Source organism: Callorhinchus milii, unplaced genomic scaffold (genome assembly GCF_018977255.1).
Source record: "Callorhinchus milii isolate IMCB2004 unplaced genomic scaffold, IMCB_Cmil_1.0 Scaffold3, whole genome shotgun sequence".
NCBI classification, from domain to species: Eukaryota; Metazoa; Chordata; class Chondrichthyes; order Chimaeriformes; family Callorhinchidae; genus Callorhinchus; species Callorhinchus milii.
The window spans coordinates 49,029,586-49,173,764 of record NW_024704744.1 but is presented as its reverse complement, the minus strand read 5'-3'; the positions used below and the strand labels follow the sequence as shown (position 1 = coordinate 49,173,764).

The following is a 144,179-nucleotide window of genomic DNA, read 5'->3' as shown; positions in this document are numbered from 1 at the left end:
GGTCTCTCGCTTGTAAGGCGAGTGCTCTAACCACTGAGCTACAGGACTCCACTGTAAGTAGCTGCTAAGAAGCTGCTGCTGGTAAGCAGCTGCTGCTGAAGCCCTGAACCTTCGACAGTTGGTAGGGTTGTCCTACCTGTACAAGCAGTAGGAAGCTTGCCAGTGTTCGTAATTGTAGATGGTGAGATATTTGGTGATTAAATCCCAGCAGTGCCTAAATGCACTCTCTGGGCTTCCCAAACTTGGCTCTTGACAACCTCTCTGGGAATAGGTAACCAGGGTGCATCCTCTGGGGAGATGCTATGGACTTCACACCAGACAAACAAAACACACAACACCCGGCTAACAAAAAAAATCTTCACTGATGATGTTTGGAAAATAAATCGAATTTTGCAGATCTGTAAAAGCAAATGAAAAAGAGGGCTAAGACACTGAATAGCTTATTCTCGGGTAAAGTATTTTGACACTAGTTATAACAAGGTAGTTCTATCTTAAATAAGATCAATTATAATGATCGAAGGCATATAAAAAATATATTCTAGCAGGATGTGGTGTATAAACCATGGATCATTTATAATGCGTTCAATGGATTTCTCTACTTTGCCAATTCCCGTCCCAGATTGATTCACTTTGATCTTTTGCACTTAAGCAATAATGAAAGCACAGTTTTCTGTGCATTACCGCATAAAAATATTAGAGTTTGTCAGAAATTATCTTAAATTGCTTCATTATTTTTTTCATCAAAATTCTCAGATGAGGTTACTCAAGGGAAATAAATGACTAGAAAAGGCATGCTAAAAGCACAAAAATAGAGTTTTATGCCTTCAACAGTTAGCATTTTTTATTTACAGATGCATGTTCCCAAGGCTGCTCACCCAATGACATGGTGGATACATTCCAAATGGGTAACATTCTGGCTACAGTTAGTTAATGTATTTGTTTACTAGGAAATAATCTTACCTTAATACTTGGGCCTGTTTATTGAAGTCATGAAAACAATCAGTGTCAAATAAGCAGATATAAGTTATTTTTAATTTCCTCATCATTGTGTCCCAACCGCCCAATGCAAGCACCAACACTACAAGAAAAGCCGCACATCATAGCTCATACCCACATCAACTGTTTAGTTTGTGTGTGTACTGAGGAGGGTTGTTTTGAGAACCAAACAGATACTGTGCCTGCAGAAAGTGCTAAATGGATAATAATCCCTCCAAAACCAAAAACAATAATAAATTGGTCATTTTCAATCTACGACTGTTTGTGGGACATTGCTGTGCGCAATTGGTTGCCGCGTTCTCCCACAAATATACAGTCAATTCACTTTACAGTGTGTCTGTGAAGCGCTTTGGGACGTCCTCGCTCCCTCCATTCCTTCCCCTCACCCTGACCATTTCCCCCCTCCTTGCTCCCTCCCTTCCCTCCCCTCACCCTGACCATTTCCCCCCTGCTCGGGTCATGACCCAACTGTGCAGCGCCTTGGGACATCCTCCTGACGTGAAAGGCGCTTTATAAATGGAATCTTGTTGTTGTTGTTGTCCTCCCGACATGAAAAGCGCTATATCAAATGCAAGGATTTCTAAATTTTTTCTAAATTTTTAGAGAAGATGAGCATGACAGAAGAGGGAGAGACTTGGAAGATTAGGAGGGAGGAAATGTGTGTGCAAGAGAGGGAAAGGGAAGTAGAGAACAGAGATGGAGGGAAGAGAGCATGGGAGGGAATGGAATGGAGTGGAGCAAGGAAAGGGAGGGATGGAGGGGAGGGAAGGAGGAGAGGAAGTGGGAATGGAATGCGAGGTGGATGAGCAGAGGGAAGTCTGAGGAAAGTTGAGGAAGGGAAGAAGAGAAAAAGAGAAAGAACAACTCTGAGTGAGTGAGATAAATGGGAAAAAATTAAATTAAAATTGTACGATAAATTTTAACTTTTTGGGGGTATTACAGAGGAATAAATGCCATGTAGGTCTGGATTTAGGCTATTGTTGTAGCATTTTATAATGTCCAGAAAAATGGCAAATTGTTGAATTCAGTTTTAACTTTAAAGTCAGTTTGTAATTCTTAAGTTGATGCAGTTTTAGTTGGTTAGACTCTCCAAGCCTTTACTCTTACCAACCTGTGTCTAGTACTCTGGAATTAGTTTAACAAGATACATTTCTCAAGGATGAGAATGTGCATTCCATTCCAATAAATATTTCGGGAATTTCCACGTGTAGGTGGGATGCATGGAACTCTGTTTGGTTTGGATACTCTTAAGCAAGTAATGGGTTTCTGAATGTATCAGACACCCAGCTGACCAAAAAAGAACACATTACAGTAAATTTCTGTGAAGCACTTTGAGACGTCGTCTTGTCGTGACATCAGGCAGGCAGACATCAGGGCCAGGATGAATGCAAACTTCCTGCAGTTGAAGAACAAGGTGGAAGCCATACTCGGCTCCTGTCAATGTCTTCAATCTTGCGGATCTGAACTCCTCACCCTCCCTCGGCGCTCCCTCAGACTCACTGAACCAGTGTACAATCTAGGCGTCTGGTTTGACCCCCAGCTGTCCTTCCTTCCCCACATTCAGTCCCTGACCAGAAGTGCCTTCTTCCACCTCCGCCAAATTGCCCGTTTCTGACCGTACCTTACCCCAAATACATGTGTTTGTCATCTCCCGCCTGGATTACTCAATATATACCCATATCTCACCAGTTCTGGCCGAGCTCCACTGGCTCCCCATCACTGAATGGATCCACTTCAAGATCCTCACAATCGTGTTCAAATCCCTTCACTTTCTGGCACCTCCCTCCCTCTCCAACCTCCTCACACCCCAAACCACCAACCAGCACCTCTGCTTGACTGGCATCGGCCTCCTGTTCGTCCCTCGCACCCTCCACCCCACCATCAAAGGTCGCACTTTTAGCCACTACGCCCCAGAACTCTGGAACAGTCTCTGTCAATCCCTCTGCCTTGCCCCCGCTCTCCCCTTTTACAAGTCCTGCCGGAAAACCTTCCTCTTCGACCGTGCTTACGGCCACCTCCCCCGCTCTGGCTTGGAATCAGGCTCCGCCACTCTTAAGCGCTCTGAGACGCTATCCTGCCTGGAGGGCGCTACATAAGTGCAAGTTGTTGTTGTCGTCGTTGTCATGAAAGGCACTTTATTCAAATACCAGGATTATTATTATAATCCGAAATTAAATCACAACATGCTGGATGTACACAGGAAGTTAATTATTATCTGGTAGAGAAAGGTTCAGTTAACGTTTGAAGTAGATCTTGTCAGTAGAACTCCATTTAGTTCTGATAAAGCTATTGATCACAAGTGTTAATATTTGAGTCAGATGCTTTCAGATATTGATTACGCTACTGAAGATTTCTAACATTGTCAGGGTTTATTTCAGATTTTCAACATTCACTAATTGGGGATAACAGAATGTACTATGGGATACTGCTGGAATTTACAACGACAACAACAAGATTGCATTTATAGAGCGCCTTTCACGTCGGGAGGACGTCCCAAGGCGCTGGACAGTTGGGTCGGGACCCGAGCAGCGGGGAAATGGTCAGGGGGAGGGGAGGGAAGGGAGGGATCGAGGAGGGGGTAGAGAGTTGAGAGGGGAGATGAAGGCACAGTTGAAGAGAATTTAACCAGCTAAATCCATACAGTTTGCCATTGCAAACACTGACTGGCAAGCTTTTGTTGCTTGTCCAGCTAGGACTATCCTACTCATAAGAGCTTTGGCTTGCAGGGTTAACAAGAGCCAAGTAGGAAGAATCCCTACCTCTTTGTGAATGGTCTGTTCCTCCAAGTCCTGCTGATGAGTCGGGCTATCATCAACTGTGCCTCAGAGCACTCTGCACCTGTCTGCACAGGAACTGGAGTACTGAGACCACCACATAGGATCATTTCAATTCCAATATTTCATTGCAGGAATGTTACCTTTGAGCCAACTCAGCCCCAAAGGGATGCTGCTTACCTCCTCCACAATGATGATAGTCTTTGTTTATACGCATATGTATACATGTATATACGTATATAAATCACAGTTATTGTTGTGATATACTACAAAATACTGAAAGATTTCTGTTTAATAATTCTGCTGCAAAATTCTATTCTTGATCAATATTTCTAATAGGATTCTATATTAAGGATATCCCATGTGGGTTTCAGCTGTATAACATGTTACATCAATTTCAACTATAGGATATCCCACCGTTTCAGATATGGTATACAACAACAACAAATTACATTTGTATAGCGCCTTTCACGTCGGGAGTACGTCCCAATGCGCTGGACAGACAGAGTTACAGTCCCGAGCTGGGGGGAGGGGTGGGGGAGGGTGGAGGTCAAGGAGGGCAGCAGGGAGATCAAAAGCATGGTCAAAGAGGAAGGTCTTGAGGTGGGTCTTGAAGGTGGCGAGGGAAGAGGCAAGGTGGAGGGACTGTGGGATGAAGTTCCAGAGGGTGGGTGCAGAGTAGTGGAAAGCCTGCCCGCTGATAGTGGGGTGATCAAGGCGGGGGACGTGAAGCAGACCGGAGCCTGCTGAGTGGAGGGAGCAAACAGGATGGTAGGGAGTTAGGAGGTCAGAGAGGTCGGGGGGAGCAAGACAGAGGAGGGCTTTGAAGGTGAGGACCAGGATCTTGAACTGTATCCCCTGTGTGATGGGAAGCCAGTGGAGTTGGGCAAGGATGGGGGTGGTAGGGTCGCGAAGCCTACTGCGGGAGAGGACATGGGCTGCAGAGTGCTGGATGATCTGCAGCCTGTGGAGGGAGGAGTTGGGGAGGCCGACAAGCAATGAGTTTGCATAGTCGAGCCTCGATGTAACGAAAGCATGTATGAGGGTTTCGTAGGCCTGCGGTGTGAAACAGTGGCGGAGCCGGGTATATATATATTTATATATTATATATGTTATAATATATAGTATTATGATTCTACCTACTATATACTATAATGTAGAGTATATAGTAGGTAGAATCATATTTTAATACAATCTGGTATGTAGGAACAGTCATTTGTATTGCTGGGAAGCCAGCTTTATGGTAGGACAGTTGTTGCCTCTGCAGCCATTTCTGCTGGTTCCCACTGAGATGCATTTTCCAGGAGGCCTGTTGACAGAACGTGTCTGTTGTCTCCTTAGTGGAATATGCCACGGCCAACTGGCTGATTTCCAACATGTCTCCTGTAGCTAATCCCAGTAACAGTAAAGTTCAAGTAACTGACACTCAAACGATTCATTGGCACATAAGTCCAAATAGTCCATCTCTTTTTATGCATGTTCATACTTCGCTAACATTAATTAATAGAGAAATTGCAGAGCCTGCTTTTTTAAATGACCATTTCACTCCTGAGCCTTCTATAACTATGGAGCATTGTGAAATGCCCTTTGCACCATTCATTTCTCCTTCACACCATTACTCCTCTGCTTAATTGATGAGGCCTTTCCAAGTCGTAGGAAGATGAGCTTTCCAGCCTTTCCTCCAACATCTGGTACAAGACATGAGCCAGGGAGGTCCCTAACAGCTGAAAGAAATGTATTTGCCTTGTTAGGCAATATGTCTTTTATGTTTTGGCAGGATTTGGCAATTAAGGATCACTTTCTGAAACAGAACCTTTTGACTCTTGGTACTGTTTTCTCATCTAAGTGATATGTGTATTAGCATCCTTTATCATTAAGAAGCTAGACCCCATCCCCAACCCTCTCCTTAAATTCCAGCTCCACCTCCTTGCCCCACTACTCATCGACATTATCAACCTCTCCTGTCATCTGGCACTGTCCCTGTCCCCCTCAAAACAGCCACTATCACGCCCACCTTGAAGAAACCTTCCCTTGACCCATCACAGCTATTCAGCCACCAATCCACCTCCCACCTCCCTTTTCTGTCTAAGGTCCTTGAGAGAGCTGTCGCCTCCCAGCTTCGCTCTTTCCTTTCCTCCCACTCACTCCGTGAGCCCCTCCAATCGTGTTTCCGTGCTGCCCACAGCACAGAAACTGCTCTGGTCAAGATCACAAATGACATCCTGACTATCTGTGACCAGGGCTCCCTCTGCCTCCTTATCCTCTCTACCGCCTTTGATACTGTGGACCACTCAATCCTCCTCCACCGCCTCTCCTCCCACCTCAACCTTCAAGGTTCTCTCCTTGAATGGTTCAGATCCTACCTTTCACATTGCCTCCACTTTGTCTCTGCGAACAGCTTCTCCTCCAGCCTCGTGCGGTGTTACTCAGGGTTCTGTCCTCAGGCCCCCCCCTCTACATGCTCCCCCTTGATGACATCATCTGCAGACATGGGGTAAATTTCCACATGTATATGGATGACACCCAACTCTCTCTCTCTGCCTCCACCCTCAATTCCAGGACTACTGGCGTCCTGACCAACTGCCTGTCTGACGTCAACAGAAGTAAGGAAACTTGTCAACATTTGGCCTTGCCTGGGAGTCAAACCCAGGTCCTCTCGCTTGTGAGGCGAGTGCTAATCATGTTCCAGTAAATCGTATGAAGTGCTTTACGATGTCCTTTCAATGTGAAATGTACTCTAAATGCAAGATTATTATTACTATTTGATGAAGAAATGGATTGAAGGATATGAGATAGTATATAATTTTTGTTTTACTTTAGAATTGCCCAGTTGGTTTTAGTGCTTTTTGTAATATTGAAGTAAAGATTTCCTGAGAAATCACAATTAGCTCTGACATACTTTCAAATTCTTATCCTGATATTTTTAAGTGGAAGATCTTTTGCTTCAGTGCAACATGGAAAACTAAGCACTGGCTACAACATGTAAATTAAATTAAATCCAATTTTCACCCTACAGATGCACAGCAACCTGAGCTCATTGACAGCACACAAAACAGAATTGGATTCTGAGTGCTATTTGCCCATGCTGCACTGTGTATGTTACTCACACTGCTGCTGAACAGCACACCGATGTGGAGATAAAAAGTGCTCAGCTTATGGGCAATGTAGGGGAAACACTACCTTAAAAGGTACGAATCTTTTCTGGAGAGCGTGTTTCTTATCTCTTGAGACAAGGGGAAATAGTATATATGTAGTATTTATAGTCTCCGTCTTCTGAGTATCTAATGAATGCAGTGGACACATTGGCAGCTTGTCCTTGTCTGAAGACAGTTGTTATATTATAACACCTCACACAGGTCATTGTCCTGTTAGTTTGGCTCATATCAGGTAATGCTTTATTTTGCATGTCATTTTCTTCATATGTCTTCGAGAGAACATAATTTATTCAAGGCACTAGATGATTAGGAAAGTTAGTAGTTAAACCTTGTTTGAACTGAGGAATAGGATGTCAAATAGATAAATGTGAAGCGTTCACTCCCATTGATTTCTACAAGGTTAATGGGAAGTCTATTTTTAAATTGTACATTGTTCATTTAAAATATTATACTGTCTAAATTTATATTACTGAATTATTTCTAAGTGTTTTTGTAAAGTTGAACTACTTCAGAACTTCAAAGCTTGTCCTGCAAGAATTGTATCTTAGTTGCAATCAACTAGCTCAGCAGTGGAGTCAGTTCACTTGTTTATTAACCATTACTATAATAGATGCTGATTACCAGTTCATCTGATGGGTTGGTTGATAAATGCACTGCTTGGCATAATACTGAGCATTACAGTACAGTCCTGGAAGGTTCCAACTGAACCCTTAATCTGTGCTACCTTTTCTGATCTCATCCTGGAAGCATTCCAAGATTAGAGAGGGAGAAAGCAGCCCTGGTTTCTGTTTCTCATTGCTATCCTGTGACTTCTGCTGGAAATTGCATGTATATAGAAGTCAAGAATGAATAGATTTCTGCTCAATTGTGATAATAATAATAGTAATAATAATCCTTGCATTTGATATAGCGCTTTTCACGTCGGGAGGACGTCCCAAAGCGCTTCACAGAACACACTGTAAAGTGAATTGACTGTATATTTGTGGGCGAACGCGGCAGCCAATTGCGCACAGCAATGTCCCACAAACAGTCGTAGATTGAAAATGACCAATTTATTATTGTTTTTGGTTTTGGAGGGATTATTATTAGGCTCTGTGTGGAGTAAGGAAACTTACCCAAGGCTTCGCCCTGTGCCTGGAATTGAACTCAGGTCTCTCACTTGCAAAGCGAGTGCTCTAACCACTGAGCTACAGGACTCCATCATAGTGGTTCGAGCACTTGCCTCACAAGCGAGAGAACCTGGTTCGATTCCCGGGTAGGGTGAAACATTAGGCAAGTTTCCTTCTTCCATACGCCTCTATTTCCCTAGATGTAGGATCCCAGTTGTTAGTCAATTGGCGGATCGTTTTTCCAGAGATAATAATTCCTTCAAAAAAAAAGATTTTTTTAAAAAAATTAATAATTTGGTCACTCAATCCACGACTGTTTGTGGGACACTGCTGTGCGCAATTGGCTGCCGCTTTTCACCCACAAAATGTACAGTCAATTCACTTTACAGTATATTCTGAAATGTCTCGAAGACATATAAAAAAAAGGCAAGGATTATTAAAGTAGCTCAGGGATGAGAAATGACTACCTGGATCAGTACTTACAAAGCAATACCCCAGCAAGATTCAGAGCATTCAGTTTATTCATTCCCTATCAGCATTGATCTTATCCTGCAAAGATATAGGGTGAAAAATGCCAAATTTCATAACAGAAGCAATATTATAATTCAAAAATGCAAATAATCGCAGGTGCAATGTTATAATTTTTTATTTTATCTGTTACAAAACATTAATTTTTTTCACTCTAGTGGATGATATTGTTTACTCTGCATCAACGAGTGGAGATGTGGGGATAGATGATTTTTCTGGATGTTTTGTTTGAGATACTCTGCGGATCTTTGGGGAATGGGGTTTCTAACATATACTTTTTGTTACTGTTAATGTTAGTAAACATTAAGGTCCATCATACATTGGTGATCAGCATAGGTTCACCCTGTATTTTGTTCTGTGCTTATAATGGGAAATCTCAGTCTAAATTCACAGGGTTCATAATTGTAGAAAGTGATATTACCACCAGTGTATCTAATATTATCATACTAAGCAAAAATGAGATCAAGAGCAGTCAATAATCTTAGGTTGGTGTATAAATTTCTATCTTATTTAATGTGTAAAGATTTTATGGCCTCTGCTTCAAATATTGTTTGTGGCAGAGAATTCCAACCACCTACCAATCCCAGTTTCTTAGCACAAAATGAAAAGCTAGCATTTGAGAAAAACATGTGTTGGACTTCACACGTCAGGGAACTTTTTCCCAGGACATAGAGTACAGGTGAGGTTCAAAACAGAATCAAATAAGTTTCAGATGGACTGCGAAGAGAGAATTAATTGGTAACTTTCCATTTACACTTTTCTCCATTCTGAGCTTTCACACGTCCTTGGTTGTGTAAACGTGCATAGTTTATTAAAAAAAGTTTTTAAAAACAACAAAATTACATTTGTAAAATGACTTTCACGTGGGGAGGTCATCCCAAGGCGCTGAACAGTCAGGGATCAGGAGCAGAATTGAAGGATTGCAGCTGCCATGTTAAATCATTATCATAAAATCACTAGATGTCGATAAAAATCATCAGTTCAGAATCACTATCAATTAGCCATAGCATATATTCCTTTCTCTTTGCTTAACAAAAATGACTGGATTGCACTTCTCCATGGGTTTTCCTAAGAGGTGCCTATTATCTATCATGGAATGAGAGAAATTTCTGTGCAGATATAACCCATCATGTCTGTACTATATTTGGTAAAAATCCTACATATTCTGGGTGCAGCTTTCACAATCTAAATGTTTCATCAAAAGTAAAATATGGCAATGTTTATTATAAATGCTCTGTTTGACATATTTACCACAAAACGCAATCATTCAGTGGTTCTTTTAATAATCGTTATACTTGGTATAGCATCTGATGTCCCAAAGTGGTTCAAAGGATATACTGTAAAGTATGTTTTGTGGGCTTATGTCAGACAGCCAGGCAGGAGCCAGCTCTACACTGAGTTAGCTTAAGATAATGAATTCAAGTCAAGTGGGCTTGAATTCCCAATCTTCCAAACCAGAAGCAAGAATGCTACCACAGCATCTCTAGTATGTCAGATATATAGAAATATATAGAATTACAAAGAAACTAAAGTACTGAAACAAGCCACGGGGCCCAGCTATTCTGTGCAGTTATACTCCACATGTGGAGTCCTGTAGCTCAGTGGTTAGAGCGACCTGAGTTCAATTCCAGGCACAGGGCGAAACCTTGGGCAAGTTTCCTTGCTCCACACAGAGCCTAATAATAATCCCTCCGAAACCAAAAACAATAATAAATTGGTCATTTTCAATCTACGACTGTTTGTGGGACATTGCTGTGCGCAATTGGCTGCCGCGTTCGCCCACGAATATACAGTCAATTCACTTTACAGTGTGTTCTGTGAAGCGTTTTGGGATGTCCTCCTGACATGAAAAGCGCTATATCAAATGCAAGGATTATTATTATTATTATTATTATGAGCCTTCACCAATTCTAATTGCCACCCCCACCCCCATACCAGTCTATTCCATTTTTCTCCATGCGTACATTGAGTTTCCTCTGAAATGTACGGATGCTTTCTGCTTCAACCATGACCACCTTACTCCCATTCTTTCTTCTGAAGCCTGTCCACCTTGCTCCCTCCCTCTCTGCTTTCAAAACTCATCTAAATAGATCCTTATTTAAGGAAGGATGTACTTGTCTTAGAGGGGGTGCAGCGTAGATTTACTAGGTTAGTACCCGGGATGAAGGGGATGAGTTACGAGGATAGGCTGACCAATTCTCTAGAATATAGAAGAATTAGAGGGGATCTTATAGAAACCTATAAGATCATCAAAGGACATGATACAGTAGATAGTGGGAGATTGTTAGTTTCTCCAATCGGGGTCACAACCTTAAAATCAGAGGCCAGCACTTTCGCACTGAGTTGAGGAGGAACTTCTTCACTCAAAGTGTGGTGAATGTATGGAACTTGCTACCCCAAAGGGCTGTTCATGCTCAGTCCTTGAACATATTCAAGACAGATAGATAGATTTCTTATTGCAAAAGGGATTAAGGGATATGGGGATAAGGCAGGGTCAGGTTATTAGCTGGAGGTAGATTAGAAAATCAGCCATGATTGAATGGCGGGGCAGGCTCGAAGGGCCGAATGGTCTACTCCTGCTCCTACATGTTATGTTATGTTTCCTAGACAACAGCATAGTTAACTCCCCCCTACTATCTATATTCTTGTTTTGGCCCCATTCCATCTTTGTGAAGTGTCTTGAGAAGTTCTCCCTATGTCAAAGGTAAGCACAGCACAAATTAGCATTGTTATCTATCATCTTATACACAAAATATATAGTTCACTTTACAGTATATTCTGTGAAGCGCTTTGAGACATCTGGAAGACATGATATAATGCCATATCAAATGCAAGGATTATTATTATTATTTGTGGACAATGCACTGGTTTAGTTTCACAGATACTGAATGGTGGTCACAATCAAATCAGAGGACAGTTTTACTTCTATTTGTTATGTTTGCAAAGCACTGAGGATTATCTCTTCTTGGTTGTATTTCTTCACTCAACTTTTTTTAGGCAATCCTATTATAAAGTCCAAGCAAGCATATTATAAATAGTTTCAAATGTAAAATAGATGCTAAACTCTGCACATTAACTGTCAGCATTTAGTCTGTCATTCAGCACAGTATCTACCTCAGAGATCAAGCCTGTGGAGAATTCCCTATTACATTCTGAAACTGAATATTGACATTGAATATATCCTGCTGATCTCCAGCAAATTTGCCTTCTCGATAAGCTCATTAATCCCTTCACCTACATGTTCTGTCCTGAGGTCTTTTCTGTGCCTGAGGTCTATTGCAATTGCAATTTAATACAGGTGTCTCCAATACACTTTTGCATATAGCTTATACTAAGCCTGCTGTACCAGGTGATGTGCTCATGAGGTGATAATATGCTGCACCATACAGTTTTATCAGGTATTTTTCAGATAAAATTTGTTGTATTTCTTAACACGTGCCTTAAATCAGGTTCTGATCTCAATTATAAAATAACATTTTCTGAGTCATAACAAGCACGATTTTCACCACACGCCTAAAGATTACTGCCCTAAGAAAATAAATATTAAAACAAAAGTAATATTTACTCAACTCTCTAAGGATCAAAAAGTAAAAGCTTATTTTGCTTCAAAGATGAATGAACTATCCAAGACAGTGGCAAATCAGTTTGAAAATCAGAGCTTGTGGGAGGGAGAATGCTGTCATCAGTAACCATTTAGGGTGTTATAATAGAATTAAACTGTTTCCTGCCTTGTGCTGAATCCTCTTATTTCTTATCACAAATGCCTTCCTCCTAATCCTTAGATTGGGAGGAATTGCCACCAGTTCTCATCCCTGGTATGCATGATCACCAGCTCTGTAGATCTCTGTGATTATTTTTGGGTTACATTGGAAAGCTTGACAGGCAGTGATATCAATGGCAAGCTTTGTTGTTTCAGCTGGTTAGATTCCAGCAGTACCCCAATGTACACTCTGGGGTCCCCAAGCCTTGGCTCTTGCCAACCTGCACCTAATAATTTCTGGTATTAAGTAAGCAGGATGCATCACTCCAGGGAGAGAGTGCACATTCCATTCCAATAATCTCTCTCTGGAATTTCCATGCGGAGGTGGAATGCATGGAATTCTCAATTTGGCCTGGAATGGTGATGGGTTTCTGTATGTATCAGACACCCAGCTAACAGCTGACCAAAAAAAATATTTTTTGTCTGATTATCTGATGTAGAATTGCAACTGCTCAGCCGTATTTGAACGTCAAGTGTTTCATTTCCTGCTTGCTGAGGTACTAAAGTTGCTTATTGCCTCCACTGACGTAAATTAAGCCCAATCTGCTCTGTGATAATAGAAGAGAGCTACTCCTGAAAAACTGTCCAAAGTACCTTAGAGTCTGACCTTTCAAATATAGAATCACTTTAGTCTAGGTCTAGGGAATTAGGACATCAAAATTGGCAGTACTTAACATTTAGTACAATCTCTGCTATTTAATCTCTGGTATCTGATAAAATCAAGGCCAGCTGGATGAAAAGGTTTGCCTAAGTGAAGTAGTATTATGTATCCCCACTAGAAGTACCAGCTTCACGAATGGAATCTTACTGTATCTTTAGCACAACACATATGGTAGTGTTTTCACAAGTAGCTGGCAATATTCCTCATGGGTGATATACATCTGTGTAATAGTGTACACCACACATCTGATCTCTATAAAAAGCAATTCACCTCTAGGTTGTCGGCTGTATGAGTGCTTACCTCTGTGCCAAACATCATCAGAAATAATCACACTTTTTGCAAATTATGAACTTTTAGACAACTTAGAAAACTGGTGCATAAGAGAAGTAAATTGTATAACTTAAGGCATTATCAATGTAGACTAAAGGAATGAGCCTTGTCATCATTAAAGCAAAGAAAATAAGACAAGTCCACAGACCAGGTCTTTATTGAAATTCCCTATCTAGTTCCCATTTGAAAGCTACTATGGATTCTGCCTCAACCATCGCTTCCAGCAGGGCATTCCATATACTAACCACTCTGCATCATCTTTTACACACAAAAAGTTAGGATATGGAACGTCTTGTGGGAGCAGTTATTGAGAAAGAATCAGTATCAGCTTTCAAAAGGGAACTTAGATGAATCTCTAACAGGAATAAACCACAGGAGTAAGGGGAATGGGCAGGGAAATAGGACTGAAAGGATTGCTTTTTAAAAGAACCAGCATGGATGCAATGGGCCAAATGGCCTTCTTCTGTGCTGTAAATTTCTATGTTCTATGGTGCTTAGTTCCTTTAAGTATGAGTTTGATGAATTCCTGATTATGAAAGATGTTAAAGATCACATGTGAAACAATGAATGACCGCATACTTCTTCAAAAGTCAGCACAGATACAATGGGCCAAATGGTTTTATTCTGTGCTGTACATTTCTATGATTCTATTGTTCTAACACCTTTTCCCCAGTCCTGTGAGAACTATAAAATGTGATGTATGAATTGCAGTGGGTTAGCATTGAATGATGCTTATGTTACACATTTAAAAGGTTATTCTAAAACCACCAAGGCTTAGTTCCATTTTATTTGTGGTCATGATGGTCAAATGTTACACTTATTCCACATTTATTCCTGAAGGGTTTACTTCTGATAGATTACTTCCTTGGGAGTTTAGTAAATTGTGAATGTTTCTTCAGAAGGATTGGTTTCGTAAGATGAATTGGCCTGTTCTCATTTTATACTTTCTTGTGTTAAGTGAAGCTATTAGATTAGCTTCACTAATTAGATTAGCTCCACCACCATGCTTAAGAGTATCCAAACCAAACTGTCAGTTCCATGTATATATAATATCTGCACAAAGAAATATGAGGAATGGAATGTGCAATCTCTCCTAGAAGGACAAACCCTGCTTGCCTAATTCTGGAGAGCCAAGGCTTGAGATCCCAGAGTATGGTGTGTTACTGTTTGTTGTGTGTTGTGTTGAGTTTAATTTAGTAAAACCACATAACTTTCCACCTTGGTTTATAGGGTTAACGGGAGCTGAGTAGGAAGAATCCCTTCTCCCAGTACCATTCTGCTGCTCCAAATCGAGCCAGACTGGCTGATCTATCATCAACAGTGCCCTAGTCTAGAGCACTGCAGACCCACTTGGTTCAGCAACTGGACTCCCTGAGATTGCCACAGAGGGTTGACTCAGTTCCAACATTCCATTGACAAGCACATTTAGCCAATTCCGCTCCAAGTGACCCTACTTATCACCATCCCCACCCCACAGCCCTCCCCACCCACACCCGGAGGATAGCATCCAAATGTCATGATCCACAATGTTTAGGATTTGTTACTAAACTCAATGCATCCGTCCTTTGGAAAAGACTGTAGCAAGATCCTGGCTGCTTGTTCAAAGAACGTTGGGAGTCTTGTAGCTCAGTGCTTAGACCAATTGCCTCATAATCGAAGGACCTGGGTTTAATTCTGGGTGGGGCGAAACATTGGGAAAGGTTCCTGAATCCACACGCCTCAGTTCACCTAGCAGTTAGTATGAACCCGATTGTTAGTCGATTGGCAGATCACTTTTCTGGAGGTAATAATTCCTTCAAAATAATAATAATAAATTGTTCACTCAATCCATGACTGTTTGTGAGACATTGCTGTGCACTATTGGCTGCCACATTTCGCCCACAAAGTATAGAGTCAATTCACTTTACAGTATATTCTGTGAAGCACTTTGAGAAGTCTCAAAGATGTGATAAGGCGCTAGTTCAAATGCAATAATTATTATTATTAGTCACTCTACTTTACAATAAACTCCTGTGAAGTGCTTTGAGGTGTTCTCCTGACATGAAAGGTTCTATATCAAATTTAAGGATTATTCTTGTTTGGGAATTTCCTGATGTATAATATAATTCACTACCATATTTTTGTCAGTCAGGTTGAAAGTGTAGATGGGGTGCCTTTAATAATGATGGCTTTTAACAGCCTTAGCCTAAGTGTTCATGAAAATATAATATCCTGTTATAAATTCTTTTTTAAAATAATGATTTCTAAATGTGTTCCATTTTTTAAAAGACATTTATCAGATAAATTCCAGCACAATGTATTTCCGTGTATGCTCTGAGCCTGAGGCGTGAAATAAGTCACTCAGGACTCAGCTTTGTCTCCTGCTCCTCCCTTTCTACTCAACTTTTTCGCTAGAGAAAGGTGGGTTAGGAAGCTCGGGGTAAATGACGAGACCTCATATTTCATGTCTCATCCGCACGTGATCAGTCACGGTCTTGACTGAAGATGGCAGTCCCAATCAGGCTCAGTAATGGTGTTCTTCATAGTTGACAAATCATGTTGACAGCCGCTGTCAAGACTCACACATAAAGACTGTTTAATTCAGCAGGAAATCAGAAGGCTGTTGAATCACCCCCAGTAGCATTGAATGAGCTGTTTAAAGAATTCAGAAGAGTTTTCAGTCAGTGTTCTTTCACAAACCAGATGCAGAAGTACAGGGAAAACAGTTTCTTATAACTTTGTCTGTCTTGAAAATAATTAATTCAAATTATTTTCAATACAACTTTGGTGTTTTAACCCATCTTTGTTTAATACTAATTTGTTTAGATTGAAAGAAAACCCCAAGCTTCGAACTAGCATCTTCCCACAATCTTGTGTTGCTAAAGCCAAATTAATTCTGACCCTTAATCTGGGTCTTGGATTTTCTGCACAGCCTTCATCCCTTCTCCCACACCATTTCAGCCTTTCAGCCACCTGAATCTCTGGAACTCCCTGCTTCAATTTCGGCATCTTTCTCCCTCTTTGCCCATCTTCAGATCACAGTTGAAGACTTTTTGTCCATCCCTTCGGTCACCTGCCCCCTCTTTCCAGCTCAGCACTAACATAAGCTGTTAAAGTGTTCCAAGATGCTACCCGCATGAAGATTATAAGATGCAAACTGTTGTTTTTTGTACTCTTAATTTCCATCTTCTGGGTCAAACACAGATTTTATTTTGCATGTATAGCAATCTGTACTCTGTATAAAGGCTTGAAGGGATATGGGAATAAGGCAGGGCAGTGCAATTGAATGAACACCTTGATCTGAGAGCTGATGCACTCAGTGGGCCAAATGGCCTCCTTCTGCACTGTAAATTACTATGATTCTATTATTGATTTTTAACTATATCACATACAATGCTCAGGAGTTCTCTCCAGCTTTAAATGGTCCCAAATGATGTAAATTTGATTAATTTAGTCTCTCAGATTAATGATGTTTGTGCTCGTGACTCTTATATTCCCTTAGAGCTAATCCCTCTTCAGTTCCATTTCAATGGCTTAGGTCCAGTGCTTGAAGGGAAAAAAAACGAGCAAAAATGTTGCTGTACTTGTGATATTTTGGTTCTCTTGGAGATCTGATCACATGTTTCGCCCAAACACAATCTGTTATATGTCTAATTATACTGGAGCTCCAGCTGCTATTGCAAAGGNTTTTTTTGAATAAACTCAAGACATTGCAAAGGCAAACAAGTATTCTTTGAACAAAGAGGAAAACTTAATTGCTCTACTCATTTCTGTCAGGTAAGATGCTGTTTGTGAAATGAATGTCTTTCATGAAAAACAACATTGGTGTTTGGGAGTAAAGAACAAGTCAATCTCACTGATATTTGTTTGAAAAATCACCTCCTATTTCTTCTCACTGTAAAAAAAGATAGAATGATTGAGGAGGAATTTTTCTGGGGCTACTCTATTTCTGTGGGATTTTAGAGTGTATGGAATTTGGCAAATTATTAAATTCAGTCATAGCTTTGTTTTTCTCTGGTTCTTACAAAATAAATTTCCAAAGAGAACAGCTTCAAAAGCAAAACTATATGTAAGAATTTGCCAACTTCTGAACACTCTGAAATGTTATAATTTGCTTTTAGCAACACAAATAGAATAAATCTGGACCCAGATGGAATTTCTCATGTTTCATAGTAGATCTGGTATCTGAATGTCTGATAATATTCTTACTTCTAACCATAAAGTGATGTATTTCCCTTCTAGGAAGTGAACATTGAAAACCATGGGGGAGCGTTTTGACTGCCATTATTGCAAGGAGTCCCTCCTTGGTATGAAATATGTATTACGAGAGAACAAACAATACTGCATCAAGTGCTATGAAAACTTGTATTCTAACACCTGTGAAGACTGCAAGACTGCAATTGGCAGTGACTGCAAGGTAAGATAACTCCGGTGGGGAGCATAAAGAAGGTAATGTTTCTATTAGGATCCTTCATCGAGGCAGATGTCTGACAAAGGCTGTTGTAGGGACCTCTGTTTTAGATTTCTGCCGTTTGCAGTTTTTTTAATCTCCAGACAAGAATTTGAAATAACTCCAAACAATTATGACAGATACTAAAATAGTGTGATAATTACAACAACAAAATTACATTGATGGGAGCGCCTTTCACATTGGGAGGACATCCCAAGGCGCTGGACAGTCAGGAGTCAGGACCCGAGCATGGGGGAGGGGTGGGGTAGGGATGAGGGAAGGCAGAGAGGTGGGAGGGCAACTGAAGGCACGATCGAAGAGGATGGTCTTGAGATCAGACTTGAAGGAGGTAAGGGAGGAAGCGAGGCGAAGGAAATGTGGGATGGAGTTCCAGAGTGTGTGGGCAGAGAGACTGAAAGCCTGGCCACCGATGGTAGGGCGGGTCGGGTGGGAGATGTGGAGCAGGCCGGAGCCCGATGAACGTATGGAGCTGGCAGGTTGGTAGGGAATCAGAAGGTCAGAGAGGTAGGAGGGGGCAAGGCCATGAATGGCCTTGAAAGTGAGGACGAGGATCTTGAACTCGATCCTCTGGGGAATGGGGAGTTAGTGGAGTCAGGCGAGGGTGGGAATGATGGGGTCGCGGAGTGTGGTGCGCAAGAGTACATGAGCTGCAGAGTTTTGTACGATCTGCAGCTTGTGAAGGGAAGAGTTGGGAAGGCCGATGAGGAGGGAGTTTCCGTAATCGAGCCTTGATTTGACGAATGCGTGAATGAGGGTTTCGGCAGCCTGAGGGGTGAGGCAATGGTGGAGTCTGGCAATATTGCGGAGGTGGTGGTAGGCAGTACCGGTCATGGCGCGGATGTGGGAGAGAAAGGACAATTTGGGGCCAAACAAGAGTGGCCCTCTCATAGTGAAAGAATCATCTCACAATATTTGGAAGGTGCCCAAGGATATCATACACAGCATAAACACAATTAGGAGTATGTAGTAAGCTTGCCTTTGAAGATAACATACAGTGCAAGGCTAGGTACACTCTCAGTGATGCACTGTGGATGTACTGTATAAATGTTAAGGAGTTTTTAAGGATGAGAGGAGTTAAAATAATTGGACTGTATCATCAGATTACATTGAGTTTCATTGCAGTTATCTAACTGTGACTCTCTTTTGATGCATAGATCCCAGAAAGCAAAGTCAGATCCAAGGAGGTCTAACAAATTCAGTGGGTCAAGTTTCCTTCTGCTGATCGTCTTATTTTAAAACTGCCAAATCAAATATTGATATATGTAATTTCAGCAAGTGAGCTGATCCCACAGTGCTTGCTTGGAGACTAATCAGTGCAGAATAAGGAACAAAATTGGAACTGCCAATCCTACCTAGGTTGAGAGCCTAATTATAGCAAATACGTTCTTGATTTACTTCTCTTCATGTTTTTCTCCTAGGATCTCTCTTACAAGGACCATCACTGGCACGAGCAGTGTTTCAAGTGTGCTAAATGCAGCCGTTCTCTGGTTGAAAAGCCTTTTGCTGCAAAGGATGAGAATCTGCTGTGCACTGAGTGCTATTCCAATGAGTACTCCTCAAAGTGCTTCACCTGCAAGAGGACCATCATGCCTGGTAGGGTTACAGGTGTCCGTAAAATGAATGTAAACTCATCTGCCATTGGATTCCATGACTATATCCAGATTAAGCAAATGTCAAGCCATCATTTAATAGTTAAGAGATTTTAAATATATTATTTCAATAGCTTTTTTCTCAATGAATGGGAAAAATACTGAGGAGATAAGTGCAATAATGAGGTGCGAACATATTCGGTTATTCAAAAAAAATCTAAAACATAACCAGGTGGTGGCTTAATTTTTGAAGTTACATCCTAGTGTGAAGCTGAGTCATACATGATTATAAGGTCCCTAATTCAATCCCTGGTCAATACTAATTTAGCTAATCTCAGCAGGAGCAGTGAATGGTAGGGAGTGTTGCAATTGACTTCAGTGCCAGGATTGGATTTCTGCTCCTGATCACTTATCAATGATTCCTGTAAAAAGGAGCAGTTTGGGATTAAACAGCAGGATGCAAAACAGTTCAAATTGATGATAAGTTGCCTTTTAATTTTGAGAAATCGCCAAATGGAGTGAATCTGAACTTGACTTTGGATAAACAGAATTGTACTGACACCAATTTACACATGTTGATCTCTGCCATACATGGAAGAATCTAGGCCAGATTGTTCAGTCTCTTCTTTACATTAGATACCAAATGAAATAGATTTTCTATGCACCAGGAATATATATAAATTATGTATTTTGGGCACTTGTAAATGAATAGGATGACAACATCAAATACATTGTACTATATTTGTTTCTATTACACAGACTAACAGACTACTTTTATGCCCTGTAATGTTATCTTATATTTTATTTAGTGGAGGAATAGTTTCAACCAAGTTTGTCACAGAAGTAGGTCTATAATCACAACGTTGGCCAGTTTGGTGTTATTCATTGTTGAATTTGTTATTTTAATTAGAGATCATAAAACTGGTTCAAGATCAACAATGTCACACAGGTACAGTAAGGGATGTTCTTCTTAGTCAGAGCAGAGAGAGTTTGTGGTATTTCCCTTACAGACTTTGATGTTGATGCCATGCTGATGCCTTCTTTTTGCCATTTGAAGCAAACCAATGTCATAATCAAAAGTAGAGTAACCTGGAACTGAACGCTTAATTTATATTTTGTGTTGCTCATTGCATGGTCAGGATTAGTTAACAACTAAATCCCAACACTGGCATTCTGTGCATCTTCTTAGTTGTGTACATTCAGTATTCTAAAACTAGGTGTCAGTACGTGGTTTTAGAATATTTCGTTTTATGCTATTGAAGAACCAGTCACACGGAGGTACAAATCGAAGTGCCACTGAAACCGCCTACTCAAGGTTGTCTCAGCAACAGGGCTCCAATACAATTCATGCTGGCTTAACCCAGATTTATGCTGTGTGCTTTATCCTGCAGCATGAGAGGCAAATGTGGAGAAGTGTTCAGTTTCCCAGCACTGATTCCCACCACTTTAATGAATACAAAAATATATAAAAACAATATAGTAACCACAGAAGTGGCTTGTGCCTGGAATGTATATAAATTATGCGTTATAGGCACTTGTGAACAAATAGGACGACAACATCAAATGAACTGTCCTATATCTGTTTCTACTACACAGACTACTTTTATCCCTTATAATATAATCTCATTATTTTACTTAATAGCACTAGTTTAGGTTCAATGGGCTGAAAGGCCTTCTCCTATTATACTGTAATTTCTACATTACTATAAATTATGTGGAAACAATGGGCCTGTTGCGGCTCATGCATTTGGCCTAAAATTAACACCTGCACAATCATCCTTAAACAACTCTCTAGAGCAGCAGAGAACAAATTCAACCCTATAATTCACCATCCAGTATTCACTATGAGGCATCCAATGTGTCCGAAAGAAATACCTAAAGTACCGATACAGTGTTGCAGTAATTAAAAAAAACTGTACTTTTTGATGGCAGGATCTCGCAAGATGGAATACAAGGGAAACAGCTGGCATGAAACCTGCTTCATCTGCAAACGTTGCCGACAGCCCATAGGAACCAAGCCTTTTATCCCCAAGGAGAATGATACTTACTGCGTTTCATGCTATGAGAAGCAGTTTGCTCTACAGTGCTCGGCCTGCAAGAAGGTAGTGTGACATAAATCCAAATACTGTTTGTAATTGTATTGTTCCTCCGCACCTACTTGATACACTAGTATCCAAGCAACAGTCAGATGAAGCTACTCACTGCAGAGTTATGCCTCTAGACTCAAAAGACAGTAGATAATACTAATTAAGCAGCAAGAAAAGCTGGCCAGTTGATTTTCTTTGCTTTAATCCTGTCTGCTAAGCCTTAGGACTGAGTTGGATAGATATTTGTTAGGTAAGGGTAACAAGGGATATGGGCAAAGATGGGTATTGGGAGTTGAGGTACAGATATCCATGATCCAGTAGAATGGCAGAAACAGGCTCGAAGGGCCCAATCGCCTACTCCTGTTCCTATGTTTCAATACTCTTCCTGTGCTATGAACAAGCACAAAAGAGTTGGTGCATTAACAGCCGTATTGTCACTCACTCCCCCTCAGCGATGATCCAGCGAAATGAAATAGAAATCACACAAGGAGAAGCATACTTCTTTGTTTTTTCTCCCAAATGATATTTTAGGTTTATAATAGTTCGAGATTAAAGTGAATTAAAGAGAAACAAAATTCTGTCAACAACTCCCCAAAAATAAAGGGTGGAAAATATTCGGAAGGCTGCTTTCTATTTTCTGTTCTATCCATTGAAAAAGGAACTTACCATATCAGGTTCATGAATCTAGGGTGAATTTATCTTTCACTGGCTAACCCTGGACAGAGATTATCATCTTTCTTGGTCCTGGATATCAAACATATTTTCAAAATGCATCCTAAAAGTGCCCAGAACTCAATCTGGATACCTCATTTCTTAGTTATTTCTAATTGCCAGACCTGAGATGTTCAATACACCATATTCATAAATACAAATTTTAGTCTGGCTCCAACTGCAAATGCAATTTATGAATATAACAACAAAATTACATTTGTAAAGCGTCTTTCACTTCGGGAGGACGTTCCAAGGTACTGAACAGACTGTGCCAACAAATTTAGGAGGGATAAGATAACCATTTGAAGCTATTTGGCACGTTATAAGAGATGGCATAGCATGCTATATTTAACTTCATACTGAGAAGATGGGCAATGCACACTTATGCTATATATAGAAGTGAAATTGATACTTTCATAACCTGTTTGATATGATAATTATGAAAAGCTGCAAAATTCACCCTATCATTTCCAAAGATGTTTTACTTGCATTGATCATATTCTGCTTGTTTCTGCTCTCACTCACTCAGCTTTCCCTCAACTTCACAATATTGCACGTCTCCTCCACTACCTGTACCCTGGGTCATCTACACCTTATCGACACATGCCACCTTTGTCGATCGACACATGTCAATCATGCCATCATTCTTGACTGCTTCTCCTTCCTCACTCACTTCATCCACTGCCTCTCCTCCCTCATCCATCTCCTATGCTCACACTCTCCTGGTTTGAGTCTTACTTGACCCACCTCCATCATTCTGTCTCCACAAATGTTTCTTCCTCTCACCCCCACATGGTCATCTGCAGGATACCCAAAGGCTCTATTTTCCATTTCCTCCTTCTTCTTATTTACATGCTCCATCTTGGTGATATCATTTGTAGTCATCGTATCAACTTCCACATATATGCAGATGTTACCAAAATCTACTTTTTCTCTTCTAGCCACGACCCCAGGGCCACTGATGTTCTGTTAGTTTGTTTGTCAGACATCAAAGTCTGATGAGCTTTGAGCATCATGGGATGGGATGAGCAGCAACTTTCTGCAGCTATGGACAAGACAGAAGCCATACTCCTTGGTTCCCATTCTTGATTCCCATCCTTAGCTCCCATCAACATCAACCTGTGTTCCAACCTACTTAGCCTCAACAGTCTATCCCTTAAGATCCTCACAGTCATTGACAAATTATTTCATGCCCTACCATCTCCCTACTTCTTTGACCTGGTTAAATCACACTCCTCTACCCGCCACCTTTGCTCAGCTGGTTCAAGCATTCTGCAAGTCCCTCAACCCCTCCGTGCTTTCAGGCTCTGCACCCCAAATATCTGGAACTCCCTGCCTCAGTCCCTCAACCTTGCCCACTCCTTTCCAGTCTTCAGATCGTGCCTGAAGACCTTTCTTTTCAATCGTAACTACGATGACTTCCTCTCTCTCCCTGGCTCAGAGTCAAGCTGCACAATTGTTAAGCACCCAGAGACACTACCCGGCTTTACACAGGGTGCTATATAAATTTAAGTTATTATGTCCAGGCTTGATTAAATTAATGCTCTACTTGCCTGCAGACTATCCAGAACACCCACCCTCAGCTTCAGTGCCAAGCTAGGACTGTCAGGCTCTTTGGGATATCCTCCCAATGTGTAGAGGTGTAAATTGTATTGTTCCTTTCTTTCCTCTACCTCAGGCTATCACCACTGGAGGAGTGACTTACCATGACCAGCCATGGCACAAGGAGTGCTTTCTGTGTACTGGATGCAAAATGCAACTGGCAGGTCAGCGTTTCACTTCCAGGGACAACTTCCCATACTGCCTGGATTGCTTCAGCAATCTCTATGCTAAGAAGTGTACGGCCTGCGCCAAATCAATCACCGGTGAGTTATGTTACAAACAATAAAACCAGAGAAATAATATATATGACCTTTATGTTAATATGTACATCAATAGGCAAATTAATACACACTTTTTGCTTACATCTTTCGTGGTAAAATGTTTGGCATGCTAATCACCAATTTGTTGCACAATACTGAAGTTAAGTGAGAATAAGCTTGCAGGGAGCTGCGTGGTAGGAATCTCAGCTCTCAGTAAATTAATAAATGCATACATTAAAAATTAATTTCAATTAATACACAAATTAATTACATCAAAAATGTATTAAATTAATGCACAAGCGGAACAATTCTGTGGAGGGTGGGAGTTATTGAATTAAGAGAATTTGAAATCACACCTTTGAACCCTTATCCACCCACAAAAACACAGTCACTTCACTTTACAATAGATCTTTGTGAAGCACTTTGGGATGCCTTCCTTACATAGAAGGTGCTATATCGATTGCAAAGATGAATATTACAATTATTATTAACACACTTACATAACAACATTGTTGTCAGTTGTTACAAAGGAGCCGGAAATATGCACACCAGCACAGAAGAAAGCATTCATGACTGGGAGATGGCGATGCAACATACGGGCAATTGTACCTTCACTGTTATCTTATACAATGTTACCTCAACAGGACTTGGAGGCGCAAAATATATTTCCTTTGAAGATCGCCAGTGGCACAACGACTGCTTCAACTGCAACAAATGTGCCATCTCACTGGTCGGGCGAGGTTTCCTCACTCAGAGAGATGATGTCCTCTGCCCTGAATGTGGCCGCGATATTTAAACTGGAGAACCAATTTTTGCCTGGATTTGGTATAGCAAATGGTACAGCATTACTGTAGGTCCTTAATATACACATATCCTGATTAGCACAGATTTTAGTAGAGAAATAGTCAATAATCTTTTATAAATCTCTCTAACAGAAGACTGGCATGCATTTTTTTTTGTAGTCCCCACCCCCCCTAATAGAAAATAGTTCTAAAATTTTTCTTTGTGTTAACTTCCGTGATTATTATCACATCATATATCACATTTTCTCTCCTCCATAATCTGTGGCTCCAAATATCTACTTTTAAGACTGCACTCATTAAAGCAGTTAGATTTGAAATGACCGGGAAAGAAAATGCAACAAGTGTAGATGGGAAGTCTGCAAGGAGTAATTTTAACTAGAAATTCTCAGCTCCACTGGCTAAGCAAAAGTGCCGATACCTAAAATAACACAGCCCATAAGTCAAGACAGACACACAAAAGAGTTGCATTCAACAAGATTAAATAAGAAAGACAATACTTGACAAATGACTGTCTTACTGGTAAGTGAGTGGAGCTGGGGAATGACAGGCATTTCGGTGGATCAGGATAATGTCAATATTTTGCTTACATGAAAACTGAGAAAGGGTAGATCTGTCAGCACATTGTGTTTCTTTAAAGTCAGTTGTACAGGACATACAATAATGAAAATGTGTGAGATGTGTTCCAAATCACATGTGAAATACTGTGGGGACGAGTACTTAATATTTGTGGTTGTAATACAATCCATCCTACTCAAAGTTTGTATGATGGCGGTTTTGCTGCTGAGTTGGCTTAGAACATAAATACTATGCACGCAGAACATTAATAATAATAGTAAGAGCTGACGTGGTGGTATGATTATTCATAAAAATTCAAATGCATATGTAGCATGAATGATACATGTACGAATTACTGTATTTTATATTGTGGTATTGCTTTATCTATAGTACTTTAACTTTTCCTATCTACTAACTTGCTCTGAAGACATCACTGTTGTTCAATATAACCCATGAACCTAGTGCAGACCCAAATCAACCTATACTATGTACTAACAATAATAAAGACTCCCAGAATGATTCACCTTAGAAAATGTAACAATGATATGCTTTGGACTGAAATCCATCTATAGCTGGTTCTTAAAATGATGAGTTGAATAAGATTTGATGCGGAAATCTACGTAATGTTGTTTCATTGAATCTCTTTTATTGGTTTTTTTAAGGTTAGTTTGGTGGGAGAGGGTAAACTAGTTCAATGCACAAAGCCAGTCAGTCAAGATCCGCCACCAATCACATAGAAGTCAGAGAAACTGATCCATTTAATTGCTACGGCAGTTCACAAACCATTGTCTGGTCTGATATAGATGGATAGTAATAATAATCCTTGCATTTTCAGTTCATGGCTAAAGACCTTCCTCTTCGACTGTGCCTACGGTCACCTTCCCCCTCTCCCTGGCTCGGGGTCAAACTTCACCATTGTTAAGCCTTCCAAGATGCTACCCTATATAGGAACACTATATAAATGCAAGTTGTTGTTGTTATACTTATTTTTCTGTTGATTATTCCTGTTGTGGAATATGTGATATTGCATGTTCTTTTTCTTCATCTCTTATCAAAGCTTATCAAACCAAATGGGTTTTACTTTTTAAAATTCTTTTTCAATATTTTTAAGAGATTTATTTTAAATGTGCAAGCTTGACTCAGTTTGTAGTACTCTCACCTCCGAGTCAGAAGAATCTGGGTTCAAACCCGGCATCAGGACCTGGAGCTCGTAGTCCAGGCTGACACTCCAGTGTAATCTTTGGGGAGCGCTCCATTGTCAAAGTTGCTGTCATTTGGATGACATTAAACTGAGATTCTCTGAAAGGAGAAGGTAGTTTCTCCCAGTATTCTGTCCAACAATGCCCCGGGTCAAATTGATCATTTGCTTCATGGCTATTCGTGAGTCATTGTATGAAAATTGACTGCTGCATTCACCTACAAATACACAGTCACTATACTTTATAATGAATCCTGCAAAGCATTTTTAGATATTTCAATGACCTGATAAGGCAAATGCAAGGATTTTTATTGTTTTATGCTGATCACTGAGGGTGTTTGAATAAATAAAATAATATTAATAATAATAATATCCCATTATAAAGATATAGCAAAACAATAATGTATTTTTAACAAGCAGTAAAAGTATCACACTATTAAGCAGCACAAGAGTTTCCTTAACCTAGTATCTGTAAAAGGTGTAACATCTTTAATCTTTGTAATATTGGACACTGCAATTAAACATACCCATGGAACATTGCTTAATTCATGGTGTTCTTATAACAAACTAAATTATAGTAGTGATTGATGGTGAAATGGTACAATAGATGTACATGACTTAAGTATCTCATCATACTATTGCTGAATTCTAGAGAGCTGACTAATTTACAATGTATGCTATGAAATGCCACATAAATAACTCAACGGATGTATGGGTTTAGCTAATATGGTTTTATTAGCAGCAAATGCTAAATTAGGAATGAAACTATCTGCAGCCTAAAAATACACTCGCATTTTTAAATGTAGTTTTAAATTAGAATTGTTGCACGATAATCAAAGAAAATTGGATGTTGTACCAATAAATATATTGTTTAACAATTGCATTGAGTTAATTTTTTGCATGTATTCTTTCAAAGAAAACTACTTAGTTCCTATTCAATGCACATATTGTATTAGAGTTCACGAAAAGCTTGTGAAATATTTGCCAACAAGAGCATTTCAAAAACCGCTTGGGTTGTTTTTCTTTGGCATTCAGTCCATGTTGTGACACTTGTAATATAATAATCCTTGCATTTGATATAGCGCTTTTCACGTCGGGAGGACATCTCACAGCGCTTCACAGAACATACTGTAAAGTGAATTGACTGTATATTTGTGGGCGAACGCGGCAGCCAATTGCGCACAGCAGTGTCCCACAAACAGTCGCAGATTAAATACGACCAATTTATTATTGTAGTACAGACAGAGTTTACTTTCTACTAAGAACATTTTTATTTGGCAATCTTCTTACTACCTACGAAAAGATACAGATACTACACTTTACAGTGAATCCTGTGAAATGCTTTAAGACGTCCTGTCAACATGAAAGGCGCTATATTAAACACAAAGTTATTATAATAATAGTCCATGACCATATTTCAACACTTGTAAATTCTAGGGCTGTAGCACGGAGATACCGTTTATACATTTATCATCAAAGAGTTAGAAAATTAGTGAATCAATGCAAGACAAAAAACATTAATAACCAGACATAAGATAAGAGTGAACACTGCAGAAATTACACATAGGATCAATGAAGAAAATATTTGATTCAAAACTGCAGGTAAGGCAAGCAGAGGCTAGGCAAACTAATAATTATATTATAAATTGGTAGCAATTTGAATTTAAACACAGTGTCATTGTTTTTCCATTTTTCCTTTTGTATTACTCCTGTGGATAAATCCCAGTAGAAATCAACATTATTGCATTCCACGGGTTTTAAAACACCATAAAGCACTGACTGATAAACCTTTAAATGATTCAAAGATAATACAAATCATAAAAGCAAGTACAACTCTGAGCTTCCGGTCTCTTGCCATTTCAACTCTCCCTCTCACTCTGACCTCTCCATCCACAGTCTCCTACGTTGTTCCAATAAGTCACAGTGCAAGCTCGAGGAACAGTACCTCATTTATCTGCTAGGGACCTTACAATCCTCTGGCCTCAATATTGATTTCATCATTTGCCTCTGTTTCTGTGTATGATCATCTCTGTGTATCTGCTGTTTTTTAAACTGTGCTGATCAAGAATGAATAAAGACTGAGAAAACAGTGTATATGAGCAACTACATACATTTTATGTCAAGTTGGCAAATTTATGGATGATACCACAGACATGCTTAGAGAAAGTGTAGAATGGATTCCCCAATGAGGAATGTGAATCATATTTGTATATTTGCATTCTGATAATCTAATATAATATGCAATTCACCCAGACAGTCACTGTCTAGACTGGCCATTAATAATAAGGACCCTATCACCCCCATCCTCGCCCAATTAGAATATGCTGTAAAGTGAATTGACCGTATATTTGCAGGCGAAACACTAAAATATGAACGTGACATTAGTAGATTAACTAGCGATTGCTATGTGAGGACCATTTTCTTCCTTCCTGGTGTAGTGGCTTTATGTATTCATTCAAGGTGAGATGCTAGGATCAGGAAAAATGGAACATTTTATCACTTGCAAATTGTCGAACGATTGAGAATGCATCACTCACAAATTAGGTGTGACAAGGTCTGGGTCAAAATAAAACCTCCTTCCTATTTTACCCCAAGCATGCCTTAACTCTCTTTCCCTGATCTCAAGCCACCTCCTATTGCACCAGTGTAAGCTGTCCATTTCCCATACAGCTATCTTTACGATTTATTTGGAATATTGCACATGGTGTTCACCAACCCCAGCAAATGTTTTCTTTCACACATGTTTTGGAATTTCCTCCACAATAAAAATGAAGGCAAAAGTTCACTTAGCATTCCACTCAGTTAGACTCTTCTATGTCAAATTGCCGGTTTCATATCAACTTTCCCAAAACTTACTATTGCCATATGATAGACCCATTTTCTTCCTACATATGGGGTTTGGAAAGATAGTTAAAGTTGATTATCTCTCATTTCTGACAGAATTTTTTTGAAATGAATTACACTTACCTTTAGCCTACAGAACGTTAATCAGAAAGAGAATGCAGTAACGACACCACTGTAGTGATATCATATCAGAAGTGTGCTGGTGCCCCCTATGGCTAGACTTTACCTAGATACAGAATCATAGAAAGTTTACAGCTTGGAAGGACCATTTAGTCCATTTTGTCTTTTCTGGCGCTAGCACTCCCACTGGAGCTGTCTTCTGTAATCTCGATTTCTCTGCACTTTATCCATACTCTTTAATATTTTTCCTCAATTATTTGTTCAACTCGCTCTTAACTTTTGCTGTTATGAACTCAACTTCAACAGCCATTTGTAAAAAGGCATTACGGGGGAGAAATTCCACTTGGGTGTAGATTTACTATATTCATGAAACATTTCTGGGTGTCCACAATTGGAGAGAGTCTTCAATACAGACTTAATTTTGAAGTCAATGTTCCATAATTTTTTGCAATGTTCAGATTGATTTCAACACTGAATTCAATCTGCCAAATTCCGCATAATCTAAAATGTTACATGAATAGAGTAAATCTGGACTTAGATGAAATTTCTGCTCATATATATTCAAAGTTTGAAAAATGATGAGCTGACGAGTCTTTCTTTGGACTTTGCCACCTTGAGATACAGAATTCACCAGCCATGAATTTCACAATACAATATTCACAACTCAGAAGTCACCATTAATACAACTAGTGCAGTTTGCAATACACTCAATAAAAAGCTGTATTTACAGAAACATCACCTAAGCAGGATTCCAAATTGAGGCCAATCACTGAAGCAAACATCAAATTTTCCTCCAAGGCCGGAACAAGAGTTATTTCTATTCTGTGTCTGTTATTTAAATATCTGTTCTCAACTTCAAGTAAATGAAATACAGATGACAAAGTATGGATGTACTGTAGGCTGCAGTGTAGTGCTATCACTCACTGTGCATCAGTTTAAAGGTACTATTCTATTTTAGCTGGCACTGAGGATGATTATACTCAATCGCCAATAAAATGTTACAAACAGCAATAGCAGAAACAATTGGAAGAGTTTTCAAGCAAATTCGTGGTTGGTGGCTATTCATTTCAAGCCTGTCTAAGCCTAATACAGTCATCCCTGGCAAGCTACTCACGCAATTAGCACAATGCAGCAGTGCCTACTGGGTGAAAAATGTGATGTTTCTTGACAGATTCAATGTGTTTATAGATGTGTTGAAGAATCTATTAAGAAACATTGCAAATTTTCAATCTGTTACTAAAGACTGGCCCCAGGAATAGAAACATCCACCTCTACTTTTGCACTTCTGCAGTTAAAGCGGTTAAAGCGGTTTCCAGCACTTTCATTGCCGGCTGGTGATCATCATGTTTGGTGGTGATCACAGAACATAGCGTTTCCATCTGAGTTAATAATAATAATAATAACAATCCTTTCATTTGATATAGCCCTTATCACACTGCTGAGACATCCCAAAATGCTTCACAGAATATATACAATATATATATTGTAAAGTGGATTTACTGTGTATTTTGTGGGCGAAACACAACAGTTAATTACACACAGCAGTGTCCCACAAACAGTAAAGGATTGAATGACCAAATTGTTTATGGGGGTGTGGGGATTATTAACCCGGGAAAGCGATACTGACTTAAGATGGTAGACCCATGAAGTGGCACTGAAATGTCACACTCCACGATCAGGAGCAATGATGGCAATGATGAAATCTTGAAACCAACTATTGTGACAAAATTGGAGTAGGGCTGTTGACACCCACACACCTGTATCCTGTCTTTAGTAATAGATTGAAAAATGTGATGTTTCTAATCAGGTTCAATAATCCATTTGATAATACATAACATCTGTTGAAACATCCCATCCTTTACCCCTAAATATGCTTATGTATGAACTTTCCCAGAGTAGTGGCTGGATAAAGATTCCTGTAAAATTATTTGTACGAAGAAGTTGACTATTTAAAATGTTGGTATCTCATTCCATTTAATTACATGCACGGCAATGGAACTCAACATAAAACTCTATTTCAAGCGAAATGAGAGTTTCTTAAAGAAGTTGCTGATAAGCAAAGGTGATTGATGTGTTAGGCAATAAAAAAAATATTAACTAAGCATCACTAGAAATACCAATTGAAATATTATGCCTGGAGCAAGAATCCTGCTAATAGAGATTAATGGGAAGTGCTTTCTTTGGGAGCTGCCAATTTTATCTTTTAGTCAGAGCTTTGTTTGGATTAGATATTATTTATGTAGTGCAGTCGATTCTATATCTACCTATAGATTTTATGGCAATTATATGATAAATGAATAGACACAGCAAAATAATTCTCCCAGGGATGTGCAAAAATAGGAGAAAGAGCATTAAAAAACAATGGAATGAGAAAGGATTACTCCAGCTATCAAGTCTTTACCTCAGGAAGCTTTGGTAACATGTATTCAATCTAACCTATTTAATTTTCTAAGACTCTGGGGTGAAACCTGTGGTATTCCTTTGCACAAACACTTACATTAATTAAGTTAAGGAAATTTACCCCATTGTCTGCAATGTTCCCTTCTCCCTGCTTTTGTTTGACACTTTCCCTATATTTGGATTTCAACCTCAAGATCCTCACTCTTGTCTTCAAATCCCTCCACTCTTCCGCACCCCCCTACCTCTCTGACCTCTTCTCTCCTCAAAACAATGCCTGTTGCCGTTGCTCCACCGAGTCTGATCTTCTCCTTGTCCCCCAAATCCTCCGTTGCACCATCGGCGGCTGTGACTTCAGCCACTACGCCCCGAGGCTCTGGAACTCCCTTCCTCATTCCCTTTGCCTCGACCCCTCTCTTCCTATTTTCAGGTCTCGGCTGAAGACCTTTCTTTCCGACCTCGCCTTTGGTCACCTTCCTCCCCCTCCCTCGGCCCCGGGATCTGTTACTGTGAAGCGCTCTGAGATGCCGTCCGGCATGGAGGGCGCTATATAAATCCAATTGTTGTTGTTGTTGTTGTTGGATCACAACTTCATTGAAAGAATTCATTGTGACAATAATTGTCATTCAAGAGGTGGAGAGCTTTCTGTTAACAGTATCACTGGCTTCAGCAGCAAAATATTTATCAAAATGCCATAAAGACATATAGAAAGTGAAACGATAAAAAAAGGACTATGCTATAATACCAGCAACAATTTACATTTATATCGAGCCTTTCATGCCAGGAGGATGTGTCAAAGTGCTGAATGGGAGCCCAAGCAGGGGATGGAGGGAAAGGTGACGGAAAGTACAGTCGAAAAGAAAGGTCTTTGCTACCCTTTGGAGTTGAAAAGGTGTTTCTCTAGAAATTGATAGAGTTACTGGCAACTCATCACTGGAAAAAGAGCCTCACAATGTGAACTGTCTTTTCTACAGGGAAATCCACTCTATGTCATGCTGACTTGTCAGATCACAATAATAATAATAATAATAATAATAATAATAATCATGGCTATGATCTGGGATCTCCTGAGTCAGATGACAGTGCACTTTCAGTTTTGTCTGCGAATTAGAAGGTTATGAATTCAAGCCCCACATCAGGCTCTTGAGCTCGTAATCTAGTTTGACACTCCAGTGGATTACTCGGGAAGTGCTGCATTATCAGAGGTGCCGGTCTTCAAATGAAACGTAAAACAAAGGTCATGTCTGCCTGCTCATGTGGATGCTAAAGATCTGATGGCAATCCACCAGATGAATTATTCATTCACTTCATGACTCTCTGTGTGCAGATTAGTTGGCAATGAAATGTCGGAATTGAGCAGGACCAGGAAGGGCAGACTGCAGCAGTACCGCAACAACAACAACAACAAAATTACATTTGTAAAGTGCCTTTCACATCGGGAGGATGTCCCAAGGCGCTGGACAGACAGAGTTTCGAACCCGAGCTGGGGTCGGGGTCTGGAAGAGTGGAGGGTAGGGGGAGAAGCAGGGAGATCTGTCCTGGAGCCTAGTGCAGGAGAGGCCACGGGATGCAGAGTTATGGATGATCTGTAGCCTATGGAGGGAGGAGTTGGGGAGGCTGACAAGCAAGGAGTTTGCATAGCCGAGCCTTGATGTAATGAAAGCATGTATGAGGGTTTCGGCGGCCTGCGGTGTGAGACAGTTGTGGAGCCGGGCAATGTTGCAGAGGTAGGGGAAGGCAGAGTGGGACATGGCACAGATATGGGTTAGAAAGGATAGTTGAGGGTCGAACAACACACCAAGGTTCTGGACTGGCTTAACAAGGTGGAGTGTGCAACCATGGATGGTAATACTGTCAGCACCTGAGGTGAGGAGGCGCTGACAGGAGCCAATCAGGAGAGACTCAGTCCTGTTGACATTCAACTGTAGAAAGTTAGCTCTCATCCAGGACTTGATGTCCAACAGACATTCTGTCAGGACAACAGAGGTCCTGAACTCAAGGGTGGAGGCAGAGAGGTAAGGTTGGGTGTCATTCACATATATGTGGAAGTTGACCCCATGTCTGCAGATGATGTCACTAAGAGGGAGCATATAGATGTTGAAGAGGAGGGGACTAGGGACAGAGCCCTGAAGAACGCCACATGAGACGGTGCAGAGGCTAGAGGAGAAACCGTTTGTGGAGATGAAGTGCAGGCGGTGTGAGAGGTACGATCTGAACCAGTCAGGAACAAAGCCATGAAGGCTGAGATGAGAGGAGAGGCAGTGGATGAGGATAGAGTGGTCGATGGTGTCAAAGGCAGCAGAGAGGTCAAGGAGGACGAGGAGGCTGAGGGAGCCCTGGTCACAGATGGACAGAATGCCATTTTTCATTTTGACCAGGGCTGTTTCTGTGCAGCACGGAAACCCAATTGGAGGTGTTCGAGAAGGGAATGGTGGGGGAGGAAAGAGCGAAGCTGAGAAGCAACAACTCATTCCAGGACCTTGGAGAGGAAAGGGAGTTTGGAGATGGGGCGGTAGTTTGGGAGTAGAGATGGATCCAGGGGTAGAGATGGGTCCAGTTTTTTTAAGGTTAGGGATGATGACAGTGTTTTCTAATGGGGTGGGAACAGTACCAGAGGACAGGAAGATGTTTTTGATGTCAGTGAATAGAGGGGCAAGGAGGTGGAGGTGGGAGGTAAGCAGGGGGCTAGGGATGGGGTCGAGGGAGCAACTGCTCGGTTTCATGTGGGTTATGGTGGTGATAATAATAATAATAATAATAATCCTTGCATTTGATATATATATATATTTGATGAGAGAGGAGGGAGAGACAGGTTCAAAGGTGTGGAAGGAGGGGTGGGTACGGGCCAGGGTGGGAGGGGGAGATGGGGATGGGTTAGCAGATACAGTGGCAGAAGCAGCTGAGTGAATTCCCTTGACTTTAGATTCAAGGAAGTCCAGCATTGCCTCGCAGTTGGCATTTGAGGTGAGGATGGGTGAGGCATGAGAGGGTGGGCGGAGGAGCCGGTTCATGATAGGGAAGAGGAGCCTGGGTTGTCCTTAGCCTCCAAGATTGTCTTGAAGTAGAACGACGATTTAGCGTAGGCGAGGGCGGACCAGTAGGATTTTATATGGTCCAGCCAGAACTGCCAATGGACCATTAAGTTTGCTTTAAGCCAGGTCAACCAACACACATTCTAGGGTCCCCAAGCCTTGGTTTTTGCCAACCTGCGCCTAATAGTTTCCAGAATTAGGTAAGCAGGATGCTTCCCTCCAGGGAGAGCATAAGCATTCCATTCCAACAATCTATTTCTGAGATTTCCATGTGTAGATGGGATGCATGGAAAACTCATCGTGGTTTCGCTACTCTTAATAATAATAATAATCCTTGCATTTGATATAGCGATTTTCACGTCTTCTAGACGTCCCAAAGCGCTTCACAGAATATACTGTAAAGTGAATTGACTGTATATTTGTGGGCGAACCCGGCAGCCAATTGCGCACAGCAGTGTCCCACAAACAGGCATGGATTGAAAATGACCAATTTATTATTGTTTTGTTTTTTTGGAGGGATTATGATTAGGCGTGTGGAGTAAGGAAACTTGCCCAAGGTTTCGCCCTGCCTGGAATTGAACACAGGTCTCTCACTTGCAAAGCGAGTGCTCTAGCCACTGAACTACAGGACTCCACGTCACTTAAGCATGGTGACGGGTTTCCATATGTATCAGACACCCAGCTGACCCCCCCAAAACATTTTGTTGTTGTGTTTGCCCCTACAAATACAGTCAATACACTTGATAACTCTTTGAGACATTTTGATATAATATCAAATACAAGGATTACTTTTCTCTTGGATTATCAGAATAACTTGACCTCACAAGGTGCTTTTTGCAGCAGAGAGGGCCCAGGAATGTTATTGCTTTCACACTCAGCCCTTTTTCTACCCTGTAGGTGAATGAATATGTAACATCGACATTTTGTTTAACAAATGAGTCATATTTTTCAAAATATAAAGGTAATGGGGAGAAATGTGCAGTATGTAATGTGTTCACCGATGATAATTATCATATCATATATCATACATTTTCCCCTTTATCTGAACTTCTCTAGTATTAATTAGAATTTGCTTGGCACATATCACTAAAAAGAAACACATGGAACCATTAGAAATTAATCCTATATGGTGAGCTAATCGTTTGCATACTTTCCCATGGTAATAAAGGTTTAAATGCTTAACTTCTATTTCTCCATAAGGTATATTGGGTATTCTATTTGACCCTCCAATAAGATTCAATGAAACTGTTGTGGGTTAACAAAATGAAAGTGTAAAATCAAGCTTTTTCCATTCTTTCCATTTTCATAGAATCATAGAATGCTACAGCACTGAAGGTGGCCATTCGGCCCATTGTGCCTGTACCGGCTCTTTGATAGAGTTATACAATCAGTCTCACTGCCCTGATCTTCCTCCATAGACTTGCAATCATGTTTCTTTTCAAGTAAATATTCAATCCACTTTCAGACGATGATTCCAGATTGTAACAAATAGCTTCGTAAAAAAAAATTCTCCTCATCTCCCTTCTGGTTCTTTTGCCAATTATCTTGAATCTGTGTCCTCTTGTTACCAAACCATCTGACAATGGAAACAGTTTCTCCCTATGTACTCTATCAAAACCCCTCAAAATTTTGAACAACCCTATTAAATCTCTACTTAACCTTCACTGGGCTAAGGAGAACAATCCCAGCTACTCTAATCGCTCCACATAATTTCTATTCAATCAACAATTTTCTTTGTGACTGTACCTGCCAAGTACAGGAAATTTGAAAATAAAGGTTTAGATTCCTAAGCTGTTTTATATTGACTGCTACATCAGCCACACAGATTTGACCTTAATCAAAATGTGATCAAAGGATTTTGGGTGAAATTTGTCTCCCAGACGTAAACTGTAGGTGACGATTCCAATATGGCAAAGCAAAATCTTCACTGAAGTGTTATCTTTGAATAAGTCAAATGATCAATGACTACTGGAAAAATGAACCCCTTTATCACAGATGTTGCATGTCTTCACTATGTACAGATAATTATAATCCTTTATATAGACCAAGATAAAATGTTTTTATCCTCCAGAAAGCATTCAAAGAAGTATATCCTTATCCTCTTTTTGCTGAACATAAGCAAGTATTGTATTTTATGCAATATTGAGTTGGAATTGTAACATTTCAGAACAGATTTGATGTGATTCAACTCACATAGTCTGGTTGACACTCAATTCAGTACTGGGGATGTCTTCCATTGTCGAATGTGCCGTCAAGTCAGGGAGAGAGTGGGTGGTGATCATATACATGATTGAATAGAATGACCAAGCGCTTCGAGACGCTGCCCGGCATGAAGGGCACTATATAAATTCAAGTTGTTGTTATTGTTGTTGTTGTCTTGAAGCAGAATTTGAAAACAAGCAAGGAAGACAGGATAATATTACAAAGATTTATTCAACTCCATCTTAGACCTTAGCTCTGTGGGAGGAGGGGATTCATTTTGTTCAATGTATTGCACACATTAAGCATTTGTGCCATATAATGCTTCAGTTGGAGGTAATTGAATTATGTTTTTTAAGATGCCAACAGCCGAAAGGTTATGGATCGTTGATCACTTGCACCAGCTAAACTGCGGATTAGATTTGATTTATTCCTGCTTTTGATTAATATTTCAAATTGCAATCATTTGCTTCGAAATTAGTTGTTACTGTAAAATATAGCGACTGTGTATTTTGTAGACAAGTACCGATGTTAATTCAATGTACGGGGTGAAAAATGCATAAAGTGAAGTGATAAATATCACGTGGATCGTTCAATTCCTGGGGATGTCCCAGCCAATAACTAGTGGGGAGTCAACACCTCGCTTACTTCATTCAAAGGTTTTTTCCCAAAACCAGTGGTTGCATCTATGATGCCTGCCAATGGCACAAAACGTATTATCGATTGGATCCTGGGATCTCAGCGCCTGTTCAGGGAATACCACCTTAACTTAACTTAACTGTAGGAATTGAAAATATTTATCGACCGTGATAATTATCACATCACACACTGGCCTCAACTAATCTGTTCCAATCATTAATTACCCTCTAGGGGAAGAAAAATCTTCCAGGTAACTGTACTGAATTTGTCCTTCACAATGCTGATCCTGTGCTCTTTTGCACTGTTGCCATTTTGTAGCTGAAAGTATTGTCCTGGGTTTATTTTTTCGCTCCCATTTAGCATCTTATACACCTCTATAAGGTGCCTTCTGATATATCAATTTTTAAAGGCTGAAGAGCTCTAGTTTAATTCATCTTTCTTTATAGCTGAACCCTCTAACACTGCAGATCCTTCTCATTACTGTCCACAGTGTGTGGGCAACCCTCTGATTTTTGCGATGATCTGAATTATACACAGTAAAATAAAATAGCAAGAAAGCAGAAGAGCTGAATTCAGTCAAAAAGATCTGTTTCTCGTTGTAGTAAAAAGAATCAATGCACAGACAACATGCAACCAAACAGCTCATTAATCTGCACCTAATCCTCATGGGGAAATGCACAGCACCTCATATATTGCTACTCTATTCTGCCTACTCAAACACACAGAGCTGAAATTACTTTATGAGATTAAATCATTACGAGTTCCTAATAGTTCCAGTTTCTTCCTTAAAATAATTCCTGCCTCCAACTCCAATGCGGTTTACAGAAATCATGAACCTGCATAAACCTGCATTAATATTCCACCTCCTACCATTACCTCCCTTTAATTTCCTGTTGTCACTAGTCACCTCTACTTCTGCTACATTGATTCGACTGCTAAATACAGTAGTGCTTCCTTTCCCTTTGTGCAGTCTGATATTTAGCTGACTGAATTTTGAAACGTTCTTTGTTAACTTCGAACCCTTGTGTTGCCATACTGAGGTTCATCTCAGCATTATAGCAAAGGGTGTATTGGCTACTCTACTCTGGATGTAGAGTAGAATTCTTGGTGCACTGACCATGGAGTATTTAAAATCAGATAAAATTAATTTAAAGAAACACTTCCTATTGTTGTATCATTGTTTCCACTCAGTAACGAGATTAATCCCAATATCTATTAATAATAATGCTGTGAAGTTAGAAAATTGCCCCAGGGAGATGACAGGAAGAGTGCGAGGGAGAGAGAAAAATACAAAGGTTGATATAATACCTCACAAGGGTTCACAGATAACAAGATTGGTTGAGATGAAGAAAGCCCTTCAACCCATTGGATCTCGTCCTTCAGAATACCCATCCTACACCTTCGCAGCAAACCATCACCTCCGTTCCTCCATATTTTCATCCCTGGGTCTATGTTGTGGTGTTTCAGTATGGGATATCTTAATTAAGAAAACTGTAAGTCCAGGATGCCAGCTTATCCACAGTAATTTTCATGCAGGTCTTTACCACGAGTAGGCGTGACATCCTTCTGGTTCCCAGAAGTAATCCCCCAACTCACTTAGATCTATCCCAGTAACACATCACTAACACATCTCTAAGGAGCTTGTGCTGATAAAACTAATGCTATTAGCACAAACTCCTTAGGGGCTCATCTGCAAAAACAGATACATTCTGTTTATTGCCTTGTGCAACCATATTGAAAAGCCCACTCTAGATTTCTTGGGTTTAATATCCTTGATTGGAATATACATAGGGAGCACACCAAGGCTCCCTACTCTATATCCAACATCATTATTACCCAATGTGGATCCCATCCCATCTATGTTGTGTAATAATGATGTTGACCTCATTATTGGGATCCTGTTATGCTGTCAACCATTGAATTTGTTGACAGAGGAACCATTAACAATCCAAATGCAGTTTCTGAGCCATTGCTTACATGATGAGGTCCAAAACAGATTTGTTGTCTTAATTGTGACTTCCAAGAGGCGAATGAGATATTGTTGAAGTCAAGGGTTGCAATTGTGAATCTCAAGCTGGCAAAGTCCACACAAACTTGACAGTGAGCAAAAAAAAACAGATGCAAATCAGAAGCTGCAATTAATGCAAAAATCCAGTTTGCAAATATTTAACCCAGCAAAGTGGTGAAAAGCGTTAATGATTCTGCATGTTAAAGAGCGTCAAAACTAGTATTTCCTCAAAATAATAAAATGTTACTTGAAAAATGCCTTGTTCATTGAAGATAGCCCTGTAAAACCTTTCATACATCACAGACATATCATGCACAGTGCTATATGGATTGGATATGATATACATAATTTATGTAATTTTTGACATTTAGCAGAATAGAAGAGAGTAACCTTAATCCTTTATTTTATTTTCTGTGCTCTGGAGAATCTTTTACAATCCACCTCAGCAGTGGGTCTTTAAATCAAAGACATTTTGCGGTGCAATTTTCAATATAGTTGCACAAGGCAATAAGGGGAATGAATTTACTTTTGCAGGTGAGCTCTGTGGAGTTTGTGCTAATACTGGCTTTGAAAATATTGCATGTAGATCTAAATGTGGTGAGTATGAAATAGAGTCAATTTTCCAAGCTGCAGTAATCTAGTTTTACATTTTAATGCAATTTCTTGCTGATCTAGGAAATGCTACACAGTTTGGCCAGCTTTAATTTTCCCTCTCTCTTCTCTTTTCAGCAGTGCCATGGGATCTTTAACATCCACCTGAACTGGCAGACAGGACCTTGACTTACCATTTACAACAACAACAAGATTACATTTGTATAGCGCCTTTCACGTTGGAAGGACGTCCCAATTTATCCAAAGGATGGCACCACTGACAATGCAAGTTCCCTCAAGGCTGCACTGAAATGTCTTGGTGTGGGGCTTGAATCAATTATTACCACATTACACATTTTTCACATCCGACACAACTCTTACAAAAATATATAAATCTCAGATGAAGCAATTGTTTTGCTTAAATATATTATTGGATCCTCCTTGCCTCCTCTGCACCAGTGTGGAATACCAGTGCCTTTCCTTCACTGCAGCCACTTCTCCCAGTTACAGAAAGCTCAGCCTTGCTTGAGATAGCTTCTTACTCCCCTCCCTTCAGTATTAAGGTTATCTTTGACAAGAACGATTATTTCAAAATGTTACTGTCATCTGTATGTGTTGGCATGCTTCAGATGCTACGTGCATGTTCTAGCACTAGATATTCTTTAATTTCAGACTTCCAATACAGTGATAGAAATAACTACACACTTATCTCTAATGCCCATTTATCTCTGGTACTTAAGGGTATTAGTCACAGCAAGATTTAATGGAGGTGCAATGTATTATATAGTCATGTTGTCATAGCCACCTTCTAAACTAAAAATATTCAGATTTCTGTGAAAAAAAAGTTTATCACATTATCAGGCAAGAACACTTTGTACAGTTCTCATTATAAGAAGCACCTGAACTTTTCCCTCACTCAGGAATAGAGTTCTACCATGTCCATAGCAGCTTAAAGTCATTCAGATCATGTTTTTCTCAACGAAAGCATGAGCCTGAAATCCAAACCTGACCAAATTATTTTTCTAGGAAGGGATGTTTTACCAAGCACCAAGGGTATATAATGGAACTTTCAGATAAAATCATATATTGTGCCTTGAAATACATATCCGCTTTTGGTTTGAGAAGAAAATATAATTTGTGCTTGTGAGAATTGTTTTAACCTCTCCCTTAGACGCAAGACAATAAAATTCTTGATTGCTTGAATCTTATTCACGATCACAAGAGATATTTGGATGAAGAAGACCATTCAACCCGTTTTGTCTGCCAACTTCCTATTATGGTATCAAGCAGCTTCTTAAATAAGCCTGACACCTAGGATGGACAAGCAACAGGAAGCTTGCCAGTCAGTGCTCTCAATAACAAACTATTTGGTTTTAGCTGGTTGAACTCCAGCGGTACCCTGGTGCACACTCAGGGAGCCCCAAGCCTCACCAATCTGCACCTAAGTAAATAAGTAAACAGGGTGTGTCTAGACCCCGGGAAATATCCACAAAGATATGTGGAACTCTGTCTGGTTTGGATATTCATAAGCATGGTGATGAGTTTCTGCAAGTATCAGACATTCGACCAACCCCAAAAATGTCTCAGCCTCACTCTACCAATTATCAAGTTTCAGCTGATGATTATTCTGTACATAAAAAATCTTCCTGTCGTCTGTCCTGAAATTGTCCTTCATAACCCTGAACATATGTTATTTTGTCCTATTATCTTGGCATATCTGAAACTAAAAGTACACCAAAAATATAAGTTGTGGGATGTATATTTTCCAATCAAATCCCATTTGATATAACACAAAACAAAGTGTAAAGTGTAGTGATTATGCATTTGTAGGCAAATTGTAAAGAAAGAGTTAAAATCATTGCTTGATATGGGGCTGAATGTGTGAAAGAAATGAAAGAGGTATTGTAACTAATCTTTGGAATGTAGAAAAAGAGTTGACCAGTTGTAGTTGGTCCTATGTCCCTGTGTCCTGTGACTTGTCGATGTAGACTTAATGGATAAGTGTTATTCTTTACTTATTTAGAGCATGCTAATGAAGACAAATGCTAATAGCACCAAATAGTTTATATCATTTCATGGAAGTTGGTGCCCAACAGTCTATCCCAAGAAAATAAGAGGTGATTCTGTGTTTATAAAGAAAGTGTTTTATGATTCTAAGGGTCAAGGTAGGATAATGGACATTTGGCATCAACTTCTGACCCCACTCATTATTAGAACATGAAACAAAACCCCAAATCCTTTAGGGTTACGATATTGGTCACATATGTATGGAAAGGTGATTGGATGTGAACCAGTTTGTGAATATGATTAGACAATTTGTGAATACAGTCATCATGTAAAAGGGGTATAAAAATGAATGTTTGGTCATACGTTGATGAGAGATGTGTGAAAAGGGCAAGGCACTCCTCTCCATGGAAGGTACCACAATAAATAATATAATAATCCTTGCATTTGATATAGCACCTTATCACATCTTCGAGACATCTTAAAGCGCTTCACAGAATATACTGTAAAGTAAATTGACTATATATTTGTGGGCGAAATGCGGCAGCCAATTAGGCACAGCAGTGACCCACAAACAGTCGTGGATTGAGTGACCAAAATAATTTTTTTTTCTTGAAGGATTATAATCAGGTTTGTGGAGTAAGAAAACTTGCCCAAGGTTTCGCCCTGTCTGGAATCGAACCCAGGGCTCTCGCTTGCGAGATGAGTGCTGTAACCACCGAGCTAAAGGACTCCACTGATCAATACCACAATCTCTGAGTTAGTTGCATCTATATTATACTATCTTAATATAGAGTTGTCACTACTGTACTTGACTGCGCTTTGATTGATATTTTACTATTATTGTTTAGTAAAATAATTTGATTAAAACCATTACTGTCATGGTTATTGTCTCGCACGTGATCCTACAAAATGTATCCCTGTGTGTGTAAATCTGCATTTTGGTGAATTTTTCCTTCAGGTTTTAGTCACCTGGCTTACTCACAGAGTCTGAGCAAACAGTGATTCAAGATGAGACCAAATTATTTCAGAATATTGACTCATACCACCTCCCCACTTTGTTGTGACTAATACCCTTGAGCACTAGAGATAACTGAGCAACATCACTGTGCGTGGGCACTGCTGCAACTATGTTAAAGCCTGCATGTTACAAACTGTCCTCCTTCTGTGGAAGGCTTCAGCAGGGTTTTTCATTGAAATTAATGTGGAGCAGGTTTTGAAGGATTTACCTGAATCTGAAAGTGCTCATTGAAGGCATGAAATTCCCTTCAGGATTAGCCTTTTAAAACAATTTTGTCTTAACATTGTGCAGAATTGTGGAGTCCTGTAGCTCAGTGGTTAGAGCACTCGCCTTACAAGCGAGACACCGGGGTTCAATTCCAGGCAGGGTAAAAACTTGGGCAAGTATCCTTACTCCACACGCCTAATAATAATCCCTCCAAAAAACAAATAATAAATTGGTCATTTTCAATCCACGACTGTTTGTGAGACTGCTGTGTGCAATTGGCTGCCACATTTCGCTCACAAATATAGAGTCAATTCACTTTACAGCATATTCTGTGAAGCGCTTTGAGACATCTAGAAGACATGAAAAGCACTATATCAAATGCAAGGATTATTATTATGGATTATTTTAATTGTGGAAATTTCTAAAATTTGACTTAATTTGACCTGTTTTATGCCCCTCACCTACTCCACCTCAGCATAAGTAGACAATCCTTTTGTCACATTGTCCCCTCTCTCTGGAACTGTCTCCTGAAATCCTTGAACCTCATAGTTGAAGAGTTGAAATAAATTCACAGCACTTTCCAGTAACATCCTGTAAAGCGCTTTGATGTCCTCAAGATGTAAAGGCTATATCAAATGCAAGTATTATTATTTATTATAGATATCAGCATTGGGAATGGTCTTTTCCATCATATCCGAGAAATTCATATTTGATTCTTCAGGAAGAACGTTTTAACCTAGAGCTAAATTACATTTTAGATCCCATTGTAGTGATGTGTAGTCAATCAAATCTGCAACAGACCAAAGAAAAAAATGCTCTTAATTTAAATTGTACTTAGTTAAGAACACAAATAACCACATAAGTAACATGTTTTATTATTTTGTTTCAGGAAGAGCACATGAACATGTCTGTCCTTAATGAATGGGATTGATCATGAGATTGCTTGCTGTTTATTAGTGCACTGTTACATTGTATAGTGAATCCGACCCGTTGAAAACAGAGGCATTCAAGCAACAGAATGTATCTCTGTCTCAGCATCTTTGGTGACTCAGCCAGTTTATTAAGTCATAGCTGAGTCATACAATTAGAGGTTCGATTTCTGTGCTGAGTTAAATGATCTCAGTCAGTGAGGTTGGCTTCAGCACACAGGTTAGTGAAGAATAATAATAGCTCAAGTTCCTGCATCCTGATCACAATAGATGGTGTGGAAACATGAAGATATTATACAGGTTAGCTGTGGTGCTCCCTCATCTTCCATCATATGACCATCAGCTCTTTTTCAGTCTTTCATCGCCTCCTTGGTCAAGTTCGCTTTCTTCCACCTCCACAAACTCTCTCCTAAGCCTTTTGAGTTCCCAATCTGTCTCCATAAAGCTCTTTGAGATGTTTTCCTATGTGAATAGCGTAAAGTGTAACTGGATGTGTGAAAGAACTGAGAGAGGCATCATAACTAATGTTTGGAATGTGGAAAAACAGTTGACCAGATGTAGTTGATCCTACATTCCTGCTTTCTGTGACTTATCAATGCAGACTTAATGGATAGGCAATAATAAAAATAATAAACCCTGGATTTGATATAACGCCTTATCATGTTTTCTAGAAGTCTCAAAGCGCTTCACAGAATATATTGTAAAGTAAATTGACTGTATAGTTTGCGGGCAAAATAGTGTTATCTTTTAATTATTTAGTCCTGGAGTCCTGTAGCTCAGTGGTTAGAGTACTCTAACCACTGGATCATTGGAGGTTGTTTGGATGAGACTAAACTGAGGTCCCATCTGTCTGTTCAGGTGGACGTTAAAGACCCCGTGATACTAATCAAAAAGAGAAGGGATTTCTCTCGATATCCTGGCCAACAAATCCCCCAAATAAAGTTGGTCATTCACTTAATGGCTGTATGTGGGATGTTGCTGTGTGCAAGTTAGCTGCCACATTTGTCCACAAAATACAATCATTACACTTTGCAGTATATCCTGTGAAGCGCTTTGGAACATCATCCTGACGTGCTATATCAAATGCAAGGTTTATTATTTATTATTATTATTAAAAATTACTGCTGTTAAATAGGCTTTCAACATTCACACACAAATAAAAGTGACTTGGGTGAGGCATCAGAGGGCAGCTTAGTGGTTAGAGCGCTCGCATCACAAGCGAGAAGACCTGGGTTTGATTCCAGGGCAGGGCAAAATGTTGGGCAAGTTTCCTTACTCCACACGCCTCTGTTTACTTAGAAGTAAGTAGGAGCCCGATTGTCAGTCAATTAGCAGATCGCTTTTCTGGGGGTAATAATCCCTCAAAAAAACGAAATAAATAAATAATAATATTTTGGTCACTCAATCCTTGACTGTTTGTGGGACGCTACTGTGCGCAATTGGCTACTGTTTTTCACCCACAAATTATACAGTAAATTCACTGTACGCTGTGTATATTCTGTGAAGACTTTGGGAGTTGCAAAGACATGATAAGGTGCTAAATCAAATGCAAGGATACTTATTATTAGAACCGATAGGAAATGTATTATCCTGGACAGGTTTTACTGCAGGAACTGCAGCAAGTATTTTAAGCTAAGTGGGTTGCTTGTTCAGATAGTTGTCCAGAAGTGGTTGAATGCACATCAAGAAAGTACATGTTTGCAATGGGAAATGCTAGATAGCGCTATTTCCGAGCCCACCAGATCCAGCTGCTTGCTCTTTTCCGGTCTCCCCAGCTCCACCATGCACAGGATCCAACTGATCCAAAACTTCGCCGCCTGCATACTTACCCGTACTAAACTCTGCACCCCCATCACACCAGTTCTAGCCAAGCTCCACTGGCTCCCCATCACCGAACGGGTCAATTTCAAGGTCCTCACACTTGTTTTCAAATCCTTCATCAAATGTAAGGTTTAGTATTATTTATTATTATTAGAAATTGCTGCTGTTAATTTTTAATAATAAACCTCTCTGACCTGCTTACCCCCCAAACCCATAACCTGCTGCCTCCGCTCAACTGGCTCCGATCTTCTGCATGTCCCCTGTGCCCTCCGTTCCACCATTGGTGGCCGCGCTTTCAGCCACAATGCTCTGAAACTCTGGAACACTCTTTGTCCATCCCTCCACCTTGCCCTTCCTTTCCCATCTCCAGGTCGCGCCTGAAGACCTTCCTATTCGACCGTGCCTACAGTCACCTCCCCCCGGCTCGGAATCGTGCTCCACCACTGTCAAGCACTCTGGGACGCTGCCCAGCATGAGGGGCACTACATAAATGCAAGCTGTTGTTTTTACTCCACCCACCTAGTGAGGTATATTAACCTTGTGTTTGTTAAATATCAAATGATCAACCAATAACTATTCTTCTGGGGAAGAGAGGGTAAGCAGGACTTCAAGGTGACAGGTTTGGCAAGAAAATGCCAGAATTCAGTCAATCCTCTGTGGTGATCTTGGTAATCCAGTTCCTGAGCTAGGCAAGTCCACAATTTTCAGGGTGTTACTGATGACAGACCAGCTGTCTGGCTCATCAGCAGGTCTTGGAGGGTGAGACTGGGGTCATGGATTCATTCCTTAGCTCATGTTCCTTAGCCCAAAGCCCTAAAGAGTAGGTTCATCCTAACTGGACAAGCATTGGGAAGTTTTCCAGACATTACTTTCAATGGCAATATATGTGGTTTCAGATGGTTAAACTCTAGCGGTACCTTAAGCCACACTCTGCGGTCTTAAGCATTGACTCTTGCCAACTTGCACATAAATACTCTCTAGAATTAGTTATGTAGGGTTCAAGAGAGTGCATATTTCATTCCAAACATGTAAATTTCCAGGTGTAGGTGTTAAAATAATAAGATAATCTTTGCATTTGATATAGCATTAGGAGGACATCTCAAAGTGCTTCACATGTGGAAGTCAGTGGAGTCCTGTAGCTCAGTGGTTAGAGCATTCGCTTTGGAAGCGAGAGACCTGAGTTCAATTCCAGGCAGGGCGAAACCTTGGGCAAGTTTCCTTACTCCACACGTCTAGTAATAATCCCTCCAAAACCAAAAACAATAATAAAAAAATTGGTCATTTTCAATCTACGGCTGTTTGTGGGACATTGCTGTGCACAATTGGCTGCCGCGTTCGCCCACAAATATACAGTTAATTCACTTTACAGTGTGTTCTGTGAAGCGCTTTGAGACGTCCTCCCAACGTGAAAAGCGCTATATCAAATGCAAGGATTATTATTATTGTTATACTGTACAATATACTGACTGTATGTTTTTTATGCCCTTTCATTACCAAATCACCTTCACAATCTTGATGACAACTTAACTTTTTAAACTCCAGTATCAAAAAATATTAACTTTTAGTCTTCTTCATATCTGAAACCCCAAATCCTTGTTAACTTTTTTTTTCAATCCTTTGGATAATTTCTTTAATGGAGTACCCCCAACTATACACAATAGTCAAATTACAGCCTAACTAAAGTCTTGTACAAGTTCAACATTACCTTCTTGCTTTTGAATTCTATGGCTAAAGATATAAAACAAGGATTCCATTTGCCATTTTTATGACGTTATCTACCTCAGCTGACACGATTAATGATATGTGAATCTGCACACTAAACATCCTCTTATGCTCTTTCACTCCATTTATAACCTTACATTAAAGATGTATTTACTGTCCCTATTCTTCATGCCGAAATGTATTTTTTCACATTCCATTTCTAGATTAGATATTGCAACCATGCTATGGACACCAGTGATGATATTTTTTTAATAACCTTAAATTATAGTGGACCATGCAATTTATTCAGTTGAGTGGAATGAAGCTGATGAAAAGGCATCAAAAGGTTTGCATTCCCTCGAACCATACATATTCAGGTGTAGTGGAGTTCTTTTGAGGTCGCCTCTGATAAGAATACTTTCAGTGAAGCTTGGATTTACTGATCTGCAACCGAAGGGCACAAGCACAGCAGCAACTTACGCCTGTTTCTGATCCCTACAGATTATTACTTCTTTTTTTCAGTCTGTACCTTTGCGATATGATGATGGAATTAGAAAACGTTCTGAAGGATAAATTCTTGCCTTTGTCCTGACCTGCCTCAGGAAATAAAGCAAGGTATCCCTTCAATTATAGTGGTAAAAATTGCCCTCTTTCCTGGTACTTTTGATAAAATGCAAGAGTTTAGTCCAGTCTAGAGGTGATGGTAGCCCTAATGTTCCCATTCTGGTTGTAACCTAAAACTTGTTTCTGTGTTTCTTTTTTTTCTTTAGATGACTTCAAATGAGTGCCTTGTCTAGTGGTATTTCAAGCCCTACTTTTGGCTTTTAGAGGCCTTTCTTTGAGATGTTTCAATGTGATAAAGTGTAATAAAAAAGCAATTTTTTTTCTTACTCTAAAATGTTTGATTTATAATCAGCAAGTCACAGGATATGTTTTATTCTCCAGATAATTCTCTAGTCATACAGAGAGTGGCTGGAAGCACACAATCAATATGGTTAGCACAAAGGAATTTCTATGCAGCGCCGATATGTACAAAAAGTGATTGTGTGAAACTGTGAATGTTTCTGGCCTGGTACCTGCTTTAACTAATAATGGTCCAAAATACAAAACTCTGTTAAATACATAGTGAGGTCTAATATGTGGTGATTTGAAACAGTCACTGCACTTTACAGTAAACCAAGCACCTTGCGACGTGAAAGGCACTAATGTAAATTTGCATTGAATTATATTGTAGCACCTGTGATATGTCCTGCCAAAGAAAAAAAGGTGTTTTGTTACATGCAATGAATATTGTTAATTATTATTTGTAACAGGTGAATAGCAACTCTTGGAAATAAGTTATGTCCACCCTTGGGTGTCCCAATAATCCAGAGCAGAGTTTCAGAGTGTTGCACTTCCAATTACTGGCTGGAGTCATAATTTGGGACTAGGAGACAAGCAACTCCTGTTATTAATTGTTGCATATACTTTTTCACCGTCACTGGCATCAGAGTCCTTTGACTGAGATTAAGCTGTTTTTAGCACCTCTCTCACAGAACAGAGACTGAGTTTGAAACAAAAGTTCAGCTCCGCATTCCCCCTTCCCCATCAGATAATAAATGCACTGATGGCATAGGAAGCAAATACCCGCTGCAAGGCATCCCTTAGCATGAACTGCATCTACTTTGCCTCTATTTGGTCATTCAATCCACGACTGTTTGTGGGACACTGCTGGCGCAATTGGCTGCCGCATTTCGCCCACAAAATATACAGTCAATTCACTTTACAGTATATTCTGGGAAGCGCCTTGTGAGACCTCGAAGACGTGATAATGTGCTATATCAAATGCAAGGATTATTATTATTATAATTTCACTGAGCAGACATTACCTGTAGGGGGTCTATGAACAAACTCAGAGCTATGTTTATAATACGCTTTTCCACAAGAAGGGACAAATCTACCCAAGCATTAACATCCTAATGCAAAGTCCTGCTTAATAATAGTTATTTTCATTGGTGTGTATCATTTTGGTACCCGAGATGCATACTTCAACAGCAGGATTAACGGGCCCACATGTGGCCCTAGTAAATGCAAATCTGTTATTTGCCCATCTAAGAAGGTCACTTTAAAACCTCATTATTCAGTGATAGTTAGTGTTACATGAATGGTATATTTATTTTACTTCTCCTGTCATTATACTGATTAGGGCAGGATGCTACCAAACACAGTCATGCAAGCTGGGAGCAGACGTTTATATTCTCATTCTCAATGCTGATGAATTGTCAGCTCTTTTCAAGCAGCAGCCAATACAATGATATTTGTGCTTTTTAGAAGCTAAATAAGAAGTAGGCTCAATGTGTTCTGCTCCAACTGGTGGGGCAAAATCAATGTAAAAGCTTGGGGGCGTTTTCTCCCTTACGTTGGCACTTTTGGAATACTATCTGTACATAATAATATAATAATTCTTGCATTTGATATAGCGTCTTATCACGGCTTCAAGACATCTCAAAGATATCTACATGGGCTGGTTGCAGAGTACAGATGGTGACAGAGTCGGTGAGGGGGATGGTTACAGTCTTCATTACTAATAATAATCCTTACATTTGGTGCATCACTTTTCACATTGGGAGGAGTCCTGTAGTTTAGTGCTTAGAGCACTCACCTCACAAACAAGAGGTCCTGGGTTTGATTCCTGGGCATGGAGAAATGTTGGGCAAGATTCCTCACTCCACACTGTCTACCTATCAGTAAGTAGGTACCCAGTTGTTAGTCGATTGGCAGATCGCTTTTCTGGGGGTAATAATCCCTTCAAAAAAAATAAATAATTTGTTTATCAATTGTGGGACACTGCTGTGCACAATTGGCTGCCGGGTTTTTCCCACAAATGATATAGTCAAGTCACTTTACAATATATTCTGTGAAGCGCTTTGAGATGTCTCAAAGGCATGATAAAATACTATATCAAATTCAAGCATTATTATTATTAAAGCTTTACAGGATCTACTGTAAAGCATAGCAACTGTATGTTTGATGGGTGAATGTGGCAGCCAGGGTCCCCCAAATAGCCATAGAGTGAATGATCAATTTTATTTGGGGGATTATTGGCCAGGACACCAGGAGAAACTCTGTTCTCTTTTGTTATTGATGGGCTTTATTGACCACATTTAACAATGTTGTGATAATTAAAGCACTGTATGTTACAGATTACTCCCCTAGACACAAATAAATTTACCATAACTATAACAAATATAATCTGCCAAGTGAAATCCAATGTAGAAACGGATTGATACCAAGCCCCACATTTATAGGGGCAGCATTCTAACCTACTGATTTACCCAGATGAAACAGGACCAGCTAGTTAATGTTTAAAGCGTTAGTCACAGTATCTGTTGTGCTAATTATTTCAAGTTCTTGATTAATTAACAGGGGAAATGATAATTACTGAGTAATTTCAGTTAAACCCATGTTTTGTAGAAATAGTTTTCTGTACAATTCAAGGAAAGAACAACAAAATAACAGTGGAGTCCTGCAGTGTAGTGGTTAGAGCACTTGTCTCAGAAGCGAGAGGACCTGGGCTCAATTCCCGGTAGGGCGAAACGTTGAGCAAGTGTCCTTACTCCACAAGCCTCTGTTCGCCTAGAGGTAAGTGGGAACCCTGTTCTTAATCAATTGGCAGATCACTTTAATGTCCACTTGAACAGGCAGACAGGACCTCGATTTAATGTCTTGTCCAAAGGACACACCTCCAACATTGCAGCGCACCCTGAGGCAATGTATTGTATATCAATTTTAACTCAAATGTCTTAATCCAAATGTATCCTCAAGCAGTAGAGAGATGCAACATCAGAATCCTAATGGCAGCTTAACTTTTAGAGATATTTTTGGATTGAGAAGTGTGAAGCCATTGGTGGTAGTACTGTTTTATCTCTGCCTATCCAGGTGGATGTAAAAGATCCCACGGCACTATTCAAAAAGGGAAAGAAGTTTCTCCCGGTGTCCTGACCAACAATCCCCCCCAAATACAAAATTGGTCATTCACTTCATGACTGTTTGTGGGACATTGCCGCGTGTAAACTTGACTGCCTTGTTCACCCACAAAATACAGTTATGCCACTTTACAGTATATCCTGTGAAGCGCTTTGAGACTTAATGACAATGTGGCATAGTTCTATATCAAATGCAAGAATTATTATTATTATTGTTGCAGGTTGCTTATACAGTATACTAACAAACAATTCATTTCTAAACACATTTTCCTTTGTAAACTGTTTTTATATAGTTGTTAATTTTACACATTGCTGATGTTGGTCTCAACCTCAATAGCCACTTGTGACAAAACATGTTGTCAAAAGCAACGGCTCAGTAAACAGTCTGGAACTTATGAAAGACATGCAGCATATCATTGAAATGTAATATTCACTCCCAGTCAATGCAGGTCCGCTGCAAAATCAGTGGAGAGTGTTTTTTATGATTTATTTTACATTCTCCACAGCTGGTCCTCAGGGCAGAATGCAATCTCATCCTAGAGCTGCTAAAGAGAGGCACCACATCAGGATCCTGACCTGCCGGCAGCTTGACCTTCATCAACATTGCTGCACTTGTGTGAGGAGGGTAAAGCTATTTGTGGAAGTATTGCTCCTCTTTCACTGTGAATACAAACTAGTCATATAAAAATCAGCCATGTCTTTCCTGGCTCTGGTAGGAAAGGATTGATTGGGAAATTGTGTCTGGAAATATTGCCTATGCTAAACCCTTGCATGTAGCATAGCGTCTTATCATGTCATTGAGACATCTCAAATTGCTTCACAAGATTTTACTGTGAAGTGTTGTGACTGTGTATTTGTGGGCAAACACAGGAGAAATTTACGCACAGCCATGTCCCACAAATATCCCATCCAATGAAGTGAGTGACCAGTTTTATTTGAGAGATTGATGGCCAGGACACAGGGAAAAACTTTCTTCTCTTTTTGATGAGTGCCATGGTACCTTTACCATCCACAAGATCTCGGTTTAACACTTCATACGAAGGACAGTACCTCCAGAGCTGCAACCCAGCACTGCGTTGGAGTGTCAGTCCAGACTTTGAGTTCAATATTCTGACATGAGACTTGAACACACAACCATCTGACTCAGAGGCAAGACTGACTGCCAACTAAGCCAAGCTGACAACTAAAATTAAATACGTTCTGGTGAAGTTGCAATTCTTGATTGTAAGTTCACAAAAAGGTTACAACCAAAAACACATTTGCAGCCTGACTGTTATGAATTTTACCTTGGGTTGGCTTCCCCTTTGAGACACTGACTAATTGAACATAGGAACATCATTTTTTTTAAGATGAGGAGAAAGCCTTTTTACTTACTATATGGTTTATTTTACATTTGTAAGGTATAGCTTATTCTGTGGTTGCATTCATTTTGAGCTTTGATGATCAAAGATCTCATTAACTTGTAGCTGTTTCCTAGAATCACATGATCACTAACAGACTCAATTTGTGTGATGAGCATGTGGCTGAACTTAGATATTTCTGATCTGGTTGCAAAGGTGCCTCCCGAGAAAGCAAAGGAGTCGTTCTGAACGGAAGCACAAAACTTGCCTCTGCAAGTGACAGGAATAAAAATGGACAACCTTGCATAGACAACGATTTCTACTTTTGTGTTTAAATCTCCAATCTTGAAGAATGATACGGCAGTGATTTCCAAAGTATGCGAGATAGCTTCGGAGGGTCCAGGGTGCACAAAGCAACAAATGGAACAAACCTTCACCAGCAATGAGATCTTTACCATCCACAAGATCTCACTTTAATTAATCTCATTTGAAAGACGGCCTCTCCGACAATGCAACACCCCCTCCCACCCAGCACTGCATTGGAGTCAATTCAGACTTTGAGCTCAACATTCTGACATGGGACTCGAGATCTTGCTCCCTGAGGACCTATCACACTGCCTGCAGCTCCAGGAGTTTGACTCGCTTTCCTTTCTCCATAGATTCTGCCTGACCTGCTGAGTGTTCCCAGCAATCTCTGTTTTTGTGCCTAATATCATGGAGGATCTTGAGCCTAGAATGTTTGGGAACTCCTTTGCTACTGCTTTACTGTACTACAAGGATTTTGAATCAGATTTTATCATAAAATTTTTATAACCTGGGCTCCCTATATTGCTTTTGAATAGTCTGAAACAACTATGTTAAGAAAATATGACTCAATTCTGTGCAGTTAATGAGTCTGCAAAGGCCTTCATTCAAAGCTGAACTGGAGTTAGGCAAAATTCAATAATAATAATAATAATCCTTGCATTTGATATAGCGCTTTTCATGTCGGGAGGACGTCCCAAAGCGCTTCACAGAATATAAGGGTTGTTGGACTTTGTGCAACATCTTTATTGGCATTTCATTTTACTGTACTTTAGAACTGCAAGAGAGTCATTTAAAGTATAGGAACAATTTTGCAAATATAGCTGGATAGAGGATGGTGCTCTTTCCACATCAACAATTTAGTGTCACTTGGAGCCTATGGAGTTGAATGATCTCTACGTCTTTTCTACTCCACAGCTGATTCATTCCTTCAAAGTTCTATTCTCATTTGCAAACAGGGAACTAGGGAATTGTGTGATGAGATATTTGATGGATGGTTTATATTTAATCATTTCTGGGTTCTGTTATCAATGTATACATTTATCCCTGTATGACTGAGATGTGAGAGACACAGCATCATCGTCGGAACTCTATCTTTCTGGTCTCTTTAACTTTTAGCAGTCTGCCAGAAATAAGAGATTTACAACAGACTTAATCTTTCAGTAACTATGTAAAAAAACACAAAAACCTCAAAAATGAAAAAGAGCAGGACATAACCCAGCTGAACTGTTCCTTGCAGCTCTACCAGTTTGTGCATTTTATTGATAATGAACATTTAAGGCTGCTGGAGGATGCTATTCTATATTGTAGTTCTTAATATTCAATATTATGAATTTGCAGCATTATCCTTTTTTGCTTCTATCTTGTATAATTTTCCTTCCTTCTTCACTTTTGCTAATAATAAATCCTTGCATACGGTATTGTGCCTTATCATGCAACAAGATGTCTCAAAGCATTTCACTGCAGAGTATATATTTGTAGGCAAGCGCTGCAGCCAATTTGCACAGTGCTCCTTCCTTTCTGATTTATCCCTCTGTCTCTTGCCTTTGCTTGGACTGATCAACTGGAATTGAAATATTAAAATGGAACCATGGAAGCCAATGAGCATTCACTTCAACCTCCCATTTCTCTGCAGCAAATAAGCAGTGATTATAACAGATTATTGATTGATTTGATAATTTAAAATATTATACAGCACCAAGACATCAATCAAATTCTTTGTTCAAAACACTGTTGCAACGGGAAGAGCTGCTGGAAGAATAATCTCAAAGATATTATTACAACTGGTCCCAGAATAGCTGTTTAGTTAATTAATTAAATTAATTAGTTAATTTAGTTAATTTAAGCTGGTAGCTTCTAAGCTCAAATAATTGCCGTATACAACCACAATCATCATTTAGACTCAGATCTGTTTGTTTCTAAAAGCCTCATTTTTTAATGTTTATCCCTTCCATTAGAAAGGAGGAACTCTGTAGTGCGATGTCAGTGATTGTGAAATTACTCACTACAACAAATTAATCAAGACAAATTGCAATGCAGTCAGGGAATGAGAACAGATGTGGTGTGGAAAGACTAACAATAGACAGTTGAATGATAAGTAATTGACTACTTTTTATTGAATTAATGATATCAAACGAAGAAACTACCCCATTGATCAGCCAAAACAAATCTGGCACAGTCTCTGAGAGTAACATGGTGACAAATAAGTTCATTCGAATTAAGGGACCTCTTCTGATATGCCCACCAACAATATACCAGAGTAATTGCAATTCCCCTGCAAATCTTTTGTGATTCAGAACAGGCAGAATCCGACACTGCCAGAATCAACAGCCTGTGGCTCCACACTTGATTCAACAAATAACAGGTAGTTGCAATTCCATGTGCTTTCAGTGTAAACCAAGTTCAGAACTATTGCCTTCACAGTTCTTTGTTTTTGTAGGGGATTAATTGATATTCCTATGTTCTCACCTTCCTTTCTGTTTAACCCTTCTCAACATTTCTCAGTGTTTTCAATTTATCTCAATTGAATTTATATAGCATCCACTACAGGGAAACATCACAAATCACTTCACAGCAATTGCTATCAAGTCTAGTGACTGATTTTGGCAAGCAAACATGTCACCCATTTTGTGCAAAGTAATGTCTGACATGCAGCCATAAAGCAACTAACCAATTTTACCTGGAAGATTGTTGTCTAGTGCAATAGAAAAACTCCCTACCTTTTTTGAGTTGTGCCATGAACTTTAACATCCAGCTGAACAAATAGACAGAGCCTCAGTTTAACATTTCATCTTAAGGTTGGCACCTCTAGCAATGCAGCACCCCTAAACCTACAACTTTCTAACTCAGAGGAGACAATGTTGCCACTGAGCCAGGCTGCCAAGGATGGTTGGCCAGAATTCTGGAAAACACTCCCTTCTCTCTTTAATTAGTATCACAGGATTTTAAATGTCCACCTGAGGACAAGCACACATGATCTTGGTTTAATAGGAGCTCCAACGATGCAGTACTGGACCCTGGATCCATGCATCCATAGCCTTCTGACTGAATAAAGAGTTGAGCTAAATTGACACAAGAAAGTACTCACTGAATGAAGCGCTTTGCACATCTCAATGTCATCATTCAAAATATCAATGCAAGTGTTGCTTTTGAAAAAGCAGAAAATAAACCACAGTAATAAAGTTGGGAAAACATTTTTGAGACTTTAATTAGAGCCAGTCTTTATGCCTATTGAATGCAACATTATTGAGTGCCTTATCGTGTCTCGAAGCGCCTTCGCCGGATACACTGCAAAGTGAATTGACTGCATATTCTGTGAGGTGTGTCAAATGGCACCGATTGCCATGATTGTGAAATCCTGCGAAGCGTTTCGAGACGTCTCCAGGATGAGATATCCCATTGCCGAGGGTTATCATTCATTTTTGTGGTTAGTTTGTGGAGTCCTGTAGCTCAGTGGTTAGAGCACTCGCTTTGCAAGTGAGAGACCTGAGTTCAATTCCAGGCAGAGGGCGAAACCTTGGGCAAGTTTCCTTACTCCACACAGAGCCTAATAATAATCCCTCCAAAACCAAAAACAATAATAAATTGGTCATTTTCAATCAACGACTGTTTGTGGGACATTGCTGTGCGCAATTGGCTGCCGCGTTCGCCCACAAATATACAGTCAATTCACTTTACAGTGTGTTCTGTGAAGCGCTTTGGGACGTCCTTCCGACGTGAAAAGCACTATATCAAATGCGAGGATTATTATTATTATTATTATTAACATTGTTGTTCCTAATATAAAAAGTGGAAGGCAAACCTTTGGGAAATTCTATTAATTTTGCAGAGCATATCCTTAGAAATTAAACATTTAATAATCTTGCAGATCATGTAAGAAAGAAAGATTATTAATTATGACTGACATTTTCAGGCAATCTATTTTAAAATTCACAGTTTTACATTTTATACAAATATCACTGCACACACTGTAATTAAAGCAGAATTGTGACAAATTATTATTTTGTCATCTGATATCATTATGAATGTTCCTGATCTGAGATAGAGAGAGCACAAAGAGGAAATATTTTATTTTCCTGCAGGGAGCAAGGGAAAGCACTGAGGCAAACGTAGATCAGCCATATGCCAGCAGTTAGGTTCACACAGCTTTAACAGAGACTAGGAACATGCTAACTACCTAACTTGTCACTTTGCAAATGATGGGAGTCAATTTTGCTGTATTTCTTAATAGGATTGCTGAAATAGGAAATTGGAAATAGATCATAAACATCATGCTCACTTAGAGAAACTCCACTCCTAAAATAAATTGAATTAGAGCAATGTTCTCATGAGTTAGCATCACAGAGTTCAGAGTAACAAGGTTTGTGTCATTATGCACTCTGTGATACGGCAGTACTCAAAAGCCTGAGAACAAAAATTAAAACTAAAGCTTTTTCTTTTGTTTTAAAGAAATGAGTAATTCCAATTTTAGATTCACCAAACTATTTTGGAAATAGCCCAGTTTCCCTTGTTAATGTTACTCATTGTTCTGGTAGCATGATGCATTAATAGCATAAGAAATGAATACTCTTCGGTTTTCTTTAATAATAACATAAATTTGGTATCGATAACAACAATACCACACAAACCAATAACATCAACAACTTTTTATACAACCTTTCACGCAGGATAGTGTCTCTGAGCACAGCAGAATGGAGGTATAAAACACCGAGCAAGTCAAAGAGACAATCAATGTAATGTCACTTACCTAGTTATAAAATAAGGACATAACCACGACTTGAACATTTGTTTGGTAATAACTAGAATGTGCAGGACAGCATAAAATTACCAAATTTGAGGTATTATGTTGCTAAGTTATGGCAACTCTCGTAAATTCAATGGGAATTTTAATGAGATTATTTAAATTCATGTATTGGTTTATGTTTGAAATGATCAAGCCTCTTTACCTTCCATGTGCCAATGCACGCTGACTTTCAGAATATACAATTACCGTACAAATTGAAATGTTCGTGGAACCTTTAGTTGTTTTCATGTTTTCCCTGTGAGAAAGTATCAATGCCTGGAATCTGAGTTACAATGTAAGATGGATCTCTTCAAAAATGATGAATCTAGTAGAATGCATCAAGTCATATCTCAATACAAATACTGGAATTATGTAAATACTGTACATAATACAAATACTTCATTGCCAAGAAGTAATAAACAATTCACTACAATATTACAATACAATATTATTAAACAATACAATATTATGGTGAAATGAAAGGCATGGAAAAGTGATAAATGGACAGATCGATATCTTAGTCGTAAATCCTTTCAGGCTTCAGTAAAACAGAAAACATGAATTCAATGTTTTGTTGAGAAGCAAAACTTATCCATTTTTGTGCTGTGGAAGCGAATGAAGGGAATTAAAAATAATTTTCAGCCCACACAAAGGAAGATATCACATAATTGAGTGAGTTTTGCTTTGCAATGTCTTTGCTGAGTTGACTTCACTGAAGACACCCATTAGTAGCTGTTGCTTAGCAATAGTGGTCTTAGTCAAGATAAGGTAAGCATCAAGAATATGAACACATCTGATTAGTCTCTAACAGTGTATAATGAATTCCCTTAAGAATGTTTATTAGGTGAACCCATCTCCTTTGTAATCAGAGATGGAAAGACACTCCTTCAAGTCAGTATAGAGAGGGACAAATTAGGTTAATTGGGACAAAATTGATTCTGGGGACAACTTTATTGAACACTGACAAGTCTAACAATTACTGGCGCTTCAGAGATACTCAGTCGACAGTGATTGCTTGTGACTGTAAAGGCAAAACTTTTTTTAAAAAATCCATTGCATCTTAAGATGCTAAAGGGTTTTCTATTAATTGAAACTTTTAAAAGATTTCCTCCCCTTTCAGTAATTTAGGGATCCCCACACATTGATTTTCTTGGAATTCAAGAAGTCATCTGTGGTCAAATATAAACAACAACAAGAATACATTTGTAAAGTGCCTTTCACGTAAAGTGAACATGGTCGGGACATTTTTTAATTGAACAGGTCGGCAATATACGAATGTGCTTCTGTACAGGTACAAGAGGTTTTTGAACAGATTTCTAATAATGCGGTAAATTATTATAGATAGGCACAATGCAAATAAAAGAACTTGCACTTTTACAGCTCCTAGACGCTATCCCCATGAAGGGAGCTATATAAATGTAAGTTGTTATAATATCAAAACGACTCAATGCACTTTACAGTAATTATTGTTAACTGATATTGACCATTTTTGTAGGTAAACATGCCAATCATTTTGCACACAGTAGGTTCACACATGAATAATAGCCAATTGGGTGAGGTATCAAACAGAGGTCGTAGAACCATAGTCCAAGGAGAAGGAAAAAAATACCTTCAGGTGAGGCGGAGGAGAGGGGAGCAAATTAGAAAAGAGATTAATTAATTACCATTTTTTGACAGAGAAACTGCTCTCGGAATAACTTTTGGACTGTAAGATCCCAAGTTTTATTTTTCGTCTTGATTAGTTTTGATCTCAGGATGTCATATATTAAAGGTCAATTTTCCTTCCTATGGTTTTCATTTTGGTCAGTTGTCTGTCTGACACATTGGAAACCTATTGCCATGCTTAAGAGTATCCAGCTCCGACTGAGGGTTCCACCTCTGTGTTCAAAATATGTAAATTCCTATGTCCCACCCCAGAGGGATGTACCCTGTTTACAAAATTTCAAAGTTACTGGGTATGGTTGGTAAGAGTTAAACTTAGTGACCCCAGAGTGTGTGCTAGCTACTGCTAACCAACTAAAACCACATAGCTTGCCATTGAGAGCACAATGTGGCAAACTTCCAGCTAGAACCATTTAGGCTATGGTTTATAGGATTAACAGAAGCCAAGTGGGAAAAATCCCATATATAAACCCTCACTGGATGGATAGTAGGTATATAGAACTTCCCATAAGCTTCCTGGTGAGTGGCACAAAATAACCTGAAACGGTGAGAGCAATGTAATCATCCTTTTGCCCAAGCTGGTTGGCCTGTCATCAACAGTGCCTTGGAATATCATGGATACCCTCAGGAAGTGGAGCATCAAGACTGCCACAGAGGATTCAGTCAATTCCAATATTCCATTGCCGGGCACAAAGCCTCGATGACATTCAAGTAGTACCCACTTTCCTCCAGCCCCTCACTAGATGGCTAGCAGGTACAAAGAACTCCCTGTGAGCCTCTTCGGAGCAGCACAGCTCAGCATTAAATGAGTGAGAGCATTGTTACCTTCCTTCTGCCAGCTTGGACACACACTCCTCTCCATTGAGTGATGATTCAACCAGTTGGCGGTGCGGAGTTTCAGGAGCAGCTACTTACCTCTCTGCAAACCAATCAAGATGGATACATGACCTGGATACATGGGTGTGTTTTCACAAACCTAGACTCCAGGTAATAGCCTACAGCAGTTGTTGTATCAAATATGAGTTTTCTAATCACTAAGCTAGTCGAGAGACATCTGCCTTTTGCGTAGTGGAAGGACCAATATGGAACAGCCTGGATGTGAAAAGGCAGGCCAGTTACTCAGGAAAAGGGATTCTTCCCATTCAGCTCTTGTGAACCCTACAAGCCAAAGTTCTAAAGGCTAGAGTGGTCCTAGCAGGACAAGCAGTTGGAAAGCTTGCCAGGCTGTGCTTTCAATTGCAAGCAATGCAGTTTTAGCTAATTAAACTCCAGCAGTACCCCAAATGCACACTCTGGGGTCCCCAAGCTTTGGCTCTTGCCAAACTGCACCTAGTACTCTCTGGAATTAATTAAACAGGATGCGTCCCTCTAGGTAGAGTGCGCATTGCGTTCTAATAAATATCTCTGGAATATCCATGAAATGCATGCAAGTCTGATTTGGATACTCTTCTGGGTGGGGGGTGTAGGGGTTTAGGATCAGGGAGGGTGGAGGGCAGTCAGGTTAGGAGGGTGGACAAGGCACAGTCGAAATGGAGAGTCTTGAAGCATGCCTTGAAGGAAGAAAGGGAGAGAGCGAGGCAAAGGGAATGTAGGGTGGAGGCAGAAGGCTGCCGACAATTGATGTTGGGGCAGGCCAGGCAGGGAAAATGGAGCAGGCCAGAGCCTGCTGAGCTGAGGGAGCGGACAGGTTGATAAGGAGTTAGCAGGTCGGAGAGGTAGGAGGGGGCAAGAGTATGGAGGGCCTTGGAGGAGAGGATGAGAATTTTGAACTCGATCCTCTTGAGGGATGGGGAGCCAGTAGAGCCAGCAAGGGTGGTTGTGATGGGGTCATGGAGCCTGGTGCGAGAGAGGACACAAGCTGCAGAGTTCTGGATGATCTGCACTTGTGGAGGAAGAGTTGAGAAGGCCGACAAACAGGAAGTTGGCATAGTCGAGGCTTGTTACAATGACCAGGCTTGTCCATGGGGCTTCCACGTGAACAAAAAAATGGAACAGAGTGTGAAGTACTCGCCAACTTCATGTTCTGGAGATCCAACTCCAATGTCATATACCCAGACTTACTCAACGCTAATTGCTTAATCGAGGTTCTAATATGAGGGGTGGACAACTGTTTTCATAGTAGGGTCTGATTGATAGATACAGAGAACTTTTTTTGGTCCTTTGCTGACCAGATTGATAGTCAGACACACTGGCAGTCAAAATTCCTACAAATTGTGTTCGGTCTAATTCTTGTGATATCTACACAGACCATAATTGAACATATGAGCAACAGTTAAATTATTTCTATTAGCCTTATGATTTATTATTTATTATGCCCTGTCCATACTACTGAAAGTGATGTAAAATTGCTTCCAGTTAGACATTGTTGTAAAGAGACTGAGTGGATTTATAGATGGATCCCACACAGTTACATACCCAACTATGTAACCTTGGTAATGTAAGCCCATTTGGTCTGTGATCAGTGAATGTGCAATAAAAGAAGATATCCTGAGGCCATTTTAGCAAGATAGGATTTGCAATTTTATTTTTAATCTAAATATTTATGGCTGCCTGTGAAAGAGTGACGTGTGAGGAGAAATGATTCGGAATGAGTCCACGCTATTTGCATTTATACGGAAGTGCTGTGAATAGCTTTTCTAACAAAACCACCTTCTAAGGAAATGATGCCAGCCAAACCCAAGTCAATTCTGTCTGTGTGGCATAAACTGGATTTATACTGTATTTTCACTGTCAATTTCACATCATATTTGCATCAGATCAATACTAAAACCACAGTATAAGTGAGACAACATAATACTCTACATGTTAAAATAATTTGGGATAAAATTTGCAAACCATTTGTTGTGTTAATTAACACCTTTCACCTTTGTTTCTAACACAGGGATGTACTGCTTTGCCTCTTCCAACCTGCTCAAAAACAAGTCATTGAGTTATTTTATTGGATGTTATGTGTGTCAGCCTGGCTCAGTTGGTAGCCCTCTCACATTTGAGGTCAGAAGGATTTTGTGCTCGAGCCCCACATCGGGATATGAATTAATGTCGTCTAAGCTGATACTCCAATGCAGTGCTGGGCATGTGCTTCATTGACAGAGGTGTTGTCCTGCAGATGAGACATTGAACTGAGGTCCCATCTGCCTGTACAGTTGGATGTTAAAGATCCCATGGCAATATTTGAAAAGAGAAAGGAGTTTCTCCCAGTGTTCTAGCCAACAACGTCCCCAAAATAAAATTGATCCTTCACTTCCATGGCTGTTTGTGGGACATTGCTGTGTGCAAATTAGCTGCCGCATTTACCCACAAAACACACACTTTACAGAATATTGTGCGATGCACTTTGGGATATCCGCCCAAGGTGAAACGGGCAACATCTAATTTAAGGATTATCATTATTATTCTCCAACTATTAAAGCCTTACTGCATGGTTCCTGAGTCCTGCTTTATCATGTTTGAGCAGCTGAAGCATAATGGGCCTCATGTTTGCACTGCCGGTCATCAATTCCTGACAGTTGCTGGCTCCATTATTCCTTCCAGTGAAGTCCTATGCTACAAACATGTTCTTCAGTTTGGCGAGAAGCCCTTCCCAATTACTGCAGAAACCAGGAGGATATATAGGTGTTTCTTCAAGATGCTACTCTACAAAAAGAACGCTTTATAAATGCAAATTATTGCTGTTCTTCACAGTGATATATTTACGTACAATACCTGTGGCGGTCTCGGTAGTCCGGTTCCTGAGCCAGGTGGGTCCACAGTATTCCACAATATTGGCAGGACCTGGAAGGGCAGACCAGCCATCCCACTCCCACGTCTCACTCAGCTCCTGTTAACCCTGCAAACCAAACGGGTAGGGTGGGGTAGCTAGACGAGCAGCGAGAAAGCTTGCCGGACAGCAATATCAATGGCAAGCTATGCGGTTTAAGCTGGTTAGACTCGAACAATAACCCCATCGCACACTCTGGGATCCCCAAGCCTTGGCTCTTGCCAACCTGCGTCAAATACTTACCGGAATTAGGTAATCGGGAAGCGTCCCTCCAAGGAGAGAGTGTGCATTCCATTTCAACAATCTATCTCTGGGATTTCCAGGTGTAGGTGGGATGCATGGAAATCTCAGCTTGGTTTGGATACTCTTAAGCATGGTGATGGGTCAGACACATGCAGAAAACCATCACCCATTTTTTTGGTCACCCAGCTGAACCCACCCCCAACCCCCCCCCAAAAAAGTAAGGATTTCAGGTGAAAATTCCTTACCCAAACCCTAACCACATTAATTATGAATTTCACTAAAGTGCCACACGATTTATTCTATTCTCCTTATAGAGACACAACGCTGTGTAAAAATGAGAGATGAAGAGTAGACAAATCAAACTGAGAGATTAAGAAAACCCAAAGCTTTGAGGAGAAGAAGCAAGAGGTAATTACCGCCTGATAAGAGGGGAGTGGACTCCTCAGCTCAAGCTACTGAAAAACTTGCAGGACTCAACTATCATGGCTGTAACCATCATCTGAATTAAAATAAACCCAAACACTAAATACTATTCATGTGGATTTTCAGGTGTTTTTTCTTGACCATAATTCATACTTTGGGCTTGTTCCTCTTATTTGGAGAAGGGATACTTATTATTATTTTAATTCTTAGTCTGTAAATAACCCTGTTCATATCACTAAGTTCTTCAACTTATCTAATCAAGCCAGGAAGTTCATAACTACCAGGGTGCCTCGCCTGTTGAGGACCAGACTGCACGTGAACTAAATTAATCTGGTCTGCTCAATATTTAGGATATTAACAATCTTGTCTGCTCAATATTTAGGATCCACTAAAATCGATAACCTTGCAGTTTTAGTAGCACTTTAGTAGCACTTTAGAAAGGCCTGACTACATTTACACAATGAAATTAATCAAATAGCTCATAAACTTAAAACATTATATAGTAATAAGTGCTAAGTTATTAGTGAGACAGTACCTTTGCAGCTTAAAAAACTGGTGTTTCTTATTTCCCATTGTAAGTAAACATGTGCTGATGGTTAATTTAAATTCAACATGCCAAGATTAATTTATCCTAATAGGCAAAGTAAAAGTCTCATATTTAGAAAGAGCTGATTGCATACAAGTTCATAGATTGCCCAAAAGCCTTCCTGCTGATAAGTGTTCTTAATGCAATGTATTTGGACAATACAATATTCTCACATTCTCACTAACTTTAAATTGTTTTCTTTGTTGTTAGGTTTGGGAGCTGGAGGTATTTTGCTCTTCAGTACATGCATGTCATGACATAGAGAGAGCACACAGAAACTCACACGGTGCTGAGTTATAAAGGAAAAAATGAACAGAGCTTTGCTTCATTTCCTTAAATGAGCAGGTCCATGACATTCTAAAATAGCCAATGGAAAGCGCTGGGGGGTTTCTGGTGGCAAGACTGTAAGCCATTTCCCCGGTCCCAGTTATGAGGGCTCAATAGACAGTTGAGATGCCTTGAGAAACTTGCAGACTGATTGACATTCCAGCCCAACCATTTCCTTACATTCCAGAATTTCTCTGTCCACAACATTACACGATTTTAAAGAAAACAAAAAATAGTATTCATTAACTCTATTTATGTTGACACAACCAGAATTGCTACCCTTAAATTCTGCATTGCTATTATGTGCATTGCCAAATTCTGCAATTCTACTGCATAACCTGAAATACAGCCCAGTCACTCCACCCAAATAGCGGGAGACAAAATTCCATGGTAGATAGTTATGTACCTGCATACAGTTACTGTAGACATTATGAAGATCTATTTTTGGGATGAAACCCAATGTTTATTTTTAAGGTATTTTTCCCTGTCCTCTTGTGTTACACTATAGTTGGTCATTTGCATAATATTGGCAAAGTGGTGGGTTTTTGAACTCTGTCGTACTAATGAGAAATACAAGTATCAGATGCCAATTGTTTCTCCATAGGTTAATGTCAGCTTATGAGTACCCCTGGGCCATGTGTGCTCATATTAATTAATGTTGCGGGAGCAATAATAGGTTCTCGATCTGAAGCAACAACAGAAGCAAAAGGCTCCTATCAACAGATCCTCTGGTAAATATTAAATTGAAACAGCAAAAATACATTCCCACCAAAATAGGCTTATTTCCTTATATTCCTTATTTAGAAATATAGAAACAGGAGTGGGCTACTCAGCCCCTCAAGCCTGTTATTCCATTTTATAAGATCATGATCTTATAAAATTTCCTAATTTTGAACAAAAAATAGACCATGTGTAAATAAACAAGAATTGGGATTCAATGTGTGCTTTTCTTATCAGGATTCCTTCCTGTTAGAACTCCCATTGAACAAATGGGACTCCATTCAGGAAATGGATCTCGTCAGAGTGGGGTTGACACAGGTTGGTACTTCTGGCTATAGGAAGGAGTTCCTATTTCCACAATTTAGATTCTTTTTTAAGGTAAAATCAGATTCCTTTCATCCTACAAAAAATACAGCAAGTTACTTTGGACCATCCAGTCTGCTCTTAGCTAAAAAAAATGTTAAATTCTTATTGATCATGAAGACAATCAAGTTAGAAATGCCAGGATATTATTTCAACATTGATAATAAGTATATAGAAAAATCAGGAATGTGGAGTTGCATTTTGTCCTAATGTTTAAGATTTGAATGTAATAATGTTCTGTTCTGCAGCTATATACTTCACGGAGTGTGCTGATCATGTCTTTTCTGACTAATCTATCAAGAATCTAACTTAAAATATCCTTACATTTGATATAGCGCCTTACCATGTTGTTGAAACATCTTGAAGTTCTTCACAGCTTTTAATGTAAAGTGTAGTAACTCTGACTTGTAGGTGAACTTCCCCTCCCAAGTTATAGAATTTACAATCCCTCATTAATTGGACATAAGGCATGTGCTTCAAACAAAACAATACAAATTTTACATTTATTCAGTGCCTTTATGTCCACATTTACATTTTTCTCCCCCCACCCCCCCACCGCTTCCTCATGCTTCCCTCTCTCATATGATAATTGCTTGAACAACAACAACAACTTGCACTTATATAGCACCCTCCGCGCAGGGTAGCATCTCAGAGAGCTTAACAGTGGCAGAGCCTGATTCCGATCTAGCGGGGGAGATGGCTGTAAGGGATTTGAACACGAGTGTGAGGATCTTGAAGTCGATCCATGCGGTGATGGGGAGCCAGTGGAGCCGGGCCAGAACTGGTGAGAAGTGGGTACGGAGTTTGGTCCGGGTCAGTATGCGGGTGGCAGATTTCTGAATGAGCTGGATCTTTTGAATAGTGGAGCTGGGGAGACCGGCGAGGAGTGCGTTTGAGTAATCCAGGCTGGGGGTGTTTCAGCTGCATTTGGGGTAAGGTATGGTTGGAGGCAGACAATGTGGCGGAGGTGGAACTAGACGGTCCTAGTCAGGGACCGGATGTCGGGCAACAAGGATAGCTGGGGGTCGAACCGGACGCCTAAATTGCGCACTAGTTCGGTGAGTCTGAGGGGGAGCCCAGGGAGGTTGAGGAGTTTAGATCCACAGGAGTGAAGATGTTGAGGGAAGCCAAGGAGCATGGCTTCCGTCTTATCCATATTCAGCTGCAGGAAGTTTACACTCATCCAGGCCCTGATGTTTGCCGGACAAGCTGATAGAACGTAGGTGGACCTGGAGTTGGTACTGGAGGAGGCAAAGTAGATTTGTGTGTCATCCGCATACATGTGGAAGTTTACCCCGTGTCTGTGGATGACATCACTCAGAGGGAGCTTATAGATAAGGAAAAGAAGAGGGCCAAGGATGGAGCCCTGGGGTACCCCACAGCTGACCGGGGCGGGAGGGAGGACAAATATTTCCCAAGATGAAACAGAGTCGGTTGGTTAAGTAGGACTCGAATCATATGAGTGCGGTCCCACAAAGGTGGATGAGGGAGGAGAAGTGGTGGAGGAAGATGGCGTGGTCGACTGTGTCAAAATTAAAAATATCACAAATAGATCTCTAATTTTCTGATTGTTTCCATATTGCCAGATTTTCTCTGCAAATATACTCAGTCTCTACACTTTATAATGAAATCTTGTTAAGTGTTTTAAGATATTTTGACAACATTATAAGATGCTATATCAAATGCAAGCATTGTTATTATTATACTGTCAAACTGTAAAAGAAATGTAGAATGAAGCAAAAAATATCAATGAATAGTAAGGTCTGGTTTGCTGTGTTTCTGGATCAGATTACAGCATTTGCAGGAGACTGATACCATTGCACTCAATTATTGTTCCCAGTGAGTTATATGGAATTAGGTTTCCTTTTATTTAGGAGTGTTTTTCTCACACTGTCTCAGCAAGGTGATCTCAAGAGAATATACCATTTATACAATATGAAAGGCCATCATCACTCTTTTTAATGCTAGAATTTTGAAAACACTCATCTTTTAAAATTCCCCCTTAAGGGCCTATAACATATTATTTTGTATTCATAAATGCTGCCATGGAGTATAATTTACATATGATAAAATATTCAAGTCTAAATATGCAATCTATTTTGCCACATAGAAAAATGAAAGACTTTGCCATCTTTCTAAATCTGCTTTAACTCTCCAGTACAAGAGGACCTCAAATGAAGCTGTTCAATAGAGTGGATTTTAATACCTAAGGAGATCAAAATATTGTCTATCCACCTTTGAAACCTCTAAACATCACTTGATTCCAAGAATGCTCTTGGAAACCCTCATTGCATTAGAGGTAGTTTGGATGTAACCTCTCGTGCAAGAATAGGCAAAGATTCTGGAAGTAAATGTTTTACCACTATATGACGCGATTCCCTGAAAACTAAATATGAAGTATCAAAGATAAAATTGTTACTTTTTAAAAATAAATTCAGAGCATAATTTAGCCTCATCTTCTTAAATGATCAGGCAGCCTATATAATTACTGTTAGCTACATATAGCTTCCTCTCCATAAAAAACTCTCAACTGAAATGGTATTTATGGACAACAGAAGATCAGGTAGCCTCATTCCACTCCCAGTCCTATCTTACTCTACTTTTGTCATGGTCAATCAGGCACTTCCCAAGACGCATTCAAACATCGCAGAGAATTAACCAACAATCTTAATTACTTCTGAGGGAGATTGTAGAAAAAGCTCTATAAAAGCATAATAATTATTAAAACCATTACCTTTTATTATATCTATACTTCCCTTAAGAAATGCTTAAGACACTGAATGAAGCCTGATTGCATTATTAATAATAATCTTGCATTTGGTACAGTGCCTTTCACATTAGGAGAAAGACATTAAGTGCTTCACAGGACTTACTGACAAGTGTTGAGACTGTATTTTGCAGATGAATGTAGCAACCAATTTGTGCAAAGCAATATCCGGCAAACAGCTATGAAGTGAGCAACCAATTTTATTTGGGGGATTGTTGGCTAAGACAACTACCTTCTGTTTTTAGAATAGTGCCATAGGATCTTTAACATCCACCTGAACAGGTAGATGGAACTTCAGTTTAATGTCATCCACATGACAACACCTCGGACACTGCATTGGAGTGTCAGCCTCGACTATGTGAGTTCATTGGGTCTTGAAACCAATGGATAAGGCTTAAGTGCATTGTTAGTTAAAGAACAAGTGGTTTAAAAAGGAAACGCTCCACTGAAGAGATGTACCATCAGTAAGGAATTTGCTTCCTTTTGCAAATCAAAGAAGTTTATTCTGTGAGGAATAATTACTAGTTGAAAAAATATTTGGAACTCATCAAATGTGACACATCAGGACTGAAGCAGATGTGAAGTGGATACACTTCACTGCTATCAAGCAGCAAAAGGTTTGAGGAGTACGCCTGATAGCCCTTAGCTTGTCACATAGTTGGGTGGATTTTATACACTGATAGATCACCAATTTTTAAAAAAATATACACTCAACTTTAGAGCACAGTGTAACTCTACAGGGAACAGAAGCTGCTTAACAAAAGGAAAAGGTACAACAACTTGCATTTACACAGCACCCTTCACATAGTGCAGGGATGGCCAACTTGTGGCCCAGGTTATATGTATTTGATATAACGTCTCACCACATCATCAATTGTCAAAAGTGTAGTGACTGTGTATTTTGTAGCCAATGTGAGCAAAGCCATATCCCCCATAAACAAATAAACAAAAATTCCTAAAACAAGGTAGGAAATTTAAGACAGAATATGGTTAACATATAATTGACCTAAATGGATAATCATTATTTGTATGCAATTTAGGCACTGACAGATTTTTGTCAGCCGGGTGTCTGACACTTGCAGAAACCCATCACCATGCCCAAGAGTATCCAAAGAAAACTGAGAATTCTATGCATCCCGGCAACACATGGAAATTCAAGAGATAGATTGTTGGAATAGAAAGCACATCCTGCTTACCTAATTTCATGAAGTATTAGGTGCAGGTGGCAAAAGCTAAGGCTTGGGGACCCCATAGTGTCCATTGGGGTATTGCTGGAGTTTAACCAGCTAAAACCGCATTGCTTGCCATTGATATCATTGTCTGACAAGCTATCCCGCTGCTTATCCCGCTAGGACCATCCTACCCATTTGGCTTGCTGGGTTAACGGGAGCTGAGTGGGAAGACTCCCTGCCTCCAGTGACTGGTCTGCCCTGTAGCCACTTCAGCTCCAAAGATGCCCTGCTTATCTCCCCGCTAGGAGGATAGTCATTGGTTGATCATTAACCATGCCACAAAATATAACAGAACAAATGATGGAACTGATTCATTGGATTAAATTGTTAAAGTAGGAAGCCATGCATTTTCTAGGTCAGGCAATTCATCAGAGAAGTGAGCTTCTCCCAGTGTTTAATATTCTATACACAAGAAGACTAATCTCCCTGTTGCTCAGTAACAGTCATCGAAAAATACTGAACAACATTCTGTAAATTTTGGCAATGAACAAAACATTATGATGTCTGAATGCTCGTCATCTAGGATGGTAACTCTGCCAACAAAACTGACCCAAAGGCAAACTACTGGGGAGCAAAGCAATGATAATTCCATTCAAACTGGTCAGAATCTTCAATGTGGAGAGTTGCTGAATCACAGATTTACTATAAACTGTAGTGACTGTGTATTTTGTAGTCAAACGTGGCAGCCAATTTCCACAGACATGCCCACAAATAGTCATGAAGTGAATAACTAATCGTTTTTTTTCAGGTGGGTGGGGTGGAGAATTGTAGGCCAGGAAAGATTGTGTGTCAGGTGAATGAAGTTATTTGTAGGATGTGACTGAACAAAAATTAGCCTTTGTGCTTGTCCACATAACATTAACTTTTCTAATTAAGCTAATCTCATAAAGGACCATAAAAGTGATTATTTTATATGAAAGACCCAATACAAATCTAAATTGTTAAACAATAATAGTCCTTGCATTTGATATAGCACCTTATGTTTTTGAGACGTCTCAAAGTGCTTCACAGAATATACTGTAAAGTGAATTGACTGCATATTTTGGGGCGAAACACAGCAGACAATTGCACACAGCAGTGTCCCACAAACAGTTGTGGATTAAGGTGACCGAATTATTATTATATTTTCAAATAAGTTAGTTGGTGGTATTTAACAGGAGTCGACAACACCAAACAAGCAAAAAAAGCAAAACAACTTTAACATTTGTTTTATTATAAGTTACAGAAGCAATTCATCAAAGTGATGTAAATAACTTACATGCCAACTTTACTTCTTTTTTCCACATTTGTTTGCAACAACTAATAAGTAATATTCCACAGGATCCTAGCAGCAGTAATGCAGAATATTTTCAGTTCAAAATAATAATGGGACATATTCCACATTATTCAACATATTACAATAAAAGATAAAGGTCTCACTCTTAGCTTTGAAGAGATTGAACAAAACCCATTCTTGAAGTTTTGAAGTGATCAGCCCACACACCAATCAACAGATACTCTTTATCAAAGTAACTGCAGTAAAAATTCATTTCCCCCCCGCACATATAACTGCTATTTAACAAATACAAAAAGCACCGTGTGGTTCTCAGCATTATTTATTACGTGAGACGCATTCTGACCAGACTATTTTCATTCTTGGGTTTAAAGACAATTTTTCTTTAAAAATGGAAAAAAGTACTGATCCATAACGGCTGCAAATGCTTAAGTTTTGGTATATTTCCCCAGTGCATTTGCATTCATAAAATAAATAGATATTTCCCAAGAATAAAGTGCATGCATAGTAGCCCCTTGTAATATTGAATGAACAGATATTTTCTCTTTTTAATGTATTATTCACAAACTACACTGCAACTGCATCTGTATTGTAAATTAAAGCCCAATGTTTTCGTATTGCAGAAAGCATCTTTTTTAATCTTATGAACTCCCTAGAATTTTAAAGTGGCAAGAAAATAAATTATGCATAATTTTGTCACAGAGCAAATTACTTCAACTTGGTTTTGTATCGCTTTGAAGCGGATATGCAGGTAATTACCTGCTGAAGTTGGGGTTAAGGCACATTTGTTAGCTTGCGAAGCAAGTTTATTTTGCATCTGGGTTTCTAATTAGATCTAACGTACCAGAGTGGTTGGGGACTGTTGAAAGCCCCCTCAATCAGCTTTCTCCAAAAATCAGTGTACTTGAAAGAACATATACCGTGTCATCTATTGGACTGGGCATATACAGTCATATGAATAACTTCAGAGGATGCAAGTGCCAGGTTGATATGATCAGTTTAAAGTTTAAAGCACAGAGGGAGCTCAAACATCTAAGAACGTGCAAGTGCTTGATGATGAACTGGATGCAAAAAAATGTGCATGTGTAAATGTCGGGGTTACATAGAATTACATAGAATATACAACACAGAACCAGGCCATTCGGTACCATTCTATGCCGGTGTTTATGCTCCACATAAGCCTCCTCCTGCCCTTCCTCAACTAAGCCTATCAGCATAACCTTCTGTACCTTTCTCCCTCATATACTTAGCTTCTCCTTAAATACATCTATGCTATTCACCTCAACTACTCCTTGTGGCAGTTCCATATTCCCACCACTCTCGGGGTAAAGAAGTTTCTTCTGACTTCCCTATTTGATTTATTTGTGACTATTTTATATTGATGGTCCCTGGTTTTGATCTCCCCCACAAGTGGAAACATCTTCCCTATCAAAACCTTTCATCATTTTAAAGACCACCATTAGGTCACCCCTCACCCTTCTCTTTTCAAGAGAAAAGAGTTGAAGCTTGTTCAGCCTTTCCTGGTAGGTTTGCTAAGGGAAAGCAAAGAACATTTCATTCCCTAGGACTTCGACTTGAAACAAACCAAAATGAATCCCAAATATTTTTAAGAAAAACATACTTGGCAATTTGCAGTTTAGCGCTTCCCTTTTTAGTTTAGGATATTTTCATTTAATTGATCTTGAAGTTAATCAGTCTAAAGCCATTAATTTATACACTACATCATTTGTGTGTTTGTGTATTTCAGGGTCAAAAAGGGTGACTTGAGTTTTCAGTCATTGGAACTTCAAGCAGGTCTCCTTGCTGGAGTAAAAATCACATCAAGAGATTCCAAACAGTTAGATGGATATCTAATCAAACTGCAGGTATTCATTAAAATGCATTGATGCCACAGAGATGTACTAAATATCAAATAGAATCTAAAAATCAAATTTGTGCTTGTCAAGACTGTGGCACAATATATTGAAGCACTAGAAGCAAAGGCATAAAGAATTGGTTTAACCGAATCTATGAGATTTCTGCAGGAGTACAAATGGAGGCAATGTCAGAGTCGTTGCATTCCACCCAAGTGCCCCCGAAAGCAACTGGCTCTACAACGACATTGGCAAAAACCCAGGAACAATTCAAGTCATTCAACCTTGTGGCTGGGGTTTGCAGCAGTGGGGAAGAGAGGTGGGGGGAGAGAACAAGTCACAATGTGACATACATTGAAATCAATAAGACACCCACAAACGAAAATAATTATTCATTTCATCTTATCCAGTCAGTGAACGCAAAAAGGTTATTTTTGTAGATTGCCTCGTAAAAAAAAAATATTAAATCAAGGTTATTGATGTGTTGTGGTTTGACTGCAATAGAGATCTTAAAAGGAAACTCAAATGACTAAACCCAAGTGGTGAAATGGTTTATTTCACTATACTATTCATTGTTTTAATATTAAAACCGTGTTCTTTCCTATTCCTGTGGGCAGAGCTTGTAATAATAATAATAATCCTTGTATTTGATATAGCGCTTTTCATGTCTTCTAGACGTCTCAAAGTGCTTCACAGAATATATTGTAAAGTGAATTGACTGCATATTTGTGGGCGAAACGCGGCAGCCAATTTCACATAGCAGTGTCCCACAAACAGTCGTGGATTGAAGTGACCAATTTTATTGCTTTTTTTTCTTGAAGGATTATTATTAGGTGTGTGGAGTAAGGAAATTTGCCCAATGTTTTGCCCTGCCGGGAATCAAACCCAGAACCCAGGTCTCTGGCTTGCAAGGTGAGTGCTCGAACCACTGAGCTACAGGACTCCACAATGTGTTTAATAGAAACAGCTTCTTTCCACTGCAAAAAACAATCCCAGTACTTACACTCATGTTGAAGGCTTGGTACCTCCAGGTTAGAATTGTGTTATTCAATGATCCAGGGGATTGTTGGCCAAGAGACCGGGAGAAACCCACTTTTCCTTTTGAATAGTGCCATGGAGCCTTTAATGTCCACTGAACAGGCGGACAGGACCTCAATGTAATGTCTCAGCTGAAGACAACACCGGCAACAATGCACGGCACCCTTCTCACTGCATTGGAGTATCAGTTAATTAGTTCATTGTATAATTAATTAGTATACTTATTTATTTAGTATTTTCAATTAGCAATCTCATTCAGGAGCAAAATGATGAGATTATAAAGCACAGGAGTGTTACCACCATGGAAAAGTGAACTCATTTCATTAATACAAGCATCAGAATTATACTTTAAGAAAGCAAAAAACAATTGGCATACGTTGTTCGACTATTTGTGATATTCATAATGTGATTTGTAAATAGCGGATTTGGACCTCCACTCAGATACAGATCTCCTGCTGGATGTTAGGTGCTTCTTTTAGAGCATAATACAAAATACTTTAAAGATACCATTTACCATTGCATTTTCTGACCAGATCATCTGTTGCTCTGAGACACAGAATGAGTTCTGTGAATGAAGACTCAGTGAGCACATAAAATTGCTACCTTAAAAAAAAGTTTTCACCCTGACAACAACAATTTTTCAGCATTGAGTTGATATATAGTATTGTTCTTAAAAGTATAAAAGAATAGTGTTGGCTGAATACATTCCATGTATCACTTCTTGGACAGAATATCTTCCATGCAATAAAAATGGAAGGAAAATAATGTGGAAGACAGGCCAGGCAAATCAAAATCAAGGATCATTTTATCTAAGAGCTTCAAGATGTTCATTTTACATGAAAGGCGCTATATAACTGTAAGCTATTTTTGTGATGAATTTAGACTGATGGAAGCTGAGATAACAGGATTTATATTTATATATTCTGGTCCCAATCACTTGTTAAGGGCAGAGTGCATATCAATGCATTTGAGAGCTCCACTATTCAGTTTGTTAATAACAATCCTTGCATCTGATATAGCTACTTATAACGTCTTTGAGATGTCTCAAAGCGCTTCACAGAATATACTCTAAAGTGAATTGACTATATTTTGTGGGCGACACGCGGCAGCCAATAGCGACAGCAGTGTCCCACAAAAAGTCGTGTTAATTGACTTGCTGCTTTCTCAGCCCATACAGACTGAGACAGCAATAAAGAGGTCATAAATCATCTCCAGAAGTCATGTTGTATAGTGTTCTGCCTCAGACATACCTGGAGTATTTGTACAGTTCTGCTTGCTGTTGGGACGTCCTCCCAATGTGAAAGGAGCTATACAAATGTAATTTTGTATTGTAAATTTGTATTGTATATAAGGGGCAGCAAGTGGCAGTGAAGAGGAAAGCAATGAATCAGATCCTCAGTTTTAGAGGGATGCATTATAATAATAATCTTTGCATTTGATATAGCGCTTTTCAAGTCTTCTAGACGTCTCAAAGCGTTTCACAGAATATACTTTAAAGTGAATTGACTGTATATTTGTGGGCAAAACACGGCAGCCAATTGCACACAGCAGTGTCCTAGAAACAGTCGTGGATTGAGTGACCAAATTATTATTTTTTTATTCTTTTTCTTGAAGGAAAATCATCAGGTGTGTGGAGTAAGGAAACTTGCCCAAGGTTTCGCCCTGGCAGAAATCAAACCCAGATCTCTCGCTTGTGAGGCGAGTGCTCTAACCGCGGAGCTACAGGACTCTACGTAGAGGATTTTATAGATGTATTTCTTGATTAGCAAGGAAAGCTTAACAAATGTTACTGCAGAAAATACAGAAAAGCATCACTTTCACATGTGAGCAAGAAGTGAAGGGTGAAAGACAATCATTTTTGTAAGTAGCAAAAAATACACAAGAGCATTTAGACAGTATTAGTATTTGAAAATGCCTCAATCTCAAGAATAAATGCAAGTTCTTGGTTTTAAGTTTATTGTAACTTATTATCGAGCATTAGACTTGATAATAAGCAAGGGCTCTCCAGCCTTGAACATAGACTTCACAGAGGAGATCTTATAGAGGTCCATGCAATTCTAAATGCGGTTGTGATTGTAAACCCAGAACATTATTTTCAGATTTACCAAAATAGGGAGCAGCTCAGGTTTGTGAAGATCAATTTTAGGGGAGACCCCAAGAAGTATTCATTTACAGAGGATAATCAACAACTGGTACTGAAAAACACAGAAGGTAGGTAGAGACCGGGACACTTTACCATTTAAGAAACAGCTTGGTGTTGCAAATAGGAAGATAGTATTCTCTATGAATGAGACTGAATGGGTAGAATGGCCTTCTTCATTCAAATCTCTTTTGATCCACTGAATAGTTTACTCAATAACAGTCTTTGTTTTTTCCTTTGACAGTGTATGATTTCTAGCCAAGGTCATTGCACCTCCTACTCAATTTTTAATCAATATTACAAGGGATAACAACATGAAATTAATAAAGCTCAATGCAATTTAAATCAGCAATTTCACAACACTGATCTCCAAGTATCACTTGGCTGAATATCTGTTGCATTCTGACGTGAAGGGCTCTATATAAGTGTAATTTGTTGTTGCATTGCTGTGAAATAATAAAAACAATGAAATACTCTGCTGATGATGCCTTTACTTAATCAAATGCATTTTGTATGTGCTGAATTGGTCTGATTGGCTCTTATGTCAGGACTTCTAGAGAAAAATAAATTAAAAATGTATTCAGAATCAGCCATTGAAACAGCTTTTGTATTTTTGAAACATAGGCATTGCATTTTAACATAAAGAATCATGATTTTAAAAAAAATTCTCCCAGTTTACACTAAAAGAAATGGTCCCTGTGCACCACTGCAGACCAGTAATATAGAACATTCACAGCAGAGGAGCCGATTTGGCTTATGTGGGGAACCAACATTGTGATGGTGTTTGTTCCCCACTGAAGCCATCTACTGAAATATGATCCGCCTGCTTTCTGTGTACCTTTCAAGATACTCCTATTTAATATCGTTGTCATGTTCAATCAGCAAATTTACTTATTCAACAACAACAACAGGATTCCATTTATAGAGCGCCTTTCACGTCAGGAGGACGTCCCAAGGCACTGAAATAATATCAATAATGATATTATAGAAATTCACCACAGGCCAGACCCAGCACAGGTGTGCAGCTAGCAGCTAATAATTAGCCATAGGCTACCCAAACAGTGGATTTGCTGTTTGCCAAATTAGCTGTTGGAAAAATAAAGAGCACTTTTATCTTAAAATATGTCTCAATCTGGTTTCTCAATCTACTTAGTTTGAATTTGAACTAGATTCTACATATAGGGGCAAATCGATTATAATAGTTGAGGCCTGGGTCCAATATAACAAAGTGTGAAAAAATGACTTCCGAAATTGTCAAGTTAAAGCTGAGGACCCTCTGTATATGCATGCCACGTACACATATTGTTGTGAACTGTTGTGAAATAAATCATCTTCCTGACACAAAACATGCTACATAAATGTATCACTCAGCTGGTTACAACCTCCTGCACATCCCTCACCGCTTAGCTCCATCATCACCAGCAATGCTTTCAGATATTACGCCCCCAAACTTTTGAACTCTCTTGTCTCAATCACTCCAACTTGCCCCCTCGTTGCCCATCTTCAAATCACACCTGAAGACCTCCCTCTTCGAACGTTCCTAGTCACCTACCCTCTCTCCCTGGCTGAGCGTCAAGCTCTGCTGCTCTCTTCTTGAATCAGCATCAAACTCCACCATATTTAAGCACTCTGAGACACTACCCTGTGTGAAGGACACAATATAAATGCAGGCTCTTGTTTTGCTTCCTTTGTGAAGTTATGTCAGGTAAGCTTTCTACACATTATGCATGCTGTGGAAGTGACATTAGTGGTGCTCCAACTCAGCAGTGAACAATTTTTCCAGAGTGAAAAAAGGTGTCTGGTGAGCACCAGAAGTGCATCTAGTACAGCACAGGTCCATGGCAAACCAGTCTCCGAGAGAATTTACACTCCACCAGCATATATTCTAAAGGGATTACCACAAGTATAAATTCAAATATCAAGCTATGACTATTAAAGGCTCAGAACTTCACAAATGATTTTCAGGTTTGAAAAATTGAAATAATTCTTGCTGTGTTTATTTCCTTACGTGAGGCTTAAAATGGCTATTCCAATCCAGTGATGCTTTGGAGTACAATTTATCTAGGTTTCAGGCAGCAATCCTATGTTAATTAATAAAATGCAAAATACTGCAGATCTTGGAAATTAACGTTAATCTATGTTAATTAATGTTAGTTAAAGGGACTATTGCTTACCACATTTGGCCTCGCTCAGCTGGTAGCACTCTTACCTACGAGTCAGAAGGTTGTGGGATAAAACCCCACATCGGGACTTTGAACTCAAGAGTCTAAGCTGACACTCGAATGCAGTGCTGGGGGCACTCTAGTATGTTAGAGATTCCGCCTTTCAAATGAAATGTTAAACCAAGGTTCTATCTGCTTGTTTAGGTAGATATTAAAGATCACATAGCACTATTTGAACAGAGAATAGAGTTTCTTCCAGTTTCCGGAACAGCAATTCTGCAGATAGAATTGGTGAGTCGCTTCACACCTGTTTTGGGACATTGCTGCATGCAAAGTGACTGCCAAGTTCACCAACAAAATACACAGTCATTACACTTTACAATAAATTTAGTGAAGTGCTTGGGAAATCATCTAATGTGAAAGGTGCTGTATCACATGCAAGGATATTTTTTATTATCCATGCTGTTAAGACAAAACTTAAACCTTTGTCTAAGTGAATATGCAGTTGTAATTCACTGACTAAAAGGGCTTGCATGTTGCTGGTTGAAATGGGTCCAATCTCTTTAAATAGCATTCAATTAATTGTGACTTGTTTCTTTCTGAAAAATCAATGCTAATTCCAGAGTTCTGTGGAAAACAGTGGGAAGAAAGTAATTCTGGCTTGAATCTGATAATTGGAGGTGCAAGCAACATCTTTCGATTTGTATTGTCTTGTATCGAGTGAAGTTTTAGCACACAGAAAAAACAATTAAATTTTCAAAACAGGCTTTGGAAAATGCACAATGAAAAACAGTGAAGTGCTACAACCATCATTTTGGTTGCCCATATTATATATCCAATTACAACAACAACAAAATGATATTTGTATAGCACCTTTCACGTCAGGAGGACATCCCAAGGCATTGGATAGACAGAGTTACAGACCCGACCCGGGGGTCGGGGAGTGTGGAAGACAGCGGGGGAAGCAGAGAGATCGAAAGCACGATCGAAGAGGAGGGTCTTGAGATATGTTTTGAAGGTGGCAAGGGAGGGGGCGAGGCGGAGGGACTGAGGGATGGAGTTCCAGAGGGTGGGGGCAAAGTGGCGGATTAGTTCAAATCATACCAGTGCACGGTTTTCCTCCAAATAAAAAAACTGATACTCCAGTTCAATCTTCTACAGGTTACATTGAGGTTTGCAACAAAGAAAATAATACGTCATACCAAAGCAAATAACTTTTTCACTTGGAGAATGCACCATTTGTACACCAGTATTTAAGTGGAGCATTTCATGGCTCAGAAATAGGTTAGTGGAAAACAAATCAGTGACATTCCCAGCAAAAATAAATAATCTACCTCAAGTCCACGTCACACAACAGAAAAGCAATGCTAAAACTGTAAACCTGCCTGGATTCACCACTTGAAGACAACACCCAGGGGAGGTATCGATCAGCAAGGGAAATGTTTAAAAATATATGGCTCATTCAAAATGTCCATGCAGATCGATGACTGCAAAAATTGTAGTACAATTCAAACACAGAACCAGCAATTATTCACTGCAGTGTGCCCACAACATTAAGCAAGATATATTAATGCAAGCAATGTACTGATATTTCAGATTTAGGTTATCTAGACAGGTAAGATGGTGGGCTTGTTCTCTTTAGAAAAAGAGACTGAGGTGTTGTGATAGAAGTTGATTATTCAAAATGTTCAATTATAGTGAAGGCATCAAGATATCAGAGACAGGGTAATAATTATGATATTAGAAGGGGAGAAGTCAGGAAGATGGTATCAAGTTACCATACCAAACAAATTTGCATTTCTATAGTGCCTTTTACATCATGAAGATGTCCCAAGGTGCTGGACAGTCTAAAGCTTGCAACCGAGCTGGGAATGAGGGCCGAGGAGGTGTGTTTGGAGGGGTGGGGGGAGAGAAATGGTCATTGGAAGCTACTGACAAATGATACTGAAACAAATACTGCTAAAATGTGAAAGGATTGTGCAACGCAATGAGAAGACAGAAAGCTAGGAATGAGAACTAACAAATTAGTAATTTGTGTTTAACCCCCATGAAGTTTGTAGATCTGAACATGTATTTAAAGGGATAACAACTACACTACATAACAAATATTTTATGTGCAAAAGCTATTGAACTATTCTTTGAATCCGCTAGTAAGTTGACGATTTCTCAATTTGGTGCAGATTTTTCAATTTAATACAGGTTTACTGAAAAGAAAATCATAAGCTATTGAGACATTATCTGAACCAAAAATGGCATTCACAGAACCAGGAATTTTAGCACAGAAGAAAACCATATGGCCCAAAATTACGGTTGAAGGAGAATTTTCATAGGAAACCTTGGCAATGAAAATGTCTATTTAAGAACACTATTTTGGGGATGGGAAAGGAATTAAAAAGTTAATGGAGCACTAAATGTACACGTTATATCATTTCATCAAACGTAAACAAAAATAACTGGCCTAATTCTAATATTGGATTGTGAATACGTGGAGTTCTGTAGCTTAGTGGTTAGAGCATTTGCCTCACAAGCGAGAGGACCTGGGTTTGATTCCTAGCAGAGTGAAACGTTGGCTAGTTTCCTTACTCCACATGCCTCCGTTTACCTAGCCGTAAGTAGGAACCAGGTTGCAAGTCGATTGGCAGATCGCTTTTCCCGGAATAATAATTCCTTAAAAAAAACAATTTGATCACTTAATCCACGACAGTGTTTGTGGGACAATTGACTGCCGATTTCACCCACAAAAAGTCAATTCATTTTATAGTATATTTGGTGAAGCGCTTTGAGATGTCTAGAAGACGTGATAAGGCGCTATATCAAATGCAAGAATTATTATTATTATCAGTAACAACCTGCTACCAGTTTAGTGAACGGTGATCGAGTCACTAGAAGACTGGTTATTATTTTCCACAAATAAAAGCCCTTTAATTATTAACATATCTCACACAAACAGACCCCACTGTCAATGATGCATTGTACATATATTTAAATGTTAGTCTATTTATTTAAATATGGAAACAAAGTTGATTGGAAAGAGCTACTAGACCTATTGGATTATACATCTCAGTGCAAGGATTTTAATTTTAGAGTTTCTTTAGGTAGCTATTCTTGAACGAAATTAGAAGGAGAGAAGTCAGAAGTGCTCTGGGACGCTACCCTGTGTGAGGGGCGCTATAATAATTCAAGTTGTTGAATTTAATCAATTTGGCTAATCTATTTCGATTCCAGGTCTCCACTGTGCACACTGTGGATAAACCAACTTTGAAAACATTGCCTGTGATATTTAAGCCTGTGAAGTTGTACAGTACTTGTACCAATTACATTCATTTGAAAATATATTAAGGCTTGTTTTATTATACAGAATTTACCTGCATATTGGACAATTGTGGTGCATGTTCTGCTTTTTGGAGCAACGTAGGATTTTGTAAAATTTTTCATAAATTTATATTGCAAATTTGTTTGATGGATTATTTTGGATTCCCAAAATAAAATAAAATTAGACTCTCAAAGATCTTCTTCAACAACCTCAAGCTTCGTCCGCCAATAGATTTATGATGGCTGAGCCTAATTTTGACAGCACTTTAAAACCACTTAGTCTTTTCCAATAATTAATCCTCGGGGATGTTTTGCATGATTTAGAAACAACACAACCTTCATGAACTGTAACAAATTGATTGCAATAATGAAGGAAAGTGAGGAACTGACAAAGGGATCTGAACAACAGCATAAACAAGTCCAAAGACAACTATAATACTGCAACATTTTCTAAAAATGCAAACCCAAAATGGATAATTTGCATTCTCTGCTTTTTTAATATCCTTTAAGTATAGGAGAGCATTTAAATTATTTTAAGAATACAAATTTCCCTTCCTCTTAAATCCCAAGTCATAAGTATAAGGGGGAAATGACCTAATGACAATGCCACCCTGAAACCCCTGCTACCTCATGAGAAAGCACCAGCTTTTGGTTTGATGTCTTTCCATATTTGTGTAACTTCAGCTAGTAGCTAACCACAAAGAGGATGAGCAGCAAGCGCTACTCATCCTACCACTCAATAGCAAACTGCTTACCCCCATGAGAAGTAAATTTTATACTCATTTGTACAAAGTTACAATGTAGTCAAGTCACAATTTAGAATCATGATTTTACAGTAAATGCATATTTTCATTATAAAAATCTGATTATATAAGGCAACAAGTTCCGTTAAAAAATATTTACAATATCTAGTGCTAGTGCCTCGTCAATTTTTTAAATATTTTCAAAGAGATGTTTATTAAATGAAGAAATAATTTACAAACTCACAAAAGTGCAATTCATAGTGAAAACAAGACTTGAATGCCTGAAGACCTTTCTCTTTGACCATACCTACGGTCACCTTGCCTCCATCCTCAGCTCGGAATCGAATCAGTCACTGTTGAATGCTCCAAGACGCTACCTGCATGAAGGGTGCTATATAAATGCTAATTATTGTTGTATATGAGTGATGCAACCAGCATAACTAAACTATCAACACTTTCCCTTATTTAAATGTGCAAATGAGGAAGATTGCCAAAACTCTGCCTCCGTTTACAACCAAAAATCACAATTCCCTGCTGCCTGTAGAATGTTTTGGGCTTTTAAAACACAGCAATGGCAGATGATTAATTTGACATCACTTAAAACAGTGTTGCCTCAAGCATATTAGGACATCAGGTTGACAACATTCTGAATTGCCTCTAATATAATAACCACAATTTCTTATTGACCAGATGTCTTACTTGATTTCACTTATCGATGTACAAAATATATTCTGGGGAGGAAAGATGCAATGTTTCATAACAGATTCAATGTCGAAACATTGCAATTTCAGTGAATATTTTGGTTTTGTATGCAAATCCTCCCCCCCCAGCCCGACTCAAGTACAACAGTGTAATCAAAAGATTTTAGGACTGACATTGTAGTTTTGTTATGAATGGCATTTAATAATAATTTAATCAGATTGAGTTCAACTCTGGTATCCCTTGAAATGGTAGTGAAATCCTACTCTCTGTGATTTCAATGAACAATGACACATTGAAATTTGTAGGGAAAATTAGGGTGCATCAAATTTGAAGAAAGACTGTTCCCACCTGATAACAGTTGATAAATACGCTGAAATTGCGATATTTCTAACCTGATCATATTAAATTGGTTATGAAATTTTGCAGTTTTCACCTCTCTAATCCTTTTGCATTCTAAATTTGTTTCAGGGCTCTCAAAATAACATATTTATAACAATCTTCAGACTATGGTTATTGATAAATACACAACTGTATACAAAGGCAATGAATAGTTACATTGATAAAATGTTCTTTGTTAAAATGTTAACTCTCGTTGGAAATGATAAACAAATTTAAGTAGCGAATATTACAGTACCCTCCATGATGTATTCTGCATGCATTAAAGGCTAAGATTGGAACTGCTAATTCCATAGCCTGATCAGGAAATCAGGAAGCACGTACACAAATAATGCTTCAGTTACTTTAAAAAGCCCTGGATAAATTATTGGATGGATGTCATTTTTGATGCAATTTGATCAATAACATTCTTTCACAACTACCGTTACATTGTGAACCAGTATTATTCCTTTTACGGCAATGAAAAGTAAGAGTAATACCCATTAAGTATCTACTTATGCCAAAAGGAACCATCCATATATCATTAAATGTACGGGATTCGCTTGTAACTTGTGGCTAGCCTGAGAGAATAATTGTGCTTAATTAGTTTGTCGATAATGGTCAATTTCATTTAGTGGTCAGAACACAACACAGAATTGCACATTTTCACTAAAATTAGCAGCGTTAGACCAGTGGTCAATTAAAATCACAAGATTTGAAGCATGGCAACTGACCCAGACATTTACAAAATATCCAAAAAGGTAAAAAATTTACAGATGTCATTTTCAAATTTACATTATAAAAACAAATTTGCAACTGTTCCCAACTACAGTGCAGCTGCATTTGAAATGTATTTAAAATTACAATTGAATCCACTTTTGGAGGATGAAAGAGGAGAAATGGAAGGCAAGAACACCATTTAAGCAATTGGCCAGTCACATGATGGCAATGTTTAAAGCAAAAATCCTTCTCTGAAAATAATAAAATGTACACATTTTTAAAAACTTAACAGCTCCAGTCTTACACAACAGACCGATGTTCTCCGCAAACGTAAATGGCACTTGGCCGAATTCGCCTCCTTGTACGTCCAGGCAGTTGAGGCAAGAACTTAAAAGTTTTTGGCAACAGTTCTAAGCAAGCATCCCGGAATTTTTTAATCCTCCAATAGTAAATTAATGGGTTAAGTGCAGATTTGAGGTAGCTTAACCAAAGGAGCCATGTGCTTATCTCAAAGAAATTGGGTTTATGGTAAAAACGTCGGTTGAATGTAGAAACAAGACTGTATGTGGTGAATGGTGCTGTGCAGCAGGTGAAGACAACAAACAGTATCAGGATGGTGGTGAAGGCACGAGTTTTGAAGCTCAGATCTATGCTTAGCTGGTACGGTCTCTGTAGGCTCATGAGACCAAGTTTACTTGCTTGGCCCAAACATATACTATCTGAGCTGCTATGGATACGAATTGCATTGTGGCGGACAGTGTTGAGGATTCCCATGAAAGAGTACAGCATGAGCATGAATGGGATGAAGAAGAAGACAACCATTATCAATAGAACATAAGCCCGATAGCCAGGGTTTGTGGAGTAGCCAAATACACACTGTGGAGCATGAGGTGGCACCTGCAGATCTGGGCTACCAGCTGCAAGTGGAAAGGCCATGCAAAATGACACACCCCAAGAGATGGCAATAAACAACTTAGCGCGGTGAGGGTTCAGTTTGTCCTGTCTTTGAACTATAATGAGAAAACGATCAACGCTAATAATAAGTAAAATAACTACCCCTTCCATCAGAAAAAGCCAGAAGAACATGGCAGACACCCTGCAAAAGACATCTCCAAAGATCCAGCGGGTAGTATTGACAGTTACTAGGGCAAAAGGCATATTCAATACTGAAAGCATCATGTCAGCAAATGCTAAACTTGCCAGGAGGATGTTAATTGCTGATCGCATAGCTGCCTTCTGATAGACCATGAGGCAGACAATAAGATTTCCTAGGAAAGAAATTAAAGCTATTACTACCATTGATGCAGAAAGGATAACCTGCAGAGGCAGGCCTATTTCGCCAAAGTCTGACTGAGAAGGAACTGCTGTGCTGTTTCCAATGGAATTTCTTTCTGTTGTCTTGTATGTGACAGATCCTTCAGCCACAGATAGCTCCATCCCATTCCAAACTACTGGGTGCGCTGTAGAGTTGAAATAGGCATGTTCGGAGTGAACAAATGTGCCATTGGAGGTCCCTGCATGCGTATCAGTCAAAAGGGCGGTATAAACCATGATTATACTGGAACCATTGGCAAAATAAAAGTTATCCTCCTTTACTGTCTGAGAAGATAAAGTTAATGGCAATTACATGTTGGCCATGGCAATAGATTCTTTGAGGAGTTGTGGCTGTTACCTTCTACTCTGATTATAATAGCAGTGGATTTCATGGTTTCATAATCTGAAAAAAAGGAAGAAAAAAAGATAAATTTATTGATCTTTTTATGACCTTACACCTTGCATTAACCTTAAGATCACAACTACAAAGGGACTGAAACACTCCCCAAAAGTATCAAATCCAATTGTGTCTGACCACATTCTTTATCATCTAACCCACCAAGTTTCAAAGGATTATAACATCAAAATCATTACCAACACTTAGCAGAAAAAAATAACTCTGCAGCAATAATTGTCCTCCCCTGCAAGAAATGATTTCACATGAGGAGATAATAAAAATAAAGGAAACAAATAGCTTAAGGGATCTGACTGAGACTTTAAGAAAATTAAATAATTAGTTCCAGTTGTTGCAGAACAACTCATTTCTCTAAGAGGGGAGTCGAGAATAAGGAGACAATCTCAAAATGGTTTAGCTTTCACTTTAGAATTTTTGCTAGAAAACATTTCTTCAATCAGGGGGTTATAGGGATATCAAAAGCCCTACCCTCCCTGACCACTCAGCGAAATTTGTAGGGCATCTCAAAAAATGAAATGAAAAATTAAATCTGAATTTTGCACATTTTGAGTTACTTTCTTACAAACTGATTGCCAAAATTTGTAACTACAAATAGTACTACAAAGCAGATGGATAGTCTAAGTTTGCAAAATGCAAATATGCAAAACAACCTCCACCCACACATTTGTTTGGTATGCAAGGATAAGGTGCGCTGTTCCATCATACTATCAACTTTTTTTTCTTACAAACACAGAGAACACTTCAGTTTTTTTAATGAGCCTAAATATCTGCCACCACTAAAATGTTGCATGTTCCCATATTCGCACCTTGTATATTAATTGGGCAAATGTTCAGAGCTGATTTATGATTGTAATAGCTGGTGATAACTCACATTAATCATGTAATTATATAGGATAAACTGCACCATTAATCAGCTCATTTTCTTAACAAGACACTTTCATTTAATTGGCATTATATAAACAACCTTTAAAGCTGTGTACTGGGACTAAGAGGAGCTGGTAAACAAAACAGCACCTGCTTTCAAAATCACTATGAAGTATCTTACTGCTTCACAACATCATACTTCAGTAACAAGCTTGAACATACAGCAGTATAAAGTAAGGCAACACATATATGTAGAGCTATTTCATTAAAAAATAACACAATGCATTCATCTTTCATGAGAATTATCAATATCTAATAGGATCTGCATTATGTATTTACATGACAAACACTAAATTCTGTATAGCACCTAAATTATTTTGATTTGAATGTGCACATCTTTCTCATATCTGTATTCATATCAACCTGTTCTTTCCCTCCGCTCTCTCTGCTCAGCAGGCTCCAGCCTGCTTCCTGACCCCCGCCCAGTCCCCACCATCTTGCAGTCGGTCTTCAGCCTCTCTGCCTTCACCCTTTGGAACTCCATCCCACAGTACCTTGCCTTGTTCCCTCCCTTGCCTCCTTCAAGGCACGTCTCAACGACCCTCCTTGTCGATCACACCTTCGGTCATCAAAATACCCTCCCTAGCCTCCACCCCTCCTGACCCAATACTCTGTTCAGGTCCAAATGCCTGACTGTCCAGTGCCTTGGGATGAACTCCCGACATGAAAGGCACTGTACAAATGCAAGTTGGTATTGTAATATATCAGGCTAAAATAAGCTTAGTATATGCATCTATCATAATAATAAATAACAAAAAGCAAGTCAACAACTACAACAACTGCATACCCCCTCCCTCGTATTTTAGCCCACTGGTCTCTACATCCAATCATATATTCTATTCACAAAAAAATTCAAAAAGACAACCCACAAAATCAAAAGGCACTTCATAAATGTGTGTAGCAATACAGGTTTCCTTGGTAATGTTACTGTAGAGTAGTCCTCCTAGACCTCCCTGAAAGGTTCTAATGTTCAATTACATTTGCACTGCTAACTCTAACATCGCAGGTTGTTTTGTAATCCATTAGCAATCCATAAGCAAGTTTGAACAGTCTCTACATAGCATGGTGGTAAAGTCAGCTTCTGCTAATTTCAAGTCTTTATCTGTTAGGATTGTACATGTTCAATCCTTTGTAGTCAATTCAGGATTAAAGAACCTTGTTTGTAGGAGAGGAAGCCATGGATCTGAAATTGTGCATTTCCACGTTGGCACTGTGCGGCAAAACAGAGGATTTAAAAAAAAACTTTTAAACAACAATTTCCATGAATACACCTTTGACTTGCCAAACCAACTTCCTTCCCTAACAACATATCAGCCTGCTTCATGTCCCCTGCCCCATACACTCCATCATCTGCGGATGAACTTTCAGCCATTATACACTCGCTTTCTGGAACTCCATTCCAGAGTCTCTGTGACTCGTTCCCCCTTTCCTCCTTATGTTGAAAGCATACCTCAATACTTACCTCTCTACCCGCACATTTCCTCACCCTCTTCAGCTCCCACCCCACTTTGCGTCCTCCCGACGTGAAAATATAAATTCTATTATATTTAACAATGGTATGAAAGGAGGCAAAAAACCTTTCAAATTCTCTGCCTTGGCTGCATGAAGCCATTAAAAGTTTTCCAAGAATAGTCCTGGGTTATTTGCATTCTGAATTTCACTCCTTTCTTCTCAAGTGTCTAGCTTCCTCAGTTACTTGCTCAGTGAAATGTTCAACACCAGAAATAAAAACAGAAGTCACTGGAAATTTGTCTTTTGTTCAATATCAGAGCTTATTGTATGGAGCATTTTGTCCCACACAAGAGCACTGGAATACCAATGCACTGCACTCTATGTTATGAAATACATTTTCCATAAAGTCGTCATTTCAGAGATATTTCCTTTGATCGATCCACACCATTTTACATTATACTGAAGGATACACCAGTAAGTATCAAGAGGCAAGCAAGAATATTGCACATAAATGAACAAGTGATTCACAACAAAATCTTCAACATGCTCTTAATAATAATAATAATCCTTGCATTTGATATAGGGCCTTATCACGTCTTCGAGACATCTCAAAGCACTTCAGAATATAGTGCAAAGTGAATTGACTGTATATTTTGTGGGCAGCCAATTGCGCACAGCTGTGTCCCACAAACAGTTGTGGATTGAAGTGACCAATTTATTATTCTTTTTTTTGAAGGAATTATTATCCCCAGAAAAGCGACCAGCCAATCAACTAACAACCGGGTTCCTATTTACTGTTCCTACTTACTGCTAGGTAAACAGAGGCGTGTGGAGTAAGGAAACTTGCCCAATGTTTCGCCCTGCCAGGAATCAAACCCATGTCTCTCGCTTGCAAGGCAAGTGCTCTAACCACTGAGGTACAGGACTCCGCAAATTATAATTGTAACTCTTATAATTGTTGCTCCAGCAGCCATACACAAGTGAATGGAAAGAGCCAAGTCTTACAATATAGTAAAAACCCAGCATCATTCTTTTGCAAGGAAAGTAGTCTAACAGGTTTCTTATAATCATTTTAGCAAAATTAAATAAATGACAATGACTCCAAAAAAAATTTGCAAGCTGGATAATTTAATCTCTAACTACATGTGTCACAAGGTAAACCGCACTAACAAAACTAAAAGGTACTGTAAACACTGCAAGCGCAAGATAGTATATAAGACATTAGAGTTGCATCTCATGAAAGAGATACAACTAGAGAGTTAGCAGCATTAGTACTGCAGTCAATTAGATATGGGTATCACCGGCTAAATTTGAATACTGGTCCATATAGCCAGGGAGCTCCATACGATTCTACGAGAATAGAAAGCAACAGGGAGGATGGAAGCACCAGAAAGGTAACAATAGGGACAAAAAGAGAAGCAAAGCTAAATCCAACCATAAAAAGAATAACCCACAGGACACAGGCCAACCAAAAAAAAAAGAGTATAAATGGTAGCTGTTTTCTTTAAAGTCCTAACAGTGGCAGTACTGTACCTGAGGTGAAGTTGAGAAAAATCACTACAGTTGTGCAAATAAAAAATCACTCCAAGTGGATTGGCTTCAGGATGCTCACCTTCACATACAAATCCCTTCACAGTAGACCCTCCCTACCTCTGGCCTGATTGTACCCCACTCCTCTGCCTGACCCTTTGCTTAGCTAACACAGGCCTGCTGTGTGTCCCTCAACCCCTCAGTGCCATTGGTGTCACTTTCATCCACCATGCCCCTAATCTCTGGAATGCCCTGCCTGAATCTCTCTGCCTTGCCCCCTTCTTTATCTTTAAATCCCACCTGAAAACCTACCTTTTCAACTGTCCCTATGGTCACTTCTCCCCTACCACTGTATTATATTATGTATAATATTTAATTTAGACATTAAATATAAATGCAAGTTGTTGTTTTTGTGCACAAGAACTTACAACCTCCAAAAGCATTTGTGAAATTTGAGATTCCTGGTGCCTGAACAAAGGGCAGAGGAAAGGAGTTCAGAAATGATTCATAGCAGCTGTTGCATCAGTTAAGAGAGAGAATATCCAATATCAACTAGCATGACAAAGCTGCCCTATTGCTATGTGAGTAACCAGCAATATAAAACCAAATCATTACATTTCTGCTCAGCTGATATAGCTTATTTTTAGTTGCTGATCTGTAGATTTCAAAAGATAATTTTACCAATAAATGTGTTCAACCTGCCATCAGTAAAACTAAAATTTTGCTATGCAAATTCATTCCCATTCCCTCCTCCAGCTACCAATTTTTTTTTAATATTCAGCAAATCTACCTTTGAGATGGACAGAGACCTAAATCAACTGAGAGTCCATGTTATTTGATAACCCCAGTGGGTTCAGCAGACAAATGTTACATCCAAGCAAATGTTCACATGGCCACTGCTGCCGTCCGAGTTTCCCTCCCAGTTTCCCCCCCCCAACTCCATGAATGTTAACCACTATAATCAATGGAAGAAATATCTGGAGGAAAAAACACAGGGCAAATATTATTCATGTGCAAACACAATCTATAAATAATTTCCTCCTTCCATTCAACATCAAAAATAAAAATAAACGTCTCACAATTAAATTCATCACATCCAAGTTCAGACGAAACAGAATAGATTTTAGATCTCAATGCATATTTGCTGGTGACTAATAACTCATTTAGATATTAAACAAAACAATTTACAGGCAAACAACTGGTTGATACGAGCCAACTTTCAGTTCCATTTAAGAACATGCTGTTCTATGACATGCAAAAAGAGAAAACAATTCCCAGGAACAAGCAACTTAAAGAAAAAAAACAAGCAACAAAAAAGACAATCACCCACTGCATCCCTGGAGAACAATACCTGCCTGGTACAAAGATACCAGATTGAATCCCCTTTTGTGTCCACAGCTTTGAAGTCTTTATGACAAGGTAGAAGCTCAGTTCTTGAAATTGTCGGTGCATCATTTAGTTATTACTTAAATCAGGATAGGTCATCATATGGTAGAACAAGCAGTGCATGGTGTAGTATAGCTCAACCTAGCACTATGGAGCATGAATCCAAGTCAGCAGTCACTACTCATGTGCAGAATGACAGTTGACTGCATTCCCACGCCAAATGCGGACTAGCACGCAAAAAGCCAAAATGGCCAACCTACAGGTCATTAGCTCACCCCTGATGTTACTTCCTGCATGCTGAGCATGTGGCCATTTTGGTTTCCTGCGAGCTGGCTGGCATTTGAAGCAACAATGTAGTGGGCACATCCATTTTTATTTCGGTGGAAAATAAATCGCGAAACCAACACCCCAAAACGTATAATTGATACAGGTGATCGTGTATTTTAATGAAGTACCTCATCACAGAAATTCTTCTGTGTAGTTTTGATTCCTTTCAGAAAAGTACACCGTATCTCCACTTTCAAAATTGGTTTTCTCAAACCACTAAGCTTTCAGTAGCTTCTATGCAATTGGCTTCTTAAAATGCTGTTTGACCCAGGTGAAATTTGTGTCCATGGTAGCTTAAAAAGGACAAATTTACTTCAGCCACAAATACTACGATATCTTCTCTCCACCAAGATCTTCCAGACGTCTTGATGTTCATCTAGCAATAAATCCTGAATTCTAGATAATTTGATTTAGACATTTAGTATTAACAAAATAGAAACTACAATGGAAGCCGCTTTAACCGGATGCTGGTTAACCTCAGACAATTGGGCAAAACGCCTGGCCCCGATTCATTTATATTCTCACCCAATTTAAATATGCCGGTTAATTCGTACAACAATTCGGTTAATCCGGACAAAATGCTGTGCTGGTCGCCGATGAATGTACTCACTCGCACCTTCTGTGCTTCGAGCAGCTCCAGGATAGCGATGGGAGGAGTCACATTGCGATTGATTGACAGCGGACTCCAGGCATTTACACGTGGCTGGAGTTGGTTTGTTAATCGGGGACGGGGGGAGAAACAAGGGAGAGAATGGGAGGAGTCAAATCTCGATTGATTGGCAGCTGGAGCCGCTTGTGAACGGTTGGGAGTGCCCATCTAGTCACAAGCGGCTCTAAGACTGTCAATCACCTCGGAGCCGCCGCTCCGCTGCTGGGCGGGAAGAGGCAATGGAACTTTGGTTAACCTCTGACACCGATTAAGCCGGACAAAATGGCCAGCCCCGATGTGTCCACCTTAACTGGCTTCCACTGATTATAACATTTTTTAAAATTCCATTTGACATAGTGTCTCATCATATCATCAAAACTGCACATGATTTTCACTGCCAAGTGTTTATGTGTAAGCAAACTAAATAAATTAATGATGTGATTTGTGTAATAATTCTATAAACCGTGCATTTGACATAGCAATTTTTACATTAGAAGGATGTCTCAATGGGCTTCACAGAATATACTGTAATGTGGACTGACTGGGTATTTTGTAGGCGACCATGACAGGCAATTTTTTCACAGCAATGTTTCACAGCAATGAAGTGAACAAGCAATTTTATTTTGGGTGATTGTTGGCCAGGGCACTAAGAGAAACTCACTTCTTCTTTTGAATAGTGCCATGGGATCTTTAATGCCCACCTGAACAAGCAGTTGGCTCCTCAGTTAACCGTCTCCAAAGAACAGTACCTACAACAATGCCAATTAACCCAGCACTGTATTCGAGTGTCGGATTAGACTGATATTGAGATTAGAGAGTATCTATCCTAGGAAATCATTTGTCTAATTTGTGCCACCTCACAGCATTACGTATACTACTGCAAGACATCATTTCAACAACATTCGTTAATAGTATTCATTCAAACAGCAGGGTCCAACGAATTAGTATGACATCTCCACTTCATAAACATTTTTTTTAAAAAACAGACTCTGACAGACATGCAAAGTTAATAATAATAATAATAATCCTTCCAGTTGATATAACACATTTTATGTTGAAGCCAGTTCAAAGTGCTTATACAAAAATAATAATAATCCTTGCATTTGATATAGCGCCTTATCACGTCTTTGGGATGTCTCAAAGCATTTCACAGAATATACAATACAATCTAACATTTGTAAAGCACCTTTCACGTCAGGAGGGCATCCCAAGGTGCTGAACGGTCAGCAGTCAGGGATTAGGGCCCAAGCAGGGAGTGGGGTGGGTTGGGATCAGGGAGGGTGGAGGCAGAGAGGGTACGAGGGTGGTTGAAGTCACGGTCGAAGAGGAGGGTCTTGAGGCGTGCCTTGAATGAGGCAAAGGAGGGGGCGAGGCAAAGGGAATATGTGATGGACTTCCAGTGGGTGGGGCAGAGAGGCTGAAGGCCCAACTGCTGATGGTGGGCGGGGGACATGGAGCAAGCCACAGTCTGCTGAGTGGAGGGAGCAAACCGGTTGATGAGGGTTTAGTAGGTCAGAGAGGTAGGAGGAGGCAAGGCCATGGAGGCCTTGAAAGTGAGGACGGGAATTTTGAACTCTATCCTCTGAGGGATGGGGGAGCTGGTGGAGCTAGGTGAGGGTGGGCGTGATGGGGTCGCGGAGCCTGGCGTGGGAGAGGACACGAGCTGCAGAGCTCTGGATGATCTGCAGCTTGTGGAGGGAAGAGTTGGGAAGGCTGACAAGCAGGGCATTGGTATAGTCAAGCCTGGTTGTAATGAAGGCATGTAAGAAGGTTTCGGCGGCTGAGAGGTGAGGTAGTGATGGAGTCGGGCAATGTTGCGGAGGTGAGGGAAGGCAGAGCGGGTTATGGCACGGATGTGGGGGAGAAAGGACAGTTGAGGGTCGAAAAAGACCCCGAGGTTCCTGACTGGCTTGGCAAGGTTGAGCATGCATCCTTGGATACTGATGCTGAGGTGCAGAGGCACTGGCGCAAGCCAATCAGGAAAGCCTCGGTCTTGCTGACGTTGGATTGGATTGAGCGACCTGTTTAATTTTTTTTTAAGGAATTATTACCCCCAGAAAAGCCGATCCTCCAATTGACTAACAACCGTGTTTCTACTTACTGCTAGGTAAACAGAGGCCTGTGGAGTAAGGAAATTTACTTATATGTTTCATCCTGCCGGGAATCAAACCCAGGTCTCTCGCTTCCGAGGGAAGTGCTCTAACCACTGAGCAACAGGACCTATCTGAGAAGCAGAATCTGCTTGCCTGTTGTTCATTTCTGGGGAGGCTGATGCAATAAACAATGTGTTTATACGTTAGTGGGCTAAAAAGCTGATTTAGCTCATTACTATCACGAGAAAAGAGTCTTTCATCCCATCCAAATACACATGTCAAAGGTGACTAGAGTAGTGACAATCAACTGTGCAAGTCACCTCTTCAGTATCTGAAAGTTTACATAAGAGTTCTTACTAACAATAAACATGGTATTGCAACTTAATTTTTTTTAAAAATCTTAAAGATGAGATGTCACATAAACTAATTTTGTATGAATCTATCAAGGGCCCGGGTTCGATTCCTGGGCAGAGCAAAGCCTTCAGAAAGCTTCCTTACTCCATACAGCTCTGTTTACCTAGGAGTAAGTAGGAATCCAGTTGTTAGTCGTTTGGCAGATCGCTTTCTGGGGTTGATAATCCCTCCAAAAAGAAAATGAAATTTTGTCACTCAATCCACGACTGTTTGTGGGACAGTTTGTGCACAATTGGCTGCTGTGTTTCATCCACAAATAGTCAATTCACTTTACAATATATACTCTGAAGCACTTTGAGACTGCCCGATGACGTGAACAGACAAATCAAGGGAGAAAAAATCCCCATTTTGGAAGTGCTATACGGGATGGCTGATAGAGATGGGGGAAAAAACATTTTCAAACAAAGATTTCCTTTTTAATCTGTAAATTTATTATTTGACACAGATTTATCAAGTTAGTTAAAACCACTTTGAAGGTCACATTAATTATAGTAACCATAATTTTCCAGTCGTATTAATAAGATTACATTTCAAAGAAACACATCCCAATTTCAACATGACACACATTGGGTTTATTGTCATCAGTCTAGCATTTTCCTCATAATTAAGTTCCATTTCATTGATGTACTCAAATTGCAAACAGATGGAACAACAAAGAAAAAATACACAAGCAGATGTTCAGAAAATAGGTACAAAGGAAAAAGAATAAACACTAAAATTAACCTAAAATTAATAAACCATTTTAATAAAACATTTTTAAAAATTGCAATTTTTCTCTGGCATTTATTCGAGTTCAATAAAGATTTTATATTCTGTCCGTTTCCCTGAAGTTCATTATAGGGGGCAACTGGTATGCTTGACAATTGACTGCTTTTGAGCACCTCTCCCAACAATTTGACTTACTTCCTAAGCGCTTTGGGACGTCTAGAAGATGTGAAAAGGGCTATATCAAATGCAAGGATTATTATTATTAATTATGTAAGACGAGCGCTTTCATTCCTACAGAAATTACAGTAATGCCGTATACAAAAAGTTACTGCTCTGCTGATATGAACACTTTTCCTGTAAAAATTGGGAGGGGTGAAAAAATGCAGTCGTACTTTTTGTTGAATTTGAGGAAGCATCTATTTCTGTGATTGAAGGATCTTTGAAACTCCAACATTCCTAGGCACTGAATGGCCAGACCTGAGAGGCCAAAGGAAGAAAAGGGAAGGGCCTTGTTGCAGAGATAAGCGCCATCATAAAATGTACAATTATCAATTACAATGATGTATTTGTAAAAGATATCAAACTGTATTCATTGTGCTAAATGGTGGTAAAATATCTAAGTGGGATTTAAACCCAACAGAAAAGGTTCTGTGGAGAAAGGACTATTTTCTTCATATGACTCACATTTCATGACATTTAATTACTATAATGTTTTCTCAGCTGTCTGTGCACAGTACATTTTGTGCATTTACTTATGCCTCCTGAGTTACCAGCTCATCTTTCCCTGCCAGAAACAGTCAGTAAATGATGCCACAGCAAATGAATATTTCCTGGATAAAGCCTGCTGCACATCATTTTCCAGATAGCGTGGCGGAGAAGGGGATGAGAGAGAGTGGGTTGTTACAAAGTAAATTTTAGACCTAATTCATAAGTTCGTCACTGAAAGACAATTTCTCCATAATCCATTCCTCTTCAACCTTCTCTGGGTGAAAATTGTGACATGAAGCATTATAATTCTCACTTACGTTAAAATGTTTAACTTGCAATTCTCCAGCGAAACAGCACTGAAATACATCAACTAATATTTATAGACACTCTTCACGCAAGATAGCATCTTGGAGCGCTGAAGAACAACTTGAATGTGATTGCCAAAAGATTTGAATTGACTTTAGTCTTTCCTCTTGTCTAGAGAGTTTTTTTTTTGGGAGGGGGGGTGGGGGCTGGGGGAGAAGAGATTCACACCCAGAGGCAACTTCTAGTTATCGATTGGCTTGATCAGAATTTGACAATTTGAGAATTATTACATTGCATTTCACAATTTTTAACCTACGTTAAAGGAAATTCTAAATAGTCGTATTAAAGCAGCAAAACATAAAAGCCTCATAGCACATCAAACAGATTTTTTGGGGGAGGGGAAGAGAAGAGAAAGCATTTGTGTAGCTACCTTTCTCTTCTCCTCTCTTCCCCTCCAGCGGTTCACGACAATCACTGCTACACAAATTCACATTGTGTTTATAACACAGAAGATGAAAGGAAGGAAGAATATTTAAAATCTATATGTTGCTAAGCAGTGGAAAATAATGTGTTTGCCCTAAATGGAATTTCATTCTATAGATAGGAAAACATTAATTATAATATACAATGACAGAGGATTGGAAATTACAATGCTAATTTTATTACAAAAATTGATTCACAGTTCAAAAAGTGAACAGAACAGAATTTTAATGGTTTTTTAGTTTACAACAGAGAGAAGTCAAAATCATGGAATTGAAATTATACTCTCCCTTGCAGCATGTATTGTAAGAACATAGTAATGTACAGCTTTGGGAAAAAAACTGTAGGTCATCATAAAAATAAATCTTACTCCAATCCAACTTTCATACCCCTCGATCAATTTCTTTCCCAAAAGATACACAATCCCTCGCTGGATTTGTTGACACAATCTTCCTACCATTGAGGTGCTATACCAAGATCCCATCTGTCTGCTCAGATAAATAAATCAGAAACCATCTGAAGAGATTAAGTGGATATATTGGAATAAGCATGAGTGAAACCAGGATAGGACAGAATCATGAGGGTGGAGCTGAGAGGAGAGGCGGTAGAGAAGGATAGCTCGATTAACAGTGTTTAAGGCAGCAGATAAAGAGAGATAAAGGAGAACAAGAAGGCAGAGAGAGCCCTAATGACAAACAGAAATAATCTCAGTGATTTTGACCAGAGCAGTTGTAGCCCTGTGGGTTAGGCAGAGACCGGATTGAAGGGGTTCATGCAGGTAGTGCTGGGAAAGGAAACAGTGAAGCTGGAAAACAACTCCCTTCTGTATCCTGGAGAGGAAAGGCAGGTTAGAAGTAGGATGGGTGCAAGGATAGGTTGAGGGTGAGTTTTCCCCCAGAAGATGGGTGGTAACAGCAGTTTTGGAGGAGGTGGGAACTTGCAGTTCACCTAAAATAAAGTCACTACACTTTACAGAAATTCTGTGAAGTGGTGAAGACATTTCAACATTACAGGTTTCATATCAAATGCCAGCATTATAATTGCAACACTGTCCTGGGTAGTCTATTCTACATATTCATTGTTCTCAGTGGAAAGTAATTGCATAAAATGTTTTAGCAAGGTGAAAGACTATTTGACCCAGCTAGTCCATGTTGGTGTTTATACTCCACACGAGCCTTCACCCTTCCTGTTCCTTCCACAATGGCTTTATAATAACCTCAACTGGAATTAGAAATGTTTACAGAAACTAAATACCAGACCAAAAAGTTAAATCAATCCATCATTAACTTCCAATGAGAGATTTCCACATCATTGACTTCTCTAAGAAGTAACCCATCTCCTTTTTAATTCTTCCCACCACTGCGCAAAATAATCATAAATGTATTCAAGGAATAGATAATCTTGATTTAGCATTGAATTCAGAAACATCAAATATGTACAGCAGTGATCAATTCAGCGAAAATGATGTAGCTTGGTGCTATCACTATTTGAAGACTCAAGTGACATTTTTAGCCACGTCCAAGTATATACATAACACATACAAATTCAGCATCCCATTAAACACATCAATTCACACTGATTTGTGCCAACTACTGACAGGTTCACAAACAATCTAACGTGTATACCCAAGCACTTGGAACATTAGCACTTGGAACATTTAAAATGCTAAAAGGAGTCAAAACAGATTTGACCACCAGATGACCTGTTTAAAGAGAAGAAAAATTTCCATGACATAGCAGGACAGTTACCTGTTCAACAATAATGATCACCAACCTAAAAATGTAAAGGAAAATGGTTAAGGTGAGGAAAATGGTTTATTCCTCCGTTTGGTAGGCACAGGCCTGTTTCACGTCCCCCGCCCTGCTCACCCCCACTCGCTGTAACTCCATCATGGTGTCCCTTTGCCTGGACCCTTCCCTCACCTCCTTGATAGTCCATCTCAAGACCTTCCTGTTTCACTGTGCCTTCAGTCAATTCCCCCCACCCACCTCACAACACCCCCTACCCCTCTCGAATCCACTCCCAGCTCGGGTGTAAACCCTCAACTGTCCAGCACCTTGGGACATCTTCCCAATGTGAAAGGCACAATATAAATGCAATTTGTGGTTGTGCCTAGGTACAAACACAAAGCACATCAAGCACTAATTTCAATCAGGTACCAGTACACAGATGTTTATTTTCCCTAAAATATTCCTTGTTGAAGCTTTCATCTCCACTTTCAAAGCTATCGCAATAAATAATGTATGCCAGTTGCGTGTGGGTAGCTTTGTAGTTCAAATTGTGGGACTACCTGAACAAATATTGTTTTTCAATCTGGATTCTCTCCTAATTCTCTTCTTTTACAACAAAGAAACAATACTTTTGTCATTAATTCCAATACAAGATTTAAATACTGAAATGCAGTTGCCATTTATTCAATTATTCCTTCATTTTGTCTTATTCTTGAGTAGAGGGGTGTGTGAGAGGGGATTAGGAGGATTGGAATATAAAAACTGATGCAGTGATTTTGAGCTGAATGGCTTGTTTCTGTGCTGTAACATTCTGTGCAATTGTATTACTAATGCACAATGGGGTCTCAATTTCCATCTTCTCCTCCCCCCACAAATTGCCTTAAATTTTGTGAAAGACTATACTTCACTTAAGGCAGAGAACCATAAAATAACTACATAAAATCCATGGCCACGTCTTAAACAGGTATCAAACCTTTCTAGAAAATTCAGGAAAGGACCTTAGAATTGGATTCCAATGAAAGCTGGACCAAATGTACCATATTTTGAATTTTACTTAGGGCTTGGTAGCTATATGTTGCAGTGGAGCTTTTGTCCCCCAGTAACCACTTCAAAATGTTTTATATCGGTAACAATTTCCATCTGTTGATTATACTCCATGTAAAGAAATACTGTACTTTCTAGTGTTCTATACCTGCCCTTAGCTAACCCTGAACCTTTGCTCTTTTTTCTGCTGTCTTGGTATATCTGAGTAAATTGTTCTGGATTCACATTCCATGTCCGATGCTTTTTGTTTCCACGTTTTCTATCTTTTTAAACATAGAAAGCATGTTTTAAGCATCATATATACCTCAAAAAATGTCCCTTTGAAATGCATTATCGAGTTGCAATGTCTGTCGCAGTCAAACAGGTTGCTGTCACGCGCTGTCTCTTGGGCATGAAGAATGGTCCCTTGAGCAAATTACTTTTGGGCTGCTGGAGCCTTTTTCTAACAAACATCGGCGCCTGGAGGAGAAAACAAACAGGGAAAAATTGACCGAAAAGATCTCTCTTAGACGTTTGTATTTTACTTCGTAGGCTTCTCTGCAGGGAGGGAAACACTCAGTTTACATTTATTACAGGACCAGCAGAGATTTTTCAAAGAGAATGCTGGTTAAAATCTCAGTCAGCATAGATGCTGCCTGTAAAGGATCCAACTCTGGAGTGGGGGATTAAAAAAAATCAGGTTTCAAAACTAAAAGTACCTTGGGCATCCTCCCAACGTGAAAGCCGCTATACAAATGTAACTTGTTGTTGTTGAAACATAAATTTGGTCACCTGACGAGGAAGAAATTATGGAAGTCACTGAAGACATTATATTTGCTTTCAGATTCTACAATTAGTCGTAAGCTTTCCAAGAGATACAGATCAGATAATCTTATATCGCACATTTTGTTCTTCCAGCTATTTGGAGAGTTAACCATCTATGTCACTGCTCATGTTGTGGTGTGATTTTCACTCTGCTCTGCAGTATCTTCTAACCATTCACATGAGGTACATACAGACTTTTAAGAATCTTCACAGTTGTTGCACAGCACTGACTCACTTAATGTGAGTTCCAACAGCACAAACTGTTTGTACAATAATATTCCACACTGCTGAGCACCTCCCTCCCTGAATAAGGGCTTCTGGATATAAATGAAAAATATGCAATGATTCCTGGCTCTGCATATTTTNAAAAAAAACACAAAGAAACACTAATTTGATTTTTCTCAAAAAAAAGTTCGACACTGAATCTTGTTTTTAAAGGGGTATTGGGTTTGTTTCAAATAAAAAGCAGCACATTATTAGCTGCTCTCAGCCAAGAGTACTATAATATCACTAATGATGTCTGTACTAAAATAAATGTAAAAAAATAATATTACTGTATGAAACCAAGATCAAAGCCACTTATTTTACTGGTGATGTTAGTCTCAATGCTTTGGTACATTCTGCTGACGTGAAAGGTGCTATACAAATGTAATTTGTTGGTGGTGTTTCCAGAGGCAGCTGACTCAACTACATTACAAGAACCAGAGGTTCTACCATCCATTTTTGTCAGCACCAGCTAAGCCTGTAGAGGCTGGCAAAATACTTTTACACTTCCCAACTCTCTTGAAGTAGTGTGGAAGGTGTTAAATAATGTAAACTCTTAAGACTAATACAATATCTTGGTATAATATTATTAAGGTTATTATTTTGGTCAAAGTCACCAACAATGTTCTCTCCATCTGCAATAAACGCCAGAACTGCCAATTCCTCCTTGACCTTACTTCTCTGCCATCTTTGATACTGTTGACCACTCCATCCTTCTCCACCTTATCTTTTCTATGCCACACCTGTATTGCTCTATCCTTTCCTGGTTTCACTCAACTGCTGAAATTCACTGCTCACCAGACTCCCCAACTTCAAAATATCCAGAACTCTGCAGCCTGTGTCCTCTCCCACACCGGGCTCAACAATCCCACCACCCGCTTTCTTGCTCGACTCCACCGACTTCCCAGCCCCCTCTGTTCAAGATTCTTGTCCTCACTTCTAAATACTTGCAGTCTCGCCCCCACTCTGCAACCCTACTGCCTCAGCTGCTCCCTCCCCTGAGCAAACACTGACATGCTTCACATCTCTGCTGTCCACCATCGGCGGGCAAGCTTTCAGACACTCAGCCAATTGCTCACAGCAGTGTCCCACAAACAGTCATGGTTTGAGTGACCAAATTATTATTTTTTTTAGGGATTATTATCCCCGGAAAAGCGATCCACCAATCCACTTTCAACCGGGTTCCTACTTACTGCTAGTTAAACAGAGGCGTGTGGACTAAGGAAACTTGGCCAACATTTCGCCCTGCCAGGAATAGAACCTAGGTCTCTCGCTTGCAAGGTGAGTACTCTTACCACTGAGCTACAGGACTCCATTAGATTCCACTCCAAGATGCTAGTAATGTAGTTGTATAATAATAATAATCCTTGCATTTGATATAGCACTTTTCACGTCCTCTCGACATCTCAAAGCGCTTCACAGAATAGATTGTAAAGTGAATTGACCATATATTTGTGGGCGAAACACCCTAGTTCTGAACGAGGAACAAGTTGAGAGAAAGCACTCAACATAATAGCGACTATCTCCACATTTTCTGCATAATTGTGAGTAGAAAAATAAATGGAAATGAGATTGTAGAAAAACAATTTCTACGAGATTTGAAATCCTCCCTTGATGCTCTCAAGCTACCGGCCAATCTCCAACCACCCCTTCCTGTCCAAGGTCCTTGAAAGAGTTGTCGCCTCCCAGCTGCGCTCTTTCCTCTCCACCCATGCATTATTCAAATCCCTTCAGTCGGGTTTCCGTGCTGCCCATAGCACAGAAACTGCCCTGGTCAAGGTCACCAATGACATCTTGACCATCTGCGACCAGGGCTCCCTCTGCCTCCTCGTCCTCCTTGACCTATCGGCAGCATTCGATACGGTCGACCATGCTATCCTCCTCCACCGCTTGTCCTCCCACCTCAACCTTCAAGGCCCTGTCTTTGAGTGGTTTAGATTGTACCTATGTGGAGTCCTGTAGCTCAGTGGTTAGTTGCAAGTGAGAGACCTGGGTTCAATTCCAGGCCGGGCGAAACCTTGGGCAAGTTTCCTTACTCCACACACCTAATAATAATCCCTCCAAAAACAATAATAAATTGGTCATTTTCAATCTACAACTGTTTGTGGGACATTTCTGTGCGCAATTGGCTGCCGCGTTTGCCCACAAATATACAGTCAATTCACTTAACAGTGTGTTCTGTGAAGCGCTTTGGGACGTCCTCCCGACGTGAAAAGCGCTATATCAAATGCAAGGATTATTATTATTATTATTATTACCTCTCCCACCGTCTTCATTTTGTTTCCACAAACGGCTTTTCCTCCGGCCCTCGCACTGTCTCGTGCGGTGTCCCTCAGGGCTCTGTCCTCGGTCCCCTCCTCTTCACCCTCTATATGCTCCCCCTCGGTGACATCATCCGCAGACATGGGGTTAACTTCCACATGTATGCGGATGACACCCAACTCTACCTTTCCTCCTCTACTCTCAACTCCACGACCACCGATGTCCTGACAGCCTGCCTGTCCGACATCGAGTCCTGGACGAGAGACAACTTTCTTCAGCTCAACGTGCGAAAAACCGAGGCCCTCCTGATTGGCTCACGTCAGCGCCTCCGCACCTCAGGCGCTGACACCATCAGCATCCAAGGCTGCACTCTCCACCTCTCAAAGCCAGTCAGGAACCTCGGGGTTCTGTTCGACCCTGAGCTGTCCTTTCTTCCTCATATCCGCACCACAACTGGCACCGCCTTCCATCACCTCCGAAACATCGCCAGACTATGGCATTACCTCACCCCTCACGCTGCTGAAACTCTGGTCCACGCCTTTATCACCTCAAGGCTGGACTATGGGAACTCTCTCTTCGTCGGCCTTCCCGCCACCTCCCTCCACAAGCTGCAGGTCATTCAGAACTCTGCAGCTCGTGTACTGTCCCGCACCAGGCTTCGGGACCACATCACTCCCACCCTCGCTCGCCTCCACTGGCTCCCCATCCCCCAGAGGATCGAATTCAAGATCCTCATCCTCACCTACAAGGCCATTCCTCCCTTTCCTCCTTCAAGGCCGGTCTCAAGACCTTTCTCTTTGACCGTGCCTTCAGCTCCCCTCTCAACTCTCTACCCCCTCCTCGCTCCCTCCCTTCCCTCCCCTCACCCTGACCATTTCCCCCCTGCTCGGGTCCTGACCCAACTGACCAGCGCTTTCGGACATCCTCCCGAGGTGAAAGGCGCTCTATAAATGGAATCTTGTTGTTGTTGTTGCATATGGCTATGCTCATGACACCCCTTAAAGAAGTTAGTTTCAATAACGTTGTGTTTTTGTGGTCTCTATTCATAGAAATCCTAACTACTGGGATTACCCTTCTCTCACTTCTCTCACTTTCTGATCTCTGAACTCATGCCAAAGATTCAATGGCCTTTTGAAGGTAGGACACAGAGAACGGTTTTACAACATTCAATTTTGCATATGAGAGGAAGTCTTAAACTCATTTTGAAAAGACAGGATGTGCAGGGTAAGTTATTGTGATTATGCATTATATAGCGGGTACATAAGAGACTCCAACTCACAACATGTACTGAAGGAACAAATTCCCCTAACGGCATCTGCTATGCTGTAGTATTCCCACATGACAATTTCGCTCATCATTATAATGACACGATTACCAAGGTAAGGAAAGATCTAGTAAACAGGTCTTTTATATACTCTAATTAGTTTTCACCAACCCACATATGTACACAATACACTCCTGGAAACACTTGAATACTAGGACACATTGTAGAAGTCAATTCAACACGGAGAGGGCAAAGACAGGTTGGGTAGCAGAAGGTAAAAGAGAACAAATGAGTCTACCATAAACAAATTCAGAACTCGGGTACCATTTCCACTCAGAATTAAAGAATGACAACAACAAAATATTTCCACCAGTACCCAAAGTTTTCTTTGCCATACAGGTACTTCTCCAGTCTGCTGCCTGGAATAGGTTCTGTTATTTTACACACGTTAAGTCTGCATCATGAGGACGCAGCACTGAAAAGTAGCGCTTTATTATCAGCAACAACGAAAATTATAGCATCAATGAAATTGCTGTGTAATCCTGAAGCTGAATCCTCTTGAGTTGCTAACTTTTGCTACGTGTTGCTTGGAGTCCTGTAGCTCATTGGTTAGAGCACTTCCTCACAAGTGAGAGGAATTCTCAATTCCTGGCAGGGCGAAATGTTGTTTCCTTACTCCACACGCCTCTGTTTACCTAGCAGTAAGTAGGAACCCGGTTGTTAGACAATTGGCAGATCTTTTTTCCAGGGGTAATAATTCCTTAAAAAAAATTATGAATTGGTCACTCAATCCACAACTGTTTTTGGGACACTGCTGTGCACAATTGGCGGCCGAGTTTCAACTTCAAAAGTTACAGTCAATTCACTTTACAGTATATTCTGTGAAGAGCTTTGAAATGTCTCAAAGACAAGATAAGGCGTATATCAAATGCAAGGATTATTATTACCTTGACATGTTGTTCTCAATCCCATTTTGCAACTTTTATTCCTCTCTAAGGTTACCTTAGGCTAAAAATCCATAGCCTGCATAGTCATTCTTCACGGTTCATCCCTCTAACATTGATGATCACCCTTGCTGTTCTCCTTGTCACTGCCTATTGCCTGGACAATCCCCTTACTTCACAGAAACCAAAACTATATCCAGGTGTGGCCTGACCAGAGTACTGAATGGCTGGAGAAGGACTTCTGGGGCTCTATTTTGGCAACTTAGACCAGCATTATGCTTGCCTCATTTATTCCTGCCTCAATGTTTGGACAACGCAAGCGATAAAGCAACTAATATCCCTATGCCTAGTTTTCAAATTCCAGATGTTGCCTGGCAAGTTCTTCATAGAGCCCAGCATTCTTCCAGGCCTTGAAATCTACCATTGTGGCAAAAGGTTGACTGATGTAACCAATTTAAAGAACTAGCAATCCAGCACTGGGGGGGTGTTGCATTGTCAGAGATGCCGTCCTTTGGACGAGACGTTAAACTGAGGTTCCGTCTGCCTGTTCAGGTGGACATTAAGATCCTATGGCACTATTGAAAAAAAGAAGGAGGTTTCCCCAAATAAAATTGGTCATTCATTTCATGGCTGTTTGTGGAACATTGCTGTGGACAATTGTGCTGCCGTGTTTTCCTACAATTATAGTTAATCTATTTCACAGTAATTCCAGTAAAGCGCTTTGAGACTTCTTTCTGACATAATAAGGCTCTATATTGCAAGGAATGAACATGGTTGCTTCAAAATCCTATTTGTACTGGCAATCAGAGCTCAAGTAACATGAAATCTGGTGAATGCCAACTTCTGATGAGCAGATTCTTAGGCTCCACAAATTCTGCACACCATAGATACCAAGAATTATTATTATAAAGCTGAAATCTTTAATATGTAAAATGGAAGACCTGCGAATAGATTGCATACTCAGAGAATACAATTCAAAGTAAAAATGGGTACAACTCATCTGCTTGTTGATAGCGATTTGCAATTTTGGAGCAAAAGTCTGTAATTAGCTCTGCCATGCATCAGAATTAAAATACAACACAAAGATGAATTGCATCTTACCAAGATTTTTTAAATATAGTACCAAGAAAACAGTTTACAACAGGCATGCACTGTTGAAAGTAAACATTAAACATAAAAAGACTACTATTTAGATAGAGCTAGTTTGTAACTTACTGATTTCTATGAATATAAACTAATCCCAACAAACCAGTTACATGATAGAATCATAGACATTTACAGCACAGAAGGCGACCACTCAGTTTCAGTTTATTGCGTCTCTGCCAGCTCCCTCAAAATCAACCCTTTCTGTCTCACTTAGCTGCCCTTTCCACATACTCGTCGTGGACTATTTTTTGGGTATCTGTCCAGTTCCCTCTTGAAGGCCAATATGGATTTCGCTCCAACTACCGTTCTTGTGGTTTGGCAGGATTCCAGGCAGGGCATTTCCTATCTTGACGACTGTGTGTGTGGAAAAAACAATCACCTGTTCTGGCAATTCACATATGCAATGTTCAAGGCCAGCTTATATATGCATTTCACAGACAACAAACTTCAAACTGAAATACTCCTAAGTTACAACTGGTATCCTGCCAAACCACAAGAACTCAGCTCTGACAATGATTTCCTTCCAGAACAGTGTTCCACAGCAAAAGTCATGGGGATGCATTTCCAGTTACTGGCAGAACTGATTGCAATTACAAACTTCACGTTTTGTGGTCGCATCCGAATGATAGCATCTCTGACAATGTAACACTTCTCCAGAACTGCACAAAAGTGTGTAAGGAAAAACATATAAAATGGTCCCATCAAAATCCTATTGGCACTGGCAATCAGACCTCAAGTGGAACATGAAATCTGGTGATTACCAACTTCTGATGAACAGGATCCACAAATTCTGCACACCATATTCAACTGCTCACACATTTTGTGTGAAGTTTCATGCCAGAGGCAGTAAAATCTTAAAGTTAAGTCATAGCTAAATTCACATCCCTCAATCTGCATATCATTTAGTAATTAAATGATTTTTCAAGTGTCCTTACATTAACAATGTGAGATACACACACACACAGTACAACAGAAAAAATAGTGCTCGTTGAGCTGTTCCATTGATAGTAACTGCACAATTAAGGGGGCCAGTTCACTCATACACTTTTTTTTATTAATGAGGAGGTTGCATTACAGAACTTAGGGTAAGTAGCACTGTACCCTATCCCTTTACCATTAACTATCGGTTATAAAGAGCTAGCTTTTTGGTAGCGCTTTTGGTCATCTTTATCCCCTTACTGCCCTTGTTAGTTGGCCCCACCCCTCTCAGCTCAGACTCCCTGCCAGCTGTACAAAGTGGTTTGAGACAGCCTCCTGACATGCAAGGAGCTATATTAATGTAAATTATTATTGTGGCTGTGTGTGTCAAAAATTGTCCTTAACTCGGGATGTGAGACGCTACCCCACGTGTAGGGCACTATATAAATCAAGTTGTTGTCGTAATTCTCATGACTCAAGACCACCTCAGTTTTATTGGAAATCACAGGCTATAATATAAACAGCACCATTTCCAGCAACTGAAAATCTTTTCAAATGTTAATGCCTCATGAAAATGTTGCACAACAATACAGACAACACAAAATGAAAGCTGGCTTAACTGGGTTTCTGTATTATAATCAGCAGTTAGGACTCTTTCGTAGGTGGATCTCATTCAATTTCAATAGGGCATTCCAATTTTAAACAACAAATTGCAAAATAGAAGCAGACCAAGTTAACAGTTTTTGCTCTACTGCCAGAATGCTAATTAGACTACACTGAATGATACAGCAAGTTTAATGCAGAAACTTTAATACACTTCCAGGAAAATGGTTTATAACAGGCAAACACTGTTCAAAGCAATTTAAATCAAAAATTGAAAGAATGTATCAATGGGTTCAGGAACTCTCTCCTATTCTTACAATAAAGACCATTGAATTATTCGTAGATTATAGTGAATAATCAAGAAGGCTTCACATGCTCGACCTGGTTGATGCATCCTCAGTTAAGGCATTCAAGGGTATTTTGAGGGGGGGAGGGGAAGGAAAGAGAGGGCGTTTAAGGAATCGTGCTTTTCAGTTTGACATCAAGGTACAAAGATATGTATGTTAATCTTAAACAGTGCTGATTATTGTTACAGCCAGGACATTAGCTTCCATTTATACAATATACATTTCTGTAGCGACTGTCGTCAGGAGAATGTCTCAAAGAGCACCTCTGGTTGGGTGTCTTGAGTTTGGGGTGGAACCCGAAGGGGGTGGAGAGGTGAAAGATGACCGAAAGCAAGGTCAAAAAGGTCCGCAACATACCTAATTCTACAGCTTGACAGTATACCAACCTGGTGTCTGATCATTATTTGCTGCTTTTAAAGGACTATCTACAAAGTGCTATGGTTCCAAAAACAAGCTGTTGCAGTGACTTGGTTTCTCCAGCCCCATGATATAATTCCTCAAGGAACAACTCTCCGTTCATCTGGAATGGTTATCTGAATTCCTGGAAAATATTCAACAAATATTCATTCAGTGTTGGAGCTCCAGATGAGTTATTTTAAAATAATTATTTGTGACTTTCCTTAGCTTGGCAAGTATACTTAAAACACATTTTAAATGTTAGAAAAACCTTTTGTTTTAAATTGAGAACCAGGTGATGGTTAAAGTCTCAGTGTAGAAAGTCACCAAAAGTCAAGAGGAGAGAAAACAGAGAAATCAAGTAGCATCTAAATAACACTCAGGTTGTGTTTTAAAGGCCAGTTGAATGTCATAGGAAGAAATGTCCAATTGGCTGCTACATTCACCCACAAACATACAGTTACTGTACTTCACAGAATATCCTATGAAGTGATTTGGGATGTCCTCCCAATTTGAAAGGGTTATATCAAATGTAAGGATTATTATTACTATTATTTTGCTAGGTGGCTAATGATCAACTAATAACTATCCCGGGGGGGAAAGGGGTGTCTGTGACAGACTTGGTAGTTTAACATCTCATCCAAAGCCCCATATGGTGATTTTGAGCTCACAGTTGAAGTTAACACTTCCATCAGTGTTGAAGGAGTGTTGTCAAAGTTATAGATGTGTTATTTTTGTTACCATAACTCACAGTAATGAAACAATGATGCATTTCAGGGTGATTTGTGTTACATTTGAAAGTAATCAGAAAAACATTGTCCACTTTCTCGTGGTGCCCCTTTCAAAATATTGCACTGCTTTATTGTACGACTGGGTGTTTCTAGTTTCTGCTGTCTAGATTACTCTCCAATCACTTTTGTGCTTAGGTTGATGCTTGACTCTCAACATTAACTAGTCCCACAGGGTTCAGTTCTTTCCCAAATGTTTCATTTTTCATTCATAATCCAACACTGCAGCATTCCCTTTCTTGCTGATAGTTTCACTCTGCATTCGTCAGCTTCTGTCTGATGTTACGCCCTTATCACATTCAACCTTCAATCTGTCTCCTATGATGATGATTGTAAGAAAATTGCACCAGCTTTAAATTTATTCCGCAGGGGTCAGGGATTTTGAATTGTCCTATGTAACTTGATTGAAATTAAACAGTCAAAAATCTTTAGAACATCAGCAACCTATTTAACTACAGGATCCAAAGAGGCATGAATAACTAAACCAGTATAATGATATATTTTACTGAAATCTATTTGTTTCTGCCTAATTCCAGGCAATCAAAATATCATCAATGTAACTATGGCAGACATGCAAGAATCTACTGCAACAGTGTTAGTTAGGTTCAATGCCATAATTTAGTTTGAGTTCCAGCACTAAAGCACACGCTAAGGGAACCTTAGTTCCGATGTAAAATGAATTAGAAAGCAGGGTTTCATTTCCTTTAAAATGTATTCAAATAAATTTGATTTATCATATTTGTGATCTGGTGGTAGTTCAGCTATACCTTAAAAGTGTTAAATCTTCTGCACCTATGGATTATGTCTCAGAGTCTGCTTTAATCGTGAAGTTCATCGGGAAACTTTCAGTAATATAATTTGTGCAGTCTCCTGCACTCTTCCTCCAGAGAGGTTTTGAAATTTACGACGGTTAAGATGACTGTTTGATTATTATGCTTACATTTTCCATTTCTAATAAGATAATCGATAAGAGTGTTTGATATAGCGCCTGATTGTATTGCCAATGTCTCAAAGCTCTTCACACGATTTACTGTAAACTGTAGTAACTGTGCACTTGTAGGGGAGAGGGGCAACCAATTTGTACACTGCAACATTCCACAAACAGCCATGAAATAAATATATTTTTAAAACTGTTCATACATATTGAAAAATAAAATATATATGAACAAAATACCGTGTGCCAGTCACTTACATCCCTGGAGATTTATGCCACATTATTATTATATGAATGCTGCAGACCTCTTTCAATATACTATATAATTCTCTGCACTGAAACCTTAGGACACCAACAAACATAAATAAACAGTGGTCAAAGCAGACTCTTAGCCAACTACCTCTTGAGATGGGTCACCATTCTTTCAGAGGCAGCAATGTTGCATTGATGACCTTGCAGTAGAACCACTGAGGTGGAGGCACTGCATGATAAGTGTGCGGTTAGTGTGTGGAAATAGATTGATGCACAGCAAGTTACAGAGGAATCCTACTGTAGCACCAGTTGATACAGTGCTGCTCGTGTACAGGTCTACTGCCAAAAACTGTCTGGCATCCAAGACATCAGGTCACCATCGCATCACTTCCTTTGCATTGTGTGGATGTGCACTACACATAGGATGCACCTTGAACATTACTTCCGGGTATTGAGTGCATGTACAATAAGTGCAACTAACTGTTATTTCAAATAGAAAGTGACATTTGCAGCTTTTCTTGCATATAGTTCAACACTTGGGAATGACTTCAGTGGCGACCTGATGTCAGCCAATATTTGTGCCTCGCTTCGCACACAGCAATGGAGGTATTTGACTCTGGCAATTAGACAATATATTTGCTTCCCAGTTCATGTTAGAATGTTACAGAAAGCCACAGCCACAATTCATGTTAAACAGCGAGTCCGACTGGTTTCAGTGCTGTTCCAGTTCTCTGGGCTCTAAGAGAGAATGACAAAGCTTCACTTACAACTATTGTGACAATTAAAACTATTATGAAGAAGTTATATTTCCTGCTATATTTTGACTGCAGAAAAATTGCTCATTTTAAACTAGGTTTAGAATCTATCTATAACTTTACCTGCTACTTTACACCATTAGAGGTAATGGTACGAATATATCAGCAACAACGTAAAACTTATATAGCACCCTTCACACGGGTAGCATTTAAGAGAACTTAGTTGGCCAAATCAGAATAATTGGGGATCCAGCAGATAATTTCTAATGCGACGTAAACAACATCCTCTGTATTAACACCACCTAAACAGACAAAAAAGGTCCAAATGTCTGTGTGGCAGCTCGGTGGGAGAGATCAAGCTCTGCTGAGATCCTCTCTTGTTGAGTGGCCTGCCAACACTCACTGCCAAAGTTCATGCATGAACAAAAGCCATTTGAGAGCAACATTGAAGGACAATCAGTGCCCATGGAGCCCCAGCCCAGCAAGAACAGGGCAAACCAGGTACAAAGGGACACATGTCAGTAGGGAGAAAATTAGAGAAAAAAATTATATAAAAAATAATAATTCTTCCATTTGTGGAGTCCTGTAGCTCAGTGGTTAGAGCACTCGCTTTGCAAGCGAGAGACCTGAGTTCAATTCCAGGCAGAGGGCGAAACCTTGGGCAAGTTTCCTTACTCCACACAGAGCCTAATAATAATCCCTCCAAAACCAAAAACAATAATAAATTGGTCATTTTCAATCTACGACTGTTTGTGGGACATTGCTGTGCGCAATTGGCTGCCGCGTTCGCCCACAAATATACAGTCAATTCACTTTACAGTGTGTTCTGTGAAGCGCTTTGGGACGTCCTCCCGACGTGAAAAGCGCTATATCAAATGCAAGGATTATTATTTGATATAGCGCCTTATCACTTCTTCAAGACGTCTCCAAGCGCTTCACAGAATATACTGTAAAGGGAATTGACTGTATATTTTGTGGGTGACATGTGGCAGCCAATTGCACATAGTCGTGGATTAAGTGACCAATTTATTATTTTTTGAAGGAATTATTACCCCTAGAAAAGCAATCCGCCAATCAACTAACAACCAGGTTCCTACTTACTGCTAGGTAAACAGAGGCGTGTTGAGTAAGGAAACTTGGCCAACGTTTTGCCCTGCTGGGAATCGAACCCAGGTCTCTTGCTTGAGAGGCAAGTGCTCTAACCACTAAGCTACAGGACTCCAAAAAGAGAAAACAGTCAGGATTAGCACTGCGATATTCTACTGAGCAACCCTATTAAAGATGAAGCACCACTATACAAAACTTATATAGGTCAAGGCTCAGATGAGGAGCGAGAGAATAGCGGAGTGTATTCCAGAAACAGATATTAAAATGAGCATATATACACAGTGTAGCAGAACTGTAAAGCCCGGAGTGTGCTGGGTTCTTCCACCGGGAAGGGGGTGGATCAAGAAAAAGTCGGACCAAAGGCAATATTGAGCAAGTGCATCAGAGAAAAATATGATTGGTTGTGAGGAAGGGTTAATTACTTTTCCAGGTAGAAGGCACTGACTCAGAATGTAGTCTTCATTGACCTCAATAGCAAAAATAGTGCTGATACTTTAGAACAAAAGAAAACCCAATTTCTACCATTAAACTGGCTTTGTCAATGTTGCTTTATAATCTTGAGAATCTTTATTCTCATGTAGTGCTATCTTATATTAATTAGGCGTTTAATTTAGCTGAACGTATTAAGAAATATTAAACTTTTCCACACAAATTTTCACTTTTAATACTCTGACATATTAAGTTATATTTATTTGGTAAACACATTAAGTAATATTTTGAAAGCAGCATGCCTCTCACAGTGAGACTAACGTATAAAATGCAGATTATGCTTTAGTCAGTGAATGTTTACTTCTCAAAATGGTTACAATATTCACCTACTAAATACAGTCACAACAACTTGCATTTATATATATAGTGCCCTTCACCTGGGTAGCGTCTCAGAGCGATTAACAGTGGAGGAGCCTAAGTCGAAGCCAGCGGGAGGGAGGAGGTGGACTGTAAGCACAGTCAAAGAGGAAGGTCTTCAGATGTCCTTAGAAAATGGGGGTGAGGGGGCAAGTCAGAGGATTGAAGGAGTTCCAACATTTTGGCGTGTAGTAGCTGAAAACATGACCACTGATACAAATTGGTTGTTACTACACTTTATAATGTAAAGTGCTTTGAGACATCCCACTGGCTTTATATCAAATGCAAAAATTATTTATTGATAAGTCACTATATAATGTAGAGTCTGCTAGGCTGCAGGCAAAGTAGAACATTTAGCTACAACGTGATGGGTCCACACATGTAAAATCAGTTGCCAAGATGGGGGTAGCAGCAGTGAACTGACAAAGGCTAGGATCAAATCAATACATTTTGCTTTTTAAGACTCAGCAACACATCTAATTTAATTTGAATTTGTCGTAACTTTTCACGTCTCAAAGAGCTTCACAGGTGAACAAAGAGCTTCAGTAAAGTGAATTAATTGTATATTTGTGGGCAAAGCGCGGCAGCCAATTGCGCACAGCAGTGTCCCACAAAGAGTCGTGGATTGGGTGACCAAATTATTATTATTTTTTATTTTTGAAGGATTATTACCACCGGACAGCAACTTGCCAATTGACGAACAAGCAGGTTCCTATTTACTGTTAGGTAAACAGAGGTGCGTGAAGTAAGGAAACTTTCCTTGGTAAAATGTATAGAAAGAAACCTTGAAGGAGGAAAAAGCAAAGGAAACAAAAGGAGGCAATCCTGGGCATACATGCTGCCCAGTTATAATGTATTGTTTGGGATCCATAATATTCCAACCAATGCATAATGCAATACAAATTTACATTTATGTAGTCCTTTCATATCAGGACGATTCCCAAGGCACTGGACTTGGCACCCTAGCTGAGGTGGGAGCTGAATGGGGTGGAGAGCGAGGTCAGGGTAGAGGGTTTGACTGGTTGCAAAGCAGAACACAACGTCAACCTCGCCAAATGGAAGTCGGTCATTTTAGCGCTCAACCAGCATGAAGCAAGCGGCTGGTTACACCCATGCACAGTGAACAGGACTCACAGTGCAATCGGACTCGCAGTGCAACCAGTTATAAGAAAATTCACATAATGTATTGCATTATAACAGGGAAGAAATAATGTATTCTGTGGAGTATTTGTTCATTTTAGTCTGCATCTATTCCTTATATCCTCCAAAACTGCCCTCAAGCAGACACTAATACAGTCCCACTTTTTTTTGGAAGAAGTTGACCATTGCAGCATCAACTACTTTTATTGAGACATCTGTTCACACATTGAAAGATTTTCTATTTATATATCCAAAGATTTCTACTAATATTTTCAAACTTTTGTTTGGTCAGCTGGGTGACTGACGCATGCAGAAACCCATCACCATGCTTAGGAGTATGCAAACTAAACTGATAATCCACGCATGTATACCGCATGTGTCTGGAATTAAATGCACACTCTCCCCCTAGAAGGATGCACATAGCTTACCTAAATCCAGAGAGTATTACCCACAGGTGATGAGACACCAGAGCTTATCTTATTATTATTATTGGGGACACCAGAGGATGCAGCGGGAAATTGGGAATCTAACTACCTCAAACCACATAACTTATTGAAATCACTGTCTGGTAAGTTTTCCCACTGCTTATCCAGCTAGGACGACTCTACTCATTAGGACTTAGGCTTGTAGGGTTGATAGAAGCCAAGCAGAAAGAATCCCTGCCCCCAGTACCTAGTCTACCCCTCCCAATTCTGCCAATGAGCCAGGCTGGCTGATCTGTCATCAACCATACCCTGGGGTACTGCAGGCCTGCCCGGCTCAGGGTACAAAAACTCCCAAGACCACCCAGAAGGATGACTGAATCCTGGCACTCCTCTGCCAAGCACATCATCAAGCAGTTCTGATCCAAAGAGACGCTGCTTACTTCCCACCCTAAAAAGCAAAGATAATGTAAATCAGACTCACAAATTAAAATAATTCACAAGTCTGAACAACTGAATAAGCGCTTTGAGATGTCCTCCAGACTTGAAAGGCACTATATAAATATAAATAGTAATAGTAATATAAATATAAGTAGTAATATAATAGTTTCCCACCTCACACATAGATCTGTTGGTATGATCACAATACACAATATATTTGGGGATAAATTCATAACCACAATTCACCGAAACAATGTACCGAAACAAGCCCCGAGGCTCTGGAACTCTATCCCCCAGTGCCTTCGCCGCCTCCTCCCTTTCCTCCTTCAAGGCCGGTCTCAAGACCTTTCTCTTTGACCGTGCCTTCAGCTCCCCTCTCGACTCTCTACCCCTTCCTCACTCCCTCCCTTCCCTCCCCTCACCCTGACCATTTCCCCCCTGCTCGCTCCCTCCCTTCCCTCCCCTCACCCTGACCATTTCCCCCCTGCTCGCTCCCTCCCTTCCCTCCCCTCACCCTGACCATTTCCCCCCTGCTCGGGTCCTGACCCAACTGCATAGCGCCTTGGGACGTCCTCCCGACGTGAAAGGCGCTCTATAAATGGAATCTTGTTGTTGTTGTTGTTGTTGAGTGAAGGCTGCACATTTAGCCTTGGGAGGCTTTCTCATTCTTTCTAGTAGAATTTTTTTTAGAACAAGTTACCCAACTCTGGATATGCACAACCCATATCTTCCCCTCTGAATTTTAATGAAGATAATCTTCTGAACAGTGATGAAGGAGAAAAATCTTAGGAACTTTCTTAGAAAACAATGAACCTTGAAAAAAGCAGACTTCATTTATAGCATTAGCTCTCAAAAAAAGCTCTCAAGCTTTTCAAAAAACACAAAGTAGACAAAGTATAAAGTAAACCCGAGGATTGGGAGAGGGATCAACAAAGGAGAACCAAAAAAGTGATTAAGAGGGAATGGAATATGAGGGCAAACTAACGAGGAACGTAAAGACAGACTGAAAGAGTTTTTACAAATATATAAAGAGGAAGAGGCTGTCAAAGGTAAATGTGAATCCGTTAGAGGCAGAGATGGGGGGAATTATAGTAGGGGACAAAGACATGGCAGAGTCATTAAACAAGTACTTTGCTACTGTCTTCACCTTAGAAGACACTGAAAACCTACCAAGAATAGAGGGGAACCAAGAAGAAAATGTTAGTGAGCAACTTGGAGGAATTAATATTAGTAAATAAATGGTTTTAAGTAAATTATCAGGTCTTAAAACTGATAAGTCTCCTGGACCTGATGGCCTACATCCTAGTGTTTTAAAAGAGGTGGCTACTGAGATAGTGGATGGCTTGTCTATGATCTTCCAAAATTCTCTGGATTCTGGAACGGTTCCCATTGATTGGAAGATTGCAAACATAACACCACTATTTAAGAAGAGTGGGAGAGAAAAGATGGGGAACTATAGACCAGTTAGTCGGACATCAGTGGAAGGGAAAATTCTTGATCCTTAATGTCGTTATGGGATTCCCGGAAGACCATAACAAGATTAGGCAGAGTCAACATGGCTTTACAAAAGGGAAGTCATGCTTAACTAATCTTTTAGAGTTTTTTGAAGATGTATCTAGCAGGTTAGATAGGGGGGAACCAGTAGATGTAGTATATTTAGATTTTAAAAAGGCATTTGACAAAGTGCCACACAAAAGGCTATTGCACAAGGTTAAGGCCCATGGGATTAATGGGAACATATTAGCATGGATTGAAGAGTGGCTAACGGGTAGAAAACAGAGAGTAGGGATAAACGGGTCATTCTCGAATTGGCAGGATGTGACTAGTGGAGTGCCACAAGGATCAGTGCTTGGGCCTCAGCTATTTACAATTTAGACGAGGACATTGAATGTAACGTATCTAAATTTGCGGATGACACTAAACTAGGTGGGAGAGTAAGCTCTGAGGATGATGCAAAAAGATTGCAACGGGATATAGATAGGCTCGGGGAGTGGGCGAGTAGGTGGCAGATGGAATTTAATGTGGGGAAGTGTGAAGTTATTCACCTAGGTAGCAAAAATAGAAAAACAGATTATTTTCTAGAGGGGGAGAGATTAGATAGTGTTAGTGTTCAGAGGGATTTGGGTGTCCTTGTACACCAGTCTCAAAAAGTTAGTTTGCAGGTGCAGCAAGCAACTAAGAAGGCGAACGGCATGTTAGCGTTCATTGCAAAAGGTTTAGAGTACAAGAGTAGGGAAGTCTTGCTGCAACTGTATAGGGCCTTGGTGAGACCGCACCTAGAGTATTGTGTGCAGTTTTGGTCTCCTTATTTAAAAAAGGACATACTTGCCCTAGAGGGGGTGCAGCGTAGATTCACTCGGTTAGTTCCTGGGATGAGGGGACTGACCTATGAGGATAGGCTGAATAAACTAGGGCTATATTCTCTAGAGTACAGAAGAATTAGGGGAGATCTTATTGAAACATATAAGATTCTTAAAGGGCTGGATAAAGTAGACACTGAGGGTCTGTTTCCCCTGGTAGGAGAATCTATAACCAGGGGTCACAGTCTTAAAATTAAGGGTCAGCCTTTTAGAACAGAGTTGAGGAAACATTTCTTCACTCAGAGGGCAGTGAATTTATGGAATTCACTACCCCAGAAGGCTGTAGATGCTCAGTCCTTGAACATTTTCAAGGCTGAGACTGATAGATTTTTAAAAATAGAGGGATTAGGGGATATGGGGATAGGGCAGGTAATTAGAGTTAGGTCAGAAGATCAGCCATGATCTTATCGAATGGCGGGGCAGGCTCGAGGGGCCGAATGGCCTACTCCTGCTCCTAATTCTTATGTTCTTATGTTAGACTAAAGGGGAAAAAAATCAAGAAACTGAAACAGCTTTACAAAACGTACATTTCTGGGGTGTATGAGAGGTTGCCAGGCTTAATAATCAGATACAAAATGGCCACATGGCTTTACAAGTCATAGATTCGACCTGTATTAGAGCACAATGACACATTGAACAGGGGGTTGTGCTCAGAACCTCCTACTTTTCCTTGTTCTCTCCTACTTAATCTTACTCTCTGGAATTAGGGAGTGAGAAAGTAAAAAACAGAAACAATCGTTCCAAGGCAGTTCTTTGAAAACTCGTGGTTGGCATTTTCAGACCACCCTGGGATAGAGTGGACAGAACCCTGGGAACAGGTGAGCTGCACTCTTAGGCTTAGAAGATGCATGACAAAAGCATATCTAATTGGAAAAAAGTAAGCAACGTAAGCGGGATTGCAACTACCACTATGATCAAAAACAGCGACAATAATGTGTGTATTCCAGTACTTAAATGCCTTAGACCTCCCTCTCTCCAATCTCAACCTATTACACTCCTTGCCCCCTCTGATTCATAAATCTGCCGCACGTCCCTGCCCTATCCGCCTCACCATTAGTTGCTGGACTTTTTAAAATTGTATGCAGCTAACCTCTGGAATTCCATCCTTTGACCCTCTATCCAACTTCAAGTCCTTCCTTAAAACTACCTCTCTGACAGTGCCTATGGTCACCTCCTTCCCCTCACCCCTTCTCCTTGCTCGGCATCCACCCCTCCATCACAAAGCATTCAAGATGTTATTCTATGTGAAACGTATTATATAAATGCAACTTATTGTTGTAGTATTTTATTACAACAGTTTTTACAGTAAGCAGACACCAGAAAGGAATTTCAATCACATAATGTCACTCTTGCACACACCTCCTTTATATGGTCATCTTTTATTTGCATATCAAACCACCTGAAAATGTAGCACAGCTACAGAAAATCTAGCAAATCCAAGCATGGCAGTTCCTTACAATTAAAATCCAGTTTTACTAATACAATTATATGAAAATAGAGTTGGTGGTGCTTACACCCAAATGTGCTACCAAGAGATGAGCAATTGTTCGCTTCCCTATGAGATGGAAGCATTCAATGACCAAAGAAGAAATCACACACCACCATTCTTTCAGATACTATGTTAGCTACTCAGTCCTCAAAGGCACAATAAGTAATTTCTGTGGGCCAGTCATACACAAACAGATGGTGCAATGTGTCAGCAAGAACATAAACAGACCTTTAAAGAAAATCAATCTTTAAAAATACCTCCAAATTTGACTCTAGCTATGGTTTAACATGCCCTAGTAATGATTCCCCTATATATAGGGTAAGATTCAGCAAAGCGACTCTCAGCCCCCAAGTCAAATGAGCAGAACTCCAGAAAATCCATCCAACTTTACAACTCATATTATTCATGTATGCTTTCAGCCACTACCCCTCCCCCCAAAAAAGCTGGAACACTCTCCCTCAATTCCTCTCCCCTTTTTCCAATCCTGCCTGAAAACCTTCCTCTTCGACCCTGCTTACGGCCTTCTCCCCCCACCACCCAACCCCCGCGCCCCCCCAGCTTGGAGTCAGGCTCCGCCACTGTTAAGCGCCCTGAGACGCTAACCTGCGTGGAGGGCACTACATAAGTGCAAGTTGTTGCTGTATGACTAGTTATTCTCCACTCATGACACAGGGAACTATGTCATAATGTGGTTGTCTCAGTCTGCTATCTCAGACGCTGCGTTTTAACAATTGCGAAAATATGGCCGACTCCTGGTCATGAGGTCGTCAATGATGTCATTTGCTGCACTCCACAAAATACAAAGTTAGTGGCATTTCTGGCACATAGTGGGCTACTAAATGCCATTAGTGACACTTCCTGTGGAATAGCAGAAAGTTAGATCAGTGTGATCTGGACAACAGGAAGTTGGACATTTTTTAAGCAAAGGAAACCAGCTGGTCAGCACAGAAACCAGGAGCACTAGGCGTCTACTTTAGGCTGGTCTGCACTCAACTGGGAGTTGGAGCTTACAATAATATTGCCTTGTATGTGTATGTTCCAATAGTTCAGGCAACCTCATGGTTCACAGAATTTTGGAGTATCCAGCACCATAGATCAGGTAACATTGCATCATCTTAAATCTTCTTTACAATCTCAATTCTAACCAGACAATAATAGAAATAATACTCCTGACATTTAATATAGCACCTCATCAAGTCTGCAAGACATCTCAAAGTGCTTCAGAGAATATACTGTAAAGTGGATCGACTGTATTGTGGGAGAAACGCAGAAGCCAATTGCACACAGCAGTGTCCCACAAACAGTCGTGGATTGAAGTGATCAATTTATTATTTTAAGGAATTATTAGCCCCGGAAAAGCGATCCACCAATCGACTAACAACCGAGTTCCTACTTACTGCTAGGTAAACAGAGGCATGTGGAGTAAGGAAACTTGCCCAATATTTCGCCCTACCGGTAATTGAACCCAGGTCTCTCACTTGCGAAGCGAGTGCTTTAACCACTGAGCTGCAGAACTCCACAATGATCAAATGCAAGGATTATTATTATGTAGAATCCAAGGATTATTTATTTAACTATAAAGCTGTTCTGTTTAATCTCTGCGGTATTATGTATTTCTGCCTCACAGTCCAAGCTTCAAAAACCCAGTCTAAATGGGTCAGTTATTACAACATGTCCTATTTTAATCTTATTTACTAAATACAAGCAAATTAAATTGTTAAAAACACTCTAAATACTAGAATCATCATCACTCTCGCGCATTATTTTCCTTCTGAGAATTAAACACAGTAGGATTAGAACGACATGATTCAACTGATAACCAAATGCCCTTAGATTCTCCCCAGTAATGGATTGATCTTGTGGAGAACATTTGCACTGACTTGATTCTTTCAGTTATGGTCAATTATCAGACCCAAATGTTCTTCCAGTTATACCGACAACTCTGTCACTTACCCACTTTAAACACATCTGTAATCATACATGTTCATAATCAGTCTAGATCTCCTTGAGTGATATTTTTGTTTATACATTGCAGTACACACTGCCAGATAACACATGCATAACTCCTATTGTGGAGTCCTGTAGCTCAGTGGTTAGAGCACTCGCTTTGCAAGCGAGAGACCTGGGTTCAATTCCAGGCAGAGCGAAACCTTGGGCAAGTTTCCTTACTCCACACGCCTGATAATAATCCCTCCAAAAAAAACAATAATACATTGGTCATTTTCAATCTACGACTGTTTGTGGGACATTGCTGTGCGCAATTGGCTGCTGCGTTCGCCCACAAATATACAGTCAATTCACTTTACAGTGTGTTCTGTGAAGCGCTTTGGGACGTCCTCCCGACGTGAAAAGCGCTATATCAAATGCAAGGATTATTATTATCATTATTATTATTATCCAACCTGAAGTAACAAGCCTGAACTATAATCTGTACCAGATCAAACTGTTCTGAAGCAAGGCTAATAAATCAAACACCCTCCCTGTCCTGCAAAGTCTATACACGAGGAGACGTTTCCACCCTCATCTGTCCAAAATATCCACAGTTTTAATGACAACAATTTGCATTCATATAACGCCCTTCATGTTGGGCATCGGCTCGGAAGGGCTTCAGATCCCAAGTATACTATGTAACGTACTTACTTCAGCAACACAATATATGGATCGAAAAGGAAAAAGGTTCAGTATCTTTTGAGTATATTTTCTAAAAAAAAATCTTTTGAGTATATGTCTAAAAAAAATCATTTTGAGTATATTTCTAAAAAAAAATCTTTTGAGTATATTTCTAAAAAAAAATCTTTTGAGTATACATATTTCTAAAAAAAAATCTTTTGAGTATTATTTCTAAAAAAAAATCTTTTGAGTAAATCTTTTGAGTACATATGTGTCTAAAAAAAATCTTTTGAGCATTTTTCTAAAAAAAAACCGTTTGAGCATTTTTCTAAAAAAAATCTTTTGAGTATTATATATATAGGTATAGGTTTTAAAAAAAATCTTTTCGAGTTATTTCGAAGAAAAAAAAATCAAACGTGAACACGACCCAAACACACCCCCCACACCCCCCACCCCCACCCCCGAGCCCATCCGACCCCCGGCGCCTGCACACACTGGAGCAGCTCAGCCCTCACACCCTGACACCCAGTGCCACTGCCTCTGAACCCCCAGTACCTGAATGACTTCCACTCACTCACTCACTGACTCACTCACCACTCACTCACTCACTCACCTCCCGAGCCATGTGCTTTGCTGGGGGTTCAAGGGGTTGATGCACTCCCTGTGCGGGAGCTCACACTGCCCCCCACAAGCGGCTTCATCTTCCACTCGCCTGTCTTGTGCGATGGAGACAGACGGAGGGGGATGTGTGTGGTGTGTGTGTGTGTGTGAGCGCTGTCCGGGCTGCACTGGAGCAGCTCTTGTCTGTCTGTCTGACTGACTGTCTGTCTGACTGTCAGTGCATCTCTCTGTGTGTCTCCCGCACATCACGCGCTCGTCAGTCCATCGGCCGCGCGCCGCGTCCTCCACCGGCGAAAGCAGCCCCGGAGCGGAGCGGAGCCGCGCGGCGGGCGGGCGGGCGGGGGCGCGCGCGCATACGCACGCACGCGCGCGCACGCACGCACGAGCCAGGGCGGGGGGCGGCGGGCGGAGGGGCGGGGGGCACGGGCCGCGCTGTGGGTGGTCACGTGATTGACCCCCCCCCCCCCGCGGCCCCGCCCTCAGCGCCCGCGCTCTCGGACTCTGACGGTTGAAGTGGTCGACGGGGGTTACCAACGGCGACGGAGGGGAACCGAGAAGCGCGGGAGGGCCGTCCGCGGCGGCCGCTGCTCACCGAGACTCGGACCAGCTTCAGAGGCCCGTGTTTGACCCGAAATCTTTCTCCTCGGTTTAGTTGCCGCGACCCGGTGCCGCCGAGCGGTGGGGGGGAGGGACGGGGGTGGGGGGGAGGGGACGGGGGTGTGGGGGGAGGGGGCGGAGGGTGGGGGGAGGGGACGGGGGGGGGGAGGGGGTGGGGGGAGGGGACGGGGGTGTGGGGGGGAGGGGACGGGGGCGGAGGGTGGGGGGAGGGATGGGGTGGGGGGGAGGGGACGGGGGTGTGGGGGGGAGGGGCGGAGGGTGGGGGGGAGGGACGGGGGTGGGGGGAGGGGGGGAGGGACGGGGGGTGTGGGGGGAGGGGACGGGGGCGGAGGGTGGGGGGAGGGGATGGGGGTGGGGGGAGGGGGGGGGGAGGGGACGGGGTGGGGGGACGGGGTGGGGGGGACGGGGGTGGGGGGAGGGGGTGGGGGGACGGGGGGGGGGGGGGGGAGGGGACGGGGGGTGTGGGGGGGAGGGGACGGGGGCGGAGGTGGGGGGAGGGGATGGGGGTGGGGGGAGGGACGGGGGTGGGGGGGAGGGGACGGAGGGTGGGGGGGGGCGACGGGGTGGGGGGAGGGGTGTGGGGGGAGGGACGGGGGTGTGGGGGGGAGGGGACGGGGGCGGAGGGTGGGGGGAGGGGAGGGGGTGTGGGGAGGAGGGGACGAGCCGCGGTTGCGGTTTTTCTCCTCCCTCGCCTCAGCCGGAGAAGCCGCGCACGTCCGGCTCCCGAAGCCCGGAATACCATCCCGTGCAAAAAGTGAACTCCAAATTAAGAGTTCTGTAGCGTAGTGGTTACCGCCCTCGCCCGCGAGAGGACACGGGTTTAATTCCCAGACCGGGTGAAACCCGAGGCAAGTTTCCTTACTGCACACCTGCATTTACGGAGCAGTAAACAGGAACCTGGTTGTTAGTCAATTGGCAGTTCGCTCGAAGTAACAATCCCCCCCAAAAAAGTTACTCAATCCACGGCTGTGCTCAATTGGCTGCCCACAAAATAATAATAATAATAATCCCTCCAAAAAACAAAATCAAGAATAAATCGGTCACTTCAATCCATGACTGTGTGGGACATTGCTGCGCGCAATTGGCTGCCGCGTTTCGCCCACAAATATACAGTCAATTCACTTTGCAGTCTATTCTGTGAAGCGCTTTGAGACGTCGAGAAGACGTGAAAAGCGCTATATCAAATGCAAGGATTATTATTAACATATACTGTCAATCCACTTTACAATATATTCTGTGAAGCGCTTTCAGATGTCTCAGCAATGTGATAAAGCGCTGTATCAAATGCAAAGATTATTATTAAAATACAATATAGATAAATATAGCGCTATACAATATAGCGTGGAGTCCTGTGGCTCAGTGGTTAGAGCACTCGCTTTGCAAGCGAGAGACCTGAGTTCAATTCCAGGCAGGTCAGGGCGACACCTTGGGCAAGTTTCCTTACAACAACAACAAGATTCCATTTATTGAGCACCTTTCACGTCGGGAGGACATCCCAAGGCGACGGAGGGGAACCGAGAAGCGCGGGAGGGCCGTCCGCACAGAGCCACACAGAGCCTAATAATAATCCCTCCAAAACAAAACAATAATAAATTGGTCATTTTCAATCTACGACTGTTTGTGGGACATTGCTGTGCGCAATTGGCTGCCGCGTTCTCCCACAAATATACAGTCAATTCACTTTACAGTGTGTTCTGTGAAGCACTTCGGGACGTCCTCCCGACGTGAAAAGCGCTATATCAAATGCAAGGATTATTATTATTATTATCAGTAATTCCCATTATTTCCCTTATTATAACGAAGATTATTGAGTTTTGAATATAAACTAACTGCAAACTGCAATGCAAGGATTATTATTGTTAAAACTGGTTATAAAAAAAACTTTGTAATATTTGTATTACAGTTCCAAGATATAAATATCCCTATTTATTTGCATAGAAAATTAACATTTAAAACCAGACATTTAAAGACAGGGCGACTTGGAGGGTAGAAGGGAGTTTGGGGTCTACCTTCTGAAGGATCGGTCATTGGAGTGGGGAGGAACGCACAGCAGAACCAAGTTTAAGTCTCATACGTATGCTTTCTGTGTGTCTGGTACGAAACAAGCACTCTCCCCAATCACATCTGCTTAACTAATTCCAGAGGTTAGGCGCAAGTTGGCAAAAGCCAAGGTTTAGGAATTGCTGGAGTTTAACTAGCTTAACCTGTATAATTTCCCATTACAAAGACAGGCAAGCTTCCCATTGCTTGTTCAGCTAAATCCAATCTGATAAGTCTTGCAGGGTTAACATGAGTTGAGTGGGGGGAATCCACGTCGCCAGTGACTGGTCTGCCATGCTTTGGAGTACTGCGGATAGGCCTGGTTCAAGTACTGGACTATTGAAACCAATACAGAGGATATGCCCGTTAAAGAAATAAAACATGAAAATAGAAGCGTCAGAGAACAAGTTTGATAAAAACTTAGTGTTCTAAAGGTATTGAGGTGATCAAAATTGTTTTAGGAGAATTTACATTCAAATTGATCCCAGCAACTGTAATTCTGTAAAAAAAATCACAATCTTATCTGATTCAACTTTTCCAATCTATCACACAAATAAATGTTTGTATAAGCTAGTTTGTGGTCACAGGACTTTGACTCAGGCACATTTCCAGCCAGGCCAAAGTTCAAAATTATTTCAGAAAAGCATGCATCAAATGTAAAAATACAATGCAGTGTTAACTAATAAGTTAATAACAGTCACAGACAGATACTACTTATTTTCCATATCCATATAACACAGAATAGACAACAATAATGTTCAAATGATACAACGCTAATCGAAAAGAAAATAATCTTTCAGAACAAGTTTACAAAATTTGCCATACTCTTTGTGCAGTTTTTGTAAGGTCAATTTGTAAGTTAAATTTATCAGCTTAAATTATATGCAAATTAATTGTTTTAAAAAGTGTTTTTTTTCTGGTATCAAAAGAATTGCCTGCAGCATTCAAGGCGATTCATTCAAATCTCCACTCTTGTCAAACTACTCCCTCTGGAGGCTGTCTGTGTGAAGATCAAACCCTTTCAACTTCCCATCGCTCATTTGATTAAATTGTTACTAGATTTTGCACTATTCATACTGTAACAATAACACCCACATTAATATTTTCCAGGTAGTTTGTAGACCAACACTGAAGTGTGCTGAACTACCTCCGTGAGTACACTTTTGATGTAAAAAAAGAGTACTAAAGACTCTAAAACTACTCTGGGATCTACCTCAGGTTAAACTCAACCTCGAGCTAAACTCCTAACAAGTCTAAATTGGATTAGTGATTCTATGTCAAAAATCTTATTTTACAATCAAGTAAATATTTTGAAGTTTTGCATATTACACAAGAGATAATGATTTACACACAAGCAACCTCACATATTTGCACCTTTCAGGAAGGATAACATCTCAAACCATCTTAGAATCAGAGTAGAAAGCCAACCAACAGCAAATTACACTTGTATAACACCCTTCACGTCGGAAAGATGTCCCAGGGCGCTGGACAATCAGTTTTGGACCCGAGCTGGCAGTTGGGGGCAGGAGGGGTGGAAGGTGGCCGGGGGAGGGAGGGTGACTAAAGGCGCGGTCAAAGGTCTTTAGAGCAGACGATAGGGACTGAAGTGGAGGGATTGCGGGATGGTTCCAGAGCATGGGGACAGATATGCTGAATGCCCACCCACCTGCCAATGGTGGGATGGGAAGTGCAGGGGACCTGAAGCAGGCCAGTGTCTGCCGAACAGTGGAAACGAACAGGCTGGTATGGGATTAGGAGGTCAGAGGTAGTAGGGAGCAAGACCATGGAGGGATTTGAAGGTGAGCATGAGGGTTTTGAACTCAATTCTCTAGGATGGGGAGCCAGTGAAGTCGGGCAAGGATGGGGTGATCAGTTCAGAGCCTGGTGCGGAAGAGGACTCAAGCTGCAGAGTTCTGAGTAGGAAATGGAGAGGCGTGGAGGTAGAGGGAACTCAATGAACGTGTGATTGAAGAAGAGGTTTTGAAAGCTCATAATGAAGGGTTTGGGAGAGAATTCCAGAGAGAAGGGTTTTAGTGGCCGAAGGTGCAGGAATGTGTAGCAGATCAGGAGGGGAGCTGGACTGCAAAAGTAGGGATGAGGCAAAAACATGAAGTTTAGAACAAAGATCTTGCTGCATATCTGCTGAGGGACACAGAGCTAGTGATGCCTGGGAATGATGGGCATTTTGCAGTTCTATTATTATTATTATTTTGCAGTTCAACTACTAACAAAATTTGATTTGCAGTGAACTAAGCAATTGAATTAATACATGATTGAACATGGAAGTTTCCTGATTGACTGTTACCTGGAAGAGGCATAGAACCATAAGAATTCACAGCACAGAAGGCCAATTGGTTTATTGTGTCTGTGCTGGCTCTTTTAAAGAGCAATTCTTTCAGTCCCATTTACCTGTCCTTTCCCCATACACCTATAATTTAGACCTTTTTAGGTATTTATCTTGTTCCCTTTTGAAAGGAAATATAGATTCTACCTCAATCACTGCTCCAGACAGAGCATTCTTTATTCCAACAATTTAGTGAGAAAACAAATTCCCCTAATCTCTTTGCTATCTTAAATTGATGCCTTCTCATCACTGGTTCACAAGTATGTTTCATTTCTCAAATCAAACATGAGAGCTGTGTGTGTGTGCGAAGGGATAAAACCACATTAAACAGTATTTTTTATCGTGAAAATTGCTTTTTTACAGTTTACATTTTCAAAGTATAGGAGCGTGTAGGATTGATTCATAGGATTGATTCATTCTGTGTCAGTGCACTCTGCTTTTAAATACGTAGACGTGCTACATAGTAAATATACAATTGCCACTGCATTTTGGACCATGCCCGTGTTGGACATTATACTGTATTTTCAAAGAACCATCGCTAATTATTCTGTCAAAACTGCTTATATAACATGTACACTTTTTTGTTTGGACAAAATAAAATGACATTACATAGTGTCCAGACAGCAATCTACAGTGTCAATCATAAAACAATGCTGAAGCCCGTTACAAACTAGGATTTACACAATATCCACTCATTTAGAGCACTGCTATAAAGCTACTGGTGCTTGACTTTTAATGTGTCACACTTCACTGTAGCATCAAGATAACAAGTATCTTCCCCTGTAATTCATAATGCAATATGGTATTATGCAGGATTTTTCTGAACCTCAAGATCAGATTCAGTGGTTCTGTGTCAGTTCTGCCCACAGAATCTAGTGCTTCCAGGTAAAATATAAATTCCTGCTTCAGTTCTTGAACAAACAGTATGGCTAATATTAGGTATTGAACTAAATTCTGCACAATGGAAGTACAGACTGATCAGGTTGTAGTAGGTATTCTTATTGACTATCTCGCACCGATCCGTTCCTTTTTTTCCTCTGGAGGTAGAATCTTTATTTCAAAAACTTTGAAGAATTCCAATAGTCCTTCGACATCTTTAGGCTCTAAACTGTACTCTTCAGCTATTTTATCAGATGTCCACGTTTTAGGATCAAGTTTGTGGTTGTTGAGGATGGTAAGAACCTCTACTATGGATAGTTTGCCTTTGGGAATATTAGTAACTGCAAATGGGTCCCGTTTCAAAGTAACCTTCGAATGTCTCATCTCCTGCTGCGGCTTGGTCCTTTTAGCAATTGGATGTTTCTGGAAAAAGGAAAGCAAAACAGTGAAATTTCTCAAGTGCCAAAAGATAAAAGTCAGCTATTGGAGGCTTATATGCTATTCATGCTTACTGCATCTAACATGCCCTGAAAGCTTGGATGATTTTATTGTCAGATTGACAGTTTAGCAGATTCTACTAACCAGGGTTAGTTTTTATTGTTGAAGAGCTGGTCTCGCAAGAACTATTAATGATCCATTTGCAATGATATTTACGCTCCAGTCGTGTGGAACTGCTGTATTGAAAGTATCTCAAGTATGATTTAGACTATTTGTTCACAGCAAATTGCAACAAAGGTAATCTAAACTAACCATATGTAAAACACACCAAAGGGAGGAGCATCCTTTCTATCTATAGAACCCAGCGACAATATCAAACAATCCACACTTATCAAATTAGTGCTATAATCCACCAGCCTGCCCTTCAGACAGATGTCAGTAGTTAAAACAACAACAAATTAATTGCATCCCAGGGCACTGCTAGGGTTTGTAATTGTTTTGTTCTTCAACATGGCACCTAGGTTTGGTCACTTCCAACCATACATAATTTCACCACTTAGTTATTCATCCAAACTGATAACCATTTTCAATATATATGCATTGTTCAAACAAACACACAGTGGTACAATGTTACAACCATTCAACCATTCAAATTTCCCCTAAACATCTCCTTCTGCCCTTTGGGGTAGAGACCATTTTGCCCATAGCATCTGTTTACTCTCTGCCTCAATCCCTGTCTGTCTTCAGATGACACCTAAAGACCTTCCTCTTCGACGATGCCTATGGTCACCTCCCCTCAGTGCTGGCTCAGCATCAAGCTCCACCACTGTTAAGCACTCTAAGTCGCTACCCCTTGTGAAGGGCACTATATTGTTGTTTATTTTTAATACTATGTATGTATTTCAGTACAAACCTCTACAGGAGTATCCTTTGAGTCTACATAAACATTTTTGAGTAAAGACACAAGATTTTCATTCTTTCTGGTTAGTTCATCTATTTCGACTTGACCTATAAAAGAAAAAAATACATTAGTATTATGAACTTACACATAAGACTATGCCATAAGATAGGTAATACTGACTTGAAATTAATCAATGTACCCAATTGATCTACTTGGCACTTAATTTTTGAATATGATTGTGGTTTGGAATCCTATAGAGGCCTAACTTGGTCAGCCTTAACCCAGTTCCTAGTATTTTAGTGAAGAGTCTGGTAAGGAAGGGTATGAAATGTTTGCCAGCGGCACTCAAGATTTTTTCTTCGTCAGGATTTCAGCGAAGGATAATTTTCAATATATATGCATTGTTCAAACAAACACCCAGTGGTACAATGTTACATTTGTATTTCCAAATGTGTGTTTGAAAATTGTATATTTCAGCTGCACCATCAGTAATAGTGATTATAGATCATTGCTATTGAAAACAAGGAGAGGTGAATTATTAAATAAATCACACAAGGATATTGACTTATGTGGGCCCGTCATGGGCATTGGAACTAAAATGTCATATATATTTGTGATTTCATTTCTGACTATGAAAATCTATTAGGAAGTAATGTTCTTTTGAGATCTTGACACAACTTTGTCACATAATTGATCAGTGATGCCTTTAAAATATGCAGTTCCCACTTATACAGAACTAAATACCAGGGAAAAAATGCAGATGTCAGCAGTACAAATATCCAAAATGCAGATTACTGCATTGCTTCTCTTCTGTGAACAACGGAATTCTAAGTCAAACAGCTGAGGCCATCAGTATGAGAATGCAAACAACAACTTGCACTTATATCGCGCCCTCCACGCAGGGTAGCATCACACCACTGAGATTCATTCATTTACACTCAACACATACAAGTGGTGTGAAGAACAAGTAGCTATCTCCAACGTGCTTCTCAACCTACAGATGGACCTGGGATCTTACAGCATTTCAACATAAAAATAATCAACGAGTGCACTACTTAGGTCACCTCCTCATGTCATTCTATGGTCTAAAAAGAGCAACAGATTTAAGATCCAAGGCTCTGCCAGTGTGTAAAATAGTAGTCTGAATTGAATCCACATACATCTGCAGTTAGCTGAGATCAAGCACTCACAGTGTCACTGAGAATTTCCACAATCAACTGGCAGTGTTTGAATAACTGTTAAAAGCAAGTCTCATTTTTTCAGCTAGAATCCCTTGCGGAAAAGATTACGACTTTCCATAATTGCACAAGATTTGCTATAAAGAAATCTGACTGATACAACATTACAATCATTTCTAGCAGGTAAGTACTGTACTTGGAAGAGTTTGTAGAATAATGAAATATTGTTTGCATGCTGAAGATTAATCCTTTTCCTACCAAATATAAATTATTAGAAATCAATACCTAATGTTTGTATATTCCTTTTCAGTTGGCCTCATAAATTAATAATAATAATAATTGCATTTGATATAGCGCTTTTCACGTCGGGAGGACGTCCCAAAGCGCTTCACAGAACACACTGTAAAGTGAATTGACTGTATATTTGTGGGCGAACGCGGCAGCCAATTGCGCACAGCAATGTCCCACAAAGTCGTAGATTGAAAATGCCCAATTTATTATTGTTTTTGGTTTTGGAGGGATTATTATTAGGCTCTGTGTGGAGTAAGGAAACTTGCCCAAGGTTTCACCCTCTGCCTGGAATTGAACTCAGGTCTCTCACTTGCAAAGCGAGTGCTCTAACCACTGAGCTACAGGACTCACAAAGAAGGGTGGGGGAAGAGGCGGACGCCTAACTATCATTGGTAGGGCAGGCTGGACGGGCGACATGGAGCAGGCCGCAGGCTGCTGAGCAGAGGGAATGGACAGGTGATATGGGGTTAGCAGGTCACATAGATAGGAAGGGGCAAAGCCATGGAGGGCTTTGAAGGCGAGGACAAAGATTTTGAGCGTTATCCTCTGGAGGATGGGGAACTAGTGGAGCCGGGCGACGGTGGGGGTGATAGGGGTCACGGTGCAAGAGAGGACACGAACTGCAGAGTTCTGGGTGATCCTCAGCTTGCGGAGGGAAGAGGTGAGAAGGCCAACAAGCTGGCGTTGTCGAGCCTAGATGTGATGAACACGTGGATGAGGGTTTCGGCGGCCTGAGAGCTGAGGCAGTGGCAGAGCCGGGTGATGTTGTAGAGATGGGGAAAGGCAGAACGGGTCATGGCACGGATGTGTCATGTATTTTTAATGATCAACTATCACAGTATTAAGAAACTAAAGACCTTTTATTATGAAAGCTCAAATATCCACAAATTTTGCAAATGCAAAAAAATTTATTAAACTATATCTGTGAATCACACAACTGCAATCTTGTACAAAAGTTCAATATAGTTTTTTTTAAGAAGTTACAAAATTCTTCTAACTTTTCTCAGGCTTTTGACAGGGCAGGGCAAATACTCTAGACACTACCCATGCTACACTGAAGTCAGAGACAGCTCTGAATCTGCTCCCAAGCCAGTCTTAAAAATAAATAAAATGGAAATATTTAGGGATTTATGAGGGTTTTATACATATGTAATTTTCTAATACCCTTGTTAGAACAAACCCTAGCTGAGCAAGGATCTACTATTGTGGATCTACGCTGTACCTAAAGCACAGTACACCCAGATTCTGGTACTAGACCCAGTTAATAATACTTGCATTTGCTATAGCATGTCTTCAAGGCATCTCAAAGTGCTTCACAGAACATACTGTAAAGTGAATTGACTGTATATTTTATGGGCAAAACGTGGCAGCCAATTGCGCACAGCAGTGTCCCACAAACAGTTGTGGATTAAGTGACCAGTTAAGTCCTGCCATGAACACTGTGTGCATAATGCGCTACTGAGGTCACTTTGCAAAGGAAGCAATGTTAGCAGTGTTTGTTTTCCATATTGAAGGTATATGCGTAGGAAGTGATACGATATCAGGACCCGCCCATCCAGAAGTTGGCCATTTCCTCGCACTTCATGTTTACATCATCAGACCACTGCAGTAAAACAGGGTCGCCCTTCATTTCGAAGTCAAGTACTTTGAACAGAAGTACCAGCCTGTTACTTTTGTTTCCCTTTAATCACTGCAGGATCTAAGCAATCCTAGTAATGAACAGGAGGTTCCCATGTTCAAACCTCATAGAATCATACAGCACAGACAGAAGGAGGCCATTTGGCCCATCGTGTCTATGTCGGCTCTTTTTAGAAGGATTGAAAGATTGTGGCCAGAGAGTCTGCTATTTCCATCCTTACTTCCCTCAGTAGCCAGGATGCATCCCATCCGGACCGGGTGACTTATCTACCTTGAGCACCGTCAACCTTTTTAGTACCTCCTCTCTGTTTATTCTTATCTTATTCAATGTCTTTACCCTCTCCTCCGATACTGTGGCATTGGCTGTATCCTCTTCTATTGTGAAGACAGATGCAAAGTACTCGTTCAGTCCATGATCTGATTTGGATAGAATTTGAATCTTTTAGACATCCCCACCAGCATCCTGTTCACACCGAACACCAATATCTCCAGCAGAGGTCACTTCAGCAGTAATGAAAACTCTTAATGCTTAACCTCTCTTAAACCACCACATTAATTCCCTTAGTACAATCTTAAGATAACTCAGTCACAAATTTGGAGGTCAAAGCTTTGACCTTCCAACCTGTATGTCTGGGTTACTCACAGAATAAACTCGCTCATCCTTACAGTGCGCCAAAGTTCCAGCTTTATATTTGGGAACAGCATCCACTGCATTTTGGAATGGAACGTGTTTCAATCTCTTGATGAAAAAAATCTTCCAGAAGTCAAAAGATGCTCAGCGACCACACATTTCTGGGATTTTTAATTGAATAAAAATAATCCTTGCATTTGATACAGCGCCTTATCACGTTGTTCAAATATCTCAAAACGCTTCAAAGAATACGGTGGGTGGGGGGGGGTGGGAGGGGGGCATCGAAGGCGCGATAAGGCGCTGTATCAAATGCAAGGATTACTTGTAAAGTAATTGTAAAGTAGAATGATTGCATTTTGTGGGCAAAACCGACGGCGGGAGGAGGAATGTCGCGCAGGCGGTGGGCGAGATTATCGTCTCGTGTGTTTTTTTTAAAAAAAAGAAATTTAGCTCGAAATGACTGCGAGCAGCAGGACACCCTTCCAGATCACCTTGAACCTGCCCGGCCATGTCAGCCCCCCCCCGAGGTGCACCGTGTACTCACGCGCGCCGCTCTGCCGCTGCTGCTGCTCGGCGAGCCGCTGGCTGGCGGGGTGCCTGGGCGCAGCTCGCGGCCTGGGGCGGCTGATCTCGCCGTGCGCCCTGCTCTCCAGGTTGAAGTTGCGCAGCGCGCGTGTCAAACGCGACCCCATTGTTGCGTGTCCCAGAACGCGCCGGGCCACGTTCTTTCTCGCCCCGCCCCCTTCTATCCCCGGGCGGGGCGAGAAGAAGCTCCACCCCCACCTCCGTCCTTTAAAACATCACCACCGCGCCCCGACTGCAACGGCAGCCGCGCAGCGCCCCCCCCTGGCCCGGAGGACAAATGGGATTGAACAACTCTCAGGGAGTTGAGGCGTTAAAAAAAATCTCAGGCAATGTGATACATAATAATAATAATAATAATTATCTTTGCATTTGGTTTGGTACCTCATCAGGTCAGAAGAACGTCTCAAAGCGCTTCGCGGAACTATTGGGAAATTGAGGGACTGTCGGCAAACACAGGATTATATAAATTACAAAAAGGCACCGTTACCATGACTCCCGTGAAGCACTTTGACGATCATAATAATTCTTGCATTTCATATAGCGCCTTATCACATAATCGAGATGTCTCCCAAGAGCTTCTCAGGATATACCGTAAAGGGTATTTTGTGGGCAAAACAGCAATGGAGTGAGTGACCATTTTATGAATATCAAATGCAAAGATTGTCATTGTTATTATTATTAGAATTCTTTGAGCTCCTGAGGGGGTTCCAAGTCCTGATTATCACCCACTGGCCCCTACTGGAGGTTCACATGTGTAGACATTGCTGAGAACGGTATGAACTTCAGGAGCCAAACTGCACGCAGCCGTGTCCCACAAACAGCCATGAAGTGAAGCGAATGATCAATTTTATTGGGGGTTTGTTGGCCAGGACACTTGGAGAAATTCCCTTCTGTTTTTGAAAAGTGCCATAGGATCTTTAACTGCTATCTGAACAGGCAGATGGGGCCACTGAGAATACAGGACATCCAACCGCTCTCAGTTGGAGTGTTAGTCCTGATGTGAATTCAGAATCGTGATATGGAGTTTGAATCCACAAAAATTCTGATTTAACTGGGAGAATGCTCCCAACTGAGCTAGGCTGACAGCTATCTGATGGTAATAGCATCAATAGGCATTGGGTGAGCTTCCACTTGTATAAAGATAAAATCTAAATGTATCCAGGGATGTAATGCTGCCGGAGTGGTTCGGAGCATCGCTCTGGCACCTGAAATCTGTAAAGGAGCCTCGCTGCAGTGCTTCAGTATAAAAATCCATATGAACAAGCGAGGTGCATTTTGCATCATGATGCTGCTTTGGTCAGTGACATTGTGACGTGAAACACACAAGACATCACATGTCACTCTGCAGACTCAGCCTAGGCTATTTGGCACAGCAGGCGATTCTCCACAGCAACGAGTGACGTTTTCCCAATTTTGCATCATGATGCCACTGACCATAGCAGGATCATGACTTGAACACACGCATGATGCAGCTGGAGAGAAAGGAGGAGATGGTGGGTGGTGCAATTGGAGTGTGGGACTAGTTGATGGGAAAAAGAGAAAACTAGGTTATTTCTACAGGGTTCCAGCACTACATCACTGAACGTACTTCATTGTTACTAACTTTGATTCCAGGACGGTTACTGAAAGCAGTCTGAAATTAATTTCTGGATGAGTCATGATCCTCTGCAGCTGAATGCATTTTGTCTGGTTCTAGCCAGCATCTAAGTGTTTTTGGCTCTGACTCTATCAACCTCCCTTGGCTGATTTATCAGGCTGAAGCAGGTATTGGGAAACATTTGTGTTCTGCTTAAATCTGAGCTGAGTTGCAACCCCCACACGTAATCTATTGCCATGACTACCTTTTTCCAACTCTGGAATATTTTCTGCTTATGTCCTTGTCTCACATTCACTGCTGCTGAAACCCTTATCTATATTTTTGTTACCTCAAAGATAGATATTTCCACTGCTCTCTTAACCAGCCTCCTTTGCTCCATTCTCAAGATGCTATACAACATATCTAATACTCTGCAGCCTGAGTGGTCTCCCATAGAAGGCTTCACACACTCACAAAGTCTATCCTCACAAAGCCTGTTGGTTCCCAAATCTTAAAAAATGAGTTTAAGATGCTCAAAATGCTGAGTTCTTAATTTGATATAGCACCTTATCATCTGTTTAAGATGTCTCAAAGCGCTTCTCAAAATATACTATGAAATGAACTGATAGTATATTTTGTGGGCGAAATGTGGCAGCCAATTGCACACAGCAGTGGTCCACAAACAATCGTGGATTGAGTGACCAATTTATTATTTTTTTAGGAATTCACAATTTTTGAAGGAAGTTTCAAAACACACACTGAATCTAATATTGATTTCCAGATCCTGAATGACACTTTTCACATTTCCAATTGGAGGTACTGGTTAAGTTATCTGTTATCATAAAATCTGTCAATACATTTCACAAGACTTCTCAGGGAGCAGGTTTCATGGGAGGGAAAAGGTAATGGCTTTAAGAGAGCAGAAAATCAATGAACAATCTTCAAACAAAGCAAAAGATTACCTGTAGATTTTGCCATTGATCTGCACTTCCATGTTTTCAAGAACAGTATACTGGTTGAAGTCTTACCACTGTCAGGCAATATTGCAGTAAAATTTGCACTGTTTCAGCGAAAGATCACGAGAGGTTCGGTCAATTTGTTCAAAACACAAAATACTGCAGATGCTGGAATCTGAAACAAAAACAGAGAGAGATGGGAAAACTCAGCAGGTCAGGCAGCATTTATGGAGAAAGGAAAAGGAGTCAACGTTTCGGGTCCACGACCCTTCATCAGAACTGGGGCATGTTGGGAAGGAGAGGTTTTTAAGGACAAGTTGAGAGGGGGAGGCAGGACAAGGAAGACAAAGAAGACAAAAAAGAAGACAGCTCTCTCTGTTTTAGTCAATTTGTTCTCAGTTTGATCTCAGATATCTTTCAAGTATATAAACCTTGCTGTCTTTCCATTACAGCTTTGTTTAATTGAGGCAAGAAACCTTGTTGAACATTTGAGAAACTCAAAAAGGAAGATGATTTACATTGCTGTGAAACAAAATAAGGGAGAATTCTCAGTTCCCCTATTCTAGATAAAAGAAAATCTAGGCTGACAGTGCTAAGTGTGTGTTGCTTTGCCAGAGGTACTGTCAGATGAGTCATTAAACCGAGATCCTGTTGGCATGGTCAGGCTAAAAGTCCTTTGGTACTATTTGAAAAATAAAAACTTAATTTGGGTTTTGACTGTCAATCCTGAGATAAAATTGGTCAATCACTAAATGCTTGGGACTTTGCTACGGGCAAACTAGTTGCTGCATTCGCCTGCAATTAGACAGTCACTAAACTTTACAGTAAAATTCTGTAAAGCGCTTTGAGACAATTCAACCAACTGATAAGGAGCTATATCAAAAACAAACTTTTTTTAAGATTAATTTACCACCAGCAGTCATTTACAATATTATTCATAAATTACTGAAATTATCAAATTCACTGCTTTAATAATCATGGATTAAATTTATTATACATGTAAAATTAGCAAAACATATTCTTAAATTGCTAATTAATGTGATGCTTAAGCGCATGCATGTGTATTCCTCAATGATCATCATGAAGAAAGAGATGCTTCTCCAGTGATATCGAGCATTGATCAGACCTCATTTGAAGTACTTTGTTCAGTTTTGGGCACCCAAATTTTTAAAGGAAATACGAGCCTTAGAGAATGACCGAGACAGTTAGAACAGGTCAGAAAGCATTTGTCCACACAGAGGGTTGTAAAGATGTGGAGTGTTCTGCCCAAAAAACTGTAGAAGCCGAATCAATAGAAATGTTTGAAGGAAAGATATACAAATACTTGGAAAGTATCTAAGGGGTAAAACAAAAGGGCAGGGCATTGGGATTAAAAGATCTGTCAACATCTAATACAGTTTGAATGGCCTTCTGTTCATGTTTTCCTATGTCTCATATTTCCGAAAACAAATCGAGTCTAAACAAATAGAAGTCCACATAAACAAACTAAAAAGAACATGCAATAGAGGTATTGAAGTTGAAAAACAAGAGCTAATGACACAAGTGCTGTAGACACAAGGTTATTGAAGATGGTTGTGAATTAGGCTCATTTCAAGTTGTAAATGTAATTGGTATCCAGTGCAGTGGTTTACCAAAATAGGTAAAACAATGTAATATTATAGCACTCTGCAAGTTCCCATGAGAAACTAATGTGTCACCACAAATCCTTCTGAGACATTATAGTGGAATGAACTCCTAACTACAGTGTCATATTACAGTCCGATACAACTTAAAACACTGCAATATGAAATGAAAATGCAGTGATGAATCACGTAACGAAGCATGAGAAACAACACTGACTCTAAAAAGCCCATTGGGAAACTTATCTAAGATGAATTCATATGAGGTACTGAGATACAATAACTGTTGTATTATAAAAGTAATAATAATACTAGTTCCTAATTATTACTAATAATAGTATTAGTATTGTATTTGGCAAAACCATAGTGTAAAATACAGATCATGAAAAATAAGATAGTTGTGACCCATTTCTGTTAAAAAGACAAATGGGAGGCACAATATCCCTTTACTTCTGTGATTTGATTTTCAGTCCAACCCCCAATGAATGGGATAGAAATCTCCTTGGTCTTTCAAGGTGCCATAGTTAACTATGTTTAGTCATCTTCAATCTAGTGGACATGTATCCAAACTGCAAAATAGTTTCTTACTAAAACTGCAATATTATTCAAAGAAACACAAGCAATGATACTGAAAATGAAATGTTCACACTTGTGCAGTAGAAGATTTCCTCTAAGGTAGTGGTAATAGTGCAGTGGCAGTGGCTGAATGTGTGGTTAAAGGGAAGGGTTTTGAGATGTGTTTTGAAGGAGGCAAGGGAGGGAGCACGACAAAGAGAAGGTGGGATGGAGCTCCAAAGGGTGGAGGCACAGGAGCTGAAGGCCTGACCACCGATGGTGGAGCAGGCTGGAGCCTGCTGAGCCAAGGGAGCAGACAGGTTGATATGGGGTTAGCATGTCACAGAGGTAGGAAGGAGCAAGGCTGTGGAGGGTCTTAAAGGTCAATTTCCTTCTGTTTTCTATTTTTTATTTCCTATTCTTTTTCTGCTGTGATCTGCTTCCAATATCTTTATAGCTAATTATTTCTCCTCCAATGTTCCATCATTCCTGCTGTGATGTACCCTGCAATAATGTACAATGCAATATGCACATGGTTCAGATTTAGATCAACAAGTGAGCAGAGTGAGAGCTGAACCTGTGACAATTTCAATTTTGTGGAACTAAATACCATTAGGCTGCTCTGCAGAGGGACTTTGATTATACTATAGATGTAGCCTAGAAATCATTAATATTGACACTGGATTCAAAAGCCAATACTAAGAGTTGATTCTGTGTAACTGACATCCTTCACTTTCCAGGAAATCAAAATGCAAGATAACCCAAACCTGTGCACAAAATAAGAAGAAGGTTATAGCTGTCTATAAGAAATTAAAGCATCATGTCATTTGCCCACACCAATCTGTACCAACAAGTACATTGTGTCATGTGATGTGGTGGAGATGAAGGAAAGTGGTCTTGGCCAGGGACTGGCTGTGCCTTCAGCCACTATGCCCCGAAACTCTGTAACTCGCTGCCTCAATCCCTCTGCCGTGCCTCCTCTTTGCCCTCTTCAACCTTGCCTACAGTCACTTTCCCTTTGGGGATTGGGCCAAGGGGTGGGGATGTGGGGGAAGAGGACCAAAGGCAGGGTCAAAGAGGAAGCTCTTGAGATGGACCTCAAAGGAGGAGATGGAGGAGCAGGGGATTCTGGGATGGAGTTCCCAAGAGTGGGATGGTGGGATGGTTGGCTGGGCTGGGTGGGTGACATGTAGCAGGCCAAGGTGGGATAGGACTTAAAAGTGAGGATAAGGATCTTGAACTCAATCTTCTGGGAGATTGGGGAGTTTGAGACAGAGGCCGGGACGGTTGAGGGGTTCGGAGCCAAAAGCGAGGAGTTCTTGGCAGAGCCAAGGAGAATGGCTTCCACTTATTCATATTGAGTTGCCAGAAATTGTGGCTCATCCATGCTTTAGTATCTGACAGGCAAGTGGACAGAACATCAGGCAGCTTGTAATCAAGAGTGGAAGTGAAAAAGTAGATTTAGCTGTCATCCTGTGTCACACCTGCAGATCCATCATTAACAAGTACATCTTATCACTCTCCATCATTAGCAAGAGTATCACGTAATTCTCCATCACTTATATGAGCTTCATATCATTCTCAGGAACAATAGGGAACAAAATAAAGTTCGAAAGAAGACAAGTAAAAACGATATCAGCGGACATCAGTCCACTGATGACCTGGCAGCTTGTTTGATGGACATCAAGGCATGGTGAGTGCAAATTTCCTGGAGCTGAATGTCGGCAAAACGGAAGCCATACTCTTTGGCTCTCATCAACATCTCCTGTGGGTCTGAACACCTCAACTTCCCAAAGCTCTCCCTCAGATTCTCCGAACCTGTGCGCAACTTAGGCATCAGGTTCGATCCCCAGCCTTCCTTTCTATCACACATCCGTTTCCTGACCAGGACCACATTTTTCCACCTCTGTCCATACCTCACAACCGATGCAGCTGAAACCCTTGTCCACGTCTTTGTCACTTCCCGGCTGGACTATACTAATGCCCTCCTCGCTGATCTGCCCAGCTCAATCATACACAAAATCCAATTAATTCAAAACTTGGCTGCACGGATACTTACCCACAAAAAACCTCCATACCCCTTTATACCAGGCTCCACTAGGTCCCAACCACCAAACGCATCCATTTCAAGATCCTTTCACTCATTTTCAAATCACTTCATTCCCTCACACCTCCCTACCTATTCGACCTGCTTACCTCCCACTCCACCACTACACTACTTGCTGCATCCGCTTGGGTGTCTCCGGTCTCCTGTTTGTCCCTTGTGCCCTCCGTTCCACCATCGATGGCCATGCCTTCAGCCACTACGCCCCGAAATTCTGGAACTCCCTGCCTCAATCCCTCCAATTTGTCCCCTCCCTCCCCACCTTCAAATCCCACTTAAAAACCTTCATTTTTGATCATGCTTGTGGGCACCTCGCCCCTCCCTCTCCCCCTGGCTCGTTGTCAGACCCCGCCATTGTGAAATGCTACGGAATGCTACATATATAAATGCAAGTTGCTGTTGTTATTGTTTACCACAAATCCAAGGGCAAAAAAAAACAGATTCAATAAAACAAAAACATGCTTTCAGTTCAATTAACAAGGGTCTCAAGCCATTCTCCATCACCAATAAGAGCATCGTATCATTCTCCACCATCAACACATGCAATATATCATTCTCCATCATTAACACCTACCTTGTATCATTCTCCATCCCCAACAAAGGCATCCCATCACCAACATATCTGAGCCAGAGTGCAAGAATCAACAAGTGAATCACTGTGCATTGTTACTCTGCCTGTGAAAACTTGCTCTGCAATGATTGTACATCTTGTAACATAACTCCAGTTTTCAATAAGACTGCAAAATAGATCCAATTATTCTTTCATGATTTCCATGTCAATGTTATTAAATTAGTTTGTAAATTGAATCACTTATGCAATCGTCTCTCGGTAAACATGAACAAACTTGATGTTTTATATTTTGATAACATTACAATGATACAAATAGAGCTGTAAGCTATTGTAGGTTAGAATACAATACTTTCACTTTTGGACCTGGGTTTCAATGAAGTCTCGACTCTCTTCCCCTCCTCGCTCCCTCCCTTCCCTCCCCTCACCCTGACCATTTCCACCCTCCTCGCTCCCTCCCTTCCCTCCCCTCACCCTGACCATTTCCCCCTGCTCGGTCATGACCAACTGTGCAGCGCCTTGGGACATCCTCCTGACGTGAAAGGCGCTTTATAAATGGAATCTTGTTGTTGTTGTTGTTGTTGACTGATGAATCTTTCTGCTGGTTGTAGAAAAGCTTTGATTCACTTAAGACATGAAACCATCATCCACACATTCATCACATCTAGGCTCACCTATGCCAAATCGCTGCTTGTCGGCCTTCCCAACTCGTCCCTCCACAAGCTGCAGATCATCCAGAACTCTGCAGCTCATTTCCTCTCCTGCACCAGGCTCTGTGACCCTATCACCCCCACCCTTGCTCAGCTCCACTGGCTCCGCGTCCCCCAGAGGATAGAGTTCAAAATCCTCATCTTCGCCATCAATGACCTTGTTCCTTACTACTTCTGTGACCTACTCACCCCATATCAACCTATACACTCCCTCTGCTCAGCAGGCTGTAGCCTACTCCACATCCCCCTCCTGGCCCGCCCCACCATCATGGTTGGACCTTCAGCCTCTCTGCCCCCACCCTTTGGAACTCCATCCAACATTCCCTTTGTCTCCCTCCCTTGCCACCTCAAGGCACCTCTCAAGACCTTCCTCTTCGACCGTGCCTTCAGATACCCTCCACCCTCCCTCCCTGACCCCAACCACCACCCCCTTCTCGGTCCAAAGCCCTGACTGTCCATCGCCTTGAGATGTCCTCCCTACATGAATGGTGCTATACAAATGTAATTTTGTATTGTATTGTTTGTTTTAACTCCAAATCTCCTGTTCTGCATTTACAGTCCAACTTAAATGGACCACATCCTTTGACATTTTACAATATTGCAGGCTCTTAGCTCCATCTCATGCTCATCATCCACTTGCAGATTGTGTGATGCCAAGATCAATATTTTCACATTGGCTGCATACATAAAAGTTTATTCTAAATGTTCAGTGCATTGATATAAAATATTTAAGCTTTTCCTTTCACACTTTTGTCTTCCTGTTTTATTTTTTTAAATATATTTGGATCTCTTTTGTTGCCCTGAATTATCAACTCTTGCTTGTCACAAAATATTTCCCTCCCCCACCACACACACATTTATTTGGCACATATTTGGTTTCATTGTTATGGTTTGTCCAATTCAGCTGATTAGCAACAAAGTGGTGTTGATAGAATCATAGAAAGTTTGCAGCATAGAAAGAGGTCATTCAGTCTTGCTGACGCTGGTCTCCCTCACTGAAGTTATTTACTTCAGTTCTTTCCCATAGACTCAGATTAAACAGCAATTTGTGGTTAAATATTCCATTTCCAAACAACTCCTTGTGTATAAACTTTTGTTTGAACTTCCCTTTTCTTTTCTTCCAGTGATAATCCTAAATTTATACTCTCTTGTTACTTCCATGCTTAGAGAGGAAATATTAACTTCCAAGTCCTAGAGCTACACAAACATAATGTTGTGCACAGCAGATGTGCTACCCCTTCTTTGTTTGAGAGGCAAACTCCTCTCCTTCGATGGAAAGTGTAAATTGCTTCTCCTAATCTCCCTTCTAAAATATTCATGCTGTGTGTATTTTTTAAAAAGGCAGTTGCTTACCTTTACAGATCTACTACATGTCATACTGTGTAAGAAGCAGTGATTTTAGTTTAAAAACATGACCTATTTTGCAGAATGACGTTCCTTTAACCCACATCATTCTTATGCACCGGTTGTACTGCAGTAATCAAT

General features: G+C 40.4%; 3 protein-coding genes and 2 non-coding genes across 5 annotated transcripts; 2 read left to right on the top strand and 3 right to left on the bottom strand.

Moving 5' to 3' along the window:
• The first annotated feature begins 7,059 nt into the window (after positions 1–7,059).
• On the top strand, positions 7,060–26,207 carry LOC103178284 (four and a half LIM domains protein 2). Its single transcript, XM_007892930.2, has 6 exons — positions 7,060–7,157; positions 17,535–17,709; positions 19,182–19,356; positions 21,285–21,454; positions 23,829–24,015; positions 24,657–26,207. Exons 2-6 carry the CDS (start codon positions 17,554–17,556, stop codon positions 24,806–24,808), a joined length of 840 nt encoding a protein of 279 aa, XP_007891121.1. The 5' UTR covers positions 7,060–7,157; positions 17,535–17,553; the 3' UTR covers positions 24,809–26,207.
• Positions 26,208–47,509: 21,302 nt separating this feature from the next.
• On the top strand, positions 47,510–47,581 carry trnap-ugg. The gene has a single exon. It is a non-coding gene; the product is annotated as a tRNA-Pro (tRNA).
• A 37,542-nt stretch (positions 47,582–85,123) lies between these two features.
• On the bottom strand, positions 85,124–100,807 carry gpr63 (G protein-coupled receptor 63). The gene is made up of 2 exons (XM_007892932.2): positions 100,655–100,807; positions 85,124–86,587 (listed from the first exon to the last, which is right to left on the bottom strand). Exon 2 carries the CDS (start codon positions 86,419–86,421, stop codon positions 85,171–85,173), a length of 1,251 nt encoding a protein of 416 aa, XP_007891123.1. The 5' UTR covers positions 86,422–86,587; positions 100,655–100,807; the 3' UTR covers positions 85,124–85,170.
• A 12,368-nt stretch (positions 100,808–113,175) lies between these two features.
• trnae-cuc lies at positions 113,176–113,247 on the bottom strand. The gene has a single exon. It is a non-coding gene; the product is annotated as a tRNA-Glu (tRNA).
• A 15,304-nt stretch (positions 113,248–128,551) lies between these two features.
• ndufaf4 (NADH:ubiquinone oxidoreductase complex assembly factor 4) lies at positions 128,552–134,759 on the bottom strand. Its single transcript, XM_007892933.2, has 3 exons — positions 134,566–134,759; positions 130,296–130,390; positions 128,552–129,367 (listed from the first exon to the last, which is right to left on the bottom strand). The coding sequence occupies exons 1-3, from the start codon at positions 134,711–134,713 to the stop codon at positions 129,071–129,073; spliced, it is 540 nt and encodes a 179-aa protein (XP_007891124.2). The 5' UTR covers positions 134,714–134,759; the 3' UTR covers positions 128,552–129,070.
• Positions 134,760–144,179: the final 9,420 nt, after the last annotated feature.

Excerpts from the sequence above, each read along its gene's own strand:
- gpr63 (XM_007892932.2), bottom strand. The coding sequence starts at position 86,421 with ATGGTTTATACCGCCCTTTTGACTGATACGCATGCAGGGACCTCCAAT.
- LOC103178284 (XM_007892930.2), top strand. The coding sequence starts at position 17,554 with ATGGGGGAGCGTTTTGACTGCCATTATTGCAAGGAGTCCCTCCTTGGT. Across the intron at positions 17,710-19,181 it reads CAATTGGCAGTGACTGCAAG|GATCTCTCTTACAAGGACCA; the intron begins GTAAGATAACTC and ends TTTTTCTCCTAG. Across the intron at positions 19,357-21,284 it reads CAAGAGGACCATCATGCCTG|GATCTCGCAAGATGGAATAC; the intron begins GTAGGGTTACAG and ends TTTTGATGGCAG.
- ndufaf4 (XM_007892933.2), bottom strand. The coding sequence starts at position 134,713 with ATGGGGTCGCGTTTGACACGCGCGCTGCGCAACTTCAACCTGGAGAGC. Across the intron at positions 130,391-134,565 it reads GCAGCGGCAGAGCGGCGCGC|GTCAAGTCGAAATAGATGAA; the intron begins GTGAGTACACGG and ends TTTCTTTTATAG. Across the intron at positions 129,368-130,295 it reads CAAAGGATACTCCTGTAGAG|AAACATCCAATTGCTAAAAG; the intron begins GTTTGTACTGAA and ends TCCTTTTTCCAG.